We start from the raw sequence: 144179 nt of genomic DNA on the forward strand, positions 1-144179 counted from the left end.
TTTTCATGTCCTCATTGTTCGTTTTTGCTCTCAAGTTGCTGTAATTCTTCTCTGATCTCCACACTTCCTGGTTGTCTGTTTCCTGATAACCACAGTACTGGGAGCTTTCTCTCTGTGGTCACTAATCAAGGAGGGGTGATTACTGTGTGTCTAAAACCCCACAGCACCAATCAGTTACGTTTTCCAAACCATCACTGCCCTGTATTGGCTCTGTGGCTCTGTACAGCAGAGGCAGGAAACAACATGCAAAAACGAAACTAGAAACTGTAGGTACATTATATGATTGATTTTTATCTATTTTTAATCATTTTTAAAAGGAATCAGTTAACTATTATGTCTCTATACCCTGTAAACAGTCATTTCAGCAAAAATAAAAAAAAATCCTTTACAACTCCTTTAAGCTCCCAGCATTTTATAGCTTAAAGTGGAAGTCCACCCTAACACTAAAATCTCTAAATCTCCTGGCATCCATGATCTAAGACTAACCTATCTAGCCCTGTAAAGAAGAAATCGCTTAGTAAAGAGTCCAGTAAAGTGGCCCATTGAACCACCAAATCAGCTCACCATCCAGTACCATCTGTTTTTTCAATGCAGTTTTACCAGTGCCCATCAGTGCAGCCTCATCAATGCCCATCAATGCAGCCTGATCAGTGCCCATCAATGTAGCCTCTCCAGTGCCCATCCAATGCAGCCTCACCATTGGTGCAGGCTCATCAGTGCAGCCTCATTAGTGCCCATCAGTGCAGCTTCACCAGTACCCATCAATGCAGCTTGATCAGTGCCCATCAATGCAGGGACAAATGAGGAGGAATGAGGGACAGAGGGACATTGCTCCAAATCAGGGACAGTCCCTTCGAAATCAGGGACAGTTGGGAGCTATGGTAATGGTTCATTTTTGCATACATGTGTAGATTTATTAGCCTGAGGATCTACTTAAAGCAATGCAGTTATGTCATCTACCTACTCCTGCTTGTTATTGGACAATTAAAGAACAACATTTTATACAGCACACATGATTGGCTTCTAGTATCGTCTCTTCATGTCCTAGTCTGAGTGCTGTTGTGCAGTGCATTACAAGAGGTTAAAGTCAAATTATAATTTTTTTAACTTACCGGTAGTTGGATTTGAGCTTCATTTAAAAAATGGGGTTAATAAATATATAACTCCATTTATTTGTGTTATTACTGTAGAGAGTTTATTGTTTTCTGTTAACCGTGAGAAAAGGGGATCAAATCTCTGTGTTCACATACATAGGTAATTTGCAGTATTACCCAGCCACTTTCGCTTCATACCTCTCTGTACTGCTACAAGAGCCGGCTTCCAGCTTTGGGGGTCCACATGACTTCCCCCCATGTAACAGTGCTCGGGCTTGTGCCGCCATCCATCCACCAAGCTCGAACATTGTCACATGATGGGTGCCTAGACACCATCCCTCTGTATAAGCTCTGACACCAGTCCACATTAAAGTTTAGACAGGCAGGGATGCAACAGTTAGGCAGGCCATACACACTCGAATCTCGGCTGGTTTAGCAGGAGCCGGCCAAGATTTGAACCATGTATGGGCAGGCTGAATGTACAAAGTTGATCGTTTGATAAACTTGGGTACAACCAGCATGCTGGGTTTCACCTGTGATCATCACTATTGCCTGCTATAGCTGCTAGCAATAATCACTGTCCTCTCCCCGTTGGGAGAAGACAATGGCCCGGAGGGAGGGATTCTCTCATCAACACTGTCTGTGTTGATGGGGGAATCAAGGGAAATTATTTCCTTCAGCCACAGGTTGCAGGAAAGAAATTCACTTGTGTATGGCTTGCCTTAGGAGGCAGAACGTGAGTGTGGAAGAGAGGCTACGCATTAGTCGAATTTCTTTTGAAAGCTTTAATTTGAAGAATGTTCGATTTTCTAATTGTTAGTAGGGTCAAAACATGGTTCATATTTGACTGCAGTGATGAGAACGTTTGAAGGAGTAGGATAGAAATTTTCTTGAAGAAATGTATTTCTAAGGCCCCGTACACACGTCTGAGGAACTCAACGGGCAAAACTCATCGTTTTGCTCGTCGAGTTCTGTGTGAAGCCGCCGAGGTTCTCGGCGAGCCAACTTTCCTCATTGAACAACGAGGAAATAGAGAACATGTTCTCTATTTGGCTCGACAAGGAACTCGTCGGCTTCCTCGGCCGAAAGTATACACACGGCCGGGTTTCTCGGCAGAATTCAGCTCCGATCGAGTTTCTGGCTGAATTCTGCCGAGAAACTCGTGTGTACGGGGCCTGACAGTAAAAGGTCAATTCACTGCAAAACCGAATGTTAAAAGCAAACTTTTTGTCATTGAATGTACCAATGAGAATTTTCATATAAATGTCCATTCGAAAATCTATTAGTGTATAACCAGCTTAGTACTCTTTAAGCTGAATTCTTTAAATCTATAAGGCTCCATTAACACTTGTGCGTCTTGTCATGCAACTTTGGACATCAAAGTTGCATAACATAGTTACATAATAGGTGAGGTTGAAAAAAGACACAAGCCCATCAAGTCAAACCTATGTGTGTGATTATAAGTCAGTATTACATTGTATATCCCTGTATGTTGCGGTCGTTCAGGTGCTTATCTAATAGTTTTTTGAAACTATCAAAGCCCCCCGCTGAGACCACCGCCTGTGGAAGGGAATTCCACATCCTTGCTCTTAAGCCCCATACACACCATCAGATTATCTGCAGATTTTTGTCTTCAGATTTACCAAAACCATATAATAGGAGGTCAAACCTTAAGAGTTTCAATTTGTATGCAATCAGGCAGGCCCTTGTACTACATGGTTTTGGTAAATCTGAAGACAAAAATCTGCAGATAATCTGATGGTGTGTATGGGGCTTAACAGTAAAGAACCCTCTACGCAGTTTAAGCTTAAACCTCATTTCTTCTAATTTTAGTGAGTGGCCACCTGTCTTATTAAACTCCCTTCCACAAAAAAGTTGTATCCCTATTGTGGGGTCACCAGTACGGTATTTGTAAATTTAAATCATATGCCCTCTCAAGCATCTGTTCTCCAGAAATAATAAGTTCAGTGCTCGCAACGTTTCCTCATAACTAATATCCTCCAGACCCGTTATTAGCTTTGTTGCCCTTCTTTGTGCTCACTCAATTTCCAGTACATCCTTCCTGATGACTGGTCCCCAAAACTTAACAGCATACTCCAGGTGCGGCCAGACCAGAGTCTTGTGGAGTGGGAGAATTATCTCATTATCCCTGGAGTTAATCCCTACAAGTTGTTCCTAATGGTTTGCAATAATAACCATTCAAATATGCACGACTTAAAGTTACAGAGACTTCAATGTAGTTCAGGCACTATTTTGGTCTGACTTTTTTGAAACTTAAGGGCCGTAGACTTCAATGTTAACCATCAGAAGTTGCATGGAAGTCGTACCTGAATTTTATACAATGCAACTTGTGTGAAACAGTTGTCCATTATCACCGGTCAAAGCCAAAGTCGTATCCAAGTTCCACCCATCCAAAATTGCATCAAAGTTGCACCAAAGTGGCACTTCAAAGTCGGCGCAACTTTGGAGTTGTACAAGTTTGAATGGAGCCTAAAAATGTATAGACTATATTCCTGACTTAACATGAGATAGTCAAAACTGTTTGTGACGCCACAACCTGTTATCCTTTTGATTTCAGGAGATTACTAGATACAAGGACATAAGATTGTACAGTAGTAATATATGTACAGCAACATGCTCAAGATGCATATTGACATCAGAGGGTGAGTGACTGTATGGACAGGATACAACCGCACTCACTAGCATTCTGCAGAACACTGTAGGGTCAGCCTAGTTGAGCTTTAACTTTTACTGTGTACATGTCAACAGTACTCAGAAGAAAAATAACACTCTGAATTCCATGCAATGCAAAACATGTTACATCCACACCCACTATATTCAGAAATGTCTGTGAACTTGTGTACAGAAATCAAGCTGCTTTATATCTGTTTGTTCTCTGTTCGGTTCAATTATGCAGCCATCTGGAAGTGTACAGTTTAATAACCTCTTCCACATATAAAAAAACATATACAAAATTATAGGCAAAAAATAACATACATGGTTTTAATACAAGTTTCTGGGTAAATAAATAGAATTATAAAAGATAAGTTAGTGGCCCAGCACATGCACAAACAAAATAACACACATGGGTTTGTTTATAGGTAGTCCAAATCAAAGTATTGTCTGTCTGATTTGCTAAAAGTGGAAAGCTGGCCACACGTGTTGCAATCAGATTATACAAAGTCCTTTGGATTTACCAACAGCTATGTAGTGTGAGGCCTCGTACACACGACCGAGTAACTCGTCGGACGAAACACATCATTTTCCTTGTCTAGATCTTTGTAAGGCTTGTCGAGGAACTCGACAAGCTTGCTTTGCGTACACACAGTCAAGACAAAATCTCCTCGTTCTCAAACGTGGTGACTACAACACATAGGACGGCAGGGGAAGTTCGATTCCACTTGCACAACTCTTGGAGCTGCTTTTGCTAATCTCATGTGTTTGCGTGTTAAGTAAGTAAGTTTGGTAAGAGACTTTTTGCACTTTTCAGTCTGTTACAGCTTAAAAATGTGTTCTCTCCATTACAAATGCTACTTTTACTCCCGTCTCATACTTTATTATGAGCAAGTGCGGGTTCCTTAGCATACACACGCTCGAGTTTCTCGTCGGAAACCAGTCCGACGAGCCAATTTGACTCCCATCGAGGAAAAAGAGAACTTGCTCTCTTTTTGGCTCAACGAGTTCCTCGACAGTTTCCTCGATGAAAAATGTACACACGACCAGTTTCCTCTGCAAAAAAACTCTCCCACCAAGTTTCTTGATGGATTCTGCCGAGGAAACTGGTCGTGTGTACGAGGCCTAAGGGTCACCCTGATTTGATATAAATTGAAAGGATTGTTTAGGAAAGCCTTCACACTACATAATTGCTGCCTTCTATCAAGATTGAAGGCCGTTCACAGAAAACCATTGTGGAGCAAGGTATGGTAGGTAATCAAGGGGGGTGAGGGAATCAGCTGCGGGGAACCTACAGGCAACACTGGTGACTTGTGCTTTGTCCATTGGCCGCCTTTTCCAGCACAGCTTCCATAATTCAGGTCCTCTTAAAACCAATTTTTTTTTCTTAAGAATTTGAATAGAATGAGGGAGAGTTAAAACACATCAGGATTTTTTCTGTCTGTGTCCTGCTGGTGATTTCTCTTATTTTCTATCATGGAGGCACCAAAGAAGCGAGCAGAACGTGAGAGCTGACACCACCACACTGATGTCCTTATGGGAAGATTTCCTTTCATCTTCTGTACACTGCGACAACTCAAACATTTTAGAGATTGACTGATAGTTGATAAATACAACATTAAGCTTCAATATAAACTGCCAGAGCCACAGAAACCAGGCACTATTTTGGAACAAAACTGGGACAAATTAGTGTAATACCATCACCATTTTCTTGTCAATTTTTGTTTATTACGTTTTTTAAAAGAATTACAGACATATCCATAGTTGACACGTGAATTAACAAAAATATTAGTAGCATGCTTAGAAAATAAACCATCACCATTTTAATACAGTGCCTGGGACTAAAGTTGTTAGACTCCAAACATTTCAAATAGACCCAGGTCTGTTTAAATTAGGTTTACAATACAGTATGACAATAGGGGCATCATGTAGTAAGGAGAACCAACTAAAAAAGAAACAGAATTTCCCCCAAATCCCAAGCAATCAAAGGTGTCATATACTGCAAAGATCAAACAACTTCTTTGAATAGAAACAATAACAAAATACAAGCAAACATATAATTTACCCAACATAAACGCAGTCCAAAGAAAGCTGATATTTATCATTATTTAAAAAATCTAAAGTCAAAAGTCAAGATCAAAAAAGTGCTAAGTGCTTAAAAGGCAGTATAATATCTCATTATCAATGAATAACCCCAAACGAAAAAATAAATAAACCTAGGGGAAAAAAAAACTTCCTTTTAAAAAGCTAAAATAAAATCAGAGATACTATATCAAGTGACAAGAAAGAATGAGTGTAAAATAAACAGAGGAATCAGTGGACATTACACATATACATATGTTTTATGCTATTCTCTACACATACATGGTTTATCAAATTTTAGCAATGTATGCCTTTGTATCCCGAATTGTTCCTATAATTCCTCATCAATATATAATAGATAATAAACTTAAATAAAATGAACAATAATGTAAAATTAAGAAAACATTTTGTAGTTACTTGCAATTTAGGGCTTATTATGTCTCTTTTTTTTAAAACTGGAGGTACTGTATAGTTTAAGTAATTATGTTACTAACATGGTTAGGACAATGGTGTTTCTCACTTATAGACAAAAGTTAATATATGTTTGGGGCTCATCACTGTACTCTAGAGTTTCTGATCACAATATGAACCTATAGTGACATCATCAGCTATATTAAATCCCCCTTCAGCCTCCAAATGTTTCTTCATTTTGGATACAGTGAAGAAGGGTTAGTAAACCTGTGTTTATTGCTGTGTCTTTGATGGGGAGGATTTATAAATCATATTACTGAAACACATCCTTGTACATTTTATTTACACCATTTTTTGTTAAAGAACAGTGCTGAACAGATGAAGATTTTCAACTTGAATGATTCATCATTGTTCAGACTTCAGTTACCTGAGGCCATTCAAGATACCTCAGTCATTGTTGAATAGTAATCTAATATTACAGAAATGACAGATATTCTACAATGGGTACCTTATGTGTACAATATATACCTTTTATACTTTGTGATCTTCCAAAAGGATGTGAAAAGGTGGCTTTTCGACTGTAATATTTGACAAGGTTTTCTCCAACCTTCTAAGGGACATATTTAAAAACTAAAGAAATAACTATATTCAGATAACTATTTAGCACTATCATCAACAACGCCCATTGGAACAAACATGTTGCCAACACATTTGTCATCTATATTTACCTGCTTGATCACTAGATCATCTTCACCATTAGCTCAGCATCTGGATTTAAAATTCGTCATTGAGAAATCCAGGTCTCAGTAAGGCTAGCCACACATTAAAATGTGATTGTACAACCTCATTTAGATATATTAAAGTTATTTAATGTGAGGGACTACCAGATCAAATATACATTGAACAGACCCTGTTGCCAACGTTATGTTATAGACAAAGTTATTTTTACTGTCTTCAAGTGATGTTATACGTATTCTGTTTTCAAATCATAGATTTATTTTTATCAGAGATTACCTATGGAAACCAGCCACGATGAATTCCATTCTGTTATTTAGGAGGATTTTGGCCTAAAGTCTTTATTTGTACAAACTGCACACAAAAAATCAAAATCAAATTTCTATTAATATAGTTGAATTAAATCCAGGCACAAAAAGATATGTTCAGGTGGTTATTAAATAGAACAATGGCAGAAAGTTCTGATCTCCTCCAAGTGCATCCAAAGGCCCAGTACTGATTGACATGTTGGTGGTGGGCAGTTGGTTCTTTGAAGCATGGCGGCCCAAACAGTGTACAGTATAATCACTTCTGCTGCTGGAACACAGGTTCTGAAAGTTCAGATGGTGGTCCAGGTAATTACCTCACCAATAACCCAGGCACTGGATAATCTTTTGCTGCAGATACCCATATGAACAAAGCTTTAAACCAGCACTAGTCAATAATTTCCAGAATGACAAGGGGTCTTCCAGAACTTAAAGTAAATCTTCTAAACCTGAAAGTATGAGCAACTACAATAAGCTGTGTAGTTTAACTTTTTTAGGCAAAAAAGTCTCACCTGGGTAATTTTGTTTCATTTTATTACTGGGGGCATGTCTTCTGGGCTAAGCTTTAGGCACTTACCAGCACTCTGTTCAAAAAGAGTGGCCTTAATGGCCACTGATGTGCTGTCATTGAGAAAGAGAATGACAGCCGAGCAGGGCTCTGCCTACATGTCAGGAAATTCAGGCAACTAGTGAAAGTAGGAAACTTGTAGAGTTTTTAGTCTTTAGTCTTAAATGTTCCAAATGGTTTGTTTTAAATATTTTGACCCCTGTCTAAAAAATCATTTTTTGGTTTCTATTTTCTAAATTAGACTGAACTGATTTTATTTTCAGTTTTATTAAATGTTTTATTTTTTTAAAACAGCCTTTGGGCATGCAGCAATTCACTAACTAAAATACCAATATATTGATACTGTCAGCAAAGATCTCAAGTTTTGTGTCAATTACTCTTACAATTACAGTGGACACAATTATTTAAAATAATGAATCTACAGTTTATGCATAAAGCAATGTCTAGAGCTCTAGAATCTACGCATCTTTCTGCCATAGTTTTAGAAATGTATGTAAATTGTGCTTAAATTGCTGCTTTTCCACTGCTGACTTTTCATTATTTAAGCAGTACTCTGATCTTGCCTGGCATGAGCAAATTTGCTTTAAGATATGTACAAAATAATAAAAAAAAAAATCTTTATAGCTAATGTTTTATCATATTTGACACTGAAGAAAGGCAGACCAAATCCTTCCTTACTTAGAAAATATTATCCGTTTCCAATAAAAGTGCTGATATAGTTAGAAAAATATTATATACACGTGTTACGCCTCTTGGACCAGTGAATTTTCCTGAATAGTACTGTTTTAGTTTTTATATTGCCTTTTGAATTGCATCTGTCACTTATCAAGTATTTATAGAATTTTAGAGCAAAATTAAGGCTCTACCATAAGCGTTTTAAACTATTATCAGCTATAGGATATTTGGTAGAAAAATTTAAAGGAGGGCTGAAGGGATAGTCCTTTTGAAACCATTCACTATTATTCACTACCTATAAAAGCAATATCAATAACCATTAAAGTAAATATGTCAAGTGTTGTACAGCAGTTTGAAGCAATGCTAGGTTCATACTGCCACCACTGTGCAACCAGCAGAGGAAGTCTGTTGTTTGAAAGAGGAAGTCTTTTGGGTGTTTTATTTAATAGACATCTAAAGTCAAAACTTTTTTGTACCTTTTAAATATTGCAGGAGCTGGTTAAAATACCATTGTTTTTTTAAATACCAAAATTGTATTTATCCTTTGCCATCCTGGAGTCACAGCAAACATTTTGAGAAAATCTTTCCAAAGTAACATCTCTTAAAAAAAATTCACCAGGTTTTGCATTGAAAGCTTTTCCTCCCTATTCCTTTCTGGATTTGCCATCACTTGATCACCAGGACAAATAGAAAGTATGAATCTACCAATCAGGGATACAGATAGCAGATACAGATAGCAATAAAAACCTTACAAGGTTTCCAATTTTCCCTTATCCAAGACATAAAAATGTGTGTAGATACCCTTTAAATCTCCAGCCATATTGGAACTTTGCATATGCTCATAAGCTCCTAACTGCAAAGAACTCAGCCTGGCTGTGTCTTTTGTGCATTTTTTATTACATTTTCAGTTGGAACTCCAGGCACACATATGCAATCAATAAATGTTGGGAAATGATAATTCCTTTGCTGTTCCCTTAGCTGTGCTGCAGATAATAATATCCACAGTTAAAATAAGAGTAAAATATGTGATATTTTTTACTTGTCGCAAGATTTGTAATTCTGTTCGGACAGTTTTGTAATCCAGATAGACAGCATAGCCAACTCATTAAGCTCCACTGCAACAGAAGTACAGGTTTATTAATAACACATCACATCCTGCTGATTGGACAAAGAAGGAGCAGCAGTACAACGATGAGGTTAACACTCTCATACTTGTTTGCATATGTATGCTGACTCCAACTGTCAACCCTCCCTGACCTGTTTAAGGGACTACAGGAGACTGATATCAAGACGAATTCAGATACTTACACAGATTGAATTTTTTTTTCAAGTTTTATTTTATTTAAATAGACTACAACTGAATTAATTAGTGTTTTTGTTATATCTGCTTGGAGTTCAGCTGTAACATTGTTCTGGACACCTCAGAGAATTGGTAAAAATATATTACAAATGAGTAAACTATTGTATATCTATGTACGGTTTGATTGGTGTCAGATTATGTGAAAACATAAAATATTTAGAAAGCAGTATAATGTGACATTCAATGAACATTCACTGCATGAGAATTAATAATTGTAATTTAAAACACATGCACCAGGAGGATACACCTGCAATGAATGTCACAGTAACTGCTTTATAATTATGCCCAATACAGACTGATGATGGATAAAAAATATATTTCTCTAATTTAACACACTTCTAACTTTACGTTTGTGTTAAAACAATATATATATATATATATATATATATATATATATATATATATATATATATATATATATATATATATATATATATATTTATTACATTCAGGACTAAAAAATAAATCTTTTCTATGGTAAATAATAAGTTATACATATGCATTTGTCATGTTTACATCCAGTGGGCAAAGCTCTGTTATTCTTTTCGCAAATGTGCAGGGATAATCTTAGCTGCTTTGTTGAAAAAGCCTGTTTTAAAAGTAAAAGATTGCACACAGCTGAATAAATGAGAGGAGTGACTTATCCCTTTCTCTTCTGCCTCCTCGCTCCTCCCTGCTGTACAAAGCCTTAGGAAACAGCTTAGGAAACAGCTATTGCTGTCCTCTTTTTTTAAACACACATCAAGCTTTGAAAATCTTGAGTCATGGGTGCATTCTGCAATTATTAGTTACTAAAATAAAAATTATATATAAATAATAATACGATATATAAAACATCTATTTAAGAACGTATAAATGTTAAAAAAAAAAAATAGTGACCAAAAATTATTTTAAAGACTGTTATCTATGCGGATGTCTTATGGAAATGTCAATGCAGTTGTGAATAGTTTACCACCCCCATAATTATTTTAAGTCTACACTTTTTATAAGCTTAGTTTTAAATATGTTTTTAGGTGCGACAATCACATAATTCTCTATAACCTTATAGCAACATATCTTAAACGTAGGCGGCAACTCTAACAATGCTAAAATGTGTTTAATGAAATAAAATGAAAATATAATACTTCCAGTTTTATGTTTTGTTGGCAAATGAAACATGCACTAATAATAACAAAAAGGGAACCTATTTTTAAACTGTAAATTTCAAATGATTCCTTATGGATGGCCTGAATGTATACAATATACATTGTTACATTATTAATTGGTTCAAAATGTCAGCAGTGTGTGGGTCCCTTTTCTTGCTATCAAAATATAATTTTCTTTGGTAAAAAATAGGCATATTTTGTAATTAAATGTCTATAAATATAGATTTTAAGAATAAAATGTATCCAGGTAATGTCATTAAAGAGGAATATGTTTTCTATGTTTTCTTTGAAATATATATATATATATATATATATATATATTTTTTGTGTAAATAATCTCTGATTTTGTTTTAACAGAGCAAATATAAATTTCATACTTTTATCTTTATGTTGTTATAAATTTAAAAGGTTTCAGTGTGTATACTTCTCTAGCACCAGCCCACATATTGTTCATTGACATGCAGGAAAACAAATTGCCTTGCTGTAAGGAATGCGCAACCCAGCAGAGTAATTACCAAAGAGACCAATATTCAAAAGTTTCCTTCTTCCAATTTCTGTTTTTTATCTTATAAGTACTAACAATTTTGGTAGCTTGCATTTAATAAAAGCTTACCTTGTCCCTCTGAAGTATCTTTTAAACTCTTATTTCTTGATTGCTCATTTTTATCTTGTGGCCATGTAACATAAAAACTACCGTTGAGTGCAGTCATTATCTCAGAAATTGTCACTGGTCACTGGTCAGTGATAATGCTAAAATATTTAGTTGCACAAACTATACCCCAGGTGGGGTAATAAAAAGTGATTTTTCTCCCTGTGAGAATTGGTAGCTGTTAGCCCTCTGGATTTGTTGTCTTGTTCTGGATCAAAAGTTTTGACATTTTTATGAACAAGCTGAACTTGATTGACTTGCGTTCTATTCACCTTTACTATGTAGCTGCCTTTCATTATTTTTTTATTAAGAAAATAGAAATATCTAATGTTCTATGGTTCTATTTTAGTATTTTTGATACGACATTCACAAGACAGTTTACCAATTCTCACTCTATTGCATGACCACATTATTGCAAAACATATTTTTTAAATCAAAATTCCATTCTGGATTTCATTCTAAAAGGCATGCAGATTTTTTTTTCATTCAAACAACTTATATTAGGACAACCAAATAAAGTAAATACACATAAGACTAAAGCAAAACATTTACAAAATAAAAGAAACACAACTCTCACGACTTAACATTCCTCTAAATGTCACACTTTTATTTAATATAATAATATGAACAATACTTTAATTTACATTGCCATTATAAACCAGTATCGCTTTCTAGCAGTAATATATTTAGTAGATGAAGCTCATTGTATCAGCTCAATTCACAAAGCTTTAACACAAGGATAGGGACTTTTATTTTAGTCATGTGACTGTCATTTTCAAATCTCGTTGGAGTCAACTGAAAGTGACTCATATTATTATAATTATTATTGTTATTTAAGTATCATTATCCTGGTGTGTTAGCTTTGTGAATTAAGACCATTGCATGTGGCAGTGGGGTTGATTTACTAAGACTGGAGAGTACAAAATCAGCTCTGTATAAAAACCAATCAGCTTCCAGGTTTTTTTTTGTTAAAGCTTAGTTGAACAAGCTGAAGTTAGAAGCTGATTGGCTACTATGCATGGCTGCACCAGATTTTGCACTCCTCAGTTTTAGTAAATCAACCCCAATGTCTTATAAATGGATAATCATATATGTTTACATACAGCATATGTGTACAATTCAAACATATAAATACATGATTTATAATGTGTGATTTTTGAATTTGGGGGGAGTCTTATTACTTTGGAAATCATCAGAGATGTAATATAATTTTCTTTGCTAGTAAATTAAGGAGAGGTCTGATCTGTTTCTCAGTATGTAACTATACACAGACATCTCCTCTTCATAAAAATGTAACACATACCTTGTATCATGTTCTAGATTTTCCTAAATAACATCCATTAAGAACAAGTCTGTCTTGTAATCTGCAGGTATCTCAGGGGAACGTATGGCTCGTGGGGAAAAGTAAGTCTTCTTCTGAAATCACTGGTAGTCTTGTGTTTGGCACATTAGGTATGGCTTTTGCTTTAATACGGAGTATTGATGTAGAGGATTGAATTTTTTTTTAAATTAAATATGGTATACTAATAGGACATAAGTACGGTAAAAGAGGAATTAGTATAGCCTTGATGGCTAAAGTATATTCACCATAAATATATTACAAATTATTAATTTGTTCTTCAAATAAAAACAAATTTAAAATGTTTTCATTTAACATTTTAATACACAATGAATGTATACAATGTTTAATTTCACTTAATCCTGAAGAAGCAACAATTGCACAAGACTTGTACCAGAATTTATGTTTATCCTCAGCTCTACCTTTTCATGATTACAATCTTTGTGAAAAAATAAATAAAAAAATATTCTGTATTCAGTTATAGCTTGCTAAACAAGGGATAGCCATTTCTAAACTCAAAAAGAAAGAAATGTAGAATATATTTGCAAAAGTAAGAGTGTTTTAAAATACACCTGTCACCGCCCAGACTTCCAAAACAAACCTTTAAAATGTAGATTAGGCTCTGTCTAGTGGTGCACTGAAGGCCGTCTCAGCTCACGCCATAGTTACATAGTTACATAGTTAGTCAGGTTGAAAAAAGACACAAGTCCATCTAGTTCAACCAAAAAAAAAAACCCCCATACAATCCCTTAAACACAATCCTATACCCACAGTTGATCCAGAGGAAGGTGAATCATAAATTGGCATGCTTGCACCCAGGGCAATTTGAATCAACAGATTCAAAACTAATTTAAAGCGGAACTTTACCCATAACAACTTGATAAAAAATAATGTTTCGTAGCAAGAAACATTCCACATTAAAATGATGCTACCAAAATTAGTGTGTTCTTTAAATTGCCTCCAGCATTGCTCCTGTTTCTTCTTGCTAAAGGCTGTCATTTTGCTGAAGCCCAGAGCCAGAGCAGTAAATTGTAAAGCAGAACTAAACCCATCGATTTAACAGTTCCAAAAAACAGTTACATTCCTGGAATGCCGGGATTGTTAACTTTCAAATTTGCTTGTGTCCTCAACCAAACTGTCAAAACATCAAATGGTTGGTGTCATAACTGATCACATGTGCAGCACCGTTGCAGTTGAAGATCAAACAGATGCAGCTGCCTTGCCTATAAAGTATAGGAGGGTTTCATTTCGCTTTAAGGCTGTCAGCAGATCAGCCTCTACAAACTCAGCAGTGCCTAAAAATGGAGAGCAACTGAGAAAGTTAAGAGCAACTGAGACAGTGTATTATTGGATTTTAAACAGTATAACCAAGGGTCTCAAACTGGCGGTCCTCCAGCTGTTGCGAAACTACAAGTCCCATGAGGCATTGCAAGGCTGACAGTTACAACCATGACTTCCAGAGGCAGGGGCATGATCGGACTTGCTCAAGGGCCGCCAGTTTGAGACCCCTGGTATAGACACTTATTTTTTATATTTTACATAGCTATACCTGAAAAAGGGACCAGCATGAAATTATCTATCAGGACTTAATTTTCTGACTAAAGTTCCACTTTAAATACATCAGCAACCAGTGATGTGTTGTATAAATATATAAGGTCAGTTGATGAGTGGGTGTTATAAGGTATAACAAGTTTGCTTTATGATTTTATGATTGGCTCTTGAAGTTCTGCCACAAGGTTACCATAGACATTAGATAGGGGCTTCTGTTTTTGAATTGTCTGGCCATGGTATAATCTGTTTCCTGCAAAGCCACCCCCTTTCCTCCAAAGTTTAAACAAGAACATTTGTATAACTAAAACATTCCTGTTTAAATGAAAAATGATATCTGCAGACTGGGAGAGATGGCGCTTGCTTGTTAAACTGTTGTCTGATGTCTATGGCAAGCCTAATTTTGTACATGTTCATATTATGCACACCTCAAAAAACTCCCAAGACAAGAAAATATTTTATATAAACATAAATGTTCTTTAACTGTCTCCTGGTCCATTTTGGATGTAAATAATATATTGTACACAGCAGTGGTTGAAAAGCAGACTAGCACATAAAGCATATAGCTTGTTTGTTTGCCAGATTTACTGCCTGTTTTTCGAACCCACTAATTCAGTATTATGTGATGTCACGTAAGATGACTCAGGAAACCAATGTGAATCAAAGGGAAAAGTGTCAGGACCGCAGTACATTGTTACTAGTGGGACAGTTCTTGAATGAGCAGCTCATTATATCTTATATCCACCCCCATATAGTAAACTCTCAGGCCTCGTACACACGACCGAGTTTCTCAGCAAAAAAACAGCAAGAAACTTGCTGGGAGATATTTTTTTGCAGAGGAAACCGATCGTGTGTACATTTTCGTTGAGGAAACTGTCGAGAAACTCGACGAGCCAAAAAGAGAGCAAGTTCTCTATTTCCTCGACGGGAATGAAGAAACTTGCCTCGACAGCCTAACAAGCAACTCGACGATGAAAACGATGTGTTTCGCCCATCGAGTTCCTCGGTCGTGTGTACGAGGCTTCAGATATTCCAACCAAGCAAATGCCAGACTGCTGGTCACCACTTAGTATACAGTGTTTACCTCCTATCTTCTATGTTCCATGAACACACCCACCAAGCAATATGTGTAAAAAAAGAACAAAAAGAATTACACAAAAAAACTGGTAGCAGTGGATTGTATGTAGACATATAAAAAAAATCAATGACAAGAAATTTATTGCAACAAGGATTAAAATTTACATAACCTCTTGACCACCGCCCCATGTCAAAAAGACGTCCTCTTTTTAAAGTTGAATATCTCGATAACGGCAGCAGCTGCTGCCACAACCGAGATATTCATCTTTTCAGGGGGCGGTGGTGTACACGATAACGGCGGTCTCCGCGGCGGATTCGCCGCGAGATCGCCGTTATCGGTGGCGGGAGAGGGCCCCCCCCCCCCTCCCGCCGCTCTCCCGCGCCCTCCGCCGCTTACCGGAGCCGTCGGTAGCGGCGGAGGGGATCGGATGTGTCCGGCAGCTGAGCGGGGACGGGACTGAAGGAGAAATCTCCTTCACCCGTCCTCATAGCTCTGCTGGGCGGAAGTGACGTCAAAACGTCAGTCCCGCCCAGCCTCTTAAAGAAACATTTTTTTTTTTGTCATTTGAAAAAATGACATTTTTTTTTTTTTATTTTTTTTTTGCATTTAAGTCTAATTATGAGATCTGAGGTCTTTTTGACCCCAGATCTCATATTTAAGAGGACCTGTCATGCTTTTTTCTATTACAAGGGATGTTTACATTCCTTGTAATAGGAATAAAAGTGATCAATTATTTTTTTTTTTTCAGTGTATACAATTATAAAACTAAATAAAAATAAATAAGAAAACCAAAAAAAATTTTTTAAAGCGCCCCGTCCCGACGAGCTCGCGCGCAGAAGCAAACGCATACGCGAGTAGCGCCCGCATATGAAAACGGTATTCAAACCACACAAGTGAGGTATCGCCGCGATCGTTAGAGTGAGAGCAATAATTCTAGCCCTAGACCTACTCTGCAACTCAAAAAATGCAACCTGTAGAATTTTTTAAACGTCGCCTATCGAGATTTTTAAGGGTAAACGTTTGACGCCATGCCACGAGCGGGCGCAATTTTTAAGCGTGACATGTTGGGTATCATTTTACTCGGCGTAACATTATCTTTCACAATATATAAAAAAATTGGGCAAAATGTATTGTTGTCTTATTTTTTAATTCAAAAAAGTGATTTTTATCCAAAAAAAGTGCGCTTGTAAGACCGCTGCGCAAATACGGTGTGACAAAAAGTATTGCAATGACTGCCATTTTATTCCCTAGGATGTCTGCTAAAAAAAAATATATAATGTTTGGGGGTTCTGATTAATTTTCTAGCAAAAAAATTGTGATTTTCACATGAAGGAGAGAAGTGCCAGAATTCACCTGGTGGGCAAGTGGATAAGCAGAAAATACTGCACAACAGTATCACAGACCTGTGAACCTGAGACCACACTTGTTATGCCTGGACGATCCCTTTATTAACCCTACCAAAAAGGTTTTGATAAACGGGAGACCTCTTTTGCTTTTTGTTTGTGGAAGGGCCACAGTGATATGCACTCTTAGATACTTATAGTCGTTGTTTGAAGATTCATTGTGGTTTACTGATCTGTTGTACCACAAGATCTAGCACACACTATCAAGTGACTTGTGTTATGCGATTACTCTGTTGGAGACTACATAATTGATGAACATAGTCTACCCTGCTCCTCCTGGTGGGTTTTACCCTATGGGATAAAGGCCTTTCTTTGGATGATTAGTCCAGCCTCATTATTTGGTGGTGTATTTTTAAGAAGCGTTGGGGTTTGCACCATTCTGATTCTATTTACACTGAAGAAGAATGGTCGAAAACGCGTTGAGTTTGCATGTGGAGCTGAATCTTTTTAATTTAATATGAACGCCGGTGTCATTGATTTTGCTATATGTCTACATACAATCCACGGCTACCTCCTTTTTTTGTTTATGTAATGTAAACCTATGCGTGGATGTAGACATGTAGCACAAGAAGAAAAAAAGTGGAATCAGTAGTGACTCCCTGTCACTGATCATTTCAAATATTCTATTACTACCCCCCAGGATGGACCTTGGGATAAGCATCAAGTGAAATCGGTATTGAATCCTTGTCACATTGCCACCATTCACTGTAGTATATCTACCGGCACCTGGAAAGGGGCTAAAAGAAGCATGATATAGAATAATTAGGGATTTATTACATATAAACTACTTTAAGAATAGACGCTATTCACTTAGCAAAGATTATGTTCCTCATGCAGTGTGCTTAGTAAATTCACTGTGTTCTTTTTGAATGCCCGAAACATGTGCAAGGGAAATAAAAGTTTTTATTGGCATATAATTAGATGATTGAAGTAAACACAGCTTCACCTTATTCACTAAGCAAACATTTGTGAACATTAATCCTTTAGCAAATCAACCCTGCTGTCTATACATGTGTTCTTCCTAGCTCCAGGGAGAAGTTGGGAGAATCAGTTAAATAAAATTAGTAACTACTACTATTTACTACATTAAATATTCTTACCATCCCCTCGAAGAAGTTTGGAAGAAACAGTAAGTTGGGTCCTTGGTGACTGCTTGCCACTGTTCATTGCACATTGCGGTGGATTTACTAAAACTGGAGAAATGCTAAATCTGGTGCAGCTCTGCATGGTAGGCAAACTTCAGCTTCTTCAGTTAAGCTTTGACTATAAAACCTGGAAGCTGATTGGTTTCTATGCAGAGCTACACCAGAATTTGCACACTCCACTTTTAGTAAATCAACCCCATTGCTCCTACTACCTCCTAGAAGAAGCTTGGAAAAAGTTGAACCATCAGGCCCCGTACACACGTTCGAGAAACTCGACGAGCAAAACACATCGTTTTGCTCGTCGAGTTCCTTGTGAAGCCGCCGAGGATCTCGGCGAGCCAAGTTTCCTCATTGACTAACGAGGAAATAGAGAACATGTTCTCTATTTGGCACCAACGAGGATCCTCGTCGGTTTCCTTGGCCGAAAGTGTACACATGACCGGGTTTCTCGGCAGAATACGGCTCCGATCAATTTTTTTGGCTGAATTCTGCCGAGAAAGTGTGTACGGGGCCTTGGAGACTCCTTGCCACTGATTGGTGCACATCTTCCTACTATCTTCTAGAAATAGCTTGTAACAATCAGCAGAGGGTTCACCTTGCCTTATGGTTGGATGTCCCTACTTGGTATTTCTGGAAAAATAATCCTTTAAAACATATACAGCGCTGACCTATTGTATTAAATGTTTAAATTGCCTAAAAGGCAAATATTTATATACCTTATCTATAGATACCAGTGCAATAAAATGTCAAAAACATGTTACCAAAATGTTCATATACCACTCAAGTAAAGTGTCCATATACAATAATCTTTGTTATACAACTTAAAAAGTTATATAGTGGTGTAGCACCCTTATGTTTAGGCAGGGTTGCCATTAAATGTATTTGCCATGTGATAGTTCCCTTGGCCAATTGATAGGAGGCCAATTTCACCCTAATTCTGGAATTGCTGCACTTTTCTCTTCTGTCACCAGATGGCCGAGTATCTGGTGACATTATATAAGACAAGAGCATTGCAAGGACAGATTAGAAATGAATGGGGTGTCTCAGCCAATGGGCAGGGATTTTCTTTCGTCCCTTGGAGTGCTGGGAGAGTCTATTTATTTAGGCGGAGTCAGGTGATCAGGGTTCTGTGCCACCTGGATGGCTGTCTGGGTGGTTGTGTGTTGTATTGTATAGTGCTCCAGTGCTCCACCACCTTTGCCACACCAGAGAGCTCACCAGATCATCATGGTCACCCACTACAATAAGTCATGTCTAGGGCGTTGTTATCAGAGGATCCACAATGATTCTGATGTTCTTTCACTCTCACCGTGGGGTTGTCCCTCCTCTATATGCTTTGTCCAGCAATCCTCTCAAATAACTAATTTAGACATCACATGAAAAAGCAAGGGGGATCAGCATAGCCTCCCTTCTAGATTGTAAGCTCTAACAAGCAGGGCCCTCTGATCCCTCCTGTATTGAATTGTATTGTAACTGTACTGTCTTCCCTGATGTTGTAAAGCACTGAGCAAACTTTTGGCGCTATATAAATCCTGTATAATAATAATAATAATAATAATAATAGTGTAAAACCTGAGATGTTTATGTTCCTATAATGTTCCTACTCCCATGTCATGGTGCTACAAATTGCACCAAGGAGTATTTACAATAAAACACTTTAAAATCCACTGCAGTGTATTCCTTGATGCATCAATTGTATATTGTGCATACCACTTTTGCTGACTCCTTGGTTGGTCCTGGGTGTACCCAACATTACTTCCAGGTGTAGATTACGTGATGGCGTCACTTCGGGTAACAACAGATTATTGTATATGGGCACTTTATTTAAATGGTATATGGACTTTTTAGTAACATGTTTTTGACATTTTATAAGGTATATATACAGTATTTTCCTTATAAACAATTTAGATATTAATGCAATAGGTCAGCGCTGTATAAGTTTGGAGGATTATTGTGATATCCCTTGCTATAGGGATTGATATATAGCTTCTTCATTTTGATCCCAGTGCTAGTAATATAAATTTCGGGGATAAATTCATTGATATTTTGGTGTTTGTTATTGGAGGGAATTTTAATGATCTAAAGTTGGTTGTAATGACTAAATCCATAGCTAAGCCTATTAAATCACTAAAACACATAAGACAAAAGGATATATTACAGAGGCTTTGGGGTAGAAATAATTAAATATTTTTTTGGCAAATATGGTGAAACTGTGTTAATTTCCCTTGCTCATGATTGGATATTTGAATGAACAGTGATTTGGCTGACATACTATGCTCAGTGAATATTCACACCGCAAAGAAATGCATTCTCTAAACAAATAAGGAAATACTTAGTGATGTAAAGACATGCATAGATACTACTATGCTTTATCATGATTTAATCTAACAAGATGTACCGTAATTGATATTATTTTAGCATGAAAGACAATGTTTTCCATTACCAACACTTTACCACTGGGATACATTTGCTAGAATATACCATGAAGGACAAAGTCATTCAAACACACATACTACTTTATGGCTAATCATTGCTAAAATCTGCTGTGGAAGTTGGTTCATATAGTCACAAAAGGAAACAAAGCAAGGGGTATAACCTAGGAGGGTGGCTAACACAAGGGGAAATACAGTTAAAGGGGTTTTCCCCTAAATGGGTTACCAAGCCTACAAATATACTTTGTTACATTTAAAATATGGCATCACCACCCTACAGAGTTTAGTAATAGATTCGGGTTATCCAGATTTGTATGAGTTCCTTAACCTCCCTGGCGGTATGATTATTTCAGAAAAAAGGTGCTGAAAGCGGTACCATTATTTGCAAGGAAATTTGGCGTTTTATAATGCAGGCCTGTAATTCTTAGGAATAACTCACTTAAATCTGACCAAACAAGAGTCTAGTAGGCATCCCGGGTATGAAATTTTTTTAAAAACAAAATTATAAATTATAATAAAATAAATAATTATAAATAACTATAATGTGAACCTAGCCTGAATAAGTTTCGATCTCAAATGAGTATTAAAATGCTAGATGAGGAAATGTTTCCCAATTAAGGAAAAACTGAAAAATCTAAAATACATACAAACAGCACAAATATTGTATAGTACTTTTATTTAATTTATCATTTATTTGATATGGTTCTGCTTGGAATGGTGACGCCAATTATGAAACTATGAATACCAATACTAATCTGCTTTTTTTTCTTCTTTGCTCTGACAGCATGACATACAGGTTTATGTAATATGATGCTTTGCTTAGTCACTGTGTACTTTATTGCACAATACAGGCATACCCCACTTTTAAGTATACAATGGGGTTTATTTACTAAAGCTGGAAAGTGCAAAATCAGGCTCGCTTCTACATAGAAACCAATGAGCTTCTAGCCCCAGCTTGTTCAATTAAGCCTGGTAATAAAACCTGGAAGCTCATTGGTTTCTGTGCAGAAGTGAGCCTGATTTTGCGCTTGTCAACTTTAGTAAATAAACACCATTGTGTACTTAAAGTGGGGTATGCCTGTAATTGTGCTTGTTTTTTTAGGGTAAATTGTTGATATGTCCATTCCTTAGTGCACCTAATCAGAACAGAAGGCAGAATTGCACCACTATTTGTGCAACATGTATGGAAAACTAGGTGCACAATATATGCATTGGATCGGTGTACAGTTTGCCAATTAGGTAGAGTGACTGTGTTTGCTATGTACACATACATCTGTGTACCCTGTCACGCCCACAATGCAAGCATGCCATGTTGATTAACCCCTGCTCTTAATAATTTCCTTTGGCGAATCAGGCCCAGTGAGGGAGGTTTATCAAGCAAGTTACCAACAGAATCAGGAGCATAATTAGGGCAAACTATGTGACCATTCATTTAGCAAAAGATATCAGTTTTGTGTGTATTTTCAAATATTGTGCTTGCAGTTTTGTGCAGCCAACTGAAACAGTTTTGCAAGAATCTTTGATAAAATTTGTGATCTTATCCAATCAAAATACATGAACACAGGGCCATGTTTTATTCTGGCATTGTGCTACTTTTGAGCAGCAGAGTGGGAATCAATTTGAAATTACATAGTAGATCTGTCTAATAAACATTCTTATTGTCTTGCTGTTTGAGAGGCTTGATAAAACGACCTTAGGCTCCATTCACACCTGAGCGACAGCGGCGTTCGGCGTACGCGGCGAATTTTGCCGCGAGTGTGAAACTTTAAAAAAAAAATTTTTAAACTCTTCCCATTGCTGTCAATGGGCGAACGCCAATGTCGCCTGAAAAAAAGGGTCCGGGACTTTTTTTCAGGCGACAGGCGTTCGGCATCTATGAGATGTGAACCATCTCCATAGACAGCAATGGGAATTCTTCCCTCTAGCGGCAGAAGCGTCCGGCGTCGGGCGTTTTGTCGCTCAGGTGTGAATGTAGCCTCAGTGTCTTTCTCCCTTATGCAGCCCTGGAACACTTTCTTACATCAGGGTTGCCATAAAACAATAAAGATAGGGCAGTCAAGCTGTAAATTGGTTAAGGCTTGTCATTCAGGTAGAAAGACAGATAAAACATGAAAAGGGATAAATTGAGTTATTGAGTGAACATAATGGACACCATGGTTTGTCAATAAGTGCGACCTTTCTGCAGGTAATCATGATAGGATGTTATATATGCTATATATATATATATATATATATATATATATATATATATATATATATATATATATATATATATATATATATATATATATATATATATATATATATATATATATATGCTATATATGTGTATGTATAGCCAACACATTTTTTTAAGTTTGGATAGAGTAGGAAACAGTTAAAGCCCCTGGCAGTTTATCTTTTCCTGTCTGCATACCATTGGGGAGATTTCTTTTCACTTCCCTACCAAGACATGCAACAGAAGTGACAGGTGGTGTCCACAGAGTGAGGGGAGATTCCTTCTTAGACAGTTGTCACTAGAATAAGGACTTGTTCACACTTGACAACATTTCTAATGCTTAAAGAGTTGTAAAGGTAAAAAAAAAAATCCCTAAATAGCTTCCTTTACCTTAGTGCAGTCCTCTTTCACTTACCTCATCCATCCATTTTGCTTTTAAATGTCCTTATTTCTTCTGAGAAATCCTCACTTCCTGTTCTTCTGTCTGTAACTAAACACCGTAATGCGAGGCTTTCTCCCTGGTGTGGAGAAAGCCTCTTGAGGGGGGAGGGGGCGAGCAGGAGTGTCAGGACACTCTCTACTTTGCAGATAGAGAAAGGAGCTGTGTGTTAGTGGACTTCCTGACACTCTTGTTTGCCCCCTCCCCCCTCAAGAGGCTTTCTCCACACCAGGGAGAAAGCCTCGCATTACGGTGTGTAGTTACAGACAGGAGAACAGGAAGTGAAGATTTCTCAGAAGAAATAAGGACATTTAAAAGCAAAATGGAAGGATGAGGTAAGTGAAGGAGGACTGCACTAAGGTAAAGGAAGCTATTTAGGGGAAAAAAATCCTTTACAACCCCTTTAACGCTCCTATAGCATTTGCATAGGTGTAAGGCCCCGTACACACGGCCGAGGAACTCGACGTGCCAAACACATCGAGTTCCTCGGCCAGTTCAGCCCTGAAGCCGCCGAGGACCTCGGCGGGCCGAGAGCTCCCATAGAACAACGAGGAAATAGAGAACATGTTCTCTATTTCCTCGCCGAGGTCCTCGTCGGCTTCCTCGGCCGAAAGTGTACAGACGACCAGTTTCCTCGGCAGAATTCAGCCAGAAACTCGGTCGGAAGCTGAATTCTGCCGAGGAAACTGGTCGTGTGTACGGGGCCTTAAGGCCCCGTACACACGTCCGAGGAACTTGACGTGCCGAACACATCGAGTTCCTCGTCGAGTTCAGTGTTGAAGCCGCCGAGGATCTCGGCGGGCCGACTTTCCTCATTGAACAGCGAGGAAATAGAGAACATGTTCTCTATTCGGCCCGACGAGTTCCTCGTCGGCTTCCTCGCTGAAAAGTGTACACACGACCGAGTTTCTCGGCACAATCCAGCTCCGATCGAGTTTCTGGCTGAATTCTGCCGAGAAACTCGGTCGTGTGTACGGGGTCTCAGACTCACGTTAATGAGCTTTAGTATGGGCATTAGACTGCCAGTTTACAAGCATTAATGACGAGTAAAAAATGCTTCCCATACGCCCTGTGGGCAGTTTTGAAGCAGCTGATGAGTGTTAAGAAGCATTAAAACTGCTTAACAAATGCCTATTTCATTACAGTAAATTAACTAATCTTAACGCCCCACATCCACACTGCAACTGCCAACCAGAGCATTTGCTAAGCATTACAATAGAATGGGAGGCGTTGAAATGCTTCAAATGCCTCCTGACTCGACATGAGGCTTCAATTTTGAAGCAACCATAAGTGTGAACAACACTGTGTGATGTCTATTGTATCTTGTGCATAGGCGTTTGAGGGGCGTTTTTAACGCCTCTCAAACACCTGCTTTTAATGCCAGTGTGAACTTAGCCTAAAGCTGGCTACCCACTACAATTTGTATACAATTTTCTTGTATAATTTTCCCTTTAGATTTACCAAGACCATATGATATGAGTCCAAACTTAAACACTTTCAAATTGTATGCAATCAGGCAGGCCCTTTACTACATAGTTGAAGGTAAATCTAAAGGAAATTGAACAACACAATTTGTATAATGTGTATCCAGCTTAAGTGCCCCCTAGTAGATTCTATTCATCACTTGTCTTGGTAACTGTAACATTGTAAATGTCTTATCACTTTCTGTTTCACAACATCAACTTTCTGTTTCCCATCACTTTCTCTTTTACAATGGCCACAAAAGAGAAGGTCAAATTACTAAGCTAAGACACAGGTGGCAATTAGAATGCTTTTGGTGAGCTTGTTTCCATCAGTGGGCTGGACCTAGCAAACAACGGTTCTAAACCGTTTCTATTCCCTCCTGCCTTCTAGAGAAAGGTGTTTCTTTGGAAGCCCTACCTTCTAAGAAGAGTGACCTTTCCAAGTGCTGTAGTGCCCCTAACTAAGTTTAGAGGGTGTTGTTGCTATTCTGTAGCCAGCCTGAGCTGCTGTTTGCCTTTTTTTAGACTCTGTAGGTGTTCCCTAGGCTCAGTGGGTTGAATGTTTTCACCTGTTACTATAAAGGAGGCTCCGGTAAGCAGTGTGGTAAGGTCAGTCCCAGAGTTACGAATATGTATCTGACCCAACTAACCCCCAAGGTTTCTGATCAAAGATGTGGCTCGGGAGATGATAGTATGTCATAAAATAGTTGTGTTACCTTTCCAGAGGGTTCCCTGTCTCCTACTGGGCAGGATGTGTATTTAGAGTGCCTCTTCACTTGGGTCTTGCCTCAATTTGGGACATGTGCCAGGGGGGCAAGGACTTATTTTATCAACTAGAGTGGATCACTGAAGAAAGTTGTGCTGAAAACAGGATCTTCTTGCTAAAGGGTGTCTCATGGGAACTATTAGGAGCTGTCATCTGGACAAAAGGATTAATTGCCCATGGATTAAGCTATCCTTTGACTGAAGTCATAGGGCCAAGAGATAGACATGTGCACACTGAAATATTTTGTTTCGGAATTTCTTTTTTTGTCCGAAAAATAAATTTATTTAGTCATTATCGAAATTCATTTTTATTTATTTAGTTTCGTTATAAAATGCATTCATCCAAAAATCCGAATTAATTAAGGTTGAATCTGTCATTCAAGTCTTATTATTTCTGTTGAGTGTTCTAAGAAGATTTGACGGAGCAGCTAAACTGTACGACGCCGCAATTGTACATTCCCGGTCGAATGTTCCGCCTACAAGCTATAGAAGAATTCTAATGTTGTATGACACTAGTAATAATTATGTTTATAAATTATTATTACTAGTCAACCAACATTCGAATTCTTCTGTAGCCTATGGGCCAAGCATTTGACCGGAAATGTACAATTGTGGCGTCGTACAGTTTAGCTGCTTGTCGAATCTTCTTAGAACTTTCGACAGACACCATAAGCCTTCAATGACAGATTCAACGTTTTAATGTTTTTCGCTGCTTCATCGAATCTTCATCGTTCATGTCGAATGGTCTCCCCCAACACTATCTCTATAATGTTGAATCTTTTCTCTCGATGTCGAATCTTTTCTCTCTATGTAGAATAATCTTGGACTTAATAGAGTTAAGGTTAGGCACATTCGACCGCAGAGTTGATAGACACAGATCGCTATTGTCAGAGTCATGTCGAATCTCCTATCTATATCGAACTGTTGTAGCAACGAAAATAAAGCATTTTTTATGTCAGATCTTTTGGATTTCGAATTCTGCGCGTTAATTTTCGTACGAAAACAAATGCACATGTCTAGCAAGTGACTGATTTATTATAAAGAGGTCCAAAGCAACTTAAAATAGAGGTTTTGGAATGCCAAGAAAAGGAAAAATCATACTCACCTAGATGGATGCAGCACCGATCCCAGCTGCAACTGTCCACCACTGGCACTACTCAGAGAACTGAGCGATCAAACACTGCGGATTACTCAGTTCTCTCACTCCGCTCTGAGCACAGAGCAGTGACTGTCAGTCACTGTATCTTTGCTCTGCCCCTCCAGCACTCACTGGAGTGCTGGGCTGTGGAGGGAGTGAGATTGACTGGCTCAGATACGGCATGCTGAGAAGTTGAGCCAACTGTTCAGGCATCTGGGTGGATCCTAACTGTAAAGTTGGGATTTTTCTCGAAGCTTGGACCAGGTGAGTGATGTCAGCCAACAGCGGGCTTTAGCCCACTGTCAGCTAAAGATGGATCATGGGAGTGCAGAACAAACTGTACTCCTGTAATCCATAGAAGTATAGCCGAAATAGCCAAAAGAGACTGACTGCTCTTAAAGGGTCATATATAGATAGAGTATTTGCTCTCACAGGTCCATTAATTACAAAGAGGCTCCTCTCACTGCCCTTAAAGGACACACTGCTACTACTATTGTTATTCCTGAGTATCTTTCCTCTTTTTTGCTTTTTTTGGGTATATTTCACCCGTAAACCCTTTTTTCTAGAATTGAGTTTAGCAATAAAAAGGTAAGCAGACTAAACTGACTGGCTCCCAGCCTATTTTTTAACCGACCAAATAAAAAGGACTAGACCCTGTGATTGAAATGTTAGCCTGCCTCAGTGCTTGGGGGTCATTCTGCACTTCCCCAAGAGGAGGAGGATGCTACTGGTGTTTGCTATAGCAAGTTGTGCTGCTGGAGCCTAAGCCTAGATAAGATCAACTGCTTTAAGGCAAGCCATGTGAGCTTAAGAAGATAGGGCCAGATTCACAACCAGCGGGCGCAACGTAACTTTTCCAATTTAAGTTACACCGCCGCAAATTGCCCAAGTTAGTGCCCGATCCACAAAGCACTTACCTGGAAATTTGCGGCGGTGTATCCTAAATCAGTCCGGCGCAAGGCGGGCCAATTCAAATGGGGCGAGTCCCATTTAAATTAGGCGCGCTCCCGCGCCGGACGTACTGCGCATGCTCCCGACGCTATTTTCCCGACGTGCTTTGCGCGAAGTTACGTTGCGCCGAGGTTTTGTGAATTGCGACGGGTAAAAAAGAGTTGCGACGGGAAAAATAAAATCTTTTTTAAAAAATTTACGGCAACGCGGGAAAGACGGGTATACTTTTACATGGTGTACTAACTTTACACTTTGTAAAAGGTACCCTATCTTTGCGACGGCAAACTAACACTTACGGCGACTTCACGAAGGGAAAAACCTTTGTTTTTCGTACACACGGCCGAGGAACTCGACGTGCCAAACACATCGAGTTCCTCGGCCAGTTCAGCACTGAAGCCGCCGAGGAGCTCGGCGGGGCGAGAGCTCCCATAGAACAACGAGGAAATAGAGAACATGTTCTCTATTTCCTCGCCGAGCTCCTCGTCGGCTTCCTCGGCCGAAAGTGTACACACGGCCGGGTTTCTCGGCAGAATTCAGCCAGAAACTCGGTCGGAAGCTGAATTCTGCCGAGGAAACTGGTCGTGTGTACGGGGCCTTACCGACTATACAGGCACTTTAATTATATTATGAATCTGTTTATTTTCTACTGAAGAGCCCACAGTGACCACATAGATGTATAGATACACACTTAGTAAACTGGAAGACACTTCAGAAGCCACTCCTAATGAACAAACTGGACAGACACAAATTTTAGTTTGATTGCCTTTTTCACTGATATTATTATTACTCAATACGCTGGAAGACATTCCAGATATGCTGTTTTAGACCTTATTCACATGGGCCACAGTCTTTACCGCCCCTTTGAAAAGCAATCCATGGTGGATTGTTTTCAGAGGGTAGTGGCTGCCAGGCATCAGGATTGCCCCCTGAATGCCCTTTTATTAGGCCTAGCAGGTCTATTGAAATACTTCAGTGACACTGCATTTATCAGCAGTACTGCCTGTGAAGTGTGACATACTGTATAATTTTTGCTGCACCACAAAGCATCCCAGGCACAATAATATTTTCTACACCCTCTGGCCTACATTGCACAGTTTAGGTGGGTGGTGGTGGTGGTAAAAACACATATCAACCACCTGTTTTTACACTCGCCAGTGTTAACAGGCCTAACAATGCTGATGAAAATAAAGGCCATTAAAAAGTAGTCAGCAGTACAGCAAGTATGAAAGAGCTGTCAAACAGCTCAGAACATATTGAAATTATGTAATTAGCTGCTAAATTCAGTGTGAATGTGGCCATTTTGAACAATTGTCTCTGGTGACCAAATTCACAGCAATGCTAAGAGTAGCTTTCAGCTATGTTAAAGTAAAATACAGGGTGTTAAACACCTACGCAACTGCTTCCCACTTTAGATTACTGCTCTGCAAATATGCATGCAAAATGTAAATGGACCATCATAATGTGCTCTAACACTATTGTCTTATAAATTCATGTAATAGAATAAATGAAACGCAAAAAAAATCAGCATTTACTTTAAAAACGTACTACCAAAAAAGCAGTTTTTTTTAATGAGATATAGCTATCTACATAACAAAGTAATAATCATTTATTTTTTAAAATGTGTTTTGGATATATTTTCTTTATCACACTTGAAATGAATTTCAAGTAGAAATCCCATTCTTTCCTATATATATCCATTTCACATCTATGTGCTGCAGTTTAGTGTGTGTTTTAAAAGAACTTTAACATGCATTGTGACACATGAACATAGGTGTGTATTGGTCACTAAACTGAAAGATTTTCTTATTAAATGTTAGTAAAATTAAATAAATATTAAATATTTCATATTGACTATCTGCAGCCAACGGGTGGGGCAGTGAAGTAATTTCTCCACCTCAGCTTGATCATTTTACTCATTTGCTGCAAATAGGTTGTTATGAGATGTGCATTTTAGAGGAAGGACACTTCCCGTCCTTGTCCATGCTCTGTATGAAGTTTCAACAAAAAAGAATAGCATATATTGTTTTTTTTTCTTTAATTAAAACACCTGGTATGGTCTATAAATACCGTAGAATGTTAAAACAAAGTATAAAACATTTTATCTCTAAATTATAGATTGTATTAAAATAATTAAAATGCAATGCGCAATTGCCTAAAATAATATAGTGTAATTTACAAGTATAGTTTATAAACGTGTAATTATCCAATAAATGTTTTTTTTATAAAGGAAATCTGTACTGAGTAAAATATATGGGCTTCCATTTTTGACCTTCTTCTGTAGTGCTTACTGTTCATATAGGCATACAGTAAAACCTTGGTTTGAGAGTAACTTGGTTTGAGAGCGTTTTGCAAGACAAGTAAAATGTTTTAATAAATTGTGACTTGATATACAAGCGATGTCTTGATATAAGAGTAGTGTCATGTTACAACTGAGTATAAAAGAGAAGAGAGGAGCCTCTAAGTGTAGCAATATGGTTACGTTTAATGAAGGTACAACATTTAGAAACTCACATGGTTGATGATTAAAAGAGGCACATCTAACTATGTAGGGATCCCAGGTAAAGCTGTCCACATAAACCATCCTCCGCACCACCATCAACATCTTCCCTTCCACTCTGCGCTCCACGATCGATTCAAGCCTTGCTTTCATATCGCTCCACTGCAAGGTAGCCTTCCCGGTCATGATTGAAGACAGACAGCGGTGAGAGCCGGCGGTGCGGAGGATGGTTTATGTGGACAGCTTTACCCCGGATGCCTGCATACTTAGATGTGCCTCTTTTAATCATCAACCATGTTAGTTGCTAAATGTTGTACCTTCATTAAATGTAACCATATTGCTACACCAATGCCGCGTACAGACGATCGGACATTCCCGACAACAAAACCGTGGATTTTTTTCCGATGGATGTTGGCTCAAACTTGTCTTGCATACACACGGTCACACAAATGTTGTCGGAAATTTCCGAACGCCAAGAACGCGGTCACGTACAACGCGTACAACGGCACTATTAAAGGGAAGTTCAATACCAGTCGTGTTATGCCGCGTACACAAGATCGGTCAACCCGATGAGAACGGTCTGATGGACCGTTTTCATCGGACCAAACCGATCGTGTGTGGGCCCCATCGGTTATTTATCCATAGGTTAAAAAAAGCAATCTTGTTTTAAATTTAACCGATGGATACCTAACCGATAGAAAAAAAACGATCGTTTGTAGGCACGTCCATCGGTTAAAAATCCATGCATGCTCAGAATCAAGTCGACGCATGCTTGGAAGCATTGAACTTCGTTTTTTTCAGCCCGTCGTTGTGTTTTACGTCACCGCGTTCTGACACGATCGTTTTTTTAACCGATGGTGTGTAGGCACGACTGACTATCAGTCAGCTTCATCGGATGGACCGATCGTGTGTACAGGGCTTAAGTAACAGTTTGGTGAGAGACGATTTGCGCTTTTCAGCCTCGTGCTTTTCAGTCCGTTACAGAGTGACGAATGTGCTATCTCCATTACGAACGCTAGTTTTACCAGACCGAGCGCTTCCGTCTCGTACTTGATTCAGAGCATGCGTGGAATTTTGTGTGTTACAATTGTCTACACACGATCGTAATTTATGAGAACGGATTTTGTTGTTGGAAAATTTGAGAACCAACTCTAGAATTTTTATTGTCGGAAATTCTGACAGATAATGTCCGATGGGGCCTACACAAGGTCGGAATTTCCAACAACATTTGTTGTCGGAAATTCCGAGCGTGTGTACGCGGCATTAGAGGCGCTTCTCTTCTCTTTTATACTCTGTAGCATCTGCTGGATTTTGCTTCTAAACCCCTTGTGGAGGCTTCCATTTGTGAATAGACATTTGAGTCCTTGATCCCCATAATAACTGTCAACAAGAATGTAGATTGGATTAACTACATATACTATAACCAACAGAGATTCGTAAATTATACCAGAGATTCCCTCCAGGGAATTGCTGACCAGTTCCTATATGACATTCCAGAACCGGATGGCCTTAGACATGGTGTTTAGACAAAAATGGAGAAATTCCCCCCGGGGACTTTTAAGCGACATACTGTGTAAAGTACAGTATTTTAAATTCAAAGACATGGAAATGTATAAAATAGATCTTTACTAGGTTTCTGTATCACAGGTAATGCAGATGCAGATAGTTGTAATATTAAATACATTCAGGTTACAAACAGTTTGAGACCTATCTAAAAAAAAAAATTAAATATTAAATGATACAATGGAATAGTATATAGTGCCATTGATATAGTAGCTTCCATAAGAATACCCCTGACATGGTGTTAGCTGAGAAAGGAGGTGTCTGTAAAATGATAGAAAAAACGGGAACCTGTTGCACCTATATTCCTGACAATACTGGCCCAAATGGTAAGGTTACTCTAGCTATAAAGAAATTAGAAGATCTGTTATTGTAGTTGAAGATGAACTCAGGTATCACAGACCCATGGGATCAATATTTTAGCTGGATGAGTAGGTGGCAAAGGGTGCTCGCCCAGATAGGGGAAACGGTATTAATAATCCTGATTCTTTTAGCCCTGATTGTATGCTGTATCCTACCATTTGTAAAGAAGTTAATGAGCAAGGCAGTAGACAACAGCACACCTACAGTTTACCACCAAGAAGAGAAGGACCCCCTTATGATGGAAGAGGATAAACCCTTCACTCCTTCACAGTCACTCACTGTCCATAATCTCACAGTCCTACAGGGTTATGGAGATAGGTAGCACCTGACTGCCCTTCTCTAAGCCGTATCGAGGGAGGTAGTGAACTAGCTAGTGCCCATCTCTATATACAGCCTAAAAGAGTTGATGAGGAGAATGGGCCAGGTGAGTAGGACCTTTAGTATGATGGACAGATAGAAAATAGCAATTTTAGAGGGGACTGTGAAGGAATGTCATAATCATAAAAATGCCTATTTTCTTATGTGTATACATGTTTCTATGCAATTCCTTACTTATTAAATAGAATACAGTTTTGCTTTGGAACTAGCAATGGCGTCTACCCCCTGCTGCCCACGCACTGAAGGAATGAGGAAGTAAGAGATAGAGCAAGGGATAACCAAGCTTTAACCATCAAGCTCCTGTAGTCTTCCTGTATTTCAGCCAATTAAGGTGTGCCTTTTAGAATGACCACAGTAGTGACGTATACTCTATTGTTCTTTGTGTCTAAAAAGATTGGGCAACACCCACAATTAACAGAGATGTGAAAGTGATCGAACTAAGTTGACTCGGTGTGGTTACTTCTTACGTACACGTACATTCTCACATTACAAAATTAGGAGCAGCAGCAGAAATCCATCCTGAACCCCATTGAAGGTTCAGAACCATTACAGCTACACAACCTGGTCACAATACTATAATATTTTATTTGGACTATAAACTGAAGGGTTTATGAATAAATGGTTGTGCAACAAATTATTTGAGTTTCCATTATTTCTTATGGGGAAATTCGCTTTGATATACAAGTGCTTTGGATTACAAGCATGTTTCTGGAACTAATTATGCTCGCAATCCAAGGTTTTACTGTAGTTGTTTTGCTCCTGTAAGAACACCTAGCTGGGCAACCTGCTGTCTGCAGCTAGGGGATGTGCAGGATCGAGAATGTACCAGGCTGGAGCAGGAGCTCAGCTTTTATCTAGTAATGCGTGAGGGGCCTACCCTGGCCTGATGCCACCAATTACTATTGCAGTGCCAGGGAACAGACTTTGCAGCATAAAAACCTGTGCCAAGTGGTATCTAACTGCACCTCTGACTATAGGGCCACTAAAAACCTTATAGAGAATTCATATTGCACTTTCCTTGTTTGACGGGCATTCCAGCACACCCCCATGAAATGGGGGGCTTGATCAGCTAAGATAATAATGAAGATGTGCACACATATGCTGAATGGATGAACAGATGTGCTAATTTTAATTAGTCAGAGGCAAAATGAAGTACACACTTTGCTAGGAACTCATGTGTATTGACCAATTTGGCACAAAACAGTCTGTGAAGTTAGGCATCTGGGATGCTTTTTATTTTAAGGTTAGGTTCACACTGCTGCGAATTCAAAATTGCGGTAAAATTTTACCGCGATTTCGCGGCTGCGTTTTTGCCGCGATTTTGCCGCGATTACGGCCGCGATTTAAGAGACATCTGTGCAGGGTTCAATGTAAATCGCGGCCTGAAATCGCAAAAAGTAGTACAGGAACTACTTTTTGAAATTGGTGCAGCGGCGTCGCACCGATTAGGACGGTGCCATTGCCGACAATTGCCGGCAAATGCCGCAAATTTGAGATGCGATTTAACATGTGAAATCGCATCTCAAATCGTACCAAATCGTACCCAGTGTGAACCTTGGCTAAAGGGTAGATTTAATAAGGTGTTCACGGGTTATCAACATATAAAGAAATAAGACAGCAATAGAAAGAAAATAAAAAAATGAGCATCAATTATAGGCACAACATTAAGACGCAGCTTGGAAAAGTACAGAACAAGAATAAATATCAATATGTCTGTACATAGTACTACATGGATAATAGAATGAGACCATTAATCAGTGTCCCAGGTCAGATCATAACATAATACGTTTTCTGTGAGGGGAGACACAAAAATATAGATGCACTAACTATGCCACAGCCATTTATGGTACACATTCATAAACAACCGTATCTTGTGAATCTAACCAGGGAGACCAGACATTGTCAAATTTCTTAGGGCAGCCCAAGGCAGTGTTATTTACCGAAACGACACCCAAATACTATTGGCACAGCAAAGTTTTTACTGGCTTTTCCAAAAAATTACAGTTTTAAGTGCAAATTTCAGTATTTAGACTACAAACAAGTACAATATGCAATTAGAAATGTGATTTAAGGCATATATTAAGGCAAAAAACATATTTCTTAATTTATTTTCAATGCTCAGGGACAGAAGAGGGCAAGAAATTTAGAATGGGCAGGCGCACACACATGAAATTGACTCTCACAGTGACACTGACAGCAGTGTGCAGCAGAACAGATGATGATGACACATCACCGACACAACACCCAACATGTCCTCTCCTGAGTCACAGTGACAGTGTCTCTCCATGCCAGGTGGTCCCCTCAGTCCACTCCAGTTCAGAGGTGTCTTTAGGTTTTGTGCTGCCCTAGGCCTGACTAAATTCATGCACCCCCTACTTTAAATACGACCCACCCTTCCTGTCAAGGACACACTCCTTCCTATTTAAGACCCGCCCTGTCATCTGTAAACCACACACCTTCCTATTTAGGCAGACCATGTCCTAGGGTTGTACATGATTAATAATTTTTGTTTGTGGCATAATTTGCTCTGTAAAACCCCTTTCACAATGAGGTGCTTTGCAGGCGCTATAGCGTGATTCTTGGCAGTGTTTTCCTGCCGAGAATCCCGAGAGTGTGTATACTTACCTGTCGCTGTGGAAACCTGCGCATGCTCAAAATGACTTTGACGCATGCGCGGTAGCTTCCTAGGCATAGGTAGGGTGCAGCAAGATGGCGGCGACGGCATCGAATGTGACGAGCGCATGCTCGTCGTACGCGATGACGTCACCGTGTTCTTGCCATTCAAAAGAACTGGTTCTTTTGAATGGAGTGTCTGTACACTCGGGCGGCAAGAGATTCTTACTGTCTGCCAGTAAAAATAGTGACTGTTGGCAACACTGGCCCTGGGCTTTATGTCAACCTACCACTTGATTAACAAAATAAATAAAGTTGGAAGAATATTAGATTTCCGATGTATCAGTATTCATTTTTTGGCATAAAAAAACAAGAGTTTTCATTCTTTTAGGAGTATTGTCCTCAATATAACCTAATAAGCATTGTAAAGGGTTGCATATATTGGAAATCTGGAGAGTCGTATTGATAAAACGTGACCTCAGACCAATAAATAAGAATAGGTGGGCATTCCCAAACCATATGAAAAAAGGAGCCTACTGATCCAGAGCATTTGGTACAATTGGGAGAGGGTCTACCCATCTTACATAGAATGTACAGAGTGTAATTAGAGCGATGAAGGAATTTAGTTTGTATTACTCTATCTCAAGCAGGGATAACTATAGGAGATTGTAGAGGTAGGCATCTGGGATGCTTAGGCATACATTAGAATCTCTCGCTTTAAATACTTATACATGCAGCCTTACACATTACATTTTATTAAACATTTTGTATAAGCTTATTAAAAAATATATATATTTTTTTACAAATCCAGAACTGTTGGAATGAAATGGTGCTTTTACTTTCCTTGCACTATGTGAGCAACAGCAGCAGATATGTAGTCCAGTGTCTGACACCTTGAAAAATGTTGTGCTTGTCCCACACCCTCATTTCCTTCATGCTGACAAACCAAGCAGACATCAGAAAGCAGAATAGGGGAAGTTATGACTGCAAGATGGAGCTAACTCTAAAGACATGCTGGTAGGTTAAAGGAGTTGTAAAGGAAAACATTTTTTTTGCCTAAAATGAATGTCTGCAAAGTAGACAGAGAGAATAGTGTAATGATTCTGTTAAAAAACGAGTAAATACCTATTAAATTCCTTCATCTATATCACCTCCGGCGTTCTAGTTTCTGTTCTCTCATTCACTTCCTGGTTTGCGGCGCTCGTTCATGTAAGAACTACATTTCCCAGTATGCATTGTGGCACGTCCAGTAATTCACACCTCCTTGAAGTCTCTAACACGTAGAGAGCGTCCTGCCACACAGATGTAGTTCCCAGGAGGGGGCGAGCGCGTTACTGACCACCGCAGTAAAGCCTCCCTTCACGGTGGTGAGTAACAATCAGACAAGCAGGAAGTGAACAGAACAGAGAAGAAATAGAGCAACGTCTGAGCAAAAACGAACAATGAGGAAGTGAAAAGAGGAATGTCTGCAGGTAAAGGATGCTTATTATGAAAAAAAAAAGTTTCCTTTACAACCCCTTTAATCAGATCTTGTCTAAATTGGCCCTAGTATGTATGAATGTATGTTAGGGACCTTAGATTGTACGTTCCTTGAGGGTAGGGACTTATGTGAATGTACAATGTATATATGTGAAGTGCTGCATAAATTGACGGCTCTATACAAGTACCTGAAATAATAACAATAATCTTATTTTCCATGCTCAGACCTGCTCCACTATGACAGTGACAACACAAAGAATGTCATCAACAAAAAAAGTCTATATGTTAAAGTGGAGGTTCACCCCGAGAAGTTAATTTTTAACCTTAGATTGAGGCTCATTTTGTCAAGGGGAATCGGGTAGTTTTTTTAAAATCGAAGCCGTACTTACCGTTTTAGAGAGCGATCTTCTCCGCCGCTTCCGGGTATGGGCTGCGGGACTGGGCGTTCCTATTTGATTGACAGGCTTCCGACGGTCGCATCTATCGCGTCACGATTTTCCGAAAGTAGCCGAACGTCGGTGCGCAGGCGCCATATAGAGCCGCACCGACGTTCGGCTACTCCTGACGCGATGTATGCGACCGTCGGAAGCCTGTCGGAAGCCTGTCAAACCAATAGGAACGCCCAGTCCCGAAGACCATACCCGGAAGCGGCGGAGAAGATCGCTCTCTAAAACGGTAAGTACTGCTTCGATTTAAAAAAAACTACCCGATTCCCCTTGACAATATGAGCATCAATCTAAGGTTAAAAATTTTCGGATGAACTCCCGCTTTAAGGATTGTGAGCTGCATGCCGATCCCATAAACAGTAGGTGGTTTGTTCATGGGTTGTTGGGTTTCTAGTATGGCGTGTCATAGGGACAAATTACTGAAGCCTGTAGGCACATAGGGCCAGATTCTCGAAGGCGTTACGACGGCGCAACACCATTAGCGCCGTCGTAACTCCTCATCTGGCCCCGGGTATCTATGCGACTGATTCTTAGAATCAGTTGCGCATAGGTACCCATTAGATCTGACAAGCGTAAGGCTGTTACGCTGTCAGATCTTAAAAGTAATTTTTTTTCCCGCCGCTAGGTGTCGCATGGTCGCTTTTCCCCGTCGTCTATGCAAATGAGGTAAGTATGGCGATTCCCGAACATACGCGAGGTCGACGCAGCGAATTAACGTTGTTTGCGTAGCGTACCCGACGCGTAAGGTTGCCCCTGCTATTAGCAGGGGCAACCAATGTTAACTATGGCCGTCGTTCCCGCGTCGAAATTGAATCAAAATTACGTCGTTTGCGTAAGACGTCCGTGAATGGCGCTGGACGCCATTTACGTATACATCTAGGCAAATGACGTCGGGGCGACGTCATTTAGCGCAATGCACGTCGGGTAATTTACCCGACGGAGCATGCGCAGTACGCTCGGCGCGGGAGCGCGCCTAATTTAAATGGTGCCCGCCCCATTTGAATTGGGCGGGCTTGCGCCGAGCAATCTAACGATACACCGCCGCAAGTTTACAGGTAAGTGTTCTGAGAATCAGGATTTAAACCTGTAGACCTGCGGCGGTGTAACGTAGAGCTCATACATTACGCTGCCCAGGAGCAGCGCTAATGTATGAGAATCTGGCCCATAATATTTTTGCCTTTTACTAAGAACATTTTCTTGTGTCCCTGGTCAACCTGGCTTAGAATAGTGTGATAATGAGTAAATAACCAAAGGAACGGGATTAACACACTTTACTATTAAGCAATAAACTAGGTAAACATTCTATATCGCTTTAGTTATGTACAGCATATTTCTGCAGGCCCCAAAATGCATGTTGATGCAGTTACAGTAAAATTCATGTAGGCTGAATTTTTCATATCGTACTGCCCTGCAGAAATATGAATGGGCCTCATTGATTTGTATGACAATTCTGTGTCTGTTGCAGTTTCTCTGCTGCAGCTGACTATTTTATTCCACTGGGAACTACTTTTTTTTAAATCTTTTTTTTATATTTCCAAATACAACAAAAGCTGAAAAAAAGTACAGTCCCCAAGTAACATGCAAGTTGTCTACAAAAATAAATCAATATAGTATCATATGCAGGATGGGGAAATAACACTATCAATCACAGACTACAAAAGTTCGGAAAACCCATCAACAAATATAGAAATAATGAGTAGGAATGTAGGGGGGTGGGGGAGGGAATGGAAGAAAGTAGGGGAAAAACATGAAGGAGGGGAAGAAAAGAAGGGAGACCGTATTAGAAAGCTTTGAGGATTAACCAAAAGGGATGGGGGAAGGGGAAGGGTAAATTCCATTGGGAACTTTTTAGTTGTGAATTCAGACAGAATCACAATTATCATGGCAGTAAACAGTTCTGGGCGCTACCATGTTTTTGTCTCTTTATAGCAGTGGTCTTCAAACTGCGGCCCAGGGGCCAGATGCGGCCCTTTGCTTGCCTTTATCTGGCCCTTGGGACATTATTCCTCTAACTGACACCAATAATGAGGCACCATTTCTCACACTGACACCATTAATGGGACACTATTTCTCCCACTGACACCATCGATGGGGCACTACTCCTCCTGCTGAGACAAACGGTGGGGGACTATTCCTCCCACTGGCACTGTTAGGCCCCGTACAGACGACCGAACATGTCTGCTGAAACTGGTCCGCGGACCAGTTTCAGCAGACATGTTTGGTCGTGTGTAGGCCCGAGCGGGCAGGATTCTAGCAAACATTTGCCCGCCGGGCCTTTTCCTAGCGGGCAAATATTTCTGGACTTGTTTTAAAACAGCCCGCTGAAATCCTGCCCGCTCGGACATGTTCGGTCGTCTGTACAGACCTACCGTACATGTCTGAGCGCCCGCCATCCCTCACATGCGTCGAAATGACTTTGACGCATGCGTGGAAGCATTTAACTGGCAGGGCCGCCCACGTCGCCGCGTCATCGCCGCGGCGACAGCACGGACACGCCCCGCGTATTGTTTACGCGCGGATTTCTGTATGATGGCGAGTCCAGCCACCATACAGAAATCCCCGGGCATACATGTACGGTGAAAACGGTCCGGCAGACCGGTTTCATCGTACATGTTTGCTCGTCTGTACGCGGCCTTAAAGGGATACTATTGCTTCCATTGTTACCAACCATGGTGCACTATTCCTCCCACTGACACCATAGATGGGGCACTATTCCTTCCATTAATACCAACCATGGGACACTATTCTTGCTGCTAAAATGTTAAAACTAATGATGGGACAATGTTTACTCCCACTGATGCCGGGACATTTTCTACTCACACTGGCCACAGTTCAGCCCCCGCAAAGTCTGAAGGACACTAAACTGGCCCTTTGTTTAAAAAGTTAAACTGCCCCGTAATTAATCTTGAGGGCATAGCCCCTAAAGTAATGCCAACTGCTGGCAAGGTAAAACTGCCAAGAAGCTGTGACAAAAAAACACACAACGGGCGGGTGGGCATTCAACTCGCGTGACGTCAAATTCTCCCGAGAGTAGTGGGGCGTGCCGCTGCGTAGCCTTTTGTAGAGTTCCGGGTCCACCCAGTCACCTCGTGCCATTGTACCCAATCCCAAAGGAGCCACCCTGACTCACTGATTATGTTGACTCCCCATTTAGTTGCCAAGCATCCAGCAGTCCCTTTCCTTAGAGCTGGGTGGGTCAAAGTGCCTTCATTGTTGAATGGCTCAACCCTATAATCAATGAGCTTGTGGGGAGTTGTAGAGTGGTGTGGTGGAAGAAAACATTTAGGCCGGGTTCACACTTATACGAATTGAATGCGGTTTTCCCTGCATTAAATTCGCATAGCAGGAGAATGTGACTGGCTCTCTATAGAGCCGATTCACATATCTCCGCAGCGGGTTCCGGTGCGTTGTGCCGGAAAAGCACATGCCTTTTTTGGTACATTTCAGGTTCGATTTCAGCCCAAAATTCGGGCTGAAATCAGGCCCGCCTGGCTCAGAACCGCCCCCAGGATTTAATTGACAGCTGCTCTCATTTAGACCTTTGAGGAGAGGAAGAGAGAGCAGCGCTGGTGCACTTGGGCACAGTGCTGTTTTGAGATAGAACTCGGGTAAGTATTTAGGGAGGTGATAGGGCAATATAACCAATAGGACATTTTTTACATTAATCCAAGGAATACATTGAGGTAAAACATGTCCTGGCTTTAGAACCACTTTAATTATTAAATTCATATTTATGATTAATAAATTATAAAGCACAGTGACCTTTCAGTCACTTTGAACCAAATTTATGGTGTGTTTGTATTTTATTTATTCGTCATTATACTTATACTTATTTGCATGTGTTGTGTACCATGCCATGTCACTGTAGTGCCTTTTAACCACTTGATCTCTGGAAGGTTTTACCCCCCTTAACCACTTGCTTACTGGGCACATATACCCCCCTCCTGCCCAGGTGAAATGACAGCTTCCGGCACTGCGTCGCTTAAACTGACAATTGCACGGTCGTGCGACGTGGCTCCCAAACAAAATTGGCGTCCTTTTTTTCCCCACTAATAGAGCTTTCTTTTGGTGGTATTTGATCACCTCTGCGGTTTTTATTTTTTTGCGCTATAAACAAAAAAAGAGCGACAATTTTTTAAAAAATTCAATATTTTTTACTTGTTGCTATAATAAATAGCCCATTTTTTTAAAAAAAACATTTATTTTTCTCAGTCTAGGCCGATACGTATTCGTCTACATATTTTTGCATATTTTTTCGCAATAGGCGACTGGTTTGCGCAAAAGTTATAGCGCCTACAAAATAGGGGACAGAATTATTATTATTTTTTATTATTATTTTTTTACTAGTAATGGCGGCGATCTGCAATTTTTATTGGGACTGCGACATTATGGCGGACACATCGGACACTTTTGACACATTTTTGGCACCATTCACATTTATACAGTGATCAGTGCTATAAATATGCACTAATTACTGTATAAATGTGACTGGCAGGGAAAGGGTTAACACTAGGGGGTGAGGAAGGGGTTAAATGTGTACCCTGCATATGGTTTCTAACTGTGGGGGAAGGGGACTGACTGGGGGAGGTGACCGATCTGTGTCCCTATGTACAAGGGACACAGATCGGTCTCCTCTCTCCCTGACAGGACATGGATCTGTGTGTTTACACACACAGATCCACATCCTTGTCTGTGTAACCGCCGATCACGGGTGCCCGGCAGACACCGCGGCCGCCAGGCATGTGCATCGGCAGCTCAGTGATGTGACAGGCACGCGCGCGCCGCCGTCGGCATCGGTTGCGCGCCCCCCAGTGGCTGGAGGCCGTATATAGACGGCCTCCCGGCAATTGGCATCCACACTGCGGCCGTACAAAGTCGTACGGCCGGCAGAAAGTTGTTAATGACCAGAGCTTTTTTTGCTATTCAGCACTGCGCTGCTTTAACTGTTGTGATCAAATACCACCAAAGGAAAGATCTATTTGTGTGAAAAAAAATTACAAATTTAATTTGTGTACAGTGTTGCATGAGTGTGCACAGATTAAATTTGTCATTTTTTTTCACACAAATATAGCTTTCTTTTGGTGGTATTTGATCACCACTGCGGTTTTTATTTGTTATTATATAAACAGAAAAATCAAAACATTTTGAAATTGAAACAAAACAAAAATGTGTAGTTTCGGCTATAAAAACATCCAATAAAATAAAAATCTCATGTTTTCATCAATTTAGGCCAAAATGTATTCTACTACATGTTTTTGATAAAAACAAAAAATCCCAATAGGTGTATATTGATTGGTTTGCATGAAAGTTGTAGCGTCTGCAAATGATAATATATATAAACTGGAATTTTTCATTTTTTTAAAAACTACTAATGGAGGTGATCAGCGATTTATAATGGGACTGCGGGGAGGGGCAATCTGACACTTACTGACATTGAGGGGGAGGGGACTGACTAAGTACCAATCACTGACATCACCAGTGACACTAATACAGTGATCAGTGATAATACTATTCATTGTCACTGTACTAATGACACTGGCTGGGAAGGGGTTAACATCTAGGGCCAATCAAGGGGTTAACTGTGTGCCTAACACTATATAATGTGTGCAGTATGTGCTGCTTTTACTAATCAATGTGGTTGAAAAAACAGCCACATCGCTGCTCTGTGTACAGAACCCTGTGTTGTTAGTAAACACAGGGCTCTGTGCTGTGAATTGCTAAGCCAATTAGCAGGCGTCAGCCAAAAAGCATTGGCTGGGACCTGCTGACCGACTTGTGCTGTACTGAATCACAGCACTAATGGGGCGGCGTGCGCATGTGCATGGCCCCTACCTGGAAATGCCAGATCAGTTACATGTAATTTATCCGGTGCAGAGTGGCCGCCCCGTTGCCATATATGTACATGGGGCAATCTGCAAGTGGTTAATATTCAAGCAGAAGTAAAGTGTCTAAACCTGCCTTGTTGCCAAGATTTTAGCATATTGCCATATTTTTTTTAAAATATACCGTATTTATCGGGCTATAACGCGCCCCGGCATATAGCGCGCACCCCCGAATTTGAGGAAGATTCCTGCAAAAAAAAAAAAATACTTACAGTTTGGATGCCCCTCGTCGGTGTCTTGCCCGTCGTCCATCGCGTCCTGCCCATTGTCCAGCGCGTCCATCCGCGGCCTCGTCCGGTCCGGCGTCCTTCTGCGCCCATCCCCGCTCGATCTCCGCTTGCCGCGCTCTGTTCGAACCACTGCGCCGACATATACAGAGCGGAGTACACTCGTGTTTAGTCGGGCGGGCTCGGAGAGGAGCCGAGCCTGCCCGACTATACCCGATTGTACTGCTCTCGGTATATGTCGGCGCAGTGGTTCGAACAAAGCACGGGAAGCGGGTATCGGCGTATATTGCGCACCCACGATTTTGCCCTGTTTTTCAGGGCAAAAAAGTGCGCGCTATACGCCGATAAATACGGTACCTTTTATATATAAAATATATGTAAAAAAAAAAAACAGATACTTAACCACTTGACCTCCGGAAGATTTACCCCCTTCATGACCAGGCCACTTGTTGCGATACGGCACTGCTTTACTTTAGCTGACAATTGCGTGGTCATGCAACATTGTACCCCCAAAAAAAGGCACTGTCACTGTACTAATCGCACTGGCTGGGAGGGGGTTAACATTAGGGGTGATTAAAGGGTTAACTGTGTGCCTAACCAGTGTTTATGTGAACTGTATGAGGTGCTTTTACTAGGGGAAGAGATGGAATTTATTCCCTGCTTTGCAGGGACACAAACTCCATCCCTTCCCTCCTGTCAGAATGGCGATCTGCCTTGTTTACATAGGCAGATCGCAGTTCTGTGTCTCTGACTGATGATCGGTGGGTGCCGGAGGACATTGAGTGTAACCACAGCGGGAGCGAGCCGCCAGTGGTACGCACGTGTGCCTCCTACACAGAAGCAGGGCCGGATTCCAGACAAGGCCAACAAGGCCAGGCCTCAGGGCAGTGGGTGCAGGGGCGGCACTGCGGCTTAGAGGAGAGGACACTTTCACTTTCATTTCCGGAGTTCCCCCCTGTCATGTCATGGATGGTGAGAGGAGAGAAAACAGAGGGAAGAGGAGGTGAGATGGCTCTCAATGTAATTTTCGGCAGCAGCAACCCCCCCACCCCCCGGTTCTCAATGTCATTTTGTCAGACCCCCCAATGCTCAATATCACCCCCCCCGCCTCTCAATGTCATATTCGGCAGCAAATCCCTCCCCCCCTCCTTCTTCGTGTGTTGCCGAAAAAGTCCCCCGGTGGATAATGTCCCCCCTGTACTGCGCAGGCGGGGGGCGGCATTGAGGGACCCAGCCTTGGGGTGGCAAAGGGAGTAAATCCGGGCCTGCACAGAAGTGCGGGATCACGTATATACATGACCTGCCGCACAGCTGCCATCCTGTAGCAGTACAACTATAGGGTGGACGGCAAGCAGTTAATTTGGGGTACATTCTACCCTGTAATGCAATGCAGCGCCTAAATACACCACATTACAATACAGCTCCAATCACACAATCAATGACATTCACTCAGCGGTGTCATGTCTCATGTGCAGTGTGGAGGTAAGTTCCTCTAATCCCTCCCATCATGCATGATGCCACGCTATCCCATAAGCAGTATGTGGACCCTGAGGTGCCACCAAAATACCAAGTGGGGCAATGTCAGACAGGCAGTGCCTGAGGTGTACTCGTGCCCCACATGCCCCTTTATCGATGGTGTTTGTATTCAGACAATAAACACCACATTGTTTTTGAATTTCTTTTTAACCTCTTTAAAGAGGTTTAGGATGCCCGGGAGGCGGGGTTTATGATCATGTGACTGCCTTGATTGGCTTTCCGTTAGCCACTGGTAACTATGCGGGGATCACACAGGGCACGCGCTCTTGGCACAGCTGTATTTACACTACTTCACGCAATTATGCAGCTGTTTGAAATTACAGGGCATCATACAGCCTACTTGACGGGCTTCCCCCCCTCCCAGCCTCAGCTGCACAGGTGAATGTATAGAAAGTGCTCTGAGGCTTCCTGCTCATTCACAAACTGAAGCATAGTAAACATTGTTTACTATGCTTCAGTGATGAATGGACACAGGCGTGATTGTTACCAATCGCTCACTGTGTTCGTTTAGGAAAGGAAGGGTCCAGTCAATTACAAATACTGGCTCCTTCCCCTGCTCCCAATCCTGAAACATCCCCTGTGTGCCCAAAGTAGCTTCTGGCCACACAAAGTGTTTTATGAAAGAGGTTGCGTTCCTCTATGATCAGGGATATGCAATTAGCGGACCTCCAGCTGTTGCAAAACTACAACTCCCATCATGCCTCTGCCTTTGGGTGTCATTCTTGTGGCTGTCAGAGTCTTGCTATGCCTCATGGGACTTGTAGTTCAGCAACAGCTGGAGGTCCGCTAATTGCATATCCCTGCTCTATGTTATGAGGAGAGCGGTTTCAATTAACCCTTTGGCACCAGACGCATGTAAATATGCGGCCTCTCAGCAGGTGGGCCTTGGCAGTTGGCACTGAGCACCAGGGCTGGTGATAAGGTAGTATAACCAGCCTTCCTGTACTGGGCCTGGGCCCCATGAGTGCAAAAGGGGGGTCTGCTGAACAGGAGGGCCAGCTGTACTGTGAGAGGAGAGGAGGGTAGCTGGCAGTGCTTCAGGGGAAAGGGGCACACATGGGGGGCCCAGACAGCAGATAGAAAGGGGCACATGTGCTGGAACCACTTCCCTTGCAGTGCAGCCAGAGGGAGGAAGAGGAGTAATAGCTGTAGCTCTGCAGGGGGAGGCATAAGAGGTCTAAAATAGGACAGAACAGCTGGCCCCCCTGTTCAGCAGGTGCCTAGACCCCCCTTTTGCACTGATGGGACCTAGGTCCAGTACAGAAGAGCTGGCTTTACTGCCCTATCAGTGTCAAGGCCCACCTTCCGAGAGGCCGCAGATTTGCGTGCGGCTGGCGCCAAGGGGTTACCAGAGACCGCTCTCTTCATAACATAGGGGAACGCAACCTCTTCCAGAAAACACTTTGTGTGGCCCGCGGCATCGCCTACTATTCACAATGCTCACTAAAGCTGGGTTTACAACATCGGCAGCCTATCCATAAGGGGCACAGTCCCCCTATTATCTATGCGCTAGGCCCCTAATCTCCATGCAGGGCGCCTAACGTTTTCATTTTTTTTTGCGAAGCACATGATTAGAGCGGGAGGCTCTAATTGGCTTAAAAAAATATGGGCTCAGGGCGCAGAGCACTGCACCCAGAGCCTACCCACTTGTGACAATAGCGAATCAACATTAGCTATTGTCTTTATGCTTCTCATCCTAGCCAATCAGGACAGGAAGCGGGTCCTGAGACCGGATGGGCTGGGAGGAGAAGACGTGGTAGCCGTTCGGGACCTATATGGGGTAAGTGCAGGGCTGGCCGGCGGTTTGTTTGCCGCCCCCCCCCAAAAAAAAATGGAGCACCAGCCACCGCTGGTTTACACTAGTCGAATTTTGAAAGAAAATTTTGGCTAGATTCAGAGAGATGTCCGCAACTTTGCGGCGGCGTAGCTTAGCGTGTTTAGGCTACGCCGCCGTAAGTTAGCGAGGTAAGTACTTGATTCTCAAAGTACTTGCCTGCTAAGTTACGGCGGCGTAGACTAAAGCGGGTGGGCGTAAGGGCGCCTAATTCAAATTTGTCTGAGGGGGCGTGTTTTATGATAATGAGGCTTGACCCGACGTGATTGACGTTTTTTTTTTAACTGCGCATGCGCCGGGCGCCTACATTTCCCAGTGTGCATTGCGGCTAAGTTCGCCGCACGGGCCTATTGATTTTGACGTGGATGTAAACAACGTAAATCCCTATTCGCGGACGACTTACGCAAACGATGTAAAAATTTCGAAGCGGGAACGGCGGCCATACTTTAACATTACTATTCCAACTATTTGATGGAATAACTTTAGGCCTGATAATGCGTCACGGAAACGGCGTAAATGTACTGCGGCGGCCGGGCGTACGTTCTTGAATAGGCGTATCTACTGATTTACATATTCTACGCCGAGCGCAATGGAAGCGCCACCTAGCGGCCAGCCTAAATATTGCAACCTAAGATAGGACGGCGCAAGCCGTCGTATCTTAGATATGTTTAAGCGTATCTCTGTTTGAGAATACACTTAAACATAAGTCGGCGTAGATTCTGAGTTAGCTCGGCGTATCTACTGATACGCCGACCTAACTCTACCTGAATCTAGCTATTTGTGCGAAAATTCTCAGAACGTTTGAATGTTGTTTTTGCTTGCATTTATCATTGAATTTTGGAACGCATAGATGTTACCAAACAAAAACCACATTCGATGTTAGAAATGTATACGTTTGAGAATGCGAATGTCAATTTGACCCCTGAGGAAAACAAACGCTCATACGGCGTTAGGTGGAACCCAGCTTTAGCTATAGTTTTGAATGGAAATGAATATGTTTGTGTCACAGGGAGTGGTGTGGGGTTTTAGGGAAAACAAATGTGAGGTAATTGAATGAACATGAGAGAAGATAGAGAGGAAAGCAGTGCCTCCTGGGTAGAAGGAAGGAAGAAAGGTAGGTAGTTAGTCTGTCTGAGGAGGGAAGATGCCTGCCAGTATTTGTGCACACATTAACATTGCCTGCTCACAGGCACCCAGCCCCTTCCATGCACACAGCTTATGCACTGGAATGTAGTTAGATAAACACTGCATAGTAAAATACCTCCCTTTTTATACTGCCCACAGAGCTGCCAGCCAATCACAGCCTCGCGTCGGTTTCAAGGCTCCCCCATCACACTGCCCTGCTCTAGGAAAACAAAGCTTAATTTCCACGAAATCTTTTATTTTCCCGCCTCTGAAGATCACAGCTTTTAATTGCCGGCCAAGCTAAAGCCCCGGGGTGCAGCTCTAATGAGGATCCGGGCGCAGAAGAGGCCGATCTAGGGAGGTTGTTTATCTATAGTATTGGGGGGACCTTGAAACAGCCGATGTCCCATTTCCTCTGTTGTTTTGCTTCTCTTTAGTCTGGATTCTCCATGTTGAACCAATTCTGAGATTTGGGGCTGGGAGCCGCCGATCTACGTGTATGTCTGTGCTTCTCTTCCCAGCGACCACTGCCGTCTCCCCGGAGCGAGAAGGGAAAAGATCGGGGATCTGGGAGAGGAGAGGGATCGGCTGTACATCGGATCTGGAGAGGCGAGATCAGCACTGGATCCGTGCAAGTGTTAGATGGAAAGCAGCTGTATCATCGCCCAAGTGCACAGAGAAGAGGCGCTTGTGCACCCCAAACCAGGTAAGGGTGGCTTCTTTTCATTCCTCTGCTGCCTGCACCGACCATCCTATATACACCCCGATCTACTGATCAACAATGCATGTGCCTCCTCTCCCATCACCTGTCAGTGCTTCACATTCAAATATATGATCAACATGTCCGCTTTTATTCCTCTGCTGCCTGCACAGACCGTCCTGGACAACACCCCCCCCCCCCCATCTACTGATCAACCCATGCAATCCCCCCGACATGCCTTATAATGCACCCCCATAACCTGTCAGTGCTTCACATTCAAATCTATGATCAACATGTCCTCCTCTTTTATTCCTCTGCTGCCTGCACCGACCGTCCTGGACACCCCCCCCCCCCCCATATACTGATCAACCCATGCAATCCCCCCCGACATGCCTTATAATGCACCCCCATAACCTGTCAGTGCTTCACAATCAAATATATGATCAACATGTCCGCTTTTATTCCTCTGCTGCCTGCACAGACCGTCCTGGACAACACCCCCCCCCCCCATCTACTGATCAACCCATGCAATCCCCCCGACATGCCTTATAATGCACCCCCATAACCTGTCAGTGCTTCACATTCAAATCTATGATCAACATGTCCTCCTCTTTTATTCCTCTGCTGCCTGCACCGACCGTCCTGGACCCCCCCCCCCCCCATATACTGATCAACCCATGCAATCCCCCCCACATGCCTTATAATGCACCCCCATAACCTGTCAGTGCTTCACAATCAAATATATGATCAACATGTCCTCCTCTTTCATTCCTCTGCTGCCTGCACCGACGTCCTGGACCCCCCCCCCCCCCCATCTACTGATCAACCCATGCAATCCCCCCCACAGGCCTTATAATGCACCCCCATAACCTGTCAGTGCTTCACAATCAAATATATGATCAACATGTCCTCCTCTTTTATTCCTCTGCTGCCTGCACCGACGTCCTGGACACCCCCCCCCCATCTACTGATCAACCCATGCAATCCCCCCCCCCCCCCGACATGCCTTATAATGCACCCCCATAACCTGTCAGTGCTTCACAATCAAATATATGATCAACATGTCCTCCTCTTTTATTCCTCTGCTGCCTGCACTGACTGTCCTGGACCCCCCCCCCCCCCATCTACTGATCAACCCATGCAATCCCCCCCCTTATAATGCACCCCCATAACCTGTCAGTGCTTCACAATCAAATATATGATCAACATGTCCTCATCTTTTATTCCTCTGCTGCCTGCACCGACCATCCTGGACACCCCCCCCCCCACCATGCAATCCCCCCGACATGCCTTATAATGCACCCCCATAACCTGTCAGTGCTTCACATTCAAATATATGAGCAACATGTCCTCATCTTTTATTCCTCTGCTGCCTGCACCGACCGTCCTGGACACCCCCCCCCCCCATCTACTGATCAACCCATGCAATCCCCCCCACAGGCCTTATAATTCACTGTGCATGCACCCCCATAACCTGTCAGTGCTTCACATTCAAATATATGATCAACAATGTCCTCATCCTTCATTCCTCTGCTGCCTGCACCGACCATCCTAGATCCGTTCTTCCCACATTTACCCCCAATCTGCCCATGCAATGCCCCCGACATGCCTTATAATGCACCCCCATAACCTGTCAGTGCTTCACATTCAAATCTATGATCAACATGTCCTCCTCTTTTATTCCTCTGCTGCCTGCACCGACCGTCCTGGACACCCCCCCCCCCCCCATATACTGATCAACCCATGCAATCCCCCCGACATGCCTTATAATGCACCCCCATAACCTGTCAGTGCTTCACATTCAAATCTATGATCAACATGTCCTCCTCTTTTATTCCTCTGCTGCCTGCACCGACCGTCCTGGACACCCCCCCCCCCCATATACTGATCAACCCATGCAATCCCCCCCACATGCCTTATAATGCACCCCCATAACCTGTCAGTGCTTCACAATCAAATATATGATCAACATGTCCTCCTCTTTCATTCCTCTGCTGCCTGCACCGACGTCCTGGACACCCCCCCCCCCCCATCTACTGATCAACCCATGCAATCCCCCCCACAGGCCTTATAATGCACCCCCATAACCTGTCAGTGCTTCACAATCAAATATATGATCAACATGTCCTCCTCTTTTATTCCTCTGCTGCCTGCACCGACGTCCTGGACACCCCCCCCCCATCTACTGATCAACCCATGCAATCCCCCCCCTTATAATGCACCCCCATAACCTGTCAGTGCTTCACAATCAAATATATGATCAACATGTCCTCATCTTTTATTCCTCTGCTGCCTGCACCGACCATCCTGGACACCCCCCCCCCCACCATGCAATCCCCCCGACATGCCTTATAATGCACCCCCATAACCTGTCAGTGCTTCACATTCAAATATATGAGCAACATGTCCTCATCTTTTATTCCTCTGCTGCCTGCACCGACCGTCCTGGACACCCCCCCCCCCCCCATCTACTGATCAACCCATGCAATCCCCCCCACAGGCCTTATAATTCACTGTGCATGCACCCCCATAACCTGTCAGTGCTTCACATTCAAATATATGATCAACAATGTCCTCATCCTTCATTCCTCTGCTGCCTGCACCGACCATCCTAGATCCGTTCTTCCCACATTTACCCCCAATCTGCCCATGCAATGCCCCCGACATGCCTTATAATGCACTGTGCAAGTACCTCCTCTCCTATCACCTGTCATTGCTTTATATTCAACAATTATTATCAACAATGTCCTCATCCTTCATTCCTCTGCTGCCTGTACCGACCATCCTGAACCCCCCAAATCTACAGATCAGCCCATGCAATCCCCCCTTCATGCCTTATAATGCACTGTGCAAGTACCACCTCTCCCATCACCTGTTGGTGTTGCACATTCAAATATATTATCAATAATGTTCTCATCCTTCATTATTCTGCTCCCGGCATTGACCATCCTGGACCCCCCATCCACCCCCCCCATCTACTGATCAGCCCATGCACCCCCCCCCCCCCCCGACATGTCTTATAATACACTGTGCATGTACCTCCTCTCCCATCGCCTGTCATTGCTTCACATTCAAATATATTATCAACAATGTCCTCATCCTTCATTCTTCTGCTGACTGCACCGACCTTCTTAGACCCCCCCTATCTACTGATCAACCCATGCCATCCTTTATAATGCACTGTACAGGTACCTCCTCTCCTATCACCTGTCAATGCTTCACATGCAAATATATTATCAACAATGTCCTCATCCTTTATTCCTTTGCTGCCTGCACCGACCATCCTGGATGCACATTCACCCCCCCCATCAACCCGTGCAATCCCCCCTGTCATGTACCTCCTCTCCTATGATCACATTCAAATATCTAACAGCAATGCCCTCATCGTTCATTCCTCTGCTGCCTGCACCGACCATCCTGGATCCACATTCACCCCCCTCGCTTCTACTGATCGACCCGTGCAATCCCCCCCGTCATGTACCTCCTCTCCTATGATCACATTCAAGTATTTAGCAGCAATGTCCTCATCGTTCATTCCTCTGCTGCCTGCACTGACCATCCTGGATCTGCTCTTCTCACATTCCATCTACTGATCAACCCATGGAATCCCCCCAACTTGCCTTATAATGCACTGGGCATGTGCCTCCTCTCCTCTCACCTGTCAGTGCTTTACATAAAATGTTTATATTCTCAAAATGTCCTCATCATTCATTGTTTTGCTGCCTGCTTCGACCATCCTGGATCCACTCTTCCCAAATTTACCCCCCTGAATTGCTTTGTAGTGCACAGTGTTTGTGCCTCCTTTCCCATCACCTGTCAATTCTTCACATTCAAAATGTTTTCTCCACAATGTTCTCATCGATCATTGCTCTGCTGCCTGCTCAGGCCATTTCAATCTTAGATCAACCCATCCCAAATTTCTCCCTGATCTGCTGATCAACCTATGCCACCCCCCTGACATGCTTCATAATACATTGGGCATGTGGCTTCTCTCCCATCACCTGTCAGCTCTTCACAGTAAAATATTTATTTGATCAACAATGTCCTCATTGCTTATTCCACTGCAGCCTGCTCTGACCATTCCATCTTGGATTCACTTTTCCCCAACTCGCCCTCTGATTTGTGCATCACCCCATGCCACCCCCCTGCCATGCTTTATAATGCACTGTTCATGTGCCTCCTCTCCCATCACCTGTTAATGCTTCACATTCAAATCATTTGATCAACAATGTCCTCATCGTTCAACCAGAGAACGAAAACATCCCCTCCTCCTCCTCTTTCTTGTTATGTAGGGGTGTGTTCACTACACATTTTAAATAATGCTCTCCACACAAGCTGCCTCCTAATGAGGGATTTCATGGGAAACATCAGCCTGCCAATGTTTTTATGGCTGTCCTGTCACTCTTTTTATTGTGATGCCTAGAATAGCCCGTCTTGTATACATTATCTATGGTGCGTAGGTTATGGTTGGACTAGGACGGTGACAAGCGAGCAGTGTGCTGTCGCTGCTTTCAGGGTGGCGACTTGTGAGGAGCAACCTGTTCTGTTTGGTTGCTTCTTGAAAGATTGCGTCTGTTTGTTTTCTGGTTTTCTATGTGGAAATCAGTTACGGTAATATGTTGATCTGATTCTAAATTTAGGTCACATGATATAGTAAAACGGTTGCCCGGGTGCGTATGACATCTCAAGACAAAGTGCTACTGACCCGATGAGGAGAATCTTGAAAAGATGTTGGGTACTTGTTGCGCTTTCACACCACCTCCCTAATTATTCAATTTTTGCTCATTTTATTAATAGACACTAGTAGGAAATCCTGTGTATTTGCTTTACATATTATCTTATATTTTGCCCCCTGCATTGTTAAGGTTTTTTATTTTGTTTTTAAAGAAGAAGCTGCAGTGATCATTGACACCTCTGGGGTACTTTATAGTCTAATGCAGCTTTTCTCAACCTTTTTACTCCAGAGGAACCCTCAAAATAATTTTCAGGTCTAGAGGCTACCCTTGCAAAAAAAACAATTAACAGGGGTCAGTGGTAAAAGTGCACCTTACTTTGGTGGTCTGTAAAAAGAATGCCCCCCCCCCCCCTTACAATGGTGGACAGTGAGAAAAATGCCCCTCTTAACCGTGGTGGTCAGAAAGGGGCCCCCCCTTGACCGTGGTGGTCAGAAAGGGCCCCCCCCTTGACCGTGGTGGTCAGAAAGGGCGCCCCCCCTTGACCGTGGTGGTCAGAAAGGGCGCCCCCCTTAACCGTGGTGGTCAGAAAGGGCCCCCCCTTAACCGTGGTGGTCAGAAAGGGCCCCCCTTAACCGTGGTGGTCAGAAAGGGCCCCCCCTTAACCGTGGTGGTCAGAAAGGCCCCCCCCCCTTAACCGTGGTGGTCAGAAAGGGCCCCCCCTTAAAGCGGATGTCCGCTGAAAAAAAAATATTAAATGCCAGCAGCTACAAATACTGCAGCTGCTGACTTCTAATATTAGGACACTTACCTGTCCTGGAGTCCAGCGCCGTCCGCAGAGGACAAGCAATCACTCGTCACTCTGCTGCCCCCCCCCCCCCCGCCATCCTCGTGAGGGAACCAGGAAGTCAAGCGCTCCGGCTTCACTGCCTGGTTCCCTACGGCGCATGCGCGAGTCGCGCTACCCCCTGCCGATTGGCTCCTGCTGTGTACTGGGAGCCGAGTGTTCCCAGAACACAACGGGGGGGACGGGAGGTGACGTCATGCCTGCAGTCTCCCCGAGACTGTGTAGCCGAAAGTGGGTGCAAATACCTGTCTTTAGACAGGTATCTGCACCCCCCTCCCCCTGAAAGGTGTCAAATGTGACACCGGAGGGGGGGAGGGTTCCGATCAGCGGGAGTTCCACTTTAGGGTGGAGCTCCGCTTTAACTGTGGTGGTCAGAAAGGGCCCCCCCCCCCTTAACCGTGGTGGTCAGGATGGCTCCCTTAATCTGTGGTCAGAATGGCCCCCCTTATTCTACGGTAGACAGAATGGTCCCCTTGCAGACAGCATGGTGTCCTACCATAGGCCCCAGAGCCATGGCATGCACCATAAGATGGAAGTTCAATCAGCCGCAGCTCAAGGAACCCCCAAGAACTCCTGGGGGTTCCTTGCGCTACGGCTGATTGAACTTCCATCTCCTGGTGCATGCCATGGCTCTAGGGCCAACAGTAGGACACCACGTTGTCTGTAAGGGGGGGCTTTAAGGTTCCACAGAACCCTAGTTGAGCTCTAATGTCTCTGCTGCTGTCACGTTGGCTTACCTGTTGTGGTTTTATGGGAATATTCAGACAGGCCGTTTGTGGTTTTTAGGTAACTTGAAAAGCATGATCTTCAGGCTATAAATATCTTATGGAACAATAACTATGAGGACCAAGCTGATTTTTTTTTTTCTTAGGTCCTCACCAGCTCTCTATTCTTCTTTAACTAATACAAACAAGAATTTCTCAGAATCCGATGTTTGCTATGTTCCTGCGTTTTGCGGTTCACGTTTCGATAATGTGACCGATGTCTAATGACAGAAGAGCAATTCTGATTGTATTCCCTGATCTCCCCTGTCTAGATATACAGTCTGATTCTTTAGTGATTAGGTTAAAGAGCGATCATTTCTGCTTGCTCTGGGATCTCGCATGTTCTCGTTCCTTCCTGAGTCCGCCTGACTCTTTGAAATGACAGACTGGTATGCACAAAATGGATCCTTCGCTAAAGTTTGTTTATTGTGTCGTGTGCTGTTTTCCTTTCTACAACACTACACTGCATCACGTTGGATATTATTAGTCTTTTTTTAGCAGCGTTAAATGAAATGGGATTTATGTGTTTATGCCTTTCATCTGAAAATAGAAGGTTAATATGTAAATAAGTAACATATTTGTGTCGAAATGTCAGTGTTATTTACTGATCCCTTTGATGTTCTCTATTCCGCTGTTACTGTTTGTTCTTTAATGGCTACTGTGAACCATTTGTGCTACTATTACTGGTCACTCCCACTCTGCACCTACTGCTTTATGTTTGCTATTATATCTGCTGTCGGTCCTAGATATATCCCAGATATCCCCGTGACTGGTCCCAGACCTACGTTTCTCAGTGTAGACCAGATTCTCTATAGTCAATAGTTCTTTAATGGTCTGTAAATCATGTTTCCCTAAGAGGAGCTTCTAATGTCACATTATATTGATATGACACCCACCCCTTTATTTAATGTTATTCCTAGATATATCTCAGATATCCCCGTGACTGTTCCCAGACCTACGTTTCTCAGTGTGGACCAGATTCTTTATAGTCTATTTTTTTAATGTTCTGTAAACCATATTTCCCTTAGAGGACACTCGTCCCATTAGTTGCTATTATTCCTAGATATATCCCAGATATTCGTGTGACTGTTCCCAGATCTCTGTGTAGACTAGATTCTCTATAGCCAATAAGTCTTTAATGGTCTGTCATCCATGTTTCTCCGAGAGGACCTTCAAGTATCACATCTTATTTATATGACCTCCATCCCTATATTTGCTGTCATTTCTAGAGATATCCAAGATATCCCAGAATCTCTATGGGCAGTATATTTCTTTAATGGTCTGTAAACCATGAAAAACTTCAAATATCAGATTTTATTTATGACACCCAGCCTTACGTTTCATGTCATTCCTAGATATATCCAGAATATCCATGTGAATGTACCCATATCTCTGTATAGACCAGATTCTCTTTGGGCAGTAGTTCTTTAAAACTGAACTACAGTTCTTCTGCGCACCAAAAACGATTGAATTCATTTTTTAACATTTAAAGCAAACTTCCCCATCATCCATGTCTCTATGCTTTATTTTGCTGAGAAATAACTTTGAAAAACACCCCCTGTCCTTTCTGGCTGTCACCATCTTGATTAAAAACAAATGATTCACATAGTATTTACTGTTGGATTTCATCTGCCCTCAAACAGGAGGTAGTGCTTGGCTAAGAAAATCCCTCCCCTCCTGAAGACTCCTGCGATGTATGATATCATTTGCCTAGGCCAGAAAACGGGAAGTATCGTATATACTTGAGTATAAGCCGAGGCACCTAATTTTACCACCAAAAAATGGGAAAACGTATTGACTTGAGTATAAGCCTAGGGTGTCCATCTGCATGCCTCACTGTGCCCATGTCTCACTGTGCTCATGCCTCACTGTGCCCATGACTAGACTTATGTTTAACATGGGAGTATATAGAAGGGGTGCCCGGTTTTTAAAAATCGGTGCTTCCTGGCCCTAGGTCCCCCAGACAGCAAACTTTGCAGACCTGTAGAAGAGAACTGGAGCTACTTGTGTGCTAAGTTTTGGGTCCAGGGGACCTACAGCTGGTCGGGAAACCGGGTCCCCAAATTTACTGGAGAAATTACTGTTTAACATGGGAGTCTTTGGAAGGGGTGCCCGACTTTGGAAAATCGGTGCTCCCTGGCCGTAGGTCACCTGGACAACAACTTTTCACACTTGTAGAGGAAGAGCTACATGTGTGCCAAGTTTGGGGTCATGGGGAGCTACGGCCGGCACCGGTACCGGATTTCCAAAATCCGGCAGATTAGGCGCAAAAAGGTGACTCGAGTATAAGCCGAGGGGGGCATTTTCAGCACAAAAAAATGTGCTGAAAAACTCGGCTTATACTCGAGTATATACGGTAACTGAATAAATGTAAAAAGTTTAAAACAAGTAAATATGATGTACATTCCCATCTATTTACTGATGCTACCGGTAGCAGCATAAAAATAGTCAATGTTGATTGAGAGAGTAAAGTTCTGCTTTTATTGGTCTGTAAACCATTTTTTCCTGAGAGCTTCAAATATCACATTATATTTATATGACACCCATCCTTGTGTAGCAGAATTATGTACTAATGCTTGTGTGGGACAAGCTTAAAGTGTTACTAAAGTGAGAAAAAAAAATCTATACATTTTGTTATTCTGTATCTTACTGGCAAAACTGAATAACGTACAAAATGGAACAAAGTAATATCTGCGACTAGTCTTTTCTCAACTAGGCTCCTCCTTGATGAGGGAGCAGTAAAAAGGCCGATCTCCTGCCTACAGAGATGTACACCTCATTCCTTATTCTTCTTCTATTTGTAACTCTATGCAGCCTACTGATCATGCTAATGTTCTGTGAGCTGGAGAAATAATTTTTAGCGGGTGTTCCTGAGACCTGAAAACGACTTTAAGGGTTCCTCCGTAGTAAAATGTTAAAGGAGGTCTTGCTCACTTACTGCTTCTGGAGAAGCATTGGGACCTTGGGTATACTTCTGCATGGGAATTAAGGGATATATGTCATCAATGTATCCACACTTCTATATGAAAGGGAGTGACGTATGGCTCCTGTTCTTGGGTGGGACTAAGGGGGGAGCCACAGGGACTTGTTATATACAGTCGATACGATGAAACATGTTGTATGACTAATCTGTAACATTCAACTTGTTTTTTAAACCTATTAAAAAAATTACACATTGAGTATAAATAGATATTTGCTCCGTGGAGATGATGTTTCATTGTGCAAATCTCTCCTTGGCCAAAACCTCTATCAGTGATCCACGTAGTGCATCCAAAGAACCAGGGTTATTGAAGAAAGACGTAGTAATATGTATAGTGTAATAACAAATAGACTGATGAACATACTAAGCTTTATGACGTATCGCGTCCTTTTCTCTGACCCCAAAATAGGATGACTTTTTAATGGGGGAGCTGGATAAACATTACTTCAAAGGAAGGACCACATTTGGTGGTCTGAACTGACCCTGAAAACTTTTATAGCTGCGAACATTGATGACTTTGGTAACTCCATTTAGATCAAAAAACAAAAGGGCAACTGTGTGTGTATGTGTGTATGTGTGTGTGTATGTATGTGTATGTGTGTGTATATATATATATATATATATAATACCTGGGCTGGGATCAAGTTAAATGGCTCTTTAAAAGCACCTCGTCTCATTGCAAAGGTTAAAGCAGTTGTAAACTATATATATTTTTTTAAATAATAAACATGTTACACTTGCCTGCTGTATGTGGCCCCATACCTCTTCTGGGACCCCCACTGGTGCGCTCCACTACTCTTTTCGATGTGCCAGCATAGGAAGCTGCTTCCTTTTGGGGGCACACTTGTGGGCTCGCTCCTGACAAAAAGCAAAGCACGGCTTTGAAGAAAATGCAAGCACTGTGTTTTTTTGATGCATTTCCATTGAAGTCTACGGAACCAACCTGCTGCAGGAAAAAAAAATGTCCCTGACCCTTTCCAAAAAAAGAAACCACACTGGTGGACGACACACAGATGTGATTGTGACTGATTGACAGCAGCGGGAGCCAATGGCGCCGCTGCTGTGTCTCAGCCAATCAGGAGGGAGAGTCCTGGGCAGCTGAGGGACTTGTGGACATTGCTGGATAGAGAGGGGGCTCAGGTAAGTATTTGGGGGACTGCCGCACATAGGTTTTTTACCTTCATGAAAAAACCTTGTGTCTTTACAACCACTTTAACCACTTAAGGACCGCCTAACGCCGATATACGTCGGCAGAATGGCACGGCTGGGCACAATCACGTACCTGTACGTGATTGTATAATGCCCAGCCGTGGGTCGCGGGCCCGTGACCCGATCCGAAGCTCCGTGACCACGGCCGCGGGACTCGCAGACCCGATCGCCGCTGGAGTCCCGCGATCGGTCCCCGGAGCTGAAGAACAGGGAGAGCTGTGTGTAAACACAGCTTCCCCGTTCTTCACTGTGGCGGCGTCCTCGATCGTGTGTTCCCTTTTATATAGGGAATCACAATCGATGACGTCACACCTACAGCCACACCCCCCTACAGTTAGGAACACAGATGAGGTCACACATAACCCGATCAGCGCCCCCTTGTGGTTAACTCCCAAACTGCAACTGTCATTTTCACAGTAAACAATGAATTTTAAATGCATTTTTTGCTGTGAAAATGACAATGGTCCCAAAAATGTGTCAAAATTGTCCGAAGTGTCCGCCATAATGTCGCAGTCACGAAAAAAATCGCTGATCGTCGCCATTAGTAGTAAAAAAAAAAAAATCATAAAAATGCAATAAAACTATGACCTATTTTGTAAACGCTATAAATTTTGCAAAAAACCAATCGATAAACGCTTATTGCGATTTTTTTTTTTTTTTTTCCAAAAATAGGTAGAATACGTATCGGCCTAAACTGAGGAAACAAATCGTTTTTTTTATATATTTTTGGGGGATATTTATTATAGCAACAAGTAAAAAATATTGAATTTTTTTCAAAATTGTCGCTCTATTTTTGTTTATAGCGCAAAAACGAAAAACCGCAGAGGTGATCAAATACCACCAAAAGAAAGCTCTATTTGTGGGAAAAAAACTACGCCAATTTTGTTTGGGAGCCACGTCGCACGACCGTGCAATTGTCAGTTAAAGCGACGCAGTGCCGAATCGCAAAAAGGGGCCTGGTTCGTTTAGCTGCATTTTCGTCCGGGTCTTAAGTGGTTAATGCAGGGAAGGCATTAAGGTTAAAAATGTCTTGGCTTTATATCCACTTTAAATGCTCATTAGTAGGGGTGCACCGAAATTTTGGCCACCGAAACATATCATCTGAAATGGTGTTTTCGGCATGTGGCCGGCAGAAAAAAAGATGCTGATAATAGAGCCAAAAAGGGGGCGGTCCTCCCCGGGTGTCATTCATGTGCGACGAGCTGCCGCTGTGTCAAGGAGCTAGATTTGAATCACCAGGCGGTCGCTCTAACAATGTCCTGCCTCCTGGACCGGCTCTTGTGATAGACGGCACATGGATCCAATGCCGGGAAATTGAATCGGTGTGTCATAGGAGTCGGTCTAGGAGGTGGGACTTTGTTACAAGAGCTGCCCGGCAATTCAAATCAAGCTCTGTGACAAAGTGCGAGATCACGCTACCAGGCACTGGGGATGCTACATCTGATGGGCACTGGGGAGGCTCCATCTAATGGGCATTAGGTTTTGGGGTAAAGACATAAGCTGTAATCCCTACCTTATTCCTTACACCAGCAGCCTTCCTCCTGTGGGACCATTCACCTGCAGTCTCTTCTCTTTGCTACCGCAGACTTCCTCCTCTCAAAGCGATCAATCCCCCAAAGCCGTTGCAACACTCTGGCTGGCGGTCACGTGCTGAAGTTATCCTATACAATGCAGGACCAAGAGTTCTACATTGTACATGAGGACAGCATGGGCCCCCTTGCAACTGTGTCAGAGAGAAGAGCACCAGAGGAGTGATAAACCTCACTCATCCCTGTGGGGAGACGCTGTGAACGTTCACATAGTCTCCCCAAAAGGATGTAGTCCCAAGGGAGGGGGCGAGCATGCTGACTAACCCCCAGCCAGAACGGCTCGGATGATGGGGGTAAGCTTACTGAGGAGAAACAAGAAGTGAGAAATTCAGACAAAGGAAAATTAACATTTAGAAGGGAAATGGAAGGAAAAGGTTAGTGAACCAACAATGCACTAGTTCAAAGGAACCTATTTAGAAAATAAAAAACAAACCTTTACAACCCCTTTAATTTGTTGTAAGAAAGAGGTACTTTTTCCATCCTTGATAACAATGTGATTTAGCAATACTGACCTGTCCTATTGATCCAGGTGAAATGTGGATTTTAATGATCGGTCTCCTTTAAAACTTGAGGTTCACATGTCACAGTTAGCAGACACCACTGAAGTTGAATATAATGAACAAAGAAAGAACGGGGATTTCCGTGTGCCATTCACTGGGGATGTGACATAAAATCTCCTATTTATTTATGATAGACATGTACAAATACAAAACAGAGAGAATAGGCTATTCATAGTATAAAGTGGTCTTCACTACCGATCACACCTGCCCTGGTTGTTTCCTCCCCTGATCATTCCTGTGAATGGAAGCCATGGGGCAGCTGTATACTCGCCGATAAACAGTATCTGTGCAACCCTACTTTAAGTTGGACCAGGCTGATCCAAACTAATTTTTTCCTTCACTAAAAGATGCACTGTATAAATCTGTATGGAGCATGAGTAACGTGCAGCATGAGTAACGTACAGCACTGTGTTCCAGCAGTGGTATAGGGACTTCCTGTTATGCTCTCTGAACAAAGGGGAGTTGGGCTGAGCACTGCTTCCTCTAATTGGAGTGGTGGGCAGAGGACGTCATGGTCTCCACCTCAGCCAATCAAAGGAAACCTTGTATTCATTGATTAAATACAAGGTTTCCTGAGAGTGGCTGAGCAGTGCTCCACCCCGACTCGATTTTGTTCCAGGAGCAGGACAGGAAGCCCCAGCCCTGCGGGTGCTGGAACACATTCTGTTTACTTTCTATGTAGCTACAACCAGTATATACAGCCCTGACAGCGGGTTAGTCAAGCAAATTGTTTTTTCAGCCTGTAAAAGCATATCCATGGTAACCTACGTGTTCATGCACACATAGGCATGTACTGGCGTATTAGAATAGGAGCATTTACAGGCTGGAAAAAAAAGGCCATTTGAGCAGAAAATACGCTTGATGCGACTGTGTGCATGTAGACATGTCTAAATGGATGTGTTTAGGCATGTTTAATGCATTTTAATGGCCAGAATAAATTAATAATTTGACCAATGGAGTCCATTAACACTCAAACGATTGACAAGCCTAAGACCCCTTGAGGCAGTTTTCAGGCTAAAAATAGCGCCTGTATAGCGCCTGAACAGATGTTTTATTGCATGATCACAACACAAAGAGAGTGCAACGTTTCGGAGCCACGCAGGGCCCCTTCGTCAGGCATGTGAGGCACATGCCTGACGAAGGGGCCCTGCGTGGCTCCGAAACGTTGCACTCTCTTTGTGTTGTGATCATGCAATAAAACATCCGTTTGGATGCTATTTACGTCGTTCCGTGGTGTGCTGGCAAATATTCCTACTGTAACGTGCACCAGTATCCAGCTGGTTGTTGCTACAAACAACCAATCCCAAGAGCGGATCCAGGAATGTGTGCGATGGTAATATGAAGTATAGCGCCTGAAAACTGCCTCTCAAGCCACCCCAGTGTGAAAGCCCAAGTGCTTTCTGTATACACCACTCCTAAACAGCCCCAAAGATGCTGCTTGCACGATTTTTTTTTTTTTACACAAGCCCACCATCCCAGTGTGAAAGCACTGAGGCAGTGCGCTTACGGGACGGGAAAAAAGTTCTGCTAGCAGCATCTTTAGGGCGGTTAGGGAGTGGTGTATACAGCGTTCTCAAACTGCCCCTGCCAATTGGAATGAATGGGAACGGCTTCCAAATCGCCTGAAAAAAAGTGGGTGCTTTTAAACCCTTCTTGGGGGTTAAAAACACCCTGCTACCGCCCGAAAAGTGGCACCAAAGCACCGCTATAACAGCGGTAAAGCGACCACTAAAACGATCTACTAAAAAAGTAGCCTAACTCTTGCGCAATACACGGCTTTAGGCTTGATTCACATCTATGCAGTTTTAGTGCTTTTTGCAGATTTGCATTACAGTCCATTTAACATGATTTCCTATGGAACACATTCTGTAGTGAAAACCTGCAAAAAAGCACTAAAAATGCATAGGTGTGAATCGGCCTTAGACACGGTTTTTAAGCAGCTTTTCTCCTGCCAGGAGTTCTGGCGTTCAGAGGAGAGAAGCAAACGCCCAGCGCGCATGAGGCCCTAAAGCAGGGGTCTCAAACTAGCCTGCCTCCAGCTGTTGCGAAACTACGGGTCCCATCATGCCTCTGCCGGCGGGAGTCATGCTTGTAACTGTCAGCCTTGCAATGCCTCATGGGACTTGTAGTTTTGCAACCGCTGGAGGACCGCCAGTTTTTGAGACCCTTGCCCTAAAGTCACAAGAAGATTGGAGATGGGATTTAAATGACAAAAAATATATAAAAAATTCAGAAAGGCGGTTTTCACGTTTACATTTATCTAATTGCCCTTTAATCATCTTGGTAATTCAAGCAAAACTGTAGCCACTTAATAATTCTGTTCAGCCACTCTAAGTAATTCACACATCCCTGCCACACTGAATAGCCAGCAGTGTGACTGCAATAATAGCTATTGTGGCTTACTGGGCCATTTTCTGCCTGTAGCCTTCTCATTGGGTGATGAACGAGCAGCGGCACACCATTACGTCTTTTTATCTGAAGTGCCACATCCCGAAGGGGATAAAGGTTTTCATGTGCTACCTACTGTCTCAGCTATAAATCATTACTTAAATTTGACGCTTTAGAATGTCTCCTGCAAAGTGAAGAAGCTGGTCAGATTCAAGCCTGCAGGTAGCAATAACTTAGACTTCTTTTTTATTCATAGATTGCGTTAGTTTTGCCTTTTTTCTATATTTAAAACCCACTTTAAAAAGCTGCTTCCAAAAACGTGCCTAAAGCTGCGTATTGCACACGTGTTTAGGCGCGTCAAGCGTTTGAAAACTGTATAACGCAGTTTCTAAGATTCGGAGATTGTTTTTTAAAATTGTACAGTGTGTGAGCGGCACTACTTGGATGGGAAATTCTCATGTCAGAGGTCCGTCCGTAAAATACGGCAAATAGTTGGACCTATCACTTATCAGGAATCCAAATGCAGTGATGGATATTAACCCTGAATTAGACGTGGAGACTTGTATAAGTACACACTAATAATATTAGGGTTGTCCCGATACCACTTTTTTAGGACCGAGTACAAGTAACGATACTTTTTTTCAAGTACTCGCCGATACCGAATACCGATATTTTTTTTAAATGTGTCCCAAAATGCAGCCATGTCCCCCCCCCCCGTATGCAGCCATGTCCCCCACATATGCAGCCATGTCCCTCTAGCCATGTCCCTCACATATGCAGCCATGTCCCTCAAGCCATGTCCCTCACATATGCAGCCATGTCCCTCACATATGCAGCCATGTCCCTCACATATGCAGCCATGTCCCTCTAGCCATGTCCCTCACATATGCAGCCATGTCCCTCTAGCCATGTCCCTCACATATGCAGCCATGTCCCTCTAGCCATGTCCCTCACATATGCAGCCATGTCCCTCTAGCCATGTCCCTCACATATGCAGCCATGTCCCTCTAGCCATGTCCCTCACATATGCAGCCATGTCCCTCACATATGCAGCCATGTCCCTCAAGCCATATCCCACACATATGCAGCCATGTCCCTCTAGCCATGTCCCTCACATATGCAGCCATGTCCCTCACATATGCAGCAATGTCCCTCTAGCCATGTCCCTCACATATGCAGCAATGTCCCTCTAGCCATGTCCCTCGATGCGGCGGCGCGATGCGGCGGCAGCGGCGGGGGGGGAAAGGGGGGGGAAAGTATTCTATTTAGGTATCGGGGGTATTTGCGCGAGTACGAGTACTCCCGCAAATACTCGGTATCGGTCCCGATACCGATACTGGTATCGGTATCTGGACAACCCTAAATAATATAATGTCTTCAGAAAATAAAGTAAACCCGCTTGTTTAAAGATTGTAAACGCTGCATACATTTTTCTTGTATCGTATTTGTAGTTCATTATTGTATGCTGGTGCGTAGCAGGTTAATGTCATAATCACGCTAGTCTCTTGGTGGCGTTCAAGACATTTGATGCTGAGTATAAGGCTCACTGGCGTCTCGCTTCTCGCTACGCCAAACAACTGTTTCTAGAAAGCAGCTTCGTGCCTACCAGTGCAAATACTCGTCTGGTTTCTTCTTTTTATTTTTTTTTTTTAGGTAAACTTTTTTTTTTTTTTTGTGCTTTAGGTCATTGATGTGCCCACAATGGCATCCTATGTGTGCTGTACATTAGTGTTGTTCATTACAGACCTAAACTGCTGCTTTCAGTATCACTAGATAAGTTCTCTACTGCTCGTTAACACTTTGCTCTTTATTATATCCTGTTTGTAGTATATTATTACGCTGATGTTGCTTACATTCTGGAACGCTTTAAAAGGCTAGATTTTCGCATGACAAAGAATAGATTTGGATGCTTTTGAAAAAGATCGATGAGCAGAAAGAGGACGACTATGGGCAAGCTTTACAAATGAGGCTCGTCGTTTAAATATCCTAATCGGGGTCAATTGTCAAGTTAATTCCTTCCTACGTACCTGTTAATTACAGGTGCTGCTGTTCATTGTCGCATTCATCTTGGAGGACTTAGGAAGACTGCTACTTCGGCTGGTCAATACTGTGCAGATATATAGTAATATGTTGTAGTTTGAAAAGTATTTACCAATCATTATTTGGGACTGTCTTGATGAAGCTTTTTCTGTGGATGTTTTAAGCACTTGAAGGCCAGTTTTCTTTTCTGGCACTTTCTTTCTTTTTCTTTTTTTTCTTTCTTTCTTTTTTTTCTTTCTTTCTTTCTTTCTTTCTTTCTTTCTTTCTTTCTTTCTTTCTTTCTTTCTTTCTTTCTTTCTTTCTTTCTTTCTTTCTTTCTTTCTTTCTTTCTTTCTTTCTTTCTTTCTTTTTTTCTTTTTTTCTTTTTTTTTCTTTCTTTCTTTCTTTTTCTTTCTTTCTTTTTCTTTCTTTCTTTTTCTTTCTTTCTTTTTCTTTCTTTCTTTTTCTTTCTTTCTTTTTTCTTTCTTTCTTTTTTCTTTCTTTCTTTTTTCTTTCTTTCTTTTTTCTTTCTTTCTTTTTTCCTTTTTTTTTTTTTTTCCCCCTTTTCCCTTTCTATAGAACCCCCAAATGTATGTGTTTTTTTTTTAAGCAGAAGCCCTAAAGCCTAAATCGGTGGGTTTTACAATTTTTTTTTATGTCGCACAGTATTTGCGCAGCTATTTTTCAAATGCAATTTTTGAGAAGAAATACACTTTTTTAAGAAAAAATATAATAATATTATTATTGCAAAAAAACACAATACATCACCCAATTTTTGGGGGGAAAATATAAAAAAATGTTACGCCGAGTAAATGGATACCAAACTTATCACGCTTTAAAATTCTACATGCCCGTGCAGTGGCGACAAACATACATTTTACTCGCCATAGGTGACGCTTTAAAAGCCTTTACAAAGTTTACAGGTTAAGACTTTATGGGCCAGATCTTCAAAGTAATTACGCCGGCGTATCTATGGATACGCCGCGTAATTTCAAAGTTCCCCCGTCGTATCTCTGTTTTGTATCCACAAAACAAGATACGACGGAATCTGGGCTCGATCCGACAGGCGTACGTCTTAGTACGCCGTCGGTTTGTAGGTGCATATTTACGCTGGCCGCTAGGTGGCGTTTCGGTCGAATTCCGCGTCGAGTATGCAAATTAGCTAGATACGGCAATCCACGAATGTACGTCCGGCCGGCGACGTTTGCGTTTTGTCTTTTTCCGGCGTATAGTTACGTATCCTATGTTAAGTATGGGCGTCGTTCCAGCGTCAAATTTTGAAAATGTTACGTCGTTTGCGTAAGTCGTTCGCGAATAGGGCTTTGCGTAGAATGACGTCACCGTCGTAAGCATTGGCTTGTTCCGGTTTAATTTCGAGCATGCGCACTGGGATACCCCCATGGAAGGCGCATGCGCCGTTCAAAAAAAACATAATTTACGTCGGCTCACGACGTATTAACATAAAACACGCCCCCATCACATACATTTGAATTGGGCACCCTTGCGCCGCCTAAGTTACACTACGCCGCCGTAACTTACGGCGGGAAATCTTTGAGGATACAAAAAAAAAATGTAAGTTGCGGCGTAGTGTATCTGAGATACACTACGCCGGACGGAGAGAAGCGCCGCGCTTCGTGGATCTGGCCTTATATCTTTAGAGGAGGTCTAGTGGGAATTTTTTTTTTTTTTTCCCCATTCAACATTTGATACATTTGGGTTCCACCATCCTAAAAGTTGAACTCCTACAAATTCTCCCTTGCAGAATTTGTAGGAGTAACCCTGGCAGTGCCACCTGCTTGTTTCTGTTTAGGGGGTCTGGAAAAGCAGATTTACTCACCCAATCCTCCCCTCATTTAGGCTGCTAGATCGGTTCCTGCAGCCTCTTCTACCCTATGCATCAGGGGTCTAAAATGTTCTCCTGTCCTCAAGACTGATGCATGCCCCATAGCCATAGAGGAGAGTTTACCACTGGAGTATTGGGGGGGCGCTCTATGCTGGGGAAGCAAAGTGGATAATCTGGTAGGTAAAGGTGCTTTTTAGGGATGCACTGAAATATCGGCCGCCGAAAATAGGGTTATTTGAGTTTTGAGGATAGGAAAAAAGGTGTCGATAATAGCCACCGAACATTATCAGCTGAAAATAGGTGCCAAAAATGTATATTCATTTTAATTCATGATATTAAATATAAAGTCGAATATATTACAATTTATATTAGACTAATAAAAATGACCCCTTGCAGTGTAGATGCAGCCCCACTGTAGGGAGGATCATTTAGGTTTCAGATATATGTTTTTGTTATTCATTTTTATGATGTTCAAATTCAAAAATAAACACTTTATGAACTTTAATAAACTTTATAAATTTTAATAAACTTTAAACTAATAATAAAACTTTAATAAACTTTATGAGAAATAATAAACTTTATGAGGTTTATAGAATTTAGTATTTTATATTTCTTAAAGCATTGTTTTTAGTTACTTTTTTATAGTTTCTTTTCTCTTTCATTGACTTTACAGCCTAAACCTCACAGTGATTCTGCAATAGCCCACAGCTCGTGGTTCTCTTTGTTGACAGATTTCTCATGTGCAGCATATTGAGTCAACTTTATCACATGATGATTTGCTCACATTCATAAATATCCCATAGGAGTACAGTTCTTATTTTATCCACATCCATCCCACGTTTCTGGCAAACTACTCCTCAAATGGCAAGTCTTAATCATTAACCCAGAACAAACATACAGAACATAAAAGTCAGGGAAAAGGCAGAGTTCCCCATCTCTAAATGAAACCATCAGTGCAGCAGCCAGAGAACTAGCATTTTTCAAATGAGGGGACAGCAGTGGCAGCCTCTTTCATTGGGGGGGATAAAAAGTGCTTGTTCCTGTCAGAGAGACTTTGTCATTGCATATAAAATACTGCAAGTGTGTGTGTGTGTAATATATATATGTGTGTGTGTGTGTGTAATATATATATGTGTGTGTGTGTAATACATATGTGTGTGTGTGTGTGTATATATATATATATATATATATATATATATATATATATATATATATATATAATTTCTGTTCGTCGTGTGATAATTCCATTGTATATATTTTCTGTTCTTTACACACTAGAAAGTAACACACAGGGATGAACTGAGTGGCCCCCAATGATTTCAATGAGACATTTGTCATGAAGGGGTCATTCTGACACTACAGAACAAAGAAGCTGGTCCTGTCAAGGCTCCCATTTCTTCTGAGCACTCCTCTATTACTCCTCGTGAGGTGTGGAAATCCTCGGGGCTTGCCATATGCCTGGCTTCTAACTGACCCTCATTGGGAACCAAAGGGCCTTGTCCCTCTTTCCCCCTCAAACCTCTTTTAGCTCCGGTCTTGTGAGCTGTATAAGTGAATGTAGTATTAAGGCCTCATGCACACAGAATTTTAAAAAACATTGCTTTTACATATATTTGACTTTCCTTCCTTTTTTTTTTTCTTCCCCCCCCCCCAGCCTTTAAACGCACCTCTGTTAGCCTGTGTGGCTAAAATAGGCGTTTACGGGCGTATTAGAAAAGGAGCATTTGGAGGCTAAAAAAACAACTGATCTCTCCTAAAAGCATGTAAACACACCTAAATGCTAGGCGCTTATAGCGCATTCATTCCAATGGGCTCACTAAATTTGCTGACCAATGGAATGAATGCCCAAACACCTGACGTGCCTAAACCGTGTGCAATATGTGGCTTTAGGTGCGTTTTTTTTTTTTTCTTCTTTTTTTTCAGCTGCTTTTTTTCTGCAATGAGAAAAGGCGTTTACAGGAACTGGGGAAAAGGCTCAGTGTGCATGAGGGTTTAGGCTGGGTTCACATATGAGCACACGGTAGGGGTCCAGTGCGTCCTCAGTCACCGTTTCAGGTCTGATTTCAGCACACATTTTTGGCTGAAACAGACCAAAAGAGGCACCGCATTCTTGTGCAAATCGCAAAGGAGCCGCTGCGGAGATATGTGAACCGGCTCCATAGAGAGCATCCAATTCGCACTAGTGTGAACCCAGCCTCAAAGTAGTATTAAACACTCTTGCCCTGTATTTAGAATATCTTCTATGATGATGAAACTAAAAAATTTTTTTAGAGCTGTTTTGTTTTTACTTTCATTGCATTTCTGATTCTCACTCCTCCCAGGTGCAGCTCTCCCCCTAACTTACATGGAATATCCAGGCTCAAACTTGCCTGAATATTCCATGTTTTTGTATGTATATGTGCCCTTTCCAGCGCTCCTTATTGTATAGACCAGTCATAGGTAGGGGCAGTGTCTTTTGTTTGTTGTATCTTCCCCTAACTTACTTTTGGGGAGCTCACACTATATACCTCTGTGTCCGTCGTCAGGACTACAAGTACCATGATCCCTTGCATGTGCCTTAGTACTACGCATGCATTTCGTTTACAGAGAGTTTCTGCTGGTCTCTCTGCCCTTTTACCAATGCAGCGGAGAACTAGCAGGAAAGTACGATTTTTTTTTTTTCCAGTGCAATTTTCCTATGCGATCCATGCACACTATTTTAATCTTGAAGCTTCAACTTTTTAGGAGCAGAACAAAATATATAATTTTTTTCATCCAGTGTTTTCCTGGCATTTCTTTTTAGCTTATAGTATGCATGGAGCCTTACTTTTGCTTTGTAGAAGTGGTTTTGTGACATTCTGTCAGGATGTGCTGTCGATCAAAGGTAAGCAGATTGCATACCCACTTCATCTCCAGCTCATAGAGAGATGGGATGCAGATCCATAGTATTTAGTTAGGGAACATTGCAGTGGCTCCATTAGGAGACACCACAGCAAGGGATGTGCAGATTTGCAAACTTCCTGTGAGGGATAGAAGCAGGTCAAGCAAACTTGATCATTCAGGTGAAGTGCGGCTATATTTAAAAAAAAAAAAATTCATTGGATTTCATTTAACTGCCATATTTTGTTTTTGTTGTTTTTAAAAAATAAATCTTTCCTTCAGATTATTACACTAGTTATTTTTAATCACTAATATAAAAAAAGGAAAATTAGAAGATTTAAGGTTCCATTTGCACCAGTGGGCGTACGTTGCGGTCTACATAAAACACGTGCACTGGTGTGCATTGTGTAAGGTTGGCACAATGCCTAGTTGCAGTGTTTGTGTATTTTCTTTTTCTTGCCGATCAATGCAGCTCAATACACCAAGTGTGAATGAGCTAAAATTGATCATTCTTAAAAGCGGCGCCCAAATCTTCCAACCCCTCATATTATTATTCTCCCCTCTTACCTGTAGCCTCTTCAAAACGCATACTTACCTGTACAGCTAATCCTAAGCTAGTCCTGCTGCAATCCACCATACAGGTTATATACACCAGGTCCTGCATGGCCATCTTGGTCCTCCTCAGCTGGATGCCTTGTTTGGTTGTAGACAGCCAGCTACAGATAATGTGCCAGCCATCCCCCTGGCTTTTCTGATCATGCACCCTTCTGGAAGATGTTGTATGTAAGTATCTATCTCAGGGGACTGTAGGACCAGACACAAGTCATTTTGCCTAGGCCAGAATAGCGGCGTAGAGGGTGGAGGCAAAAATAATAATTAAATTCTGCCTGAGAAGGGGAGATATATTTAAACAGAGCTAACTCACTTTTGGAAGTTAAGTTCTGCTCTAATTTGCCAGGAGTCCACCAGGAACGCTGGCTGATGTGTCCTTTCCTTAAAATTCTGGATCAGGTGTCCCGGTTTCCCATCTTTGTAGGTTGGGAAGTATGCATATGCTTGTGTGCTGAACTGTTATTTCTATACAGTGCTTCTTTTCCCCATGTAGGTGGTAATGGAACGTACGGTAATATGGCTTCAATGCTCCGGCCAACAGACTGCTTCTAGTGAATCGTATGCGGAAGAAAAAAAAAATCTAAAGCCTCGTACACATGTACGGGTTTCCCGGCTGACTTTTTACCGCTGGGAAAGCCGAGAACCGGCTCGGTCAGTCTTTCCCCCGTACACATGGGAGGTTTTCCCGACAGGAGCTTTGGTCGGGAATCCCGGCGGTGTGTATGCTCCATCACAGTTTTTCCCATAGGAAAACTGACAAAAACTGCCGGGCAAAAGTCCACCGGTTTTCCCGGCTGGAGAAAAGGGAGCTGGTTCTCCTTGTCCGGCGGTTTTTGGGCAGTTTCCCCGTCGGAAAAACTGCGAGGAGCATACACACAGCCGGGATTCCCGGCCAATAGCTCTCCTCGCAATTTTCCCGTCGGGAAAACCGTACGTGTGTCTGAGGCTTTACTCATACCTTTTTATGTCCTGTACGTTGCTTCATGCTGATATACGGTACATTCTCAAGAAGGATCAGTCGTATTGTTGGTCAATGTTTAGCTTATATAGAATAAGGTATACAAAAAGTGGTTCAACTCTAGTGGGGGATAGGAGAGCTTGCCCACATCCCTAATCACACATCAGAAAAAACATAGAAAAACCCTCTGACGGGACTTTAAAGGGCAATGGCTCCAAGAATTTGTGTATGCAGACCATTCAAAAATTATTAGTTTAATACAAAATCTAAAAAGCATCAGTACATGAAGATTTTTGTCTAAACTACATATTCAATTGATGTCATGGATATGAGAACATAATTAAACCACTTATTTAGAACACTCTTGTACAAATGTACACAGTGAAGCTCTTCACCGTGTACATTTGTACAAATGTTCGTGTACATCATGGGTCTTCAAACTACGGCCCTCCAGTTGTTCAGGAACTACAATTCCCATCATGCCTAGTCATGTCTGTGAATGTCAGAGTTTTACAATGCCTCATGGGACGTGTAGTTCCGCAACAGCTAGAGGGCCGTAGTTTGAGGATCCCTGGTGTACATTGTGAACATTATAGTACACAGCTTGTAGCACAGCCCTCTAATTTTCCACACTTTTCCACTTTTGCAAATGAAAAATGGCTGTTGGCGAGCGTGGGGCTGCCTCAGAGTGGGGGGGTGAGCACCGCCGACACTGTCTCCCAGCCCAGGGAAGAGAGAGGAGAGGAAGAGGCAAGCTGTCCTTATCAGCAGAGAGCGGGATTGCCCGCTATAATAGCTTTCATTAGAACTTCCCGTGTTCCCGGGGCTCACGTCACACAGCTCCACCTCTTGGCCCGGCGCCTTTGATAGACAGAACGCGGATCCATGTGACGGCATCAAAGCCGTCGAGCCAAGAGGCGGGGCTATGTGATGGTGAACCCCGGGAACACAGGAAATTCAAATGGAAGCTATTACAGCGGGCAATCCCGCTCTCTGCTGATTCGGACGGCTTGCCTCTTCCTCTGCACAGGTGAGGCTGTAGTGGGCACAGGTCAGGTTGCATTTTTTTTTCTTTGTTGGCTATAGCTGAAGATGAAAAAGGAAAGTTAACAGAAAATAAAACCAACATGTGCATCAGAAACCTCAATCCATAAAACAGTACAACATCAAAGGGGGTGCAGAATCCCATTACAACCACACAGATTTCAGTCAGGCTGCACTGGTCACAGGTGAGGCTGCACTGGTCACAGGTGAGGCTGCATTGGTCACAGGTCATGCTGCTTTGTGCACAGGTGGGGCTGCACTGATGGGCACAGGTGGGGCTACACTGATAAAGTTGTTGTTAATATTTATTTTCATAACTTAATTCTGCACAAAACATTTAAGTGTCATTTATGAGCAGGATTAGGGGGCAGGGCATGGTAGGGGTTGGGTGGGGCAACTGGTGGCGAGTAACCCTTAAGGCCTGGCTAGTAGCTCAGGACTTGAAATTTTGAGCCCTGTTGTAGCAGATATGATTTGGGGCTGGAAAAAAACTTTATGGTGTTTTAAATACACCCTCTCATTTATGGTTGTAAAATAAATTGGACTGGCACAATACAGTGAAGCTTTATTGTATAGATTGGTACCAGCACGGCATTGGAAGAGCACACCCTTTACTAGGTCCCCATAGGACAGGTTAACAGTTCTGTCAGAATCTCCATATATATTTTCTTCAAGTTGTTATATCCAAAGACGTTACACTGCTATTGGGTGCTAGCAGAGGCTTCGTAAAATTACTATGCATTTCCCAGGAAGCATCACCTGAAATTCCCTTGCTTGGCACTCAAAATGTGCCAACAGCTATCAGTTGGCTGCCAGCTATTCTTGCACAATCCTGCCACCAAAAATGTTACTAACAAAAGATCATTGTAAAAATATAATTGTTTTGACGTATGGTGAAGGGAACGGCTAAGTGCCTGCTTATTGTGATGGGGAAAACAAAAAAAGATAGACCCAACTATCTTGGGATATTGAGTAGGGCTTCCTTCCTGACAGGCTCACTCAGTCAAACCCTTTGTATATAGGCACTGCCACCATAGACATAAGATAAATGTGTTATCCCATGTTAGGACTGATTAAAGTCAATCTTTAGAAGTTTTTATTTTTTTTCCTGGGTGAGAACTAAAAAATAAAAATGTAAATATTTATTTAGGCCTGTATTCACGTAGCACTTACGCCGACGTATCTTGAGATACGCAGCGTAAGTGTAAATGTGCGCCGTCGTATCTGTGCGCCGTGTCCACAGAACTAGATACGCCTGAAAATGGGCTTCTTCCGACCAACGTAAGTTTCCTACGCCGTCGTATCGTGGGCGCATATTTACGCTGGCCACAAGGGGCGCTTCCATTGATTTTTACGATTTGAATATGCAAATGAGGGAGATACGCCGATTCACGAACGTACTTGCGCCCGGCGCATTAATATACGCGGTTTACGTAAGTCGTACGTCCGGTGTAAAGTTAAGCCTCATAAAGCAGGGGTAAGTCATGTTAAGGTATGGACCAGGGAACAGCCGTCGTATTTTACGTCGTTTACGTGAATAGGGCTGGTTACGTCACGTCGTAGGCAGTAATTCGACGTATCTTATGGAGTATTTTCAAGGTGATTGTGAGCATGCGCACTGGGATGCGTCCACGGGACGGCGCATGTGCCGTTCGTTCGGCCGATCATTTGCATGGGGTCACGGTTCATTTAAATGTATCACGCCCACTTCCACCTACTTTGAATTAGGCGGGCTTACGCCGACGACTTTACGTTACGCCGGCGCAACGTTGGGAGCAAGTGCTTTGTGAATACTGTGCTACGCCGGCATAACTATGCGCCAAGGTACGTGAATCCAGGCCAATGTCTTCTATCCAGCTAGCAGGTAGAGCTCATTTGTTGTGAAAAGCTCAGTGTTTACAAAGCTTAATAGCTCAAGCTTAAATTCTGCACAAAAGTGTGTACTTTTGTTGCCAGCGGTTAAGACTTTAATGGCTGTGTTGAGTTATTTTGAGGGGACAGCAAATTTACACTGTTATACAAGCTGTACACCCACTACTTTACATTGTAGCAAAGTGTCATTTCTTTAGTGTTGTCACATGAAAACATATAATAAAATATTTACAAAATGTGAGGGGTGTACTCTTGTGAGATTACACACACATTATATATAATTAAGCCAATTTAGTTTCCCTTTTTAATGCCAAGTGCACAAAAAAATTCTGGAAACGTTGGTAGACATTTTTAGTGACCTTTAATAGCCTCCGCTATTATTATTATTATTGTGATCATGCTAACAAAAGCGTCCCTCCCGGCATTGTCATCCTTTGTGTTCCTTTCATGACAACGGAAATTGTGTTTGTTTATTCCCGCCCGCTTTCCTTTGAAGAGGACACTGATGTTATTTTTGGTTTGATTCGGAGGTAATAAATAGAGCAGTCTGACAGTGGCTCCATCCATAGCACCGCATATCTCTGCCATCCATAGCCAGCTGTAGTATTTACTCTCGGTAGTATAGTGCGATGTTCGGTAACCAAGGTTGGTTCTGCTAGAAATAAACAACCTAGCATGGCAATCGTCCCATGTTCAGGCCAGTGTGGAATTCGGCATCTTTTTGCTAGCTTTACAAATGAAAGGTCTAGAAATACTCTGCAGGCGATCAAACTGTTGACAGTAAGGCTCAACTACATGGGTGGCTTAACTCGTTGGCAATCTTGTCATTTGCTTGGTTTCTGTACACTGGAAATGAGGTGGCTGTCAACAAGAGGTTAAATGGCTTGTGTGAACAGTAAAAGATTATACCTACACAATTTAATTGCCTTTCTAATGGAAAAGGTGTAAACTTAGATCTTGCAGAGAAACGTGCGTCCTTCAACCCTTTTGTTGTTGCCACCGTGTGTATTACAAGATGGCTATATCAGTATGTACACACATTTGCTGCCATTTTACCTTTTTAGGGTTCTCTAACTGAAATGACCCCGTAACTTCTACATGTAAGCAAAAGCGTACCCTCCACATGTGTCCCAGGCTTACCTTGATCCTGTGACGGTATGGGACATCCATTGCACCATGGTCGATGTGACTGTATAAATGAGGCCTTACTTTATAATGGCTCACAATAATATAAAAAAGTATAAAAGTTGCTATTGGGGTTAAAATACCACAACTTACAGAGCAGGCTAAATAAATTAATAAGCTACTCATGAATGATATTGTGTACCATGAGCCTTTGGTGTCCTAATGAATGTTTCCCCTTATATGTGCAGTAAGGAGCGAGGACTGGGCCGGTTAGTCTGATGTCCATGCAATGTCCTCTGCTGGTGGAAAGCGCACCCTCGACCTGCTTTCCCGGCTCTCTTGGCTACAAAAGGGCATGTTGTAAAGTTTGGCAACTGCGGGAACAAGACCCAGTTATGTCTGGCAGGATTACGTTGCTTTCTAGTAATCTCTAGATGGGAATATAACATTATTATAAGAAGGCTAGTAGTGGATATCTGGCTTAAAAAAAATGTTAATCTGTAATCTGCAGTCATAAACCAAGCATAAAAGTCTCATACAGTTTTTTTTTTTTTTTTAAACTGCATAAATTAATTTTATTACAGGTGTTTATATAGTGCCAACAATTTACACAGTGTTTAGAATACCCTACATTCACCTCAGTCCCTGCTCATAAGGGCCTTACAATCTAAGGTCCCTATATCAAGGGCCTTGCAATCTAAGGACCCTATATCGAGGGCCTTGCAATCTAAGGTCCCTATATCGAGGGCCTTGCAATCTAAGGTCCCTATATCGAGGGCCTTGCAATCTAAGGACCCTATATCGAGGGCCTTGCAATCTAAGGTCCCTATATCGAGGGCCTTGCAATCTAAGGTCCCTATATCGAGGGCCTTGCAATCTAAGGTCCCTATATCGAGGGCCTTGCAATCTAAGGTCCCTATATCGAGGGCCTTACAATCTAAGATCCCTATATCGCGGGCCTTACAATCTAAGGTCCCTATATCGAGGGCCTTCCAATCTAAGGTCCCTATATCGAGGGCCTTCCAATCTAAGGTCCCTATATCGAGGGCCTTCCAATCTAAGGTCCCTATATCGAGGGCCTTCCAATCTAAGGTCCCTATATCGAGGGCCTTCCAATCTAAGGTCCCTATATCGAGGGCCTTCCAATCTAAGGTCCCTATATCGAGGGCCTTCCAATCTAAGGTCCCTATATCGAGGGCCTTCCAATCTAAGGTCCCTATATCGAGGGCCTTCCAATCTAAGGTCCCTATATCGAGGGCCTTCCAATCTAAGGTCCCTATATCGAGGGCCTTCCAATCTAAGGTCCCTATATCGAGGGCCTTCCAATCTAAGGTCCCTATATCGAGGGCCTTCCAATCTAAGGTCCCTATATCGAGGGCCTTACAATCTAAGGTCCCTATATCCAGGGCCTTACAATCTAAGGTCCCTATATCGAGGGGCTTGCACAGACATACTGGTTCCAGTTTGGAGTCAGTCCCCTTACCCAGCATGTCTTTGGAGTGTGGGAGGAAACCAGAGTACCCAGAGAAACACTAGCAAGCACAGTGAGAAAATGCAGCATCCATGCAGATATTATTTTTTCAATAAATTCCAATTAATTGATTTGGCGTTTTTACTTGATTAAACACTTTCTGACCGCCCTATAGCAGTTTTACTACTACAGGGAGGCAGGTGTGTGTGTGTGTGTGTGTGTGTGTGTGTGTGTATATATACGTGATCCCGCATTTCTGCCTGCAGGGGCCGCACGCAATCTGCTTTTGCTGGGTTTATTCTTGCGGGAGCCGATCTGTGGATTCCGGGCACTCAATGTCCCCCGACACCATCCGATCGTCAGGCACAGACTTAGAAATATGTAAGCAAGGTAGAGTTCCATTCTGACAGGGGGGCAAGGGATGGATTCTGAGTTCCTGAAAATACAGGGACTCAAATCCATCTCTTCCCCTAGTAAAATCAGCACACATAGTAAACACAAACACTGGCTAGGCACACAGTTGTCCCTTTGATCACCCTAGATGTTTAACCCCTTCCCAACCAGTGTTGGTAGAGTGACAGTGTATATTTTTAGCACTGATCACTATTGGTGTCACTGGTTCCTGTAAGGTGTCAGTTAGTGTCCAATTGTTTGCCGCAATATCACGGTTCCGCTATTAGTCGCTGATCGCTGCCATTACTAGTATATAAAAAAAATCCAGTATATATTCCATGGTTTGTAAATAGATAGTATAGTAAATAGATACCTAATATGTTGCTCTCATGGAATGGATACAAACTACGATACTTAATAATCTCCATAGGCGACGACCGGCTTTCAGAACTATGTTCCCTCCTCTGACCCACAGGAGAAGTATGACAAAAAGATTGGTCATAATACTTTAGTTTCCTGGGAATGCATTAAGGTAAAAAAACATTTTTATCTTTATAAGGTGTAGGACGACCACTAAGTTTTTGGCCTTTTAAAATTTGCCCTCCTATGTTGGGCAATTCATTTATTGAGAGGTTGCTTAGTCTTCTCACTGCACACGTTTTTGCATTTCTCCCTATACTGCACTTTGTATACCAATTTGCTTGTGTTTTGGTGTTGGGTCTGTAGGATATTCAAACTCACTGTAGAGCTGCACGATTCTGGATAAAATGAGAATCACAATTTTTTATTTATTATTAATAATATGTAAAATGATTTAATTATCAAAAAATTGGGCTAACTTTACGGTTTAGTGTGGGTTTTTTTATTTTTTATTGAAGTCTATTTTTTTTCCCCTCAAAAAAATTGTTTGAAAGACCGCTGCGCAAATACAGTGTGACATAAAATACAGTATTGCAACGCTTACTATCAGTTGCTGAACTAGTTTCTCAATGTTGTGTACACTTTGTACACAGATTTTCTTGTTCTTTATCACATCGGTAAAAAGCTGCCAAACCTACTGTTGCCTCGCAGGGAATATATTTGGTTTCACCTGCGATTGCTCTCTGGCTTCTATAGCTTGGAGTGGGGGGGCTCACTTCTGTGGCCTTTCTGTTCTACAGCTTCAGAGAAGCCTCCCTGCTCTTTGACACCAGAGCTGAAAGACAGCTTGAAGAGCCATCTGCCTCCTTAATGCTACATAAAAGCTCTGTCCGCTCCCTTTCCATCTTAGTCAATAAATTATGTATACTTTGTGTAAGCACGGACAACAGACTCGGGACTGTATATTTTTCTCTTTCTTATTATTAAATAATTTAAGTTTTTTTGATGAAATGAAAGCTGTTTTCTGTAGTAAAACAACATTTTGGTATAGCAAAAGTTGAGCGGTTAAAGGCTTAGTCCACCATTTGTGACTGTGCTCCTTGTTGCACCCATATTTACGATGTAGCATGAAACATTTTTACATTTCCTAGCCCCCGCCCTAAAATTGTCCCTCCACTTACCCGAATCGCCGCAGAATCCACCCCCCCCCCCCCCCCACAGCATTTTATTCTCTTGAATTTGCCGTGGCTGTGCGTGGTCCCACCTTCAAAGCTTCTCTGTGAACTGAAGACTTAAAGGGGTTGTAAAGGTAAAAGTTTTTTTACCTTTAATGCATCCTATGCATTAAAGGTAAAAAAACATCTGACAGCACCCCCCGAGCCCCCGTTTTACTTACCTCACCGTTCGAAAGTCCCGGGTGCGTGCTTGTCATCCTGTTCGGTTCCCAGCCTGGCCATTGATTGGCTAGGCTGGGCGGATTGATAGCAGCGCAGCCATTGGCTGGCGCTGCTGTCAATCACAGCGAATGACAGCGAATGACGCGGAGCGCCGGGGGGTGGGTGAGTGATACAGTCAGCGGCTATGTTTGTTATTTAAAAAAATATATAATTCTGCCTTTAGTGTTCCTTTTAAAGTGTTACTAAACCTGCAACAGTAAATGCAGTCTGTATATGCAGTAAAGCATGCTTGTTATACTCCCTGTGGAACCTAAGGGGTTTTATCCTCCGTATTGTATAAAAAGGCTGTTTAATCCTGTCTTCTCTGATTCCCCCTTATTTCATTGTTTCCTATCCATCTCCTGATAAGACAGAGCCTTTTGAGTCACTCTGCACATGCTCAGTTTGGTGTGTATCGATAGTTTTTTTTTCCTTCCTTGGGAGGGTGCATATGATCAGGCCAATCAGATTGGTCTAGACAAGAGGATCAGGGATCATGCGGAACCATAGGACAGTCAGAGTAGAATGAAAACTCCTCCTACAAGCTTTAACCAGACACTGATAGAAGTCATAAGACTGCTATATACTGTTGATGAGAAACGGTATGTAGCAGTTTATATTTACTAAAATAATTGCATTTCCATGTTCTGTTTAATGTGGGAGACCAGATATAGGGAATCCAGGGTCCTGGGTTTAGTACCACTTTAAAGCGGGGGTTCACCCTAAAAAAAAAAATTTTTTTCTACCATGCCATCCAGCATACTAGAGCGAGCTACAGTATGCCTTTATTTTTATTTTTTTGCGCCGTACTCAGTTTAATCCCTTAGTTACGTTTCAGACTCCCCACGAGGAGTAGGCGTTCCTAGGCAGAGGGGAACATGATTGACGGCCGGCTATGGTGCGTCACGCTTCTCGAAAATAGCCGAAATAGGACTTGGCTCTTCACGGCGCCTGCGCAGTCAGCTCCTAGTCTGTGCGCAGGTGCCGTATAGCGCCGAGTCCTACTCCAGCTATTTTCGGGAAGCGTGACGCGCCATAGCCGGCCGTCAATCATGTTCCCCTCTGCATAGGAACGCCCATTCCCCGCGGGGAGTCTGAAACTTAACTACGGAATTAAACTGTGAGTACGGCGCAAAAATAAAGGCATACTGTAGCTCACGCTAGTATGCTGAATGGCATGGTAGAAACTTTGTTTTTTAGGGTGAACCTCCGCTTTAAAGTCCACTCTTTAACTGTAGCACTGAGACTCATAGATCTCAATGGAGTAGTGTGGCATCACCGCATTTAGAAGTTCATTGTTTACTTCTTCCAGACACCTTTGTTTTGTAGACTTTACCAAATTTTTCCAGAGGAAAAAAAAAGCGTGGAATATGTTCTTTTACAATAAAAAAAACTGCAGTGTTTACCAGGTTTTTTCCTTTCATTTTCACCTGCTAGTCCTGTGAATCGCACACTTCCGTCCCTGGGTGTCTAAGCTCACTTTTCCACTGTATCTGTGGAGGAAGCCATGGTGGTCGCCCAGGCTTGACATTAAACATGTCTGCCTATGTTTGTTTATTTCCATTACATGGGGAATGGGGAGATTGGTAGTTTACATAACAAATCTAAAATTATTTTGTTCCTCCATTTAAGAATACTGTGTCCCTGGCAAGATCAACAAGTACTTTCTGTACTTGAAGATGGTTTGTTTTAACCTAAAAAAGGAAACAAATAAAACCACCACATCTAATGTTTCAGAAAAAACACACAATACAAATGTTAGAAATTGAGTTGCAGTTCAGTGAGTAAAAGTCATATTTGATCCCCAAGCAAAACATGACTTAGGACTTGGTGGAGAAACCCTTGTTGGCAAGCACAGAGGTAAGACGTTTCTTGTAGTTGGTGACCAGGTTTGCGTACATCTCAGGAGGGATTTTGGTCCACTCTTCTTTACAGATCTTCTCTAAATCTTTAAAGAGAAGTCCAGCCAAAGATCGTTTGACTAGGCTTCTCTATATGGATCACAGGAGTGCAATTCGCTCAGTTGAAGGTTTCTTAACTACTAGCCGACCGCGCACCGTCATTATACGGCGGCAGGTCGGCTCTCCTGGGCGAGAGCTGTTAGCTATACGGCGGCTCCTTGAGCCGCCACTAGGGGGCGCGTGCGCGCCCCCCGCTCGCCCCCGACTCTCGGTACAGAGCGAGGAACGGGAGCTGTGTGTGTAAACACACAGCTCTCGGTCCTGTCAGCGGGGGAAATGCTGATCTTCTGTTCATACAATGTATGAACAGAGGATCAGTGTTTCCCCTAGTGAGGCCACCCCCCCCTACCGTTAGAACACACCCAGGGACATACTTAACCCCTTCCCCGCCCCCTAGTGTTAACCCCTTCACTGCCAGTGGCATTTTTATAGTAATCCAATGCATTTTTATAGCACTGATCCCTATAAAAATGCCAATGGTCCCAAAAATGTGTCAAAAGTGTCCGAAGTGTCCGCCATAATGTCGCAGTACCGAAAAAAAAAACGCTGATCGCCGCCATTACTAGTAAAAAAAATATATAAATAAAAATGCCATAAAAATACACCCTATTTTGTAAACGCTATAACTTTTGCGCAAACCAATCAATAAACGCTTATTGCGATTTTTTTTTTAACGAAAAATATGTAGAAGAATACGTATCGTCCTAAACTGAAAAAAAAAAAGGTTTTTTATATATTTTTGGGGGATATTTATTACAGCAAAAAGTAAAAAATATTCATTTTTTTCAAAATTGTCGCTGTATTTTTGTTTATAGCGCAAAAAATAAAAACTGCAGAGGTGATCGAATACCACCAAAAGAAAGCTCTATTTGTGGGGAAAAAAGGACGCCAATTTTGTTTGGGAGCCACGTCGCACGACCGCGCAATTGTCAGTTAAAGCGGCGCAGTCCCGAATCGCAAAAAGTGCTCTGGTCTTTGGACAGCAATATGGTCCGGGGGTTAAGTGGTTAAATAGAATGAGTTGGAAAACAGAAATAAGATGTTCTTTTCTTTGTAATGTAGTAAGAACACTTGTTTGCTGTGCACAGATGCTCTATTAGGTTTGCCACCATATGGAGAGGGGCTGCTCCGTTTAGCAAGTCTTTCTGCCAAGGTGTTAAACAGATGTGCATGGTGAAGCTGACCTGCTGTTGCCGAGCTCGGCGGATCAGTAATTGAGATTGAATAGGACGTTGTGTCTCTCAGCTGCTGCCTATGCACAGGGCTGTATTGACAAGAACAAGTGTGTGTGTGTGTGTGTGTGTGTGTGTGTGTGTTTATGTGTGTGTGGAACATTCCATACCTGCTTGAAGAGTCTTGTCTGCCTGCAGGGATATGACTCTCACCATGAGCCTCCTCTTCTTCTTTACTCTTCTATTAATTGCTATATTGGTTTACAGAATGTAAAAGAATATTAAGGGCTCCATGCCGCTGTAGGACTGCGGTGCAGAATAGAACCAACCCCACCCTACAAGACATAATAAAAATATTGTACTTTAGTACCACTAGGTATTACAGACCACAATGGGGCCGCTTTGCATTAATGCAGAGCTTCAGGAATTACACAAAAAACACGCTTGCTTGTTAAGCCTAGGGATAGGTTGTAATGTTTTGCCTTATTAATCACACTGGCAGCCTTCAGACACTCTCCTCTTCTGTCTGATGTGCCAGGCTGTGGGTGAAGCCCTTGCTGTCCTCCTGTACAATGCAGGACTATTGGACCTGCATCCTACTTGATGACATCAGCGTGTGTCTGCAGGCAAGATTGTCTTAGAAAAGAGGCTTCGGGGGACCAGTAGCACGCCTTGGAGGAATTCTGCTGGCACGAGGAATTGGATATGTATCATGCCGCGTACACACGATCGGTCAAACCGATGAGAACGTTTTCATCGGACCAAACCGATCGTGTGTGGGCCCCATCGGTTGTTTATCCATAGGTTAAAAAATAGCAATCTTGTTTTAAATTTAACCGATGGATACCTAACCGATAGAAAAAAAAACGATCGTTTGTAGGCACGTCCATGGGTTAAAAATCCACGCATGCTCAGAATCAAGTCGACGCATGCTTGGAAGCATTGAACTTCATTTTTTTTCAGCACGTTGTGTTTTACGTCACCGCGTTCTGACATGATCGTTTTTTTAACCGATGAAAACGGTCCATCAGACCGTTTTCATCGGATGGACCGATCGCGTGTACAGGGCTTTACACTTTATTCCTCTAACGCTAGACTAAGGCCTGCTTCACACCTATGCAGGTTGCATATTCCAGGTGCATTTTGCGTTTTTCAATACATAGTTTTGATCCATTGAAGTCTATGGAACCAAAAAATAGAAAAAAGCCCCTGGCCCTTTCCATAAAATGCACAGATGTGAACTAAATCCATAGCAAACCATGTTAAATGGACTGTAGTAAGTTTCTGTAAAACTGAAAAAGCACAAAAAAAATGCAAAGGTGTGAACCAGGCCTAAAAGGGGTTGTAAAGGTTAGTTTATTTTCTTAATAGGTTTCTTTAAGCTAGTGCAATGTTGGTTCACTTACCTTTTTCCTTTGATTTCCCTTCTAAATGTTTTTTTTTCTTTGTCTGAATTTCTCACTCCCTGTTTCTCCTCAGTAAGCTTTCCACCATCACCCGAGCCGTTCTGGCTGGGGGTTAGTCGGCGTGCTCGCCGCCTCCCTTGGGACTACACCCCTGCGGGGAGACGCTGTGTTCACAGGGTCTCCCACGCATGCGCGCAGGAGCCGCCAGTCACTGCATGACCCCTTTAGAAACGGCAATCGTGACGTTTCTAAAGTACATCGGCGCACGTCTCTATTGTAAATATCTCCTTACCTACAGGTAAGCCTTAATATATACCTGTAGGTTGAAGTGGTTGTACAGGGTGTACAACCACTTTAAAGCGGTTGTAAACCGCATAAACATTTATTTATTTATTTTTTCAAACCTGCAAGGCAAAAGGCATAAGCGGCTAGTATGCACCGCATACTGGCTGATTATGAAATACTTACCTCGGAACGAGGTGAAGAACACTTACCTGGTCCACGCCGAGCGAGATGTCATCTTGCTCCGGCGTGTCTTCCGGGTATCGCCGCTCCAGCGCTGTGATTGGCTGGAGCGGCGATGACGTCACGTGCGCGCGGGAGATTTAAATTCGGCAAGGTCCGGCGGCTGCCGGTCCTTTTGCCGTGGATTCCCCCCTGCGCATTGCCTACATATACCTACAGGTAAGCCTTATTATAGGCTTACCTGTAGGTAAAAGTGAAAAAAGTGGGTGTACAACCACTTTAATGAGCAATTCATCTTTGTAGTGGGGGGGGGGGGGGGATGAGACACCTCAAGGGTGTTTTTTTTTGTATGGATTTAGAAACAGAAAAGTGACAGCAGAAAAAAGACAGTCTAGTCTACTAGTGTGTGTTTTTTTTTTTTTTTATATATACATGTGTTTTTTTTGTTGTTTTTTTTTTTTTTTAGCATAGATTTATGTTTTTGTATTTCACATTCAGGTTTGTGATGTTAGTGGGCAGCATGGAGATGCAGACCTCATCAGAGGAGGTAAGTATGCACTTGCAGAAAAGGTGGTTCTGCTGTGTTTGTTCAATAGGCCTAAGCCTAGTAGATGCAGGCCAAATGTCGGGTGGCATAGGCCAGTTCAATAGAAACTGGCCGACATTCGGCCTGTGTGTACAGCACCCAGTCTGACAGAAGCCAGCAGTTTGGCCAGCTTCTGTCAAAGGGACATGACTGAAAGGCCTGCTGCTCAGCACCCAATCAGTGCTGTCTCCCCTGTCAGAACACAATGGCACAGCAGGGGAGATCACTGTGCTAACATTAGATTGTTAGTACAGCGGCAACTGCTGAGCTGTCGTTCAACCCAGCGTGTGTAGTAGGCTTTAGGAAGGAGGGCTGGGAGATTTTTGTAAAAACTGGGGCTCCCACAAGCTACATATGCTTGTCTTCCCCACCACTCAGTTTCTTCAGTGGTAACAAAAAGCTAAATGCTAATAGCCTGGCTAGCATGCTTTTAGATACTTTTGGCATCCGTACATAAAGTTGATGACCTAAAACACACATTAGATTAGAAATCTTGACTTTTCCGTTCCTTTGGTGCATGCTTGATCCTCAGTCAGCAAGATACTACTTTATGGCCACTAGATGGAGCCGACGATCCTAATAAAAACACATATTGGGTATATTAAAAGCAATTATTTGTGGCGGCTGTGCAAATTTACACAGCAATTTTCTATAAACGGACCCCAATGGGATAAATCTCTGTAACAGGAACAACAGCATGAAATTCCTGACAGATGTTATAACTATTTCTTTGTCTTCTCTATTCAGAGCTGCAAAAACATTTTGCCTGGATTTGCACTTTTTGCCTGGTTATGACTTGGCTCAGCCTGTAATTGGACAATAAAAGGAACAGCGAGATGCTGATCTGGTCACCCCTGTACTATCCTGTGCTGTAAACCTGTTCATATAGTTAGGCAGATGGCACTACAAAAGAGCCCTGATTGGCTGAGAGTGCGGCCCTTCTTTCTACACACCGCTGTTACCGGCAACATGTCTCCATTTCCGGGGTTGCGAGCTCCAGAGCTGTGATTGAGCAGAGCCACGATAACGTGACTCCCGCGCATGCGTGCGGAAGCCAGGGGTCACGGCACGCTGCTGAAGAATCAGCATGAGCGAGTCGTTTCTTCAGTGCGCATGCACTCGTTCCCACTGAACATGGCTTTAAAATCATGCAAGTTCACCTGATCTGTGCATAAAACAGGTGTCTCAAGTTGCTCCTGAACTCGCACTAAAAAAGCGGCTTTGAAATTGAGCGAGTTCAGGAGCAACTTGAGACACCTGTTTTATGCACAGATCTTTTTTTTTTTTTTTTTTTATCGCCCCGAAGTCGCCAAAAGAAGTGCAGTACCTACTTTTGGAAATCGGTGTGGCGCTGCAAAGTCGATGTCGCACAGATGGGGGCGCTCCTTTTGCCAACAATAGGCTCAGATTTGAAATGCGATTTGATCTGTCAAGTGGCGCCGATGTGAACAGGGGCTCAGAGGAATTTTTTGCTTGTAAACTCTTTTGGTCAAGGCAGACACAAGATTTAGAGTCCATCCATACAGTTGTGTCTTTTTTTTTTTTTTTTTTTTTTTTTTTTTTTTACATGACTGGATTTTTTTTTTTACATGACTGGAATTTAATGCCATTTTACCACTTACTTGTTGGGCACCTTTTTCATTTGATATATCTTGATCTTTACCCACTTCCACAGATATTGGTGAAAGCAAAGCTTATGTCTACTTGATGCATGCACTCCTTTATTTTGGTTGCATTGGCTTAAAATGTGAAAAATATAAGTATAGCATGTGGCTTTCTAGCACTTCTTCAGAATAGACGGTGGTGGGGTTTTCTGTGTTCCTTGTTGGGGACATTTTTCCTCATGTCCTGTCTCAGGTGGCCCCACACAGCAGAAAAAGCCCCCCCCCCCCCTCATTCAGAGGAATTTCAAATTCAGTGAGAACCACATAATTCATCCAGTGATGATCCATGAGTATTGTGTCAAAGTTTTGCTGTCACTTTAATTGGAAATGATAAAGCTTCAGAGTAAGCAACAGCAATCGGTAAATAACGACTTCCTGGAAGCAGGAAGAGTGCCGGCCCACCACAAGGCCTGTACACGTTATTGTTATTCCCTTGGCTGTGTTCTCATGGTGTCGCTCTCACAGAACGATGGCCATCCTGAGGCACACCCTGGCCTACGTGACCGCATTCAGACGCAGCCAGTGCTGATAATAGCAACACCAGGGTCAGGAGGATCACACAGGCTCCACCGTGGAGTTGCTACTACTTTGTGTTTTTATTCAATCAAAGTTTCAGTTAATAGTTTAGGAAAAAATTGCAATAAAACACAGTAGTTATTCCAGACCTTCATGAATCTAAAAGGTGTGTATTTATAAAGAATTTCAGCTTGTTAGATTTCAGGTAAATGTAAATGTCAGTTCAGCAGGGGTTCTGTAAAAATATTACACTTCTTTTTATATATATATATATATATATATATATATATATATATATATATATATATGTGTGTATATGTATATGTGTGTGTGTGTGTGCAAAATGATTTTGCTGGTATGAAATGTAACCAGTGCAAAATATGGAACCCCACATTTATATTGTTTTAAGCATTTATTGTAGCTTTTTCTGAATCGCATACACTATAGATCTGCCATAAGCTGGCTCTGTGAAAGCTGGTTATTGGTGAGGTCATTCTATTCAGAATTGTATTGAAGGATCACGCTTGTTTAGGAAAATGGTAAATCTTAGTGCTTAGAGTACCTCCCAGTGGTGTACCATGGCATTGCATTTTTTTTTTTATGCCCTTTAGTACCGTATTTGTCTGTGTATAAGGTGACCGGGCGTATAAGACTACCCCCTGACTTTACAGATTTTTTGCCTGTAGTCACCGTATAAGACAACCCCCCTTCCAAAGCTTCCGATGCTTCATATTTCTTCCTTCTGGAGCCATATTCTTCTTCCTTCTTGCTGCAGCCATATTCTTCTTGCTGGAGCTGGAGCCATATTCTTCTTCCTTCTTGCCGGAACTGGAGCCATATTCTTCTTCCTTCTTGCCGGAACTGGAGCCATATTCTTCTACCTTCTTGCTGGAGCCATATTCTTCTACCTTCTTGCTGGAGCCATATTCTTCTTTCTTGCTGGAGCCATATTCTTCTTCTTTCTTGCTGGAGCCAATCACGGTGAGCGATGTATTCTATTAATGAATACAAAGCCTGCATCCGGGTGTCAAAGTGGGATCAGTATGGTTCTCTGGGTTTCAACATATATTTCCCAACACCAACGCCACATCTTCCGATCCAACCTAGACTAGGGTTGCCACATCATCCCTTTAATCCAGGACTTATATGAATTACACGGGTTCTGAGGCTGATTTAATGCAGATAAGGCACCAAGTGAGTTTATTTACCACCTTAATCAGCCACAGAACCCGTGTAATGTGTGTCCTGGATTAAAGGGATGATGTGGCAACCCTAACTCAGACAGCCGCTAAAGAGAAAAAGGAACATAGGCCACACATAGCATAAATACTGCTAGTACAAGTTTATTGTTAAAAACACCACAAGGTATGCGCATGATTTCGGACAATAAAAAGCATTCAAACCGCATGGAGCCTCGCTGGCTGCTAGCATCAGTGGGCGTAAAAGACGTCACATGTTCGTGGGCCCGCCCAACTAGTTTCTCGTCACAGCGCATCTTCAGGGGAACAGGAGCATAATATGTCCCAGCATGTTATAGTATAAAACGGTATGTTTTATACCTTCCATCCCTGGGTCCACTAAGCACGGCTAGTAGGGACTCTCAGATTTGACAAGGGGGTGGCGTCTCGACGGGATTAAGCATTGAAGGCCAGCCTTTAATAACAAACCAATTTCAGAAGGGTGCACGAAGATGAGATCGATCTTATTGGTGTATTTAGATGTCCTGGGATTTATGGGGGAAGCAGTTATTGCCTTTTGTTGACCCATTATTCCAAATTACTGCAAAATTACTTGTTATAGTGAAGATGATCTTTTGCCTAGTGTCTATCAGAGTCTGAAAAACCACTGTAGCTCCCCTTTATGGCCGCCCCATTTGTTAATAGGTGACCTCTACACTTATATAACAGTTATTTATTGCTTTCAGGAAGCTTTCTAATAGGTGCCCAGTTTGGGAGGAGCTGATACACCAATGGTTTTCTGGCACTGGGTGGTGGTCTACCTCGAAGAGGCAGCAATCTGACAGTTCTTATCATTCATACATTATAACTTGCTGTAAACACACTAACTGAGCAATATATTCATGGCTTTATTGTTTTCTCCTTTCAGGACTAGTGTCCAGATCTTCACCAAAGAAGCCTAGAAGTCGGAGTATCTTCAAAGCTCTCTTCTGTTGCCTTAGTGCACAGAATGTCAGCCGACCAGGGGGCCCCTGTGAGGCTCCCACCCAAAAGGAGGAGGCACAATCAACTCCAAAGGTAACCCTAATATTGACCTTCCTAGTGTGAAAAAAATGTTTGAAGCGACTGTGTGTCCATGTTCTTCCTTTGATTTGTTCCGTTTCCTTGCAAGTGGGTGCTCAGAGGTACCAGAGGAAGCTTTATTACTTTTTCAAAATAATGTGCCTGGGCCCCAAATGTGGAGAAGGCAGTTTACGTAGAACTTGACCCCTGATTGTGAATGCTCCCCACTCTCCCTGATATTCCTTGTAAATCTCTACAATCTCCAGTCACAAGTGTAAATGGTCAGGGGGAGGCTGATCAGTATATTGGGGCTCATTCACACAGGCGCAGAGGCCCGAAAGTGTGCAGAATTGCGTGTGTTTATGCGCGGCCCCGACAAATCACTGACCGATGCAACAGCTGTACCAATATTCTTCCACACTTGGATGTTTACCTCCATACAGAGATCAATGCATGGCCATGGGTAAAGTCTGTCTGGCCATGTATCCACCTCTTCATGGATGTGTAGGACGTTCCGTACAGCTGATGTGCTATCAGCCGATTTTTAGCAGGGTGCTCCCCGTGGTTGTACACCCATGCCACCTAAGCGCATAAACATAGTCTATGTGGATATGAACCCCCAAGCGGCCATTAAACAAAGAGAAGAGACATCCTGGGAGGCTGAATAAAAGTGCTAGTTGGTTTTAAACTTTTATATATTTTTTTGCATATTCCCATCCTTACTTCCTATTCACACTTGTGTGACTTGTCATGCAACTTTGGACATCAAAGTCACATGACAAGTTATACCTCATGTTTTCCAATGGTGACCATTCATATATGTATGACTTAAAGTTGCAGCGGCTTCAAAGTAGTTTACGCGCTACTTTGGACGCACTTTCATGCAACTTGAGGACCATAAAAGTTAATGTTAACCCTCAAATGTTGCGTGAAAGTCGTACCTGACTGTTGCACCAGAGTTGCACAATTTTGGAGTTGTACAAGTGTGAATGGGACCTTAGTCACTTTCTTCCTGTGTATTTTGCCAATTCCTTGTGTGGGTCTGCTCACCTGATTTGGGGTTAATGCATCTGGCCAACACTATGGGCCAGATTCTCAAAGAATTACACCGGCGTATCGGCAGATACGCCGACGTAACTTCGAATCTAAGCCCGTCGTATGTTTAAGTGTATTCTCAAACTGAGATACACTTAAACATGCCTAAGATACGACGGCCTGCGCCGTCGTATCTTAGGGTGCAATATTTACGCTGGCATCTAGGTGGCGCTTCCATTGCGGTCGGCCAAATGAGTTGTTACTCCGATTCACGAACGTACGCTTGCCCGTCGCAGTAAATTTACGCTGTTTCCGTAAGAGATACGCGGCGTAAAGATAAAGCTGCCCCCTAGGTGGCGTATCCAATGTTAAGTATGGCTGTCGTTCCCGCGTCGCAATTTGAAAATTTTACATCGTTTGCGTAAGTCGTCCGTGAATGGGGCTGGACGCCATTTACGTTCACGTCGAAACCAATGACGTCCTTGCGACGTCATTTACCGCAATGCACGTCGGGAAATTTTAAGGACGGCGCATGCGCAGTACGTTCGGCGCGGGAACGCGCCTAATTTAAATGATCCACGCTCCCTACCCGGATCATTTGAATTAGGCGGGCTTGCGCCGGGGGGATTTACGCTATACCGCTGCAACTTTACATGCAAGTGCTTTGTGAATCAAGCACTTGCCCGTAAAACTTGCGGCGGCGTAACGTAAATGCGATACGTTACGCCGCCGCAGATCTACCTGAATCTGGCCCTATATTATTAGTCCCTTCACCAGTTACTCCAACTTAACTAAACTTGTGTGTGTATATGTATGTATGTATGTATGTGTGTGTGTGTGTGTGTGTGTGTGTGTGTGTGTGTGTGTATGTATGTATGTATGTATGTATGTGTGTGTGTGTATATGTGTGTATATATATATATATATATATATATATATATATATATATATATATATATATATATATATATATATATATATATATATATATATATATATATATATATATATATATATATATATATATATGTGTAAAATATATATACATACATACATACATACATACATACATACGCGGTCTTGAAAAAGTTTAAAAAAGTGTGGAAACTTTTTAAAGAACGTGTGTGTGTGTGTGTGTATATATGTATGTGTGTGTGTGTGTGTGTGTGTGTGTATATATATATATATATATATATATATATATATATATATATATAATTAGAGATATATAAATATTTGTGTGCATGTGTATAATCATGCATAATATAGTATTTAATTATACATATAATGCATATAAAAGTAAATTGCCTACCGTAATAATATATATATTTTTTTTTGTTTCAGGCGGATCTGTTACAATGTCTCCAGTACCAGTTCTACCAGGTACTTGTTGTTTTATGTGTCATGATCATGCTTGCAGGGATGCTCATGCTCCTAACACACGAAAACCCAAAATACACAATGCTTAGATATACCTTTCCTTTGTAGAGTAAGATGAATTAATCTGAAAAGCCAGTTGATGCTGAGTTTACACTTGCGGGTGGGTGTGGTAAAAATAGCTGCAGTTTTAAGTTTTACTGCCCCCTGACGACCCACCTTAAAGGGGTTGTAAAGGTCCAATTTTTTCCCCCAAATAGCTTCCTTTACCTTAGTGCAGTCCTCCTTCACTTACCTCATCCTTTTTTGATTTTGCTTTTAAATGTCCTTATTTCTCCTGAGAAATCCTCACTTCCTGTTCTTCTGTCTTTAACTCCACACAGTAATGCAAGGCTTTCTCCCTGGTGTGGAGTGTCAGGCTCGCCCCCTTCCTCGCACTACAGGAGTTTCAGAACGCCCACTAACACACAGCTCCTTTCTCTATCTGCAACGTAGAGAGCGTCCTGACTCTCCTGTAGTGCAAGGGAGGGGGCAAGCACGACACTCCACACCAGGGAGAAAGGCTTGCATTACTGTGTGGAGTTACAGACAGAAGAACAGGAAGTGAGGATTTCTCAGAAGAAATAAGGACATTTAAAAGCAAAATCGAAAGGATGAGGTAAGTGAAGGAGGACTGCACTAAGGTAAAGGAAGCTATTTTGGAAAAAAAATGTACCTTTACAACCCCTTTAACCTGGCATGGCAGCAGAAAGGAGTGGCAACATTTTTATCACACATTCTTTAAGAGACTTTGGCAGTGCCCCAACTCCCCCTTCAATCGTGTGTAAAGTCAGTGGCAGCGGCATGGTGCTGCGGGCTTCCAAGGGTCAAAGCAAGCGATGAGGGGGAAGACCTATCGCCTCCTGTCAGATGCCCTCTGAAAAGCAATCCACTGCAAATTGCCTTTGAGAGGGGTGGCAACGTTGGCTGCTAGTGTATTTAAGCCCTTAGAAAAATTCAGGAGTCAGAATCTTCGTTTTTAAGTATCTATAGGTCTGATATATGTAGACAGGCCCTCTTAGGACAGTTGCTGATGGTTCACAAGACTTGTAATAGTCCCATTTATTCTGTGTTGTGAAATATTAATGTTTTGTTCTCATGCATTTTCACGTTGTAACACTGACGCTCATAAAAGTGGCTTTTATTTAAAGCATATTCCGCTTTTCTTTTCTTATCCCTCCAATCCTGTCCCCCCAAAGTGTTTTTTTTTTTTTCTTCTCATTTTCCATGTTCTGTGCATAGTTTGTAAATCTCAAGAAACTAATTTGTGAAATGCTCCTTCACCAATAAGCTTCTTCCACCTGCACTTTTAATGCTTCAGCCAGCGGGACCGAAGAGGCGGCTCAGCCAACTGAGACTGCTGCCTGGAAGCATCTGTGTGACCTGCAGGTCGCAGGATCTAATCCCGGCTAGCTCTGCTCACTCTTTCATCTTTTCCAGGTAGATAACATGAAGAGCAATGATCATTGAAGTGCTGTCTTTTCTGTATTTTGTAAATACCATTTATTTCTTTTTTATCCTTAAGGAAGAATTAGGAATGTCTAATAGATCTCCCCTTGTGTGACGTAGAGTGAGCATACTTTTTATAAAGTAATCCCTTCAGATTTCTGAAGATGTCTTTAGTTTTCTTAGTACTAAAAAACCTCTTTACTGAAACATGCACAAAATGGGCCATATTCTCAGATGCAATCGCTGGGCTTCGAAAATTAATTCACAAATTAGATATTTATTTTTCATTTTAATGTTCTCTAGAATCTGGTACAGCCCTCCTATTGAAAATGTTTAAAAAAAAAAAACAGAAAGCGATGAAGATCTGCTGCCATAGTTACCATAATTGCGTGCGTTTACAAAAAATAAACGCAACACTCCTGTGAACCCAGTTTGCTGTATGTTTCATGCAAGTGGGTCAGGTTCCCCAGCGGTATTCGGTCTTCTTAGTACAGCTAGTGCCAGTGTTGTCCATCTTCCCTTTCTTGTCATTTACTTTAGTCTGGTGTCTGGTTGTGCCAAGTCGTTTAGTGTGTTTTGGACGTGTGTTCTTTCCCATGAAATACGGCCAACTGAAATACAATGTTTATACCGTGTGTCTTTTTTATTTCAGATTCCAGGTACCTCCTTGCTCCCTGAGGTAGCGCCCAAGGATAAGGGGAAGATATGTATGGTGATTGATTTGGATGAAACGCTAGTTCATAGTTCTTTTAAGGTAAGGAGTGTTTCAGGTTAAAATTGGAACATATGGGGGGGGCTGACTTACTCACTGGAGGGTGCAACATCTGGTGCAACGTGGTAGCCAATTGCCTTCTAACTTCAGCTTGTTCAATTTTATTACAGGTACCTATATAATGCCATTAATTTCCATGTCTATATTGTACATTCACATCAGTCCCTTGCCCTCAAAGAGCTTACAATCAAAGGTCCATAACACACATTGATATATACATATACTAGGGCCAATTTAGACACATAACCTACCAGCATGTATTTGGAGTGTGTGAGAAAACCAGAGTACCCGGAGGAAACCCACACAGGCACAGGGAGAACATGCAAATGCCAGGCAGGTAGTGTTGTGGTTGGGATTCGAACTGGCGACCCCAGTGCTGCCAGGTGGGAGTGCAAACCACATAGCCACTGTTCACTTAAAGTGGATGTAAACCCACTCTCATCCTTTCTAAACTACTGCCATAGTGCTGATCTATAAGGATATACATGCCTCCTGCATGTATCCTTACCTGTCAAATGTCTCCCCTCTGTCTGTTATGAGACCTGAAAAACTGCAGATTCTGTGGGTGGATCTGTTGTCTGGAGCTCGGTGGGTGGAGTCGTGATGTCAGTATAATTCCCGCCCTTCTCTACACTCCTTTTGTCAACATACATTTTTTCCTGTGTATTTCTTACACTGAGTTCTGCTATGATCACTAACATCCAGTCAAAATCCAAAAAAATAACCACATGACTTCAGAAAAGGAGTAGGGGTGGGAATTTAAAAAATAATGCCTGTCTGAAGCTAGTGGATTAGATATGTAAATAACCTGTCACTCACAGCAAGGGGGCGGAACGGACCAAGGTTTTTCTCTGTAAGTCTGTTTTATTTCACTGAACAATAAAAGAGGATTGCTCAGAGCTGGATTGACTCTGTGGCAAGACTGGGCACAGATGATAGGAAATCGTATACTGTACATTGTGACATAAAAAAAATAATAATTATAATTCGGGTTTACATCCACTTTAAGCTTTGACAAAAAAATGGAAGCTGATTGGTTTCTTTGCAGAGCTGTACCAGATTCTGCACTCTCCAGTTTTAGTAAATAAACCTCAGAATGTCAAACGCTTGTAGTGGCAGCTGATTGTTACGGGTTACTGCATGCTTTTCTAGTTTGGTAACGCAATCTAATCTGGCGCAAATTTGACATTGGTGGCATAAATCTAATGCCAACAAAGATGATTAGAGATTAGTTTGGGCATCTTCCGAATTCCTACTTTTATGTACTCCAGTGCAGCTAATTGGAACGGACAATGGCTCATTGAAGTAAACAAGAGCAAGTATTGGGGTTGGAGATGAGATTGGGGATACCCAAGCTTGTCTCTAGCACTCACCTCCTACTGTGCGACGCTAGTCACAAAATATCCTACAGGCCAGCTGCAAACCTCAGACCACCAAATGGTCGAATTAATAGGCCAGCTTTATTTTATGAAGTGCATTTAAATCTAAAGCATAAATAAAGCAAACATTTGTATTTATTTATTTTTTTGACAGAGTGGAGAGGGATTAAAACACCTGTGAGGTTTTTATTGCTGTCTGTGTCTCCATTTGGGCGATTCACCCTCTCTATTTGTCATGTTGACCGTTATTTAACCACTTGCTTACTGGGCACATAAACCCCCTTCGTTCCCAGGCGAAATTTCAGCTTCCAGCACTGCGTCGCTTTAACTGACAATTGCGCGGTCGTGCGACGTGGCTCCCAAACAAAATTGGCATCCTTTTTTCCCCACAAATAGAGCTTTCTTTTGGTGGTATTTGATCACCTCTGCGGTTTTTATTTTTTGCGCTATAAACAAAAAAAGAGCAACAATTTAAAAAATATATATATATTTTTTTACTTGTTGCTATAATAAATATCCCAATTTTTTTTATAAAAAAACGATTTTTTTTCTCAGTTAAGGCCGATACGTATTTTTCGACGTATTTTTGAAAAAAAAAAATCACAATAAGCGACTGGTTTGCGCAAAAGTTATAGCGCCTACAAAATGGGGAACAGAATTATTATTTTTTTTTTACTAGTAATGGCGGCGATCTGCGATTTTTATTGGGACTGGGATATTGCGGCGGACGTATCGGACACTTTTGACACAAATTTGGCGCCATTCACATTTATACAGCGATCAGTGCTATAAAAATGCACTAATTACTGTATAAATGTGACTGGCAGGGAAGGGGTTAACACTAGGGGGTGAGGAAGGGGTTAACTGTGTATCCTGGGTGTGTTCTAACTGTGTGGGGGGAGGGGGGTGACTGGGGGAGGGGACCGATGCTGTGTCTCTATGTACAAGAGACACAGATCAGTCTCCTCTCCTCTGACAGCACATGGAGCTCTGTGTTTATACACAGAGCTCCACGTCCCTGCTGTCACCTGCCGTGTCACCGACGATCGCGTGTACCCGGCAGACATCGCGGCCGCCAGGTACACGCATCGGGTCTTCGACGATGCGCCGGGACAGTTTTTACCCGCCGGGTAATGCACATAAAAGGCCGTGTTTAAACGGCCACTTGGCACTTGAGAGCCGCGCTGCGGACGTATTTTGTCTATAGCGCGGATCTCAAGTGGTTAAAGTAAAAAATCTTCCAATTAGGACACTAGTTTTGGCAGGGTTCGACAAACCCTAGGCGCCAAGTCGCAATTCGACTAGAATTAGCGACCTGACGCCTGGGGTATCCTGTGTCTCCATGCGCCCCCCGCGTGATCGTGTCGGGCCGGCCAGTAATTGAGGCCACAGCTTTGCTGCCTTCTGCAGGCCAATGCTTCCGTCTGTGATCTGGTGCCATTTTGTGGTGGCTGTTGGTATGACAAGAAGAAAACCAGCAATGCTAATGGTGCTTCCTGCCTGTTTTACTGCCCGCCCATCTCCTTCCCAAAGTGGAGAAGAGAAGGAAGTGTTTGCAGCCGTCATCTGGCGCCTTTTGCCTAATGGTGAGTGTGGGGTGGCTGGTTTAAATAGCTTCATATAGCCGCTTTTTTTTTTTTTTTTGTAATGGCTTTTATTTTTAAGTAATAGTAACTTCTAGCAAAAATGTTTTGCTTGGAACCCCCAAACATTACATATTTATTTTCTAACACCCTATAGAATAAAATGGCGGTCATTGTAATACTTTCTGTCACACCATATTTGCGCAGCGGTTATACAAGCGCACTTTTTTTGGAAAAAATACACTTTTTTTAATTAAAAAATAAGACAACAGTAACGTTAGCCCAATATTTTTTTTATATTGTGAAAGATTATGTTACGCCGAGTAATACGCGTCGGGACGGGGTGCTTTCCTGGCTCCTAGATTCTAAGCAAATTTGTCAAGCCCTGAGTTTTGGTGACAGCCAGGGATTCCCCCACTTTGGAGGAAGGAAGTGAAGAGAAATCTCTCCAATGGTATACAGATGGCAAAAAAAAAAACCTTATCCAAAAGGGAAAACAAAGTCTGCTTTAATGCCCTGATTGTGATGTCACTCTGTACAACTGTGAGTTAGTTTAAACTGACAGTTTTTCTAATAAATGTGTTTGCATTTCTGTGTTCAGTTATTTAAAATGTTTTTACTGATACATTTTGTACATTTTGAGTTATGTTTTAGAAGTGTACGCTAGCATAAACTGCAAATCATTTGTTATTAATTTAGAATTATAGAATGTATGATGATGCTGCATTGTGTAGTACACGGCAGTCCTGTACAGGAATCTGTTACCTTCTGTATGCATTGACTGTGGCTATAAAAAGTCTGTTAAAATGTTAGGTTTAAAAAAGAGACAAAGATAAATAATTTCACAACTTTTTCCACCTTTTTAATGTGACCTATAAACTGTTCAACTCGGTTGAAAAACAAACCGAAATCTTTATGACCCCTTTCACACTGAGGGAGTATTGCAGGCGCTATAGTATTAAAAATAGCGCCTGTAATCTGCCCTCAAACGGCTGCTCCATTGCTCGAGGGCTTTCACAGCATTGCGCCAGCAGGACGGTAAAAACAGTCCTGCTAGCCGCATCTTTTGGAGCGGTGTGTTTACCGCTCCTCCACAGATGCTGCCTATTAAAATCAATGGGACAGCGTGGCTATACCGCCCGCAATGCACTGCACTAGCCTTTCTCGGCCGCTAGCGGCGGTGGAAAAAATTGCAGCGTTTTACCGCCAACGTTATGGGCAGCTCAGTGTGAAAGGGGTCTTAGGTGGAGTGAATAAAAAAACTAAAATACTATGGTTGCAAAAGTTTGCACACCCTCTTATAACTGGGGATGTAGCTGTGTTCAGAATTAAGCAATCACATTCAGCCCACAACACAAGTTCTATCCACTGTATAGTGATTTTAATTGCTGGGTTATCACCTAGTGTAAAATGCTCCTGAGTCTTTATTTTAAATGTAATGTTTCTTGTTCTGTTTATTGTTTTAGCCCATCAGCAATGCAGATTTCGTAGTACCAGTAGAGATTGAGGGGACCACTCATCAGGTAAGAGGACTCGGTTTTCTTTAAAAAACAAATGTATATATAAAAAAAACAAATGCTTTTGTTTCAGATCAGAGTGGAAAGACATGGCTTCTACCTGGTTCAAGTAATCCAGGATAGGCTGTTTCCTCACCGCGCGGCCTACTCTTGATTACTTGTTTCAGGAAGCAGCTCCTAATTCATCTGAGCTCCACCTTCCCGCTGGTTGCAATCATTTAGGCATCGCTCCAAGGAGAAGAATGGAATAGCTGAAGATGTGTTGTAAGATGCCATGTTGTAATGTATGTTTTAGATGTTTTGTGCATAAGGAAACTTTATTTTAAAGGAATTGACCAGGACAGAAACACAGGGGTAGCTAATACTGATGTAACAGGGTCTGCTGCAACCCAATGTAATTTAAAGCAGGCCAATTATGTACCTTTAGAATTGTCATTTACACTGCACCAGTAAAGCAATAGGGAATGCTGACACACCTCCAATCCCCGTCTACAGAAGCCATTTAAGAGTGCAAGTTCTGGGGCTGTCATGGTTATCCTGGCTTTTCTATGTAGTGAGTTCCAGACCTGAAGTAAGCGTGTACTTTTTTATAGGTGTCCTGATGCCTAATGTGCTCATGTGTGTTTCTGGTCACTGACTCACCCAAGTAGTTAAGTCAGGATGGCAGTTCTGGCACAAAACATGATTAAGCACCAATTTATATTGCGAAACGTGTCAGACGTTTTACTCTCCTGTAGTGTGCTGTGACTTGTAGTGCATTTTTCCTTTTTTAAATAAAGACAACCAAGGTTTTTTGGAGTGCGGCTGTCCATATTTTCTTTTTCCATTTGTTGCCTTGTGCATTGCCAGCACCCTTGATCTCCTGAGACTACACTGATCATCCTAACACAATCCACCTGGAGCTGTAACTTTCTTTTTTTCACTGGCACAAAATAAGTCAGCAATAGTAGCACTTACCTTTCTTTCCACAAAACTTTTAAAAACAAATTTCTATGTTTCCAATGTCCCTTGATGGGCCCCCTCCGATTCCCCCAATTTATGAGACAGAAATGTCATTAACTGACACCAGCTCCTAGTAGCCGATATCTTTCATCTCTAATATATTTTACAGATATGAGCAGCGGTATGCTAAGGTATGTTATCTAAAATCTTCTCCCACAGGACAAGAGACTAACAAGATACAGAAGTCTTATAGTGTGATATGTTGTGTGATCACTCAACTGTTTATTACGATATACTGTTTTGTTCTACCTAAGAGGCCCCTCTGTATCTTTTACCCACTTCAGGTATATGTTCTGAAAAGGCCTTATGTTGATGAGTTTCTGGAAAGAATGGGTCAGCTCTACGAGTGTGTGCTATTTACTGCTAGTCTTGCCAAGGTAAGGAAGAAGCAAGCTTTGTCCTTTTTTTTTTTTTTTTTTTTTTTTTTCTCCTCCTTTCTTCGCCCCTGTCCATTTTGTAGGCCATTCTTAGAGGCATCTTCTGCTTTATGTTGGGGAAAAGGCCAAGTTCACTTTTTGAAAAAAAATAAATGCACATTTTTTTGCAGGTAAAAAAATGTACAATTATAATACAAAAAGCAGATTGCGGGTGCAATGTCCTGCTCCTGCAGACTCTCATGATAGCTGTCTGTCTGTACCTCTGATACGAGTAATAGCGGGTGCTGAGAAAAATTGAGCTAGGAAGCTCTAAGGCTGGCTTCACACTGAAGCATCAGCCGCGGTGACGGTATAGCCGTGCTATTTGTAGCGCGGCTATACCATCGTGTTTACCGCGATATTCGGGCGCTAGTGGTGAGGTTTTAACCCCCGCTAGCGGCCAAAAAAGGGTTAATACCGCCCGCGTTGCGGCGGTATTACAGCGGTATTACCGCGCTTTCCCATTGATTTCAATGGGAAGGCGTGGTATAGGAGCGGTGAACACACCGCTCCTATACCGCGGTAAAGATGCGGCTAGCAGGACTTTTGGAGCGTTCCTGCTAGCGCATCGCTTCAATGTGAAAGCCTTCGGGCTTTCACATTGAAGAGTACTGGGCATGATTTTTCATGCGGTATAGCAGTGCTATTTTTAGCGCCGTAACGCATGAAAAACGTCCTAATGTGAAAGGGGCCTTACTGCCACACTATTCTACATATTCCGCTAGGACAGGGGTGTCAAACTGGCGGTCCTCCAGCTGTTGCAGAACTAAACGTCCCATCATGCCTCTGCCTTTGGTCGTCATGCTTGTAACTGTCAGGCCCCGTACACACGAGAGGATCGATCCGCTGAAATTGATCCGCGGATCGGTTTCAGCGGATAGATCCGCTGGTGTGTACGATCCGGCGGATATTTATCCGCGGATATATTTCGGGCCGACCGATTTCCAGCGGATAAAAATTTCTTAGCATGCTAAGAAATCTATCCGCTGGAATCGGCTCCAGCGGATCGATCCGGTGGTCTGTGCAGACTCACCAAATCGATCCATCCGAACCCATCCCTCGCATGCGTCGTAATGATTTGACGCATGCGTGGAATTCCTTATATGACAGCGTCGCGCACGTCGCCGCGTCATCATCGCGGCGACGGCGCAACACGTCATCGCGATGGGAATTCGGCGCGGATTTCGATCCCATGGTATGTACACTCCATCGGATCAAAATCCTCAGAGGATTTATCCGCGGAAACAGTCCGGAGGACCGTATCCGCGGATAAATCCTCTCGTGTGTACCCGGCATCAGCCTTGCAATGCCTCATGGGACTTGTAGTTTGGCAACAGCTGGATGCCCACAATTTGACACCTCTGCCCTAAGAAGTCGATGTCCTGCAGCTTCTTAAGTCCCTGCAAATAACATTCTTTCGACTGCTGGTGTAACCAATCATTTGCAGCATTAGTTGCCTCCGGAACAATCCCAAATCGTTTTTTGAGGAAACGTTCACAGGAAACGGTGCATGACATGGTGCGTACAGAGCCCCGTACGGCCTAGCTGTTTTCAAATTGTCACAGCGGGTGTGGAGAGAAGATCCTCCATCCACTGTCACAATGAGGGTTAGATCTGGTGGAGAAGGTGCAGATATTGGACAATGTTACACCCTAAAAACAATAGGAACATGTAGCATGTTCTGAAGGTGAACTTTTTTTAGTTTTTTAAATGGTGTACACTAGCCAGAGGGGAAATATAAATTCACTTGTATGAAATAGTCATACTGATCGGAGAGTTTTGTGAACTGGCTTTTTTTCTGCTGAAAATAAGAAATACATGCACCCAACCTATGATTGAATAATGAAGGACTGCAACAGACTGACAAACTCCTTTTTCCCTATTCTCGCCTTCTGTTAGCATGTTCTTCGTGAGCACATGAATATTGTTGATCAGCCTGTTGCTACCCCTTTATCAGTCTGAATTATGCTGTACATGGGTATTACAAGAGGCTGATACAAAGTAAAGTTCTTACACTAGCTGCAATAATAATTGCAATATACCTATTTTGTTTATTAATGAGAAGAAAAAACATTAATTTATGTATTTGTTAGGTCTGCTTGGAGTTCAGGTTTAAGCAAGCCTTAAAATCTCCTGGAATATTCTCCCCATTTTATTTGCTGCCACACAGTACTAATGGTGTGAGCAGTTATACGCGTGGGGTAAAGTATTAATGGGCTTCTGTTTTTTGTGGTGAAGAGTAACTTGTATGCTTTCCACCTTTTACAGAAGCTGTACATGGAAAAAAAAAATCTCCTGGAATATTCAAATGTTTACGTTGTACTTTTTTGTCTGCCCTTGTCAGATGCTTAAAGCTGAACTCTGGGCTAAAAGGATATTGGGGCATGCATTATATAGGTACCATTAATGACATGAGTCTCATTTGTGGGTCCTGCTTCATTCCTGAAAACTGTTATGCCCCATACACACAATCGATTTTCCCGTCGGGAAAAAGTTGGATGGTTTTTCCAACGGAAATTCCGCTCAAGCCTGCCATGCATACACACGGTCACACAATAGTTCGGTGAACTTTTGACTGCCAAGAATGCGGTGACGTAAAAGACTACGACGAGCTCAGAAAATTAAGTTCTATGCATGCGTCGGAATTTGTACACTTGATAGGAAATTCCGATCGGATTTTTTTTCCTGACGAGAAAATGGAGAACCTGCTCTCTATCTTTTTCCAGCAGTTTTTCTGTCGGAAAAAGTCTGATGGAGCATACAGACGGTCGGGATTCCCAACCAAAAGCTCTCCTCTGACTCTTTCCAATGGGAAAACTGATCGTGCACACCCTGACAGTGATGGAGGCACTGATTTTTCCATCTGTGAAACTTAGGCCCCGTACACACGGTCGGACCGAACCGATGAGAACGAACCGAAGTTCAGTTTCATCGGACCAAACCGACCGTGTGTATAGGCCATTGGTCTGTTTTCCTTCGGTCCAAAATTTTAAAACTTGCTTCAAAACCGAACCGATGGACCGCTGCCCAATCGGACCAAACCGATGGTTAGTACAGAAAAGCATCGGTTCAAAACCTGTGCATGCTCAGAATCAAGTCGACGCATGCTTGGAAGCATTGAACTTCGTTTTATTCAGCACGTCGTGTGTTTGACGTCACCGCGTTCTGACCCGATCGGATTTTGGACTGACGGTGTATACACATATCAGGCCGTACGGCCACTTCAGAGGTGAACCGATGAAAACGGTCCGACGGACCAGTCTCATCGGTTTGGTTCGACCGTGTGTACAAGGCCTAACAATCAAAGCTGGAGCATAACGATAACAGTAAGTTGCTTGCGCTGCAGCCTCCTCCATTCTTAAAACACCCTATATTCTTTTCTGTGATTGAACAAGGGGCACATGAATATCATGATGGCTGGTTTACATTAAAAATGGGCTATGACAGTTAATGTTGGCTAAAGCTACCTGAGCTACATGTGGCCAAGTTGTTCATGAATCCCCAAAAACTCAGACTAATTGTCTGGTTTTGTAAATGCAAGTAATGGGACCCTACCAGTGTAAAGGAAGACTGAAATGTGACTTGTACAAAATATCTAGGTATTCAAGGATAAGTTCACCTATTTTTTCACAATATTTAGGGTGTAACATGTTAAGCACCTGACCCCTTTCCCCCGGTCCCCCCCTCCCATCTTGTGACGACAAGAAGCAGAGAATGGAATTGCTTGGCCGTATTGTAGGGTTGTCCATTACACCTGTGATCTGCTGATAATGGGTGCATTGCTTTACAGGCTTCTAACACCATTACCTACAGCAGATTTCTTGTACCACCATTAGTGTCAGAAGTGGTAGGTAATGTCTTAATATCTAACTCTCCTCTATAGTATGCTGATCCAGTGACAGACCTTTTGGACAGAGAAGGGGTCTTCAGTTGCCGGCTCTTCAGGGAAGCTTGTGTCTTCCACCAGGGTTGCTATGTCAAAGACTTGAGTCGTCTAGGAAGAGACCTGAAGAAAACCATTATCTTGGACAATTCTCCAGCATCGTACATCTTTCATCCAGAAAATGCAGTAAGTGCCAATACCAGTGCTTATGCTTACTCTTACTTTTCCATAAAGCAACTCATTCTCTATTTAATTGCACCTCGGAGCAGGTACATGCAGTTTTTTCACGTCATTAATAATGCAGTTAATGTATCTTGCTAATTGTCCCAGTTACCTATCTGCTGAGCCATCTAATCAAAAACAATGAGGAGGAGAGGCTTTCTAATGTGAAAACGATTTTTATGGTTTCCTTTGCATCTGCATTAGAATTATGCAGCCTGAAAAGACACAAGAATTTAGACCAGGGGTCTCCAAACTACGGCCCTCCGGTTGTTCAGGAACTACAATTCCCATCATGCCTAGTTATGTCAGAGTTTTCCATTGCCTCGTGGGATGTGTAGTTCCGCAACAGCTGAAGGGCCGTAGTTTGGAGATCCCTGATTTAGACTATCATTTGGTTCCCATGTTCTCCAGGATAGAGTTGTAAAGGAACATACATTTCTTGAGATCTTGTAACTGAATGAAAGAGTTGGCCAGCTGGATTTTAACAGATATGGCTACACACACATATGGCCAAGTCTGTACCAAACCTACAGTGAAGGAAATGGAAGTTTTACAAAGACCACTCATAGTTGTGAATCCAAACAGTACGGTATACATTTGAGTTGTGTGATGTTTTAAACCTTTTTATGGAGGTGCAAAAACTTGTTCTTCCAAGACTTGAAATGTCAACATTTTCATGAATCCTGTCATGTTGGGAAAGCCACTTAAAATAGGTGCCTGTTGTGTCTTTTTTACTTTTTATTTTTTATCCCTTGGGGGTGACGCAGCATCTAACCTTTCACAGAATAAACTTTCCTGCATATCCAGCTCTACAGTTGGCAGACAGTTTGAGTAGACAAGCATTTATGTTGCTTCTTGGAAGAGGAATCATTGTTGGATCCTATAAAAGCCGTACTTTATATCTCCGCTAAATTGCTGCTATTATAAAATGGAACACTCAGTCTGTATCCAGACTATTGATTTTCTTACTTTGTATCTATTTCATTCTTTCCTTTTAATTTTGAATGCACTCGTTTTCAACCGAATTGTCAGCATTGCAGATGCAGAGGTTTTCCACTTTCAAATAACAGGTCATTTAGGAGAGCAACATTCTGATTTTCCAAGCATTGCCTTTGTAATTATTCCAATAGTATTGCTGACAGATTGTATTAATGGGCTGGTTGCTTGGAAACCATTAACAATACCAGATGTCGAGAGATATATAGAGCATTGATTAAAAGTTCTTTCTGCTTCATAAATATTGGTGCATTTCATGTTCTCTCCAGTGGAAGAAGATAGGTTTGTTTTACCACAGCTGCCAAGCTTGTTAAATTACTCTTCTACAGGTGTCTGTGATACAAGCTATTGCATTGTTTTTCTGCTGTCTGATTATTGAATAATAGCAATCGTAAAAGACTCACGTTTCAAAAGATTTCTACTTAATTTTGAGAATTTGTTTTTGTCATTTGAAACGCTTTCAGGTATTCTCCCGATAATTGTCATTGTAGTGCAACTTACCGACGACTGCCTCTACTTTTTTTTTTTTTGTGCATTCGCAATTGATGAGTGCGATTGTAAACAAGTAGTAGCGGCAGCCAGTCACAGAACATTAAATGGTTCTGAAAGGTGTCCAAACTAACAATACAGCTAACTGCAGGTGCATTTTGGAACCAGAACATACTTCTAAATGAGCTCAGAAATAACTTGGAGGTTCTTCAGTCTGAAAAATAAAATAAAAGTCAGCAGCTACAAATACTGGGGTGAGCATGGGTTCAGAAGGGGGAAGGGAGCACCTTGTGACCAAAAGAATCCCCAAATGTCTGCAACGTCCAGGGATTAACTCCGCTATAGGGTGTCAAATGGTCCAAAAAAATTATCTGACAAAATCCTAAGGGGAATAGTGAGTTAAAGCGGAGGTTCACCCTCCAAATCAACCTTCCAGCATCCTTAACCTACATCAAATGTAAGAATCATAGCGTTGTCCAATTTTTTTGTTAATGGTCCGTTACCTGTATTTAGATGTGCTTCCTGGTTTCTATCCCAGCGGGGAGTGGGCGTTTCGCTACTTTCCCCGACGGCGCTGTGCATTGTGGGCGCTGTTTGCTATGTTCTGTTGCAGTGACGTGTAGGCCAATCAGATCACAGCAACCAAACTCTCTGCGCGTGTAGTCTCGCGCTAGCTGTGCTGTCATGTGACGCGGGAAGCGCGTCATGTGATGAGGGCGGATACATATTCGCCATAGTAAACAAAGGATCGCCATTACAGCCCTGGACTAGTGTTACATCACAGCGGGGCGTGTCCTTTTCAGGACACTGCCCGCCGTTGTGATGGCAACTGTGCAGTGTTGACGGCATGACTCGCCGTCAACACTGCGCATGCGCGGGATTTCGCGGTGAATGCTGGGACATCAGCATTCACCGAATCCCGGAAGAAATGCAGGAGGGCTTCAAGGTGCCCTCAATGAAGATGGCAATGTCCATCACTAGTTTTTATAAAATATCCTTTACTACAAAACAGCGATCGTGGCGGCTAAAAGATCGGCAATAGTAAGTCAAGAACTGTTTATTTGAATAGCAGCAGAGTAGTGTTAAAAAAAAAAAACGATTCCCAGCAGAACCACCGCTTTAAGCCAGTCATACGTGGTTCGCAATTCGGCCACTTCAGCAGGGACCAGACTAATTTCAATCCAAGTATGTGCAGAGAGATTGTACAGAAGTTGATTTTCCAGTTGACTTTTGTACAACCACCATATTTTTCTGCTTTATCAGCGCCATAGGCTTTAGCCGTCAGTGCTGATCAGTGTATTCTGATGGCGAGGAAGTCTCCCCACTGTCAGAATACAATGGCTCAGCAGGGAGTTTCCTCGATCCACATCAAGTGTGTGGATCGGGAAATTTAGTCATTGAGTCAAAATAACTCATCTATGAGCTGCCTTATTTACAGGTCCTAAACTTTTTACACACTTTTCATTGAATCGCCTAGTATGGCTGCCATTTTTTTCTTTACTCGGATACCAAGTTATTTTATTCTTGACTTGGGCTATGGTAGGTTGAGTGGACCACCAAACGTTTGCTTGTGTGGGTTTAGCCGCTGTAAGGATAAAACTGTCACATTTTTTGGGTGTTTTGTGCAAGCTTCAACCCATAAATTAAGAAGGGTCTTGTGTATATTTTTGCAAATTCCCTTGCCTAATATAGTGCATAACAATTAATAGACATTGGTCTAAAAAACATTTAGATTTTGGACCATCCCACCATATATGTTTGAGGGTAGCCAGAGTAAGAGAAAGTAAAGAAGTTTGTATATTAAGGAGTAAAGGCCAGCAATGGCAGCCTTCATAATTCCTAACTGCACATTTGCCTAACTTGCCAACTGTCTGTAAAACGTGTGGAAGTCTTCATGCCAAGATGGCGGATTACAATTGTGTTAAATGAAAATAAAACCATTTCTAACATTCTAATTGGTTCTCCTCTGTTTTTGTTTTTCAGGTGCCTGTGCAGTCTTGGTTCGATGATATGGGGGACACAGAGCTTTTAAGCCTCATCCCAATCTTCGAGGAGCTCAGTGACACCGAGGACATTTATACCAGTCTTGGCCAACTGAGGGCTCCTTGAGTTTTCTCCTGTTGCCTTGAGTTTTTTTCAGGGGACATTTTTATATCTTTTTAATATTCTTTTATTTTTATTTTTCTGTTTAATCTCTCACACGCAGTGCCTTTGGCCTTGGAGGACAAGGAACAAAAGTGGATATTGATATTGGGGCCTTTTCCAAGCAAGCTGCGTACAGTTCACACTCCTTATGGCCTGCGTGCTTAGTGGCACGTTGGTGGTGAATGCAGGGATCTATACATGCCATTACCTTGGTGCACTAGTAGGAGAAAGTGTCCTTTTTAAATGGTACCATGTACCTCCCTTTTCTAGTTCTGTACTGCTGTTTAGTTTTCATATCTTTAATCAAACTGTACAAAGGAAGGCTACAATACTGAGAAGTTACAGGATCCATGTCGGTACTTTAAACAGCCTGAAGCTGAACCCAAGCCAAAACCTGTATTTACACATAAAAAAATGCAGCCTGTCTAATACTTCATTGCTTAAAATATTTACTTTCATTAATGCTGCACAGAGCTTGTAAGCGCCAAACTTTTGGCACTGAAACCTACCATCCTGCTGGGAGTGCTGAGATCGCTGCAGATCTCTCGGCATTCCCAACATTCACAAAACCTCTTGCGTTCTTTTCAGGGTGCTCTGAGTGGAGGAGGGGAGATTGTGAATGGAGGGAGCAACCCGCAATGACCTCTGTACTCCCAGTGGAGACCGTAAGCTTACATTTCTGTGGGAGGGTTAATAAAAGTAAAGTTAAACAATGAAGCAGCAGCCAGATATGGTTAAAGACTGCATTAAGAGCCTTTTTATTTTAAATTTTCAGATTTGTCAACATAGGTTTGGCTAGAGTTCAGCTTTAATAACTTGATACATCCAGGAGTTCAGGGACCTAAATGGGAAGTAGAAGCCCAAGTAATGTTGGCACACCGGGGGGTAACAAGATGGGTGAAAATAAGCTTTAGCTCATCATTCTGTAATGTGTTTTGTTACAGGCATGTTAAAAGTTCAAGAGTACCTGTTGCTTTTATAGAAAGTCATTTTGTAGCCTGAACAAAAGTGGTGAGGATGCAGCCTGTCTGTTTACAAGTAAAATCAGAGGTTTTGACTTTATCATTGTATATTAACTGGCAGTATCTGTATTATAGCTGCACTGATAATGCTGTTCTGAAAGCCATTTTTACTTTTGTATCCAACTTTTCTTTTATTTTTATTTTTTACCATAATTCTTAATAGGACAGCAGAAAAATGAGCAATGACTAAAAGCAATACAGGGAGAACTTTGCTGTCGATTATATACTATTGAGTGTTTATTGGCCAGCCAGTACCCTTCAGGTGCTTACTGTACAGAGTGTTCCCCTCTCATGTTAATTGTGCATCATGTCTGGTGACCGCAGGAATGATCGAAAATGAGTACAGTAACTGCGTGGGTGACTGAAGTAACACACATTTAACAGTCGCCTTCCACCAAAACCATTCTGCTAAATTTTATTAATCCTTTGCAATTAGTTTGTATCCCTACCCTTAAATATTGATTCTGCCAGCAAAATTTTTCAGTTTTTGTTCAAGTGACCGATTCTGCAATATTTAACTTTTTACGGTGAGATGATAGGCCTTTTTAGGTTTGCGTCATCCCAAGCACAAAGACTAGCTAGTGTTTCAGAGTAACCCACGCGAGGTACACATCTGAAATGATTGGGCCAGGAACAGACAGCAGCTTTGATTTATTTCGATTTGGATTATTTTTTTACACTGGATGCATCCATGGTAGAAAGTGCCTAGTTGATAATGGTATTGATACATGTTGCTGTTACCCCAATGTCATACAGATATAGCAGTTAACAGTTGTGTCATTGAAAAAAATGAAAGAGATGGAAAAGGGCTCACTTAATCACTGGTAAACGTCATATGCCCTTGTGTAGCAGTATCCCTTTTTATTACCTTTTATTTATACTAAATAAATAGAATGATTTAATTAGTTCAAACATGTAAAAACCAAAGGGATTTTTAACGTTAAGCTGCTTTGAGATTTTTTATATATATATGGATATATAAAGTTCACTATGCTGTTTTGATAGTAGACTTGAAGCAAAGATAATTGTCCACTGACTCCTATGAGAATCCAAATAGCTTTACACTGAGGTCAGTATTGAATTTTTGTATTTTACAAACTGTGGAGAGTGGTTGGTGCTTACCAGATTAAATCAGTCGCTGACATACACTACATAGGCAGTGCCTTATACTCGCAATGTTTGGTATCATTTTAAAGTTGGAATATTGGCTTTACTGGTTTGTGCCGGTATCACTGAGCAGTGGAGATCATGCTACATGATGAACCATGCACACATCTCAGCTGGTCCAATTTCCTCAAGACTTTAGCACTTCTCTGAACTGGAAAGGGTATGGTATGTTTTTATAGTTCTTGTACTTGGGCATGGTAGTTGGGGGTTGGTTTCTAAAGGTTTTTCCAGACTAAATTATATTTTGACCATGATGTTTGATGTAGGTATAACATATACCCTGTGTTAAAGACACTTGTCACAAAACAAATATGTGGGCTGCTGTTACTGACCTACTTGTGAAAAGGTTGGTTGCTTGGCTGTCTGGCATCGGAACTTGAGTCATTAGCACAGAACAAGTATGTAGCAATTGGCGTTGGACTTAGCAGGTTTAGGTCATTGATTCAGAAAGTATTACAGTCTTAGAGATTAATATGCCATCCAAACAGCATTTACAGAGGACAACATGGTAGCCAAAGTATCTCCCTTTAGGAGATGTCCTATAAGATGAGATGCTCAGCTCCACCAAAGCAGTCTTATCACAGACTTGCATACACCAAACAGTCCTATAATGGCACTAAAAGAGGCTTTTATACTTCATGAACAGGAAGTTGCAGGGTAAAGAACCTCCTTACAAGTAAGGGGTGGTCAAATTTTAGTTTAGCCTGCAAAACCCCCTTAAACCTGTGTTGACTTTAATATAACTAAATTATTTTTCTGTAGAGGTAGAGACACCACAAGGTTCCAGAACATACGTTTAGTTTTACATGATGACCCACACTGGATACCAAGAGATTCTGCTAAAATGCCTAATTAATGCCCAACTTTCTGGTTGTGGATGCAGAGACACTCCACCTTCTCCCCCAGAGTCCACTGCCTGAACAACCTATTGGCATTCCTGTGTATGGTTTTATTTAGAAGGAGGCATGTAAAATGAATGGTATTAACCGGTGAAGAGCTTCTACCATGTAGTGCCTTTTTGGCTTCTTAGAAACACATTTAAAAGCTTAAAAATTAAAACTTGAGGGCAGGCTGTATTTACTTCTGATAATTGCCTTCTCCTCCATTTTGTACCATAAAGGGTAGCCCTCATTTCCTGACCTGTCTTCTACTGTTTTTCCATTTACAGGGTAGAGTAGGACTGTTACTAATTGGACCTCAGGGGAATCTCACACACAGATAACGAAAAGAATGGCATGACCATTGCTGTATCAGCCATTTCTTGTACACTTTAGAGATGTCAATGCTGCACATAAGTCAGGCAGAACATGTACATTCCTCCGTGTGTGTGGCTTTCTGTGGTGGCTGGATGTGTGCTTGGGATCTGACCTTCCTCTCTGAGGGTCTGTGACAAGTATTAGGTTTTATTCTTTTTAGAACAATCAGCTGTTGGAGTGACTTTCAGCACATTGCTGTAATTAAGTTTCTACCGGACTGGATGGACTGATCATCAAACTATGTAAACCCTTTAAAAGAGCATGTAATAAAATCTATTTTTATGCCCTATTTGTGCATTTACTTCGTTTTTTTCATTACAGTTGTTAACGTTACATTTTGTCACCATATTTAAAGGCCATTTCCACATACAACCAGTATTTTAATGTGTGTTGACTTCCAAGACCGAGCTGGGGATAGCTGTGAGACATCTTCCACAATCAAGATGCATCGTTATTTTAAGGCTCACACCATCCTGCATATTAGCAACTATTTTGCAGATAAGGCTTTGAAAAATGCAAATGTATACAACTAGTAATTGTACGTTTGTACACAACCCTTTTTGTATACCAAAGGAAAACTGGACTGCTTACATAGGCTCTCACATTAACCAATTTATATCCAATCAGGCAAGTCCCTGCAGTGTATAGTTGTTAGTAATTTAAATGGTGTGTAGCCAGCCATACTGTCATTTGGGCTGAACATACAAATTTTACTGTCTGCACAACTGTGTGGGCAGCTAGCCAGTATAATACTGCATAGTGCTTTAGTGTTCGCTCCTCACTTCTTCCTTTTATGATAACAGATATGCAAGTCTAAGACTGGAGGAACATCCAGTAGCCCACCACAAGGTATAATGGTAATGTAACAAAGATGACAGCCCGTTGCTTACATTACAAATGATCAGACGTGTAACGCTTGTAATTTCCAGCCCCATAGCATTAAACTTCTCTGTTTTACTTTTAAAGGGGTTGTAAAGGTACAATTTTTTTTTTTCCTAAAAAAATTGCTTCCTTTACCTTAGTGCAGTCCTCCTTCACTTACCTCATCCTTCGATTTTGCTTTTAAATGTCCTTATTTCTTCTGAGAAATCCTCACTTCCTGTTCTTCTGTCTGTAACTCCACACAGTCATGCAAGGCTTTCTCCCTGGTGTGCAGTGTCGTGCTTGCCCCCTCCCTTGGACTACAGGGGAGCAAAAACTAACAGTCCCACATAACCAAACTTGCAGCGGCAGCTCGAAGAACTGCTTAAGGCCCCTACAACCAAAGCTGATATTGGCCAAGGCCTGAACATTCATCTGGTAAAATTTAACGAATGCATGAACAGAAAACGCTCACTGAGAAATGAGGGATGACAAAAATAGAATTGGTATTTCCAATGAAAGCAATGGCTAAGAAATACACCCACAGGAGAGTCAGTTTGTATAGTGACTGAACTGATTTTTGTTAAGTGAAATTTTGAGAAAATGGTCTTGCCTCAAAGGAGGCTACAATCAGGCCCAGAACTCTCATGAGATGTGTCTAGGATGAGGCCCAAATACCCTACACGATGAGTTGATTTCACAGCTGACTTCTGAAGGTTCGGGATCTAACCAAACCTTTTTAAAGTGTTTAAAGATTTTTATTTATGTTTTACAAAAATAACAAGCGTGTTATACTTAACTGCTCTGTGCAAGGGTTTCGCACAGAGCAGCCCCGATCCTCCTCTTCTGGGGTGATCCTGGCTCCTCCCCTTCATCAGATCCCACGGAAAGCCGATTGTGAATGTCCCTTTTGTGCTGATGAGAACTTGTCTGAAGAGAAGATTTAGACACTAAAGTCTGGTACACACCACTATTTTTTTTTTTCAACCCGAGGGTTGAAGGAAAAAAACTTACAGCTCAGGTTGTATGTTAGTACTGTGCTATTGTGTTCTGACAGGGGTCTGACCCCCCCCCCCCCCCCCCGCCAGAACACTTTGGTCAGCTTTCTTAGTCATTGACTGAGAGGGAGAATCTGTTTTCGGTCATAACTCTTCGACAGAAGCCGGTATACAAGGGCTGATTGTTGGCAGGTTTCTATTTAACTGCCTGATGTCTTTCGACATTTGACCTGTGTGTACTAGGCTTTAGAGGCCAGATGTTTGCGGTTGAATTGAACACCTGGCTTGGGACTGGTCTTGAAGGTTAAGGCCTCGTACACACGACCAGTTTTCCTCTCTGGAAAAAAAAAACAACGTTTTTCCCGACACGATTCCTCTCCAGCCTGCCTTGCATACAGACGTTCATGCCAAATCCCGCCCGACCTGCAGCGGCAACTTGAAGAACTGTTTAAGGCCCCTACAACCAAAGCTGATATTGGCCAAGGCCTGAACATTCCTCTGGTAAAAAAGAGAGCTGTTTCTAATTTTTTTTCTTGTTGGGAAAACTGCTATGGAGCATACACACGGCTGGTTTTCCCGACAAAAAAGCAATCATGGCAGTTCTCCCGTTGGGAAAACCGGTCATGTGTACTAGGCATGAGAGTAATGAATGGAACTCTTGGCCTCTGAGGGGGAAAGGGGTCTTTCCAATAAGACGAATAATGTAGTCTAATCCATCAACGAATAGTGTACAGGATTAGTAAGGATAGTAGCCGATCCCTTTGACATCTTTTTTAGTGCATTCCTCTAGGTTTTGGTATGCAGGTTGCATAGCAGGACCTGCTAGCAAAACTACTTTAGAAAGGGTTTCCAAAGGTTTATTAATGAGATTCTTAGATACTAGTGTCTACTCAACAGGTATGGCCAGTGTTTTGTTTAGAAGGGAAATTACCAGATACAAAGTGGGAGCAACCCACCTTTTGAAAAAGGTATTAGTCTGTTATGCATTTAGGAGGAGTGAATAGATTTCTAGTCACTGTACAGAATAAAGTAAGTAGTGTGTAACGGAAAAGTTGTGATAATCACGGAACTTTACCAGAATCCCAGATTAGTGACGGCACGAGTAGAATCTACAGGGTAAGAAAGTTTGAAGAGGGTGATGGCGCTGTCTAAATATCCCCTAAATATGCAGAGATATTAAAAAGTCTCACACAGTGGGTCAGCAGGCTAGATTGCTTGCTAATATTGTGGTATTAAGTTTTCCCAGGGTGGTATGAGCAGTGGTGTCTAACTAGGAGACCTGTGAGTACACCTGCCCCTAATATTCCAAGTAAATGTGCTGAAGGTACTAGCAAATGGGTGTCCTGAGTGCCAACACCGTAATTTGTGTTAAACCACAATGTGTGGGTAAGGTAAAATGTGCATAGGCGCACAACTGCGTGCTATGTAGTGAAAATGTGAACAGGGGTGACCACTAACCCACAATAGGTAAAAAATATAATAATAATAAACCTGAAATCAACCAAAAAACATTTTTGTAGTATGATTTACCAAAAGGTGAAATATGTATTATTATGTATATGCACACTCCTGTGTGCTAAGTGCCACTTCAATTAATCGTGCAAAAAATGTATGAAAAACACCATGAGTCGAGCACAATCCTGCCCCAATGTCTCAGGAGAAGGGATGGTGCTAACTATAATCGTGTGTGTATCTTTTATATAACGTGCAATATAATCTAACACCAGAAAATTATATAAGTATATAATATAGTAAAGCGTCCAAATGTAGATCAAAATAAGTGATGAATGAGCATCAGCATAACAGATGACTGGTCCGTGACAACATAAAAAGTTCCATCTATATATTGTCTTCATGCAGTTTGTGACATATTCGTGACAGTTGAGTGCTCCTATACAGCCAACAGTGCTTCCAAGGTGACTTCAGTGCTCCCCCACCAGGGTCCCCACTCACCAGATAGCCTAACCCATACAGGGGTAAACGGCATGTAGTATAAGGCTTCCACGTCTCTGTAGTAGATATCCTTTTGTCTCCTTGTCTGTCTGCTATGTGGCGATATTCGGGTCAGTCTAGGTGCACTGCAGTCAGCTTCTAATGCTCCACACTCCTCAGAAGAGATATAAAAAACAGGCTCCCATAGTGTAGTAAAGATAAAAAAGATGGAGGCTGCAGCTCCCGAGAGCCGAGGGACAGATCGGCTTTGGGTGCTGACATCGCAGGTGCCCTGGACAGGTAAGTGTCCTGATTTTAAAAGTCAGCAGCTGCAGTAATTGTAGCTGCTGACTTTTAATTTATTTATTTTTTCGGCGGAACTCCGCTTTAAGAAGTCTTAAGAGATTGGGTTACACCAGAGGCTCTAGACCTGGCAAGCACTCTGTGGCTATGTGCCACAGTACAGATAAGTTTGGGAAGCACCACAAGCAGGGCCCAGTGCCCAAAGGTCACATTTAGGCAGGGCCCTCAGCTTTTGTTCAGAATAGGGCACGGCAGACAAAGACTTGGAAGAAAAAAATTTAATAAAAAAGATGAGTAGTAAATATGGTAAAACTTTTCTTAAAGCAGAACTTCACCCAAAAAGGGAAGTTCTGCTTTAAAGTGGATGTAAACCCATTATTTTTTTTTATTTTTTTTTTAATTAAGGCTTGTACCTTGTACAGTATATGATTTCATGTCATCTGTGCCCAGTCTTGCCACAAAGTTATTCCAGCTCTGAGCAATCCTCTTATCTTTTTGCAGTGAGATAAAACCAGACAGAGAAATAGGAGTCGGTTTCTTACTGTGAGTGACAGGTGATTTCCATATCTCATGCACAAGTCTGAGACATTCTGTGTACTTCAGATCCCGTCATCCTTTCTGCTCCAGCTCTCCCAGGATTGACTGCTCTACACCTCAGCATGATTGGGCATGCTGAAGTCACGTGGTGACTTTTCTGGGTTTTGACTGGATGCTAGTTATCATAGCAGAAGTTCAGTGTAAGAAATACATAGGAGAAAATGCATGTTGACAAGGGGAGTGTAGAGGTGGGAGGGGAGTCTACTAGCATCATGACTCCACCCACGAGCTCCGGACAACAGACCCACCCACGGAATCTGCAGTATTTTGGGTCTCATAACAGACTGAGGGGAGACATTTGACAGGTGAAGATACTTGCAAGAGGCATGTATACCCTTATAGATAAACACTATTAAAGTAGTTTAGAAAGGATGAGAGTGGGATTACATCCATCTAAGTCATCCTCCCTCCCACCTCTACCTAACTTGGCATGTCGTTTTGGAGGGGGGGCCAGGTACCTAATTTTGACGGGTACCTGTTCCCGACTTTTGCTCAGATTGCCTAGGACACATCAATACATTCTATGCATTAAAGTGGAGGTTCACCCAAAAACTAAATTTTTAACATTAGATTGAGGCTCATTTTGTGAAGCAGAATCGGGTGTTTTTTTTTTTTAAATCGAAGCCGTACTTACCGTTTTAGAGAGAGATCTTTTCCGCCGCTTCCGGGTATGGGCTGCGGGACTGGGCGTTCCTATTTGATTGACAGGCTTCCGACGGTCGCATGCAGCGCGTCACGATTTTCCGAAAGTAGCCGAACGTCGGTGCGCAGGCGCCGTATAGAGCCGCACCGACGGTCGGCTTCTTTTGGCTACTCGTGACGCGATGTATGCGACCGTCGGAAGCCTGTCAATCAAATAGGAAGGCCCAGTCCCGAAGACCATACCCGGAAACGGCGGAGAAGATCGCTCTCTAAAACGGTAAGTACGGCTTCGATTTTAAAAAAAAACACCCGATTCCCCTTAACAAAATGAGCCTCACTCAATCTAATGTTAAAAATTGTTTTTCGGGTGATCTCCCGCTTTAAGGTAAAAAAAAAAAAAACTTCAGCATGCAGCTCCCCCGAAGACGACTTCTTATACTTACCTGAGACCAACCTCGATCCAGTGCTTTGCACAAGAGCAGAGGCTCTCTCCATCCCCGTTGGCTCAGAGACCGCAGATGGAGCCATTGGCTCCCGCTGCTGTTAATCACAGTCAATGATGAGGAAGTGGGGGGCCAAGCCTCTCTGTGTGTGTCTACAGACACGCACAGATCTGGCTCGGGAGTGAGCCTACATGAGTCCCCCAATAGCGAGCAGCTTGCCATTGGGTGTACTTGGCAGAGCGGAGGAGCCAGAAGTGCTAGTGGGGGACCTGAGGAAAGGAGGATTGTCAATATTGAAAACAATATTTTGTGTACATAGATTTTGACATGGCTCTAGACTGAGCAGGGGTCTTCACACTTTTCAAGCAAAGGGCCAGTTTACTATCCTTCAGACTTTAGGGGGGACAGATTCTGGCTATTGGGTTTAAAAAATGCCCTGGGGGCGAGCATCGCTCCATCATTGGTATTAGTGGAAGAAATAGTGCCCCATTGTTTGTGTCAGTAGGAGGAATAGTGCCTCATCATTGGGAGCAATAGTGCCCCAAGGGCCGGATGAAGGCTAGCAAAGGGCCACATCCGGCCCTTGTGCCGCAGTTTGGAGAGCTCTGCTCTAGAGAAAAATAAAATGTCATGGTAATCACATACATTCCCCCACCCTCCTTTTTTACTTGCATAAATGTCATCTGGGAAGGTTTATTTTCAGTGAGACACATGGTAATGTTCCCTCTTTTGCAAAGCGCTGTTATTAATCAAGTAAAAAAAAAAAAACAGCATCTTCTCATCTGCTTTAGAAACTCAGCCATCCAAAGATTAACAACTGCTGAGTGATGGAACATTTCCGTACACCATCTCTTAACTGTCCTATTGCAAGGAAGAAAGAAGTAGTGTTGGATCATATTGAATGTGTGAAAGTAAGGGCCCTATGTGGATGGGTTATTGTTCATGTCAGAATTGCCCCCCCCCCCCCTATACAGGTCTAAGGGGATGCAAAGCAGCTTGAAGCAGGCTAAGCCCTCGTTCACATTGGAGCAACTTGTCATCTGATCGCATGACAAGTCGCACCCTATTGCCGGCAATCACACTGTTCATAATTGGTGCAACACCGACTTTGCAGTGCTGCACCAATTTGAAAAAGTAGTTCCTGTATTACTTTTGGTGATTTTGGGAGTGACTTGCATAGACGTCTGTGCATGAAGCTTCCAAGTTGCACCCGAAGTCGCACTGACATGCAGCTTTGAAATTATGTGATTTCAGATGAAGTCACACCTTTTTAAAGTCACAGTCAATGGCCCAGATTCAAGAAGCAATTGCGCCCGTGTAACAATGAGTTACACGGCGCAATTGTTTACTTGCTCCGGTGTAACGAGTGCTCCTGATTCAGGAACCTCGTTACACCGGCTGCAGCCTAAAATCTGCGCGGCATAAGGCTCTTATGCCTCGCAGATTTTTGGCTGCATTCTTGCGGGGGCCGCTAGGGGGCGCTCCCATTGTGTATCAGCGTGTAGTATGCAAATTGCATACTACCACTGATTCACAATCTTGCGCGGGCCCCGCGCAAGCCAGGTACGGAGTTTCCGTACGGCTACTTTAGCACAGGCTGCCCCTGCTATTAAAAAAAGGGCAGCCTTGCGCTAAAGTATACCGCCGCTCCCGCGTCGAGACGTTCAAATGTTAGGTCGTTTGCGTAAGTGCTTCGTGAATGGCGCTGGACGCCATTCACGTTCACTTTGAAGCAAATGACGTCCTTGCGACATCATTTGCCGCAATGCACGTCGGGAAAGTTTCCCGACGGAGCATGCGCTGTACGCTCGGTGCAGGAGCGCGCCTAATTTAAATGATTCCCGCCCCCGGCGGGATCATTTAACTTGCGCGCGCTTACGCCGGGCAAATTTGCTGGCGCGCCCTCGCAAGTCACGGAGCTACTGCTCCGTGAATCGAGGGCAGCGCAAAATATTTGCGTGGGCGCAGGGCAAATATAGCGCAAGCTATGCTGAATCTGGGCCAATGTGAACAAGGGGGTTACAGCATTTGAAATGCACTGATCAATTAATGCTTAAAGTGATACTAAAGTCTCGCCATCGGCTCTTTACAGAGATCGGGGTCCCGCCCTGTCCTAAGAACACGTCGTGGCCGTTCTATGATGTCGTCCCAGAACGAGAGCCACATCGCTCCTCCGTCATTTGACGGTGGGTGGGTGGCAAGTAAACATCTCATATTTACCTCCTCTGTGCAGTGGATTTGCACAGAGTAACCCGGATCCTCCTCTTATTTGGTCCCTCTTCTGTGCTCCTAGACCGTCCCTCCTGTCAAGTGCCCCCACAGCAAGCAGCTTGCTATGGGGCCTTTCGACTTCATTTGACAGCAGTGGGAGCCAATGGTGCTGCTGCTGTGTCTTAGCCAATCAGGAGGGAGAGTCCTGGACATACAGCTACATACAGAATAGAGGGATGTGTATTGACAGCAGTAAGGGAATTCCCATCTGCTGCTGAACAAAATCGAGTTGGGTTAAGGGTTTCTCAACCATTCTCGGGATTTCTTGTAGCTTTATCAGTGAATACAATCCTCTGATTGGCTTAGATGGAGAGGTTGAGCAGATGACGTCACGATCCCCATCTCATCCAATCAGAGGAAGCCTTGTATTTATTATTAAAATGACACATCTTCCTGAGAAGCTGAGTACAGCACTGTATGTATATGTACAGTATATACAGCACTGACAGCAGCCACATCAATTAGCTAAGGAAATAGATCATTTGGGCCAGCTTGGCCCAAACACACTATTTAAAGTGAAAGTAAATATGAAGTTAGACTTTATGGGCCCGATTCAGAAAAGAGATACGACGGCGTATCTCCTGATACGACGGCGTATGTTTACGCAAGGAATATGCAAATTAGTATTTACGCCGATTCAGAAATGAACGACCGCCCGGCGCTTTTTTTTACGTCGTTTGCGTTCGGCTTTTTCCGGCGTATAGTTACCCCTGCTATATGAGGGGTATGTGCGGCGTATACTATGTTAAGTATGGCCGTCGTTCCCGCGTCAAATTTTGAGAATTTTACGTCGTTTGCATAAGTCGTTCGCGAATAGGGCTGGATGTCATTTACGTTCACGTCGATTCCAATACGTCCTTGCGGCGTACTTTGGCGCAATGCACACTGGGATATTTTACAGACGGCGCATGCGCCGTTAAAAAAAAAACGTAGAAAACGCGGGTCAAGTCAAATTTAAATACAACACGCCCCCAACATCCCCATTTGAATTACGCGGCCTTACGCCGCAACACATACGTTACGCCACCGTAAATAAGGGCGCAAGTTCTTTCTGAATACAGAACTTGCGCCCAAAGTTACAGCGGCGTAACGTATTGGAAATACGTTACGCCAGCAGAAAGATGCGCGCATCTTTCTGAATCTGGCCCTAAATCTAGACGATCTCAGGAGTGTCGGGGACTAATCTCAAATGTAAACTGAATGCAACTCTAAACAAGCAGTGTAAATGCTATTGACACAGATCCTAATAATCCGTATACTGGTTTAGCTAAGCTAGATCTTTTTACACACCTGCAAAATAAAGCAGTACACCATTTAGGGCCATTGTCAGTGGGCAGATTGTTGTCATGGGCATTCCGCTTGCATTTGACATCAGTTTGAGATGCTTCTGAGGTCATTGAGTTCAGTTACCTTTTGTGCTTCCATTGGCTTGTATGGAGAAAGAAGAAGTTTTAGTGTGAACAAAATCCCATCAACTTTGGACCTTATGTAGTTACAGCACTTAAAGCGGAGGTTCACCCAAATAACATGTATATAAGATCATATTCTTTATACTTCCAATATGTACAGTATGCCCCTTTTTTTTGGGCTCTACATACCTTATTATGGCTATTTTCCACCTGGCTTCCGGGTACTCACTCCCGCGGGAGTAGGCGTTTCTATGCAGAGGCGCAATGTCACCTGGGACTTCGCCCAGATAATTGACGTCCTTGAGAAAAAGTCCCCCCCCCCCCGAGCACCCCCCTATTGCGTAGGTGCATCACGAGAGTCGCAGAGTTTCCGAAATTAGCCGAACTGCGAGTCAGCTCTATACGGCGCCTGCGCAGTCAGGTCTACACGGCTCCTAGTCGGTGCGCAGGCGCCATGTAGAGCTGACTTGCAGTTCGGCTACTTTCGGAAACTCAGTGACTCTCATGGCGCACCTACGTAATAGGGGGGCGCGGGGGGGAACTTTTTCTCAAGGACGTCAATCATCTGGGCGAAGTCCCAGGTGACATTGCGCCTCTGCATAGAGACGCCTACTCCCGCGGGAGTGAGTACCCGGAAGCCGGGTGGAAAACAGCCATAATAAGGTATGTACAGCCCAATAAAAGGGCATATTGTACATGTTGGAAGTATAAAGAATATGATCTTATATACATGATATTTGGGTGAACCTCCGCTTTAAATACCAAATGCTTGTAAACCAGACATAAGAGGATTTTATTAACATCACAACCACTAGATGGCACTGCTGCATAAGCTTTTATCCAATGTCTGTAGATTTCCAGGTAATGGCACCATTTTTTTGAGAAAAACTGGAATTACATTTTCAGCACAGCGTTACCTTTTTTTAAAAGCCTTCAGGCATATTTTTTTCTATTAATGGACTGTAGAGATTTGAAAATCTAAACAAGGAGAAAGTCAAGTCACTGAGAATAGAATGTCTGCCTCTAGAGAGATGGGAATTTTCTTATACTGTATGATGGGAAGCTCGATATCGCAGATAAGGCTGGGTTCACACTATTGCGAATTGAATGCGGTTTTTTCTACATCCAATTTGCATGTCAGGAGACTGTGACCGGATCTCTATGGAGCTGGTTCACACAGCTCTAGGACGGCTGCGGAGCAGTTTTCAGAAGAGTTCTGTGTGTCTTCTGGTCCGTTTCAGGTCCGAATCCAGACCAATATTTGGTCCGGATTCGTCAGGGAAGCACCGGACCCCCTGCTGTGGTCCCTGAACAGAGAACAGGGACGCACCGGACCCCCTGCTGTGGTCCCTGAACAGGGACGCACCGAACCCCCTGCTGTGGTCCCTGAACAGAGAACAGGGACGCACCGGACCCCCTGCTGTGGTCCCTGAACAGAGAACAGGGACGCACCGGACCCCCTGCTGTGGTCCCTGAACAGGGACTCACCGAACCCCCTGCTGTGGTCCCTGAACATAGAACAGGGACGCACCGGACCCCCTGCTGTGGTCCCTGAACAGAGAACAGGGACGCACCGGACCCCTGCTGTGAGCTGCTCCACACACCAGTATGAACCTGGCCTAAAGGAGATACACTGAGAAGCGCTGCTCAGCTATGGGACAGCCAAAGTGGTCATAAAGATGGTAGATAGGGGGCATAGAATCTGCCAACATGGGACAGATAGACACATTTGGAAGATAGCTACAAACTCTGGTCATTGACCTGCACTATGCAATAGAAATAAGCTGTCTCTGCTCAAATCCAAATGGCTTACACTTATATAACACATAAGGTGCACAAGGGATGTGACTGCATTTTAAAAATGAAAATTCTGAATTAACCCTCTGCATTCTGTTATACAACCTTCTATATTGCTAGCAAGCATTTCCATTATACCAGGGATTGTTGAATTGCATATATTGCAACGTTCAAGTTTACCAGCTGTGTCCTTACTCCTCTCTGCAAAATGCCAAATACGTTCTTGTTTATACCTTATTGGACATAAAGTGCCATATATGTAGTGCCCTTCTAGGTAGGTGCTAGGAAGTGTATATGTAGCGGGGTCATCCTGTCAGAACCTTACGACAGGTTGTCTCTGCTGGACTTACATTCACACTTGTAAATATGTATGATACCTTTAGAAAAAGTTATGCATTGTGGGACTACAAGTAGCAGGAGATATGGACTCCTAAGAGAAATAGACTACACTTCCCACAATGCCTTGTGCCCTTTGAACATGTGACACCTCTGCACAGCCTTATGGGGGAGGTTACTTATAGAAAGGGCGCGGCTGATCTTGATCTCTCGGGACCTGCACTTCTTTCCTCTGCGGAGCTGCTGATATACCACAGCCGTGCTGTTAGGCCAGAAGCCTGGGCCTGAACCCACAGAGAGACCAACCGTTCGGAAGGAAGCAAGACCCCAGCATCTAGCTTTGTGTCTGGGATCGTAGAGGTGATCCAGCTGCCAGCTGAACCAGTGGAGAACCCTCGTTCGGGATGTGCTGTGGAGCGGTGATCCACCAACGTGCCTCCTGAGAAGAGTTCAGGCGAATCGGCCTGAAGGGTGAGAGAGCCCTTGCTCAACCTCTGACTTTCCATTTACACAGACACTTGGAGCCATCTTGCAGGCCGGAGACAAGCTCTTGGTCTCGGCCTGACGCTCAGAGGGCCCAGTCGAGTGTCCGGGGGGCGCCCATAGCAGTGACTTACACTGACAAGCACCGGCTCATCCCCACTCATGGTTCCATACACTCTGTTTTGTGAGTTTCCTCATCAATTGCCGATTTGGATTTACAATTTCTTATGTGCGCCGACTGGCCACAACGAGATCATTAACTGTTCTATAGGATCGCCCGCCAGAGGGAACCCACGAGTATAGACTTCCTTCTAGTTTAGATGAGTGGTACCACTCTTAGCCAGGTTTTCTTCACTGTCTTTAATTAATGATTTCTGCAAGGGCCCCTGCAAAACCATAGTGAGTTACTGTTTATTAATTGTGGCTGCAATTATAATTTATGCTTGTTACCTCAAGTTTTCACTAAGTAAACTTATTCTTGATTTTACCTTAAACGTGTCGATGGTGTAAAGCGTATTTTCTTGCCTGGTTGAACCTGTGATAACAGGTAATTTTGGTTACTGTTTTATCATAGCTATTGTGGCCCCCAGCCCAACAGAGGTCACCATATCTCCTTCACCAGGCTTCAGATGTGTCAAGGGAGGGTTCGAGCTAGTTAACAGGGGTGAGCTGAGCCACGAAAAGAGAGTAGGTCCCAAATCAACCAGCGGCTCCTTCGGGGTAGCGCTACATATATATATGTAGCACCCTGCTCCTGTTGATCAGGCGCTGCTTTAAATTTAGAGGGGGGGGGGTCTGAGCTGTTATTTGGCTCAGACTAATGTGATTAAGGGCAATTTAGCCTTTGTTCCAGCCATGGCTGTGCTGGGAGTTCCCACCATTGTTTGCCTGGGGGTGTCATTACCACTCCAGGCCAAGGGTAGCGGCAGCAAGGTCAAGGTGCCTTGGGTGTGCCCCTCAGCAGCGAATCAGTGGGAGTGTGCATGCTGGGGAGGGGTACTTAAGAGACAGATGCCATTGGTGCGGGGGTCGGTCTGTTGTTCCCGCCTAGTGGCCCGCCTGGCCTGAGGTGCGCGTCCTGAATCCTGACTTCGGGACCACGTTGGTCCGGGGTTGTGGCTTCGCATGGTGGGCCCAGTAGTCAGACTGGGGCCTGCTTTCTAAAGAGGTGATCCTGTGCTGTCCGTCCTGCGGGAGGAAGCCACTTGATGAAGGAAGCCATGGGAGGACCTATCCTGGAGAGGACCATGCAAGAGGCTGGTACCTTGGGAGAAGGCCTGGAAACTTCATCAAAGGATGCACCACACACTGAGAGGCTTGACGGTGATCGCCTGTCGGATTTAAGTTATACAGAAGTTAATCTGGAGAGATCCGGGTGCTGAATCCTGTGGCAGGGGATTCTGGACCAAAAGTGTCTCCTTAGAAAGGAAGGTCTGTGGTAGAGACTGTACTTTATTCTGTGCGCCATTCCGGCTGCTACGGACCTATCCAGGTGAGCAATACCCACTCTGGCTAGAGTGGCGACGAGAACTGTGTTTGCTGGAAGCATGAGTGTTTCCTATTTGTGATTATACACCTGAACCTACCTACCCTTCCACCCCTTTACTTATTTTCTACTAAAGTTCTGCAAATAAATCCTAGAAAAAGAAGTGCACTGTGTGGACATTGAAATTCATCAGACTCTCTTTTGACCCTGGACAGCGAGAAGATTTCAGGAGTGAATCACACATCTAATTTATATCTGAATCTCATTTAAACCTGAGAACTGATGCAGATGTTGATGCAGTTTAACAGAAGGTAGGCATGCTATGACTTTGCATGATCACCACCCTAAACAGGGCAAATGTGTGCCCATTACAATAACAGTACATTATGAAACGCAAACAATACCTCTATGCAAATAATTTAAGGAGCAGGCTTTACATTTGTATAACAAACCACATGTGATCTAAGGTGTATGCAGGCTGCGATACAAGTATATGGGCAGTAGCAGAAAACGCACATCAGCCCCAGTTTAGAGATACCAGCTTCCTGATTAGAAACGACTTGATTACCAAACAGGTGGCATAATAGATTTGATTCTCACCATTAGCCGCTAAGGCTGGGTTCACATTATAAAACGCAGCGGCTCACATTCATTGTTTCAGGTCTGATTTTAGCTCGATTTTTGAGCTGAATTTGCATCTGGAACGGACCAAAAGCCACACAGGACCCCTGTGCAATTCGCACGGGACCCGTCAGATGACAGCATGGGTATTCGTACAAACCCTGGCCAATTACAAGGGGGTGTGCCCCAGGGAATGCTGGGTACCTGTATTTGAATTCTGAAGAGCACATAGGCTCGTTGTCCAGTCTCCATCAGAGAGGTCCAGGTGGGGAGGAGGCGGTTGCCTTTCCCCAGCATAGGCTCAGGTGGTCGACCTGAGGGCCTGAAACACTGAAGCTACAACCCATGGTTCTTTTTCAAAATGACTTACGGAGGATGTCCTGTCTGGTATCACAGAGCAAAGGTGACCTGTGTCCGGGCCCTGTCAGTACAGACCTCCTAAAGGAATCCGTGAGACCCATAGGGGTTGATTTACTAAAGACAAATCCACTCTGCACTACAAGTGCAAATGGAAGTGCAGTCGCTGTAGATCTGAGGGGAAGATCTGAAATGAGGGGAAGCTCTGCTGATTTTATCATCCAATCATGTGCAAGCTAAAATGCTGTTTTTTTATTTTCCTTGCATGTTCATCTCAGATCTACAGCGACTGCACTTCCAATTGCACTTGTAGTGCAATGTGGATTTTCCTTTTATTAAATAACCCCCTGTGTGTTGCTGAAATTCCCCTCTTGGTCCTAGAAGTCAGCGCACTGGGTGTGCGAGACAAAGGGGACACTGGCTAGTGTCTTGAAGAAGCAAAGTCTAGTAAATTTGGTCTGCTTCAAAGAGACTTGCTTCGTCCTATACAGTCTGCTACACAGTGCTACTGACAGTCTGCTACATAGTGCTACTGACAGTCTGCTACACAGTGCTACTGACAGTCTGCTACACAGTGCTACTGACATTCTGCTACACAGTGCTACTGACAGTCTGCTACACAGTGCTACTGACAGTCTGCTACACAGTGCTACTGACAGTCTGCTACACAGTGCTACTGACAGTCTGCTACATAGTGCTACTGACAGTCTGCTACACAGTGCTACTGACAGTCTGCTACACAGTGCTACTGACATTCTGCTACACAGTGCTACTGACAGTCTGCTACACAGTGCTACTGACAGTCTGCTACACAGTGCTACTGACAGTCTGCTACACAGTGCTACTGACAGTCTGCTACACAGTGCTACTGACAGTCTGCTACACAGTGCTACTGACAGACTGCTACACAGTGCTACTGACAGACTGCTACACAGTGCTACTGACAGTCTGCTACACAGTGCTACTGACAGTCTGCTACACAGTGCTACTGACAGACTGCTACACAGTGCTACTGACAGTCTGCTACATAGTGCTACGGACAGTCTGCTACACAGTGCTACTGACAGTCTGCTACACAGTGCTACTGACAGTCTGCTACATAGTGCTACTGACAGTCTGCTACATAGTGCTACGGACAGTCTGCTACATAGCGCTACTGACAGTCTGCTACACAGTGCTACTGACAGTCTGCTACATAGTGCTACGGACAGTCTGCTACATAGCGCTACTGACAGTCTGCTACACAGCGCTACTGACAGTCTGCTACATAGCGCTACTGACAGTCTGCTACATAGCGCTACGGACAGTCTGCTACATAGCGCTACTGACAGTCTGCTACACAGTGCTACTGACAGTCTGCTACACAGTGCTACTGACAGTCTGCTACACAGTGCTACTGACAGTCTGCTACACAGTGCTACTGACAGTCTGCTACACAGTGCTACTGACAGTCTGCTACACAGTGCTACTGACAGTCTGCTACACAGTGCTACGGACAGTCTGCTACACAGTGCTACTGACAGTCTGCTACACAGTGCTACTGACAGTCTGCTACATAGCGCTACGGACAGTCTGCTACATAGCGCTACGGACAGTCTGCTACATAGTGCTACTGACAGTCTGCCACACAGCGCTACGGACAGTCTGCTACATAGTGCTACGGACAGTCTGCTACACAGCGCTATGGACAGTCTGCTACACAGTGCTACTGACAGTCTGCTACACAGTGCTACTGACAGTCTGCTACACAGTGCTACTGACAGTCTGCTACACAGTGCTACTGACAGACTGCTACACAGTGCTACTGACAGTCTGCTACACAGTGCTACTGACAGACTGCTACACAGTGCTACTGACAGACTGCTACACAGTGCTACTGACAGTCTGCTACACAGTGCTACTCACAGTCTGCTACACATTGCTACTGACAGACTGCTACACAGTGCTACTGACAGACTGCTACACAGTGCTACTGACAGTCTGCTACACAGTGCTACTCACAGTCTGCTACACATTGCTACTGACAGACTGCTACACAGTGCTACTGACAGACTGCTACACAGTGCTACTGACAGTCTGCTACACAGTGCTACTGACAGTCTGCTACACAGCGCTACTGACAGACTGCTACACAGTGCTACTGACAATCTGCTACACAGTGCTACTGACAGTCTGCTACACAGTGCTACTGACAGTCTGCTACACAGTGCTACTGACAGTCTGCTACACAGTGCTACGGACAGTCTGCTACACAGTGCTACTGACAGTCTGCTACACAGTGCTACTGACAGTCTGCTACACAGTGCTACTGACAGTCTGCTACACAGTGCTACTGACAGTCTGCTACACAGTGCTACTGACAGTCTACTACACAGTGCTACTGACAGTCTGCTACACAGCTCTATTGAGAAGTTGTCCTCGCTTGTGAATATTTAGTTTGGAGTATCCTACTAATTCCCTTCTCCTATCCAAGTTCTCCAAATAAAACATAAAAACAAATCCCTATGACCAGGGGCGTAATTATAAATCATAGGGTCCCATAGCAAAATGTTGTATGGGGCCCCCCTGCAAACAGCCCCCCCAATTGCCGCTGCTGTGACCCATCAGATGCTGCCAGTGTGCCCATCAATTGCCGCTACTGTGCCCCATCAGATGCTGCCCAGAACTTACCTGTCTTGCAGTGGGTCAGCAGCGATCTCCTGCATGTCCTCCATGTCTTCTTTCGTCCTCTCTCAGGCCTCCAATCACAGCGCCTGACGTTTCAGCCAATCAAGTGACCCGGCAACCTGAGAGGCGGATTCAGTGTTATCAAAGCAAATTCCTTCGCTTTGCTAACAAACAGCTGAGTGAACAGCGAACGACAAGCATGGTGCCTGTTGTTCACATTTTTCTCATCCTCACCGGGCCCCACTCGGCTGCGGGCCCCATAGCGCCCACGTGGGTCGCTATGGCGGTAGTTCCGCCCCTGCCCATGACTGGAAAGAATTGGTGAACACTAAACTGCCACTATACTAAGTAACATATTCTAGCACAGGATGCACAACCAAACTCAAAGGGCAACTCCACTTTTGTGGGAAAAAATATAGCAAATAAAAAAAAATATATAGTATATACAATTGCTACACAAGCCATATTGTAATTTAATGTTATTAAAAATGACCTTTCCTTTTCCAAATGTAGCACTATAATTTTCTGTAAAATGTAATGCAATATGACAACTTGGAGGCCTTCTGGACACAACTGGTATACAGAACACCCCCAGAAATGTAATTTCCTACTTGTGTGAAGAATTCTGCACTAAGAAACTAGTCAGGTTTTAGGCGTCCTCTGCAACAGAAATGTCATTTTTTTTTAATGAAATACTTCCTAAGGGTTAAATCACATCTAGAGGGATGCAGACACCTTTCTCTACAGAACATAGAAAGTGCACCAGTTGATTAAAATTAATTTGTCACTCTTAATCAGAATCCATATCCAAAAGGCACAAATCGGAGTTAACAGCTTTTTCTTTAGAGTAGAAACAGGTAAGAATCTGCAACAATATTTAAACACTGATTTCCTCAAGTGGATAGTCCTGTAGAAAATATTGTGTATTATAATTAGCCATGATGGACTGGATGATGAACTTGGTCAAACTTTATCTTTAAATAACCAAACGCTATTCCAACCCTACCACGTTGGGAATAATGGGCACAAATAAGGGGTGTTTCTGTAATATCTTTAAACTTTTGTTGACACTGTAATCGTAAATGATGCATGTTTCTTAGCAGCTTTCAACTTGCATGGCTAGGCCTACTAAGAGGTTTTTAAAAGCTTTTTCTAAAATAATTAGACAAATAAAGTAGCAATGAAAGTGCTCCAGAGACACCTGGGACTTTAAAATGTTGTTACTGTGGTCAGCGAGAGTAAGAGTTATTACTTCAGACAGTATTTTATAAAATGATGCTGTGTAAACCTCTGGCCCGGATGATTGTCTATTTGCAGGCAAATTTATTGTCAACGTTAATTCTTCTGCAGTGATAAGGGAGTTATATTTTTCTCTCTGGCTGGCTGAGAGTTTAGGAAGGTTAATGAAAGTTTCTTGCCTGTGTAATAATTGAAAACTTGACATGTACATGCATATCTCCAAAAGCCAGTTTTATGGCATTTAGGTTTAAGAATGGGTTCACACTATTGTGAATTGGATGTGGTTTTCCCTGCATCCAATTCGCATAGCAGGATATTGTGTCCGGCTCTCTATGGAGCCAGTTCACACATCTCCAGAGCGGGTCCGGTGCAAATTGCACAGGGGTCCTGTGTGGCTTTTGGTCCGTTCCAGATCCAAATTCAGCTCAAAATCGAGCTAAAATCAGACCTGAAACGATGAATGTGAGCCGCTGCGTTTTATAGTGTGAACCCAGCCTTAGCGGCTAATGGTGAGAATCAAATCTATTATGCCACCTGTTTGGTAATCAAGTCGTTTCTAATTGGGTGGGGTCAGGAAGCTTGTATCTCTAAACTGGGGCTGATGTGCGTTTTCTGCTACTGCACATATACTTGTATTGCAGTCTGCATACACCTTAGATCACATGTGGTTTGTTATACAAATGTAAAGCCTGCTCCTTAAATTATTTGCATAGAGGTATTGTTTGCGTTTCATAATGTACTGTTATTGTAATGGGCACACATTTGCCCTGTTTAGGGTGGTGATCATGCAAAGTCATAGCATGCCTACCTTCTGTTAAACTGCATCAACTTCTGCATCAGTTCTTAGGTTTAAATGAGATTCAGATATAAATTAGATGTGTGATTCACTCCTGAAATTCCCAAACTCTAAAGATCACTGTTTCTGCCTATGAAGAAAACCAAAATGCAGGTCCTTGTATACAGTTTTCTCTTAAAGTGATTGTAAAGGTTCACATATTTTTTTTAAAATAACAAACATGTCATACTTACCTCCGCTGTGTAGCTAGTTTCGCACAGAGTGGCCCCAAACTGCATTTTCTGGGGTCCCTCGGCAGCTCTGTCGGCTCCTCCCCGCCTCAGATAACCCCCTCTGAGAAGCGTTCTCCCAAGGGGGTTACCTTGCGGGCAGGCTCCTGAGTCCTGTATTCAGCGTCCATAGCCGCAGAGTACAGGACTCGACCCCACACCTGGCGCCAGCGTCATTGGATTTGATTGACAGCAGCACGAGCCAATGGCTGTGCTGCAATCAATCTATCCAATGAAGAGCCGAGAAGCCCAGGCAAAGGAAGAGTGCATTCGTGACACAGGACTTTCCCAGGGCTTAGGTAAGTAAAACGGGGGGCCAGTAATGGTCAGATGTTTTTTCACCTTAATGCATAGGATGCATTAAGGTGAAAAAACATGAACCTTTTCAACCCCTTTAAGTAAGAAGAACAGTGAGCTGCACGTCTCCAAATCTCAGTTCAAATCTTATCTTTTTGAGTTCCACCCTTAGGTCCACTTTAAAGGCTTGTATAAGAGCTTGGGGTTGTAAGTGCTAGTTTTTGTCATTAGCTTAATGCCGCGTACACACACTTGGATTTTCCGACAACAAATGTTCGGTGGGAGCTTGTTGTCGGAAATTCCGACCGTGTGTAGGCTCCATCAGACATTTACTATCAGAATTTCCGACAACAAAAATTTGAGAGCTGGTTCTCAAATTTTCCCACAACAAAACTTGTTGTCAGAAATTCTGACCGTGTGTACACAATTCCGACACACAAAATCCCACGCATGCTCGGAATCAAGCAGAGCCGCACTGGCTATTGAGCTTAATTTTTCTCGGTTCGTCGTACGTGTTGTACGTCAACACGTTCTTGACGTTCGCAATTTCCGACAACATTTGTGTGACAGTGTGTATTCAAGACAAGTTTGAGCCAACATCTGTCGAAAAAAATCCATGGTTTTGTTGTCGGAATGTCCGATCGTCTGTACGCGGCATTAGTGTTAGGGTCAGGGCCTGAAGTAAATGCTGCAATATACAAGCTAATAAATATAAACTATTCTTCTGAAAGGTGTTTACGGATTCCCTCTATTGCATAAAGATACTGGAATGTTTAATAAAAGACCACATGGATGAGTTCTTGCTGGAAAAAAACTATTTAAGCAGCAGACAGCATGGATTCATGAAAGACAGAAGTTGTCAGACAAACCTGATTTCCTTTTATGAAGAGGTAAGTAAAACCCTGGACAGAGGCGTGGCTGTGGACGTGATATATTTGGATTTTGCAAAAGCATTCGATACAGTTCCGCACACACGGCTCATGTGTAAGGTAAGGTCTACAGGATTGGAAATATCAGTTTGTAAATGGATAGAAAACTGGCTGAAAGACAGAATTCAGAGAGTAGTGGTTAATGATTCTTACTCTGAATGGTCCAAGGTTGTCAGTGGTGTACCCCAAGGTTCAGTGCTGGGACCCTTACTTTTCAATATATTTATAAATGATATTGGGTCTGGGATCCAAAATAACATTTCTGTCTTTGCAGATGACACCAAGCTATGCAGTGGAATAACGTCCTTACAGGATGTCGCCAATTTACAAGCCGACCTCAATGCACTGTCTAATTGGGCGACTGAGTGGCAGATGAGGTTTAATGTTGATAAATGTAAAGTTATGCACTTAGGGAATAAGAATATGCATGCATCATACATACTAGGGGAGTACAACTGGAGGGATCTGTAGTGGAGAAGGATCTGGGGGTTTTAGTTGATCATAAGCTCAATAATAACATGCAATGCCAAGCTGCGGTTTCCAAAGCGAGCAAAGTCCTTTCTTGTATTAAGAGAGGTATGGACTCCAGAGAGAGAGATATCATTTTGCCCCTGTACAAATCATTAGTAAGACCTCATCTGGAATATGCAGTTCAGTTTTGGGCTCCAGTTCTCAAAAAGGATATCGGAGAACTGGAGAAAGTGCAGAGAAGGGCAACCAAACTGATAAGAGGCATGGAGGAGCTCAGCTATGAGGAAAGATTAGAGGAACTGAATTTATTCTCTCTTGAGAAGAGGAGAATTAGGGGGGATATGATCAACATGTACAAATATATAAGAGGTCCATACAGTGAACTTGGTGTTGAGTTATTCACTTTACGGTCAACACTGAGGACAAGGGGGCAATCTTTACGTCTAGAGGAAAAGAGATTTCACCTCCAAATACGGAAAGGTTTCTTCACAGTAAGAGCTGTGAAAATGTGGAACAGACTCCCTCCAGAGGTAGTTCTGGCCAGCTCAGTAGATTGCTTTAAGAAAGGCCTGGATACTTTCTTAAATGTACATAAAATAATTGAGTACTAAGATTTGTAGGTAAAGTTGATCCAGGGTAAATCCGATTGCCTCTCGGGGGATCAGGAAGGAATTTTTTTCCCCTGCTGTAGCAAATTGGATCATGCTCTGCTGGGGTTTTTTGCCTTCCTCTGGATCAACTGTGGGTATGGAGTTGGGTGTATGGGATTGTATTGTGTTTTTTATTTTGTTTGTTTATTTTTTGTGGTTGAACTGGATGGACTTGTGTCTTTTTTCAACCAGACTAACTATGTAACTATAAATGTATAATTAGTTAGCCTATTAAGATTATGATAAGCACAATAATGTAAAGTTAGTTATGAAACCACACACTGCTACTAGTAAAAACAATATCTTTCATTTATTTCCCATGAAAACAGGAATATAGAAATTATGGGGACAGGGGGGTGTTAGGGGTGGGCTGGGGAGGCTGGAGCCCCAAATGGGTCGATGAAAAGCCCTGATTCTCGGCCATGAAGCATTTAATAAATAGCCGCCGAGCAGGGACCATTTTATGCCCCACTCCACCGGCCGCGCCCTCACCCCCCCCTGGTGCCGGCTTGGCTTTGGGCTGAAGCCCCTGTTTTTTTTGGCACCTAGCAATGCCCCTGCATGGGGACCCGTATAACCTACCTGATGGCGCCCCCTTCTGCCTCACCCCCCTCAACCCCACCCCTGGCCCCTCCCTTACCCGCCTTGGAAAAAATGGACAGTTATGGTTTCAGTAGAGCAGTGGACAGTGTCAGTATTTCTATTTTTTTCATTTATTAATAAAAAAAATTACAAATGTATTTATTTTTTTACAATTGAATTTCTTCTTCTTTTGTTTTCCCCAATTCTTTTTTAGGGGGAGGAGGTTGGCAGTATTGACATATTTGATGGCATATTTACCGGCTTCTTTCTCCGCTATCCATCCTGACAGATCCAGGAGGGAGGGTGGAGGAGGACCTTGGGATCCAGAGGAGCACGCGGGGAGCTGGAGAAGGACACTGAGAGCCAGAGGAGGGCACAGGGCCCAGAGATTAAAGGGTTTGTAAAGGATTTATTTTTTTGTCTTAATAGCTTCCTTTACCTTAATGCAGTGCTGTTTTCATGTCCTCATTGTTCGTTTTTGCTCTCAAGTTGCTCTAATTCTTCCCTGATCTCCACACTTCCTGGTTGTCTGTTTCCTGATAACCACAGTACTGGGAGCTTTCGCTCTGTGGTCACTAATCAAGGAGGTATGAGGTGAGAGAAGGGCAGGAGGAGCTAGAACCACACAGACAATAAGAAGATGAGAGAGCCATGATAGGAAATTAACATGTCTGAAGAAGCCATATTTAATAGCAAATTCAAAGGCAGAATTCAATTCAATAAAACATAATTTATGGACAGGAAAAATGCTGCATGTAAGCATTGAAAATGCTTGATTTGTTTGTGCTTTTACCTGCAATTTTTAAAGTTGGTGACAGGGTCTTTTTAAGTTCTAGAATCAGCATCTTGCTGTGAAATGAAGCCTCGCAACTTCCAACTGAGGCTTTTTATACAGGTACAGTGCCTTGAAAAGGTATCCATTTCATTTTCCACATTTTGTCATGTTACAACCAAAAACCTAAATGTATTTCATTGGGATTTTATGTGATAGACCAACACAAAGTGGCACATAATTGTGAAGTGAAAAAAAAAAATGATAAATGTTTTTTTTTGAAAATGTGAAAAGTGTGCCGTGCATTTGTATTTAGCCCCCTTTACTCTGATACCCCTAACTAAAATCTAGTGGAACCAATTACCTTCAGAAGTCACCTATTTAGTAAATAGAGTCCACCTGTGTGTAATTTAATCTCAGTATAAATACAGCTGCTCTGTGAAGCCCTTATAGGTTTTTTAGAGAACCTTAGTGAACAAACAGCATCATGAAGGCCAAGAAACACGCCAGACAGGTCAGGGATAAAGTTATGGAGATAAAACCAGAAGTTAGTTTATGAGGGCAAACGTCCCTGCCTTACATTTTCTGTTTTCGTTTGTTAACTAAAACGGATCTGGTTTTCGCCAGTGGACGAAGTGTGCTGTAGTTTTTTGTTTTGTTTTCGTCACTGGGACAGGGAAGCTGGTCAGAGTTGATGGGAAGATGAATGGAGCCAAATACAGGGCAATTTTAGAATAAAACCTGTGAGGGTCTGCAAAAGACTTGAGAGTGGGGTGGAAGTTCACCTTCCAGTAGGACAACAATCCTAAACATACAGCCAGATCTACAATGGAATGGTTTATATCAAAGCATATTCATGTGTTAGAATGGCCCAGTCAAAGTCCAGACCTAAATCCAATTGACAATCTGTGGCAAGACATAAAAATTGCTGTTTACAGACTCTCTCCATCCAATCTGACAGAGCTTGAGCTATTTTGCAAAGTTGAATGAGCAAAAACGTCACTCTCTATCTGTGCAAAGCTGGTAGAGACATCCCCAAAAAGACTTGCAGCTGTAATTGTAGCAAAAGGTGGTTCTACAATGTATTGACTCAGGGGGGCTGTATACAAATGTACGCCCACTTTTAACATATTTATTTGTAAAAAAAAATTATAATAATTTAATTTTATAATTTATCATTTTCCTTCCACTTCACAACTATGTGCCACTTTGTCATGGTCCATCACATAAAAATCCCAATAAAATACATTTATGTTTTTGGTTGTAACATGACAAAATGTGGAAAAATAGGATTTTTGTACTCACCGTAAAATCCATTTCTCTGAGTTCATGGACGGACATAGCAGCCTTTGACCTTAGAGTTATATCCGCTTCCTTCAGGAGAGTTTAGGCAGAAAAAAAGCACTTTAAGTGTTAAAAACACTTTTCTCAGTGCAGCTCCTCCCAGGGGGCGTGGCCCCCCGGGTATAACCCACACCCTGCTCTAGCAGCCTCAGTTCGTAACAAGCAGTACAAACCAGAGGGGTGGGTGCTGTGTCCGTCATGAACTCAGAGAAATGGATTTTACGGTGAGTACAAAAATCCTATTTTCTCTTCCGTTCATGGACGGACACAGCAGCCTTTGACCTTAGGGACGTCCCCAAGCAGTGTCGAAAATTTCGAGGGGTGGGAAAAACAACACAGCAATCAAGCTTACACCCCAAACAAAAACCGGAGTTACTCAACGGAGGAACTCCAACCTTAAACTGCTGCCTGTAACACCTTGCGGCCGAAGGAGGCATCAGAAGATACACTCACGTCCACCTTGTAAAACTTTGAAAAGCGTGGACCGACGACCAGGTCGCCGCCTTGCACACCTGTGACACCGAGGCTTGATGTCAGAAAGCCCAAGAGGCACCGATCGCCCTGGTCGAATGCACCGAAACCTGAAAGGGAGGCGCCCGCCCCTTTAGGGCATAGGCCTGAAGCATAACCTGACGGATCCACCTAGAAATGGTGGCCGACGAGACTGTCACTCTTTTCAGGACCCGACACTGACACAAACAGTGAGTCTGACTTCCGGAACGGAGCCGTAGCAGATAAACACACACGAAGAGCCCGAACCACATCCAGGGAATGTAAAGTGGTCTCCTTCGGGTTCTTCGGCTGAGGACATAAGGATGGAAGAACAATGTCCACATTAACGTGAAAGGCCGAAACTACCTTTGGAAGAAGAGAAGGCTGCGGTTGCAGCACCACCTCATCCTCATGGATGACTAAGTAGGGAGCCTTGCAGGACAAGGCCGCCAGTTCAGACACCCGTCTGATCTATGTAATAGCAACCAGAAAAAAACACCTTTTGTGACAGAGTCAACAAAGGGATATTCCGAACGTCCTCAAAAGGGAGCATCTTGAAGCACCGAGAGGACCAAATCCAAGTCCCATGGGAGCAGTGGAGGGCGCACAGGAGGGGCCACATGCCGGACCCCCTGCACAAACGAGCACACCAAGGGGTGCGCTGGCAATGGCCGCTGAAAGTCAACAGCCAGAGCTGAAATCTGACCCATAACCGCACTCAAGGCAAGAGCCTGATCCACTCCCCGCTATAAAAAAAACCCAGCAGAATCCGGGACACCACGTATGCACGGGGGTGCCACTTCATCTCTTCACACATAGAGACGCAGGTCTTCCATGTACGATGGTAAATCCTACGTGAAGTAGACTTCCATGCACACAGCATGGTAGAAACCACCGAGCCTGACAGGCCCGGTCCTACAACACCTGGCTCACAACAGCCACGCCGTTAAAGCCATCGACTGTAAAACAGGATGGAAGATTGGACCCTGCGACAGAAGATCTTCTCTCAGGGGTAGACGCCAGGTCCGCGTACCAGGAGCGGTGCGGCCAGCCTGGAGCGAACAGGATTGTCGGAATCCCTACGGCTTCTACTCTGCGCAGCAGGCGAGGAAGAAGCTTCAGAGGAGAGAAGGTGTAAAGTAGGCGATAGTGACCCCAAGGCGCCACCAATGCGTCTGACACGTCCGCCCACGTGTCCTTCGACCTGGCCACGAACCGTGGCACCTTCCGATTGAGACGGGACGCTAGAAGGTCCACGTCTGGAATGCCCCACTTTTGGCACAGGCTGTGAAACACCTCTGGGTGAAGTGACCATTCTCCTTGGTCCAGCTTTTGGCGACTCTGGTAGTCGACCTGCCAATTCTTAAACCCCCCGAATGTACACGGCCGACAGAACCGGAACGGACCTTTGGCCCACCGAAGGATGTGCGCGACCTCTGTCACAGCAGCTGAACTCCATGTGCCCCCCTGATGGTTGACGTACGCCACGGCCGTGGCGTTGTCGGACTGGATCCTGACCGGTTGGCCCTGAAGATCCAGGGACCACCTGGCAAGGCACAGCTTGATCGCTCGGAGCTCCAGAATATTGACCCCAACCGGAAAGGCTGGCATCCGTCGTGACCCCTGTCCAGCGGCACAGTAGAAATGGACTTCCCGATCCGAAGCACCGGAGATGTCAGTCACCACACCAGGGAAGACTTGACCAGATGGGTCAACTGAATCTGGGAATCCAGAGATGACGGAAGCTTGTCCCAACGAGACAGAATTTCCCTCCGTAGCTCCCTGGTGTGGAATTGGGCATATGGGACCGCCTCGAAAGAGGCCACCATCAGACCCAGAACTCTCATGCAGAATCAAAGAGATGACCACTTCTGGGCCGACAACTGCTGCACAGCAGATCGCAGGGACTTCAGTTTCTCCGTCGGGGGGAAAACCCGCGCTTTTGCACAATCCAGGACTAGCCCCAGGTATTCCAGACTCTGGGACGGAACCAACACTGACTTCTGGATATTCAGAAGCCAGCCGAAATCTTAGAGAGTCTGACACGTGATAGACACGTCCTCCTCTAACTCTGAGCCTGAGGAAGCTTTCAGGAGAAGGTTGTCCAGATATCCCACGATAGCGATTCCTCGCTGCCTTAGCAGGGCCAGTATTGGGGCGAGTACCTTGGTAAAAACCTGTGGTGCCGATGCCAGGCCGAACGGGAGGGCCACAAATTGAAAGTGGTCCTCCCTGACCGCAAAGCGCAGAATCTCTGGTGCTTTGTGCAAATGGGAACATGCAGGTACGCGTCCATGATATCCAAGGACGCCATGAAGTCCCCCTGATGGAGTGCCGCTATCACCGAGCGAATCCTGACTTCATCCTGAATTTTTGTACCTTGACAAAACAATTGAGGGCCTTGAGGTCCAGGATTGGACGGACCCCTTCCTTCTTGGGGACCACAAACAGATTGGAGTAAAACCCCTGAAACCGTTTCCTGTGAGGGAACTGGCACAATCACTCCCCCGACCAGAAGATCCTGGACAGCCCCCGCCAGAGCCAGCCGGCGTTCCGGAGGAAGCTGGAGGTTGGAAGGAAAGAATCCGTTTGGTGGACAAGAGAGAAACTCTATCTTGTACCCCGAGGAAACTACGTCGCAAACCCAACGGTCGGAAAGAAGAGACCTCCACCGAGCCGCGAATTCGCGAAGTCCGCCCCCCACCCGAGACACGGGCGGGGGCAGACCTACATGCGGAAGCAGGTTTGTCCGCAGGCTTGTTAGGCTTGGCGCACGAAAAAAACAATTGGGGGTAGAAAAGGAGGGCCCTTACTTACGGCGAGGCTCCTTGCCCTTCCCAGACTGTGGAAGCAGCGTGCTCTTACCACCCGTGGCATCCTTAATGATGTCATCCAGGGATGACCAAAAAAGCCGCTCACCCTTAAAGGGTAAATCCACCAAGGCCTTTTTTTTTTTTTTTTTTTTTTCTTCTTTTTTTTTTTTTTTTTTTTTTTTTTTTAAAGTGTATTTTTGTGCGTGTACTCGAGAGAGGAGCTGGACTGCAGGAGTTGGGAGTAGGCAGGCCTCCCCCAGAGGCAATCTGCCACCTTTCTCCATGCCCCGGGTGGCAATGGCGGGTGTGTGAGGGGGTCCTCCCACACAGCCCGCCCTACCTGCTCCGCTTTGAAGCCCAACGGGGCAGAGGGACTCCCTATAAGGGAGTGAGAGGATTAGCCCGCTCAACCAGCCCCATTAGTCCTTCGCCTCTCTTTAGAGACCGCGTGGTCAATGTGCGTGTGTTAACCCAATTTAGAGTGCGTGTGTAGGTGTGGTGGTTTTTGTGGGAGAGGGGTGGGCGTACTAAGCACAGGCTTACCTTGCATAGCACACCCACCGGGAGCCGGGCTGAGACCACCAAACTCAATTCACATGAAGCCGAGACCGGGATCCGAACCTCTAGCTGCAGAGGTGAATGGCTTGTCAGCGCAATGCCAATCGCGTTGAGCCACCGCAGCTCCCTTCCAAGGCCTTTTTTGAGGATTGGTCCGCAGACCAGCATTTCAGCCACACAAAGCGGCGCAATACCACCGCATAGGCGGAGGCCCTGGAAAGCAAGGGGAGCGTATCCAGGACCGACTCAGACGAAAATCAGACCCTGAACCAACCATTCACCCAGGTCTTTACAGGTCTCGGAAGCATCCTGTGCCTCCAGCTCCTGCAGCATGAGCTTCGCCCTTTCAGTCAGAGTCTGTGACACTAGAGTCCCAGCCAAAACCGGCCTCACAGCTGAACCCACTACAGTGAATAGGGAGCGGGCCACAGCCTCCACTCTACTATCAGCAGGGTCCTTAAAGGCAGGAGCCCCTTCCACGTAACGTGGTGGCTTTGCTCAATCTGGACACGGGAGGGTCCACAGAAGGAGGAGAGACCCACTCTTTCACAAAGTCCTCCTCAAAGCAAAAACTTTCTGCAGTGTATCCCATTCCTTGTACAATAAATTGTCCAAATAAGGAACACAAGGTAACACATTTGTAGCGCGCATCGGTTTGCGGAACCCAAAAGGGACCGGCACATCTGGTGCCTCCGCCAAAACCTCAAGTCTTCGAGTTTCACGCACCACAGAAATAAGAGCTCCAACAAATTCCTTGTCAGTAGTTGACCCTGAAACAGAGTCATCCTCACTGTCCGCGTGGGTCAAGCCCGCATCCTCTGGCACTACAGAACCAGAGGCAGGGGCAATAGCCGGGCATGGTTCTGTGTCAGAGGCATCCCCAGAAGGGCGCTTTTTACCCCCCATCCGGGCACCAGTTGCTTCAAACCTGGTGAGAAAAAACCTCCAGGGCAGCCGACATTGCCTCAACAGATGTGGCAGGGGGAGGGGCATCAAGGGTTAACTCAGGCATGTGTGGGGAAGAAGTACCTGGCTCAGGCTCCATAGTGCCCCACCACTGTGTCACCCCACTGCAAAGCAGAAAACACCTACGGTCACCTCCCGGCCGTTACACAGAGTATGGGGGCCCCCAGGGAACTCACCACCCCCGCCCGGTGCAGCGCGAGCTGAGAGGAGTCTGAAGCGTGCTGAGAGGCCGGCCGCGCTGCTGTCTGTCCCCTCAGAGATTCGCGGTCTTCCTGAGCGCTAAAACGGCCACATGAGGCCAAACGAAATCCAAGATGGCCGCTGTATATGCAAAAAACGCCATAGGACCACAGGAAAATGGCCGCTGAGCCATATAAAGCACGACTACGGCAAAATGGCGGCCGTTGTGCATTTAAAAAGCCCAAAGTGACACAGCATTACAGCGCAGCACACACACACACACACACACAAAAGACCCTGTAGTGAACACACACAGCCCCCTGCAGTGAACACACACAGCCCCCGCTACACACAGGCCCCGGTGTAATAAAGAGACCCCTGAAAGCCCCCCTCACAGCCGCTACCCAAATGGGAAAGGAGGGAGAGGAATTAAGGGAGAGAGAAAAGCAGGGCAAACCCTCAGTCGACCTCCCAGGGGAAAATTCCAGCCATACCACCTTACCTGAGTAAGGGGCCACTACTTACCCATCCTGCGACCACCGGCTGGAGGTATCCCTGACAGAACCAACGTCCGCATAAAACTGCATGGCTGTCGGCCAGACACACTGTGACAAAGCCATAAAGGCCGGTCATATGTGTGCCCTAGAACAAGATGTTCCCCGGCCGCCCCTGGAGCAAAGGGGCCTGTCGTGGACGACCCAGAGCAGAGATGAGGGCCGGCACTCGCTCGATGGCCAAACATGGGGGGACTACAAGAGTCAAGACCCAGCCTGTCACCCAGTCGGCAGTTGATAGAAGAATCACAGGATTCAAAAACGCAGGAACAAAATAATAAAAAGCGAAAAAAATCTCCAGAGTACAGGACTCCAGAGTGCCTGTCCTCGTCGTTAGGCAGAGAAAAACTGAGGCTGCTAGAGCAGGGTGTGGGTTATACCCGGGGGCCACGCCCCCTGGGAGGAGCTGCACTGAGTAAAGTGTTGTTAACACTTTTTTTCTGCCTAAACTCTCCTGAAGGAAGCGGATATAACCCTAAGGTCAAAGGCTGCTGTGTCCGTCCATGAACGGAAGAGAAATTTCAAGGGGTATGAATATTTTTTCAAGGCACTGTATAACAAGGGATGTTTACATTCCTTGTAATAAGAAAAAAAAGTGATAACTTTTTTTTTTAATAGAAAGTTTAAAATAAAGAATAAATAAAAATAAATATATATTTTTCTAAAGCACCCTGTCAACGTGTACTCGCGCACAGAAGCAAACGCATATGTAAGTTGCGCCCACATATGTAAACGACGTTCAAATCACACATGTGAGAAATCGCTGCGAGCGTTAGAGCAAGAGCAACAATTCTCGCCCAAGACCTCCTCTGTAACAATAAACTGGTAACCTGTAAAATAAATGTAAGTGTCGCCTATGGAGATTTTTAAGTACCAAAGTTTGGCGCCATTCCACAAATGTGCGCAATTTTAAAGAGGTGACATGTTGGGTATCTTTACTCGGCATAACATCATCTTTCACATACAAAGTATATGAGTATATTTCTAGCAAAAAAAATATGATTTTTACATGTAGGAGGGGAGTGCCAGAATAGGCCTGGTATGGAAGTGGTTTAGATGTGTTAGACTTGTACTGCTGAAAAATCCCACCTGCTTTTACCAACATGATAAATGCAGAAAGCTGTCCCATAAAAACATAGATAGGGTCCATGTACACTAGCCATTTTTTATGCTCGGAAGGTCCTCTCAAGAACGCACTTTTGATGCTTTTTTTTTTCTTTTTCATATGTAGCCCAAAACGGTGAAAACAGCACTGCACGAATGCCCCCCAAACCTGTATCATTTGAATCAGCATGTGAAAACGGCTGGTGCAAGACAGACACAATTGGCTTGTCAGGCTCCAGTACACTCCAAGAAAATGGTGGACGACTGCACACAGACACTGACTCCCTGTTGCAAAAATGTGAATGAGATGGGTAAAAAAAGTCCTCTACAATTAAGTCCCGAAAAGGGCGAAACGCGTCTTTGGAGTTCCCTACAGGTGGAGAACAGGAGCTGAAGCCATCTTTTACCCCTACTCATTCATATTTATGCAACAGGGAGTCAGTGTCAGTTTTTTTTTTCAGCCTGTAAACGTTCCTCTACAAATATGCCTGTGAATACCCAAATGTGCATTGCTAACATAGATTCGCTTCTACAGGTTGAATAGAAAAAACCCCGCCAAACTCCTGTATAAGCAGCATTTTTTATGCCCAGTGTACATAAGGACATAAAAGATAACAAAAACATGACTTTTTTTGTTATCAGAGCATTAGATTATCAATTCCTATATATGCCATGTAATGTAAAAACGACAGAACTGGAGAATGGAGCAATAAGTCATATACATCAACCTTTGTGACATCCACCCACCATCCACTTTATTCAGAGCTATAAAAGCACCAGCCAGTCCCACATCATTGCATCTTTAAAATGGACTTCTAATATCTGTAGGTTCTATGACACCAGCTCATTTACAAATTCATTACAAAGAAACGGCACGTTGCTGAGAGATTTGAATAATGCAAATATATGCAAAGCATAAAAATATCGATCAAAGCTTTCTTTCACATCTTTATGAAGGTTAGCCATTGATGTGAAAACAGCTGAAACTTTAATTGGTATACTTGTGTATATTCTAGCAAGAACATTCACGTGAGTCACACATTCACAGTCTAATGTCCCTACAACACATACCCCTCCTGACTTTCTGAGATGAAAGCAGAAAGCATGTACAAACCTCCAGCTTGTCCCCCAATTATCCATGAATAGACAATTCATTTAGAAAGATTGTTTTTCTTCACCACAACTTTTATTTTGCTCGCAATATAACAATTGCAAGTAGAAAAGATACAATTTCTGGGGAAATTGTGTGACGTGTTCTTGCCTCCACCAATTCTTGCGTCGCTTTAACTGACAATTGCGCGGTCGTGCGACGTGGCTCCCAAACAAAATTGGCGTCCTTTTTTTACCACAAATAGAGCTTTCTTTTGGTGGTATTTGATCACCTCTGCGGTTTTTATTTTTTGCGCTATAAACAAAAATAGAGCGACAATTTTGAAAAAAATGCAATATTTTTTACTTGTTGCTATAATAAATATCCCCCAAAAATATATAAAAAAAAATTATTTTTTTCCTCAGTTTAGGCCGATACGTATTCTTCTACCTATTTTTGGTAAAAAAAAAACGCAATAAGCGTTTATCGATTGGTTTGCGCAAAACTTATAGCGTTTACAAAAAATAGGGGATAGTTTTATTGCATTTTAATAATTTTTTTATTTTTACTACTAATGGCGGCGATCACCATTGTCATTTTTTTTTTTCAACAGTAAATTTTTATTTGTTTTTTCAAAAAGGACAAACAGATTTGCAGGCGTTTAGCCTGTAATGCACCACATGTGAACATTACACGGTATACAAGGATTAAGGACAACACTGTATATGGCGTCGTACAAGGCTTGATTTCTAATTCAGCATTCAACAGTAAAACAGGTTAAACGTTGCCTCATACACGGTACACTATGGGTAGCGGGGTTAGGCTTTCCCCTGGACACCCCTTGCGGGATCAC

General features: G+C 43.1%; 1 protein-coding gene across 1 annotated transcript; it reads left to right on the top strand.

Annotated features, from left to right (window-relative positions):
- Positions 1 to 47729: 47729 nt before the first annotated feature.
- On the top strand, positions 47730 to 111306 carry CTDSP2 (CTD small phosphatase 2). The gene is made up of 8 exons (XM_040340858.1): positions 47730 to 48262; positions 89135 to 89283; positions 91648 to 91686; positions 93821 to 93922; positions 98369 to 98425; positions 99706 to 99798; positions 103721 to 103906; positions 107411 to 111306. The coding sequence occupies exons 1-8, from the start codon at positions 48199 to 48201 to the stop codon at positions 107534 to 107536; spliced, it is 816 nt and encodes a 271-aa protein (XP_040196792.1). The 5' UTR covers positions 47730 to 48198; the 3' UTR covers positions 107537 to 111306.
- The last annotated feature ends 32873 nt before the right edge of the window (positions 111307 to 144179 follow it).

Source organism: Rana temporaria, chromosome 2, assembly GCF_905171775.1.
Source record: "Rana temporaria chromosome 2, aRanTem1.1, whole genome shotgun sequence".
In the NCBI taxonomy this organism is placed as follows: Eukaryota; Metazoa; Chordata; class Amphibia; order Anura; family Ranidae; genus Rana; species Rana temporaria.

What these genes read in the sequence shown, in the direction of transcription:
- CTDSP2 (XM_040340858.1), top strand. Translation starts at nt 48,199, where the DNA reads ATGGAAAGCAGCTGTATCATCGCCCAAGTGCACAGAGAAGAGGCGCTT. An exon ending in GCTTGTGCACCCCAAACCAG is followed by an intron (nt 48,263 to 89,134) that starts GTAAGGGTGGCT and finishes TTCTCCTTTCAG; the next exon opens with GACTAGTGTCCAGATCTTCA. An exon ending in TCCAGTACCAGTTCTACCAG is followed by an intron (nt 91,687 to 93,820) that starts GTACTTGTTGTT and finishes TTTTTATTTCAG; the next exon opens with ATTCCAGGTACCTCCTTGCT.